Consider the following 140240-nt stretch of genomic DNA (forward strand, 5'->3'; position numbering starts at 1 on the left):
ATCTGGATTTATAATGCATCACTTGTCCCATGCTGGCTGGAGGGTAGATAGCATTGGTGCATGATTTTTCAAGTCATCACATGTCCTATGGTTGTAATTTCTTAGGCCCAAGGTGTATTCATAGCACACACAGAGGGCAGGAACTGCTTGCACTTCAGTGTATGTTCATTTCCCAGGCACCAGCCAGCAGTGAGGGATCAGAGCAGGAGCAGAGGCACCAGCCACACTTCAGAGCCTGGCCCTGGGCTGCTGGCTGAGGGGCAGTGGCACCAGACTGTACAGGTACGCACTTTCCTCTGAGGGACATCCTAAATAACAACGTCTCCTTGGGTATATTGATTTTTCCCCCCATAATGAAAATGTGGAAAAATCAGGAAAAAATAGTATTTTTTTCTTTAAAGTTTTAATAAGAAATTAAATAATTTAAGCCTGGCTTTATTCTTCCCATGTGAAAAGTATTTAATCTAAACCTGGGCTTCCTTTAGGGTCAGTGGAGAAAGATGTGGAACCTTGCAGGGTCCATCCTGCATCCACTGCTTTCCTTTGGTTATGGGCAGCCCAGTTCCCTACCTTAAGAGAGATGCCGGTATTATAGAATCGCAGCATCATAGAATGCTTTTCAGGGACCTTAAAGATCATCAAGTTCCAACTCCCTGCCATGGGCAGGGACACCTCTCACTAGACCAGGCTGCTCAAGGCCCCATCCAACCTGGCAATCATACTGAGATGAATCCCATCCATAAAAACCTGGCCAAAATCCTAAATTAAATCTAATGGTCCAAAAAGTAAACCCTACATTTGTCTCTCTCTGGTTTTGTTTCTGCTCTCATTTCAAGCATATCTTATGCTTAAGCTGTAATTTCTCCAACAGAAAGAATGTGTATTTTTTTGTTTTATACACATGGGGAGACAGTGGCACCTAATAACAAAACCACAATGAAGTATAGGTGTACAATAGAATAATATAAATATTTTGACAGATCTGATCAGGAGAGACCTCAGAACAGCAAAAAGAGTATGTTGCAGGGCTCAGGGGTAGATGGAGGCCACCCTGTTCCCCAGCCTCCTCACCTCCACATCCCACCAGCTGGCTGCTCCTCCTCCCTACCTTGCATCCTGGAGCTAGCAGCTATTTTTAAAATTGTATTTAAAAGAGCTTTTCCACCTTCCAAAAGGATGTAAAGTCTATTTATAATTTATGAGAAGCTGCTTCATTTTCTAACAGTCTGTACCCCACAATGCCCTTCACCTTTTGATTGCAAGAGAGGTGTTTGAGTCTTGGCGTTTTCCACTCCGAACATGAAATGTAGCTTCAAAGTTTCAACTTAAATATTACCTCCCTGGCAGCTACAGTGTTACTGATGCAGCAATCAACGCTAAAGACAAAAAAGACAAAGTGGATTTTTTAAGGTATCAGTGTGATTTACAAAATGCTATTCAAGACAGATAGATAGATAAATAAATAGATATTCAAGATAAAGCATTTCACGTTGTTATCTAAGGCCCTGGTACTTCCAAGCCAGCAGTGTGACTGGCAGGATGAGAAGTCCATCACATACCTTGTTGCAATTTCATGTTAGTTTACTCAGAATTGTGAGTTCGTGCAGTACAACTGGACAAGGCTTCTAGGTTTCCCACATCAATAAACAGAAGTGCTTGAAATTTCTCCATTTCCATTGCTTTACTGGCCTATTAATGAGGAATTATTATTCTCCCTAAATTCAGGAGAAAAAAAAATATTATTCTGCATGAAAATACTGCAGAGGGGACTAGAAAGAAAAAAAGGAAAGGAAAATGCTCTGGAAGACACAGCTAAATACACATATGAAGGAAAGGGAGCAAAAGAGCTTTTCCAACCTCTTCAAGGTGTTGCAGCCAGTTTTCCAGGGCTGTCTCTGGCCTTTCCCCCGTTCTTCCCTCCCAACTAGACCTCTGGCTGAACCCAAGATTGTTTCACCTTTTATTGATTTTGGGGGTATCAACAAACCCTGGTTCTTCAGGGCTTGAGACACAGCCCTGCTTTTTGAGTGGTATGTTGTCAGGATAGCTATGATGAACTTTTAGATATAATTTTACAGTGATGATCTACTTACTACACCTGAATAAACAACTGCAAAACCCCATGGAACTTGTATCCCCCAATGAAGGCTGCCTCCTCGGTGGGAAGACAAAAAGTCATCCGGCCCATAGAACCACAGATCACTCTGCTCTCTTGGCCTGTCCTGCTCTTCTCTTGCACATAGCAGTGTTTCTACAGCTGTTTGCAGAACCTCTGATGGATCTGCTACACATTTTGAGACATCAACAAAGACCCAGACTGAAGAAGTGCTTCATCCTGGAATATTTGCCTCTGTGCAGGTAGCTGTGGTTGCTGTCACCCACAGCTGCCTGGGAGGTTCTGCTGTGTCCCTGCTGACCTTCTGTAGGTAAAGGACATCAAGGAAAACAGATTTATCCTCCCAAGAACACTCTCTGGGTTCCTGGCTTTATATGGCCCCATGAAGTCCACATACAAGTTCCTTCCATGGTTATAAGAGGAGACAACTGCATTTTGAGGCTTTAACAGAAGTGCTGCAGGCTATATGTATAAACTTCACAACCGTAAAAAATGAACCATTAATGTTTTACCTTCTAAAACAAGGTCTCCACTAAAAAGGGAGAGTTGTATCAGACTTGCAGTATGCAGTAGCTGTATGTCCCTGCTTACTGCAGGGGGGTTGGACTAGATGACCTTTAAAGGTCCCTTCCAACCTAACACATTCTATGATGTTATGATTCTGTTGGCATTATTTTATCAAGGATAATCTGAAGTCTCTGCAAATAAGGCAACTGGGAGATTTTTAAAAGCCAATAATCACTTCACACATCTCACTATTTTAGCTACATGGAAAGGTATGCTTCTCAGAGAACTCTCATCTCGAACCATTCAAGCCATGGTGCTTCACATGTCACAAAAAATGGCTACTTTAAAGACAATTTTAACAAAGATTTATTTTTTTAAAAGACATTTGTTCAATTACTTTATGTGTGAAAACAAAAACTGCAAAGTACACACAACATGGGCCAGAGAGTATGGTCTTTCCAACTCTGCCAACAAGTTGACTTGAGCAGCATGAAGAGCAGCTGTTGAATTAGATTTACCTTCATGTTTTTACAGAGTCAATCATACTTTGTTTTAAAACATCAAGCTGTATTTTGGCAAACACAAGACCAAAGAACCCCCTCAGTAAACCAGGGATTAAAATTCTATTACAGCCTTAAAGTGTAAATTGTATGAGGACAATATATACAGACCTGGGATGACAGCAACAATTTTTCGCATGACAGTCACTACCCTGCAACATAAAGTAACAAAGCTTTAGTGGAAAGCTTTCTCCTCTACAGCACCTGTTAATCGGGCATAACAGTGCTCTTGTTCTGCTAATGGTCTCTGTGCTGTTGAAAGTGCTAAGAAAAGATTGTCCTATTTTTATTCACCCATATTTGTGGCAATGTTCTGTTTTAGATCCCTATTATTAGATTTTCCATACCTGTCAGCCTAAATTATCCTACGTAATTTTCTCTACATGAAAGTAAATTCTCCTGCAAAGGTTAAATTGATGTTATTTAGAAATTATCCCCAGCTAAAAAAATATCTCTGGCCCCTGAGGAACCCTTGCAGACTACTGGCTTAGAAACATTTTCTTACAAAGAAACCTTCCATACTGTAGTCTGTTTGGGAACTAAGGTCTGTGTTTGGGGGGTTTTTTGGAGGAAGGGGAGAGTGAACAAAAATCCCAACTCAAGACACCGCAATTTAAAGAACAAGCAAAAGGAAAACAGTCAATTCCACAAGCTCCCCTCCAAAAAACTGTGAAACTCAGACCGTTGGGAAGAGAATCTGACAGAAAGGAGGATGACAGCTTCAGTTTGAGAAAACAGTGGAGAGAAAAATGTCTCCACTGGAGGATGATGGCAGTGGCAGCAAGGGCATCCACTGCAGAGCCACCAAAGCCAGGTGGTCAGAGAGCTCCCATGGGAGCCACTGGCTCTGGTCCTCCCACCTAAAGCACAAAGTGAAACCAGCTCTCCCACTGTCCCAGGGAGTGTCCCAACTGCTAGTCCCTGAAATTAATTGTCTGCTCTCATAGTTTCTCCATATTTTTACAACAACTGAAAATTTAAATATTATGTTTTAGATTGGCATGGAATAAAATAATTTTGGTTAATTTTTGTTAGTAAAAGTGAGGTGGAGTGACAATCACTTTTCTTCCTCATTACTTTGTTGGCTAGAGAAAACAATTTCTCTTTCATATAACTGAAAAATACAAGTAGCACAAAAACACTAGGAATCTGAAGAAGTACAGTTAGACTGAAATGAATAAAGCTTCAGGAACTGTGAAATAACAGGGAAACCTGTTTTCCAGCTGTAGCCACCAAGACCTGTGACACACGTGGTGTCTGTGAGCACAACGGTACTCTCACACAGCCCCTCTCCTCTGGCTACCCATGAGGTCCCTGGCTGCAGAAGACAGCAAGTGTAGAGTTCACAGGTGTTAGGGCCACAAAGATGATGGAGTGGAATATCTTCCTTATGAGGACAGGCTGAGGGAGCTGGGTCCCTTTAGCTTGGAGGAGACTGAGGGGTGACCTCATTAATGTCTATAAATACGTAAAGATTGTCAGGAGGACGGAGCCAGGCTCTTCTCAGTGATGCCCAATGATAGGACAAGGGGCAGTGGGTGGAAGCTGCAGCATAGGAAGTTCCATGTGAACATAAGGAGGAACTTTTTCACTGAAAAACAGAACACTGTTGACAGAACACTGGAACAGACTGGCCAGGGGGGTTGTAGTCTCCTTCTCTGGAGACATTTAAACCCCACCTGGATGTGCTCCTGTGTGACCTATGCTAGGTGATCCTGCTCTGGCAGGGGGGTTGGACTAGATGATCTCCAGAGGTTCTTTCCAACCCCTAATATCCAGTGATTGTGTGTGATTAGACAAACCAGAACTCAGCCAAAAGCCTCAAGAGCTACACATAACTTCTTTTGCCTAACCTAGGGACACAAACAGCTAAACAGGCATTTTAGAGATTCTCCATTTTCAGCCCCAAAAGAAATTTAATATAAAGATTTCTGGGGGATATTTAAATCTATCAACATATACATGTTAAATACTTAAAAGTATGACAGAATGATGGCTGGCTGTCTATCAGCTGTTTAATTTTATGCATGTCTATCCTGTAACATCTGGGATCTGTACAAACACAGGAAGCATCACACATAAATCATGCATAAAATAAGTGGGGGGAATGAATTGATTTTGTCATGGACCATAATGATATAACCAATGGTACAGTAGCACAGCAGTCATATCGCATGCCAGCAAGTTGGAAACCAGTGCATAGATTTATAATTTGCCCAGGATCAAGAAAGAATATATTATCTCTGCTTTATCTTTCTTTCTGCTTAATTATAGCAGATGGGAGAAAGCAGAAAAATGTCTCCCTTCACTTTCCTGATCCCCTCTTGTCATATGGAAGGGAAGTGTTGTCACCACCAGGCAGGAGCAGCTGGCTATGATGGAAACCCAGCCAAGCACAGAAAATGCCAGAAGCAAACCTGGAGAAGGAAATACCTCTTGCTTTCCAACGCTATTACTGAGGCAGCATCTTCTCAGCAGAAGGCATCAGGAAGCAATCATTCCCTTGCTGACCATCTGTGCAGAGCACATTTCAACAGCAATGGGTTTACTCTGACTTTGCCTATCCTTTCTCACCAGATATTCTGGGACCATTACCCTGAGCTCCTGGCAATGGAGTCAAGGGAGTAGGTGTCCATGAACACCGAGCCAGCTGGCACTTCAGTCTGCTGTATCTTGAAGGGTACACAGGCTGCAACACAAAACGGCAGAAAAGGGAAGCTTTGGGGAAGCCAGGGTCAGTTTGAAGTTGGGGTTTGACAGGGTGGTGGGGGTGAAGAGAAGCAGCTGATTCAAGTACCCTGGCAGGGTCCACAGGTATTCAAAGGCAGATAGACTGGGCAAGGAAGGTGTGGAGACAGCTGGGCAGGTGATTAGAGATGTTGGAAGCTGTAGCTGGAAGCTGTGGCTTCACACATGGACATGAAAGAAGTGTTGTGTGCTAAGAGATCGGGAAAAAGTATTGCCCTGCAGGAATAGAGGCTGGAAAAAACAGGGCTATCCAGAGGTATGGCTACAGGGTCTTGATTCATTTGGTGGGCAGGGCTGTGAAGAAGTACCGTATCTGTTTAAAAGAGCTGGGATGCACTGGACCTACTGGGCATGTTGAGCTGCTCACATAAGAGTATCCCGACCCCTTCAGATTGCCTTGCAGAAGTGTCCTGAAAATGGATTGAAACCCTGGTGATTGCCACATTACACTTAGATTAGACAAAGCTTAAATAACAGTTGTTATTTTTCCTAGGCCCAGCTCTCACCAATCATATTCAAAATGCTACAGAAAGCAACAGCAATGGTAAAATTAAATAAATAATAAAATTTTATTTCAAACACAGAGTTAATATTATTAAAATCAAACCAATATTGTTAGAAAGCAACACCTTTCTAGCAATTTGCCAAAACTTCCTTACAACCTGTTTGGCCTGGAAGAACATCAAGGGAATAATTTTCAAGATTTCTTATAGAGCCCAAACAGCCAAACATGCACGCTTATCTACACAGATTTCACAGTAAGTTCAGGGAAACCTTGTTCTGCTGCTTTAGCATCAATTTACATGCATGCTGCCAGTGTATTTGTAACACCACAAGCACCACAACAATCTGATTTTTAAAAATAAAAATATTAGTAGTATTATGTTAAACTTTTCATTATTTATGAATATCCTAGTATCAACGTTATGATTGTGACTTCAAAGAAACTTTGAGAACTGGCCTTGTGCTGAGTGTTTAGACAGTTCGAGAAGCCATTATGACACAGGATTAGTGCTTTTATGTAACTTAATCAATTAACAAAATATTTCTGCTTTGTAATCATGATCTAATTACTAAAAATAGCCAAGTGGTGATAGATCAGGATTTATTACTAACCTGACACATGTAATCTAGGTAGGAATTCGGCTCAGTGACTGGTGCTCCCTTCCTCCCTCCACATACTATACAATCTATCAACAATATATAGCAAATCTCTACTGAATAAAAGTCACGACTCCGAATCAGGTATCTGTCTCCACCAAACAATTTAAATTCTTGGGGAAAGGAGAAAAAAAGCTACATGATCACACTGTCATGTTTTTAACCACAGCTCGCACAGTGCTTCATCTGACTACAGCACTTCTCCCAGATCCCCCGTGATGTATGAGGCTCAAGAAGGAGCCGTACAAATTGCATTTTAGATGTTAGCTAAATCACAGAAATACATATATATTAAAGAATTTGGATTATAATTGAAAGATTTCTAGTGGTAAATAATTTTGGGTTATGTATTAAACCAATCATGGTTCTGTAGCAGAGTGGCCCTATTTACATGATGAATTAATGGTAAATAGGATTGCTTCAGACAGCTTTCAGGTATTCTCCCCCTTCAGTCAACCGTTCTGATTTTTGAGACCCTATGAAAAGAAATTTAAACGGATCTCTGAAAAGAGTGTAAGTAGAAAAACACCACGGAAGGACAGAGACCGAGGCCCCCTTTTATCGCCTTCTTTTTCTTTAGCCCAGCTACAGATACAGCACGAAAATGGAAGGCCTTGGGTGAGATTAAATTCCACCACAGCCACGACAACCTCCCGCGTTACCGCAGTCCCAGCCCCTGCACACTGCGGCCGGGTCACCCCATCCACGGTTTAGGCAAGCGAACAGCGCCGCAGGCCGCGGGAACCGCCACCGGAGCGCCGGGGCAAGGCAAGCCCACGGCGGGGCTGCGGCTTCCAGCCTCTCGGCTGCCGCCCACCTGAAGACCTCGCCCGCCCCACGCCTCCGCCGGGCTCACTGGCACGGCACAGACGGGCAGCGACCCGGGACTACAAACCGGTTTCAAGCACCAGCTAAAGCGAGGGGGCGGGTAAAGCCGAAACTCTCCCGTGACCGAGCGGCTTCGCTGCTTCAGGGGCAGGCGCCAGGCACAGCCGCCCCTGCCGTAAAACGGTGGGAGCGGCAGCGCACAGGGCCGCACTGTCGGACAGCCCGCGGCTCACCCCGCGCCTCCCTGACCGGGGCGGCGTACACGGGACCGACACGGGCACCGGAGAAGACGGCTCCAGCTCCCCCCAGCGCCGGGCCAGGGTCACGCAGAGCCCGCGACAGCCTTGTCTCCCTGGTTCCTGGGAGCGTGGTCCCTCCTCATTGGCCGAGGGAACTTCCCGCCGCTCTGCAGTGCTCAGGGGCTGCCTGCTTGCTTGCTTGCTGTGCTTTGCTGTGCTGTGCCGTGCCGTGCCGTGCCGTGCCGTGCCGACCTACCCGGTCCCAGCCTTCACCGCTCGCCCCAAGCGCCGCTTTTCTTTTCCCCCTCACCTCCTTTCCAGCCCCTCCCACTCCCTCATTTCCATACTGGCTCTTCTGCACTTGTATTTCCTCCTCCTCCTCCTTCTCCTTCCTAAATGCCACCTCGATGCCTCCCGGATCCGGTAAAGCAGCTGCTCTCTCCCCCTAGCCCCTGTCTCGCCTCACCCCTTCCACTCCCCTCCTCTCCCCTGCCCTGCTCTCCCAGCCGAGGGGCGACCGGTCCCCAACCCTTCCTGATCCCCGGCCCGGTTCTCTCATTCTTCCAGAGCGCTTTTTCAGCTGTCGCCAACCACCTGTGCAGGTGACTGTAGCAGCAGCAGGCGATGGGGACTTGGGTTTAATGCCAGAATGCTTTAGCCAGGTTTTAAATTTTGCCTTGTGTATCTTGCATACAGTTTCCATCATGTCAATGCTGAAGTGCGATGAAATGCAGGGGGGAATCGGTGCATGTTTACGTTTGCCTCTCTTATTTGGTCTAACATCTTCTGTTACTGTCTTTGAGCGCAATGTGCTTCATAGCCTAATATTCCTGGGATTCTTTTTCTGTTCTGATTCATGTACAGTTTGCTGAACCATACGGATATGGGCTTCTTAAGTGGTTTCCCTTCTTGGCACACATCAAGGGACTTCATAAACCACTGGTGTTAAGAAGTGCTGGGTTGGTTTTTGTTTGGCAAGGTTGCATTCTATGTAGGTGACTGCGCTCAAGTCTCAGGGTGCTTTGTGATCTTGTTGGATATCATCATGAAGCAAATGTGTATAAAGCAGCAGCTGAGGGGCAGCCCCGTGTCTGGCCTGTGTGGCTGCAGCTGACAGCTGGATTTTTCCTCTTTCCCAGCTCCCTTCAGGCTCCCCGAGGTAATCTGGCAGGTGCTCATATGCTGCCGCCACTGAGGTGCAAGCAGGAGAACAGACAAACACGCGCAGGTGCATAAGTAGTGCAGTTTGAATTGGAATAGTCTGGTCACATTGCTTTAGCACAGTACGGTTGGGCTGGTGCAACACAAAGTGTTTATCACTATACAATTTTCGTCCATTTTTCTTAAACTCTGAAAAATGTTTTGCTGAGCTGTAAAATCCTACAGAGGCACCTGCAGTTAAAATACAAATACAACTGTACAAAGTTACAAGCAGTTTTGTCCCATGCCACCTCTCCATGAGAGGCATCTCAGCATGGTGTTGAGCACTAACACCAAAACTGGTTTTGTGTGTGAGCAGATTGGATTGTTTTAGCTCCTGGCCTGTGAGAACATCTGTTGAACATCTCTGATGCACAGCTAATAACCAGATCTATCAGTTGCTCTTTCCAGGTTTTAGCACTCAGAGCATTTCCAGAGAAAATAGAGCATAGGCAGCAAAATCCCTAGCTGCTAAAGCTGTCTGCTGTCGCACAGATAAATAAGCAGGCGGAAAATATGTTCCTCTCTTACATTATCGCTCCCACCCTGATTTTCCTTCTCTCTGATCCAGTTGTTACTATAATTGCCAAAATGATCAAAATGGACATTAGAGTTTGGTGGCAGTTATCAGCGTGTTGCTGTGTCTTCTTTCTCTGAAACCCATGGTCCTCCTCTCCCTAAAAAGCAAAAAATACTCATTGAATCTGCCCTTACTTTCTCATTTTCAGGTTCCTTTTGTTGTCTAGTGTTTTAGATACCCAGGCAGTTGTTTTCTTCCAATTGTTTACACTTTGCCATACTACTTGAGACTCTCGTCATTAATCTACTATTGATAGCATTAAAAAGACCAATTTTGTATTAATGCTGTGAAACTCCTCACTTGTTGTGTTTCTGCGATGTGGTTTTTGTGTGCCTTGCAATCAAAAATATTGGGAGTCTTCAGTCTCCCATCTAGGGATGTAAATGTTCAGTATAACGTTTATTTAAGATCTTACATGGAACATGAATAATTTCAATGTTACTTAAGATGTCATTATTTCCCAAAAGGCACTGGGGAGCTCCCCTTTTGGCTGTAAGAAGTCTAGGTTGGCTCAGCTACTTGTGAACTTGACGGTGGCAGGACTGTAATGTAACCCCATGAAAGCTGGCTTTGTAAGTCTGTTTTGGTAGCAGTGCAGTTGTAAAGGCTACATGGGACACCAGCGTTGAGGAGAATTAATTGCTGCAATTGGAGATAAACTAACAGTGATGCTACTGAGGGGGGCTGGTTTGTGGTGAGAGGCTGTGCCTTCTGCTTAGCTTCAGCACGGGGAACACAATAGAGGTTTGGGGCATAAAATGATGCTACTTTTTCCACTTCAGGTCTGAAGACTGGCTTGCGAGCTTAAAACCTGCCTTTTCCCCACTAGTACAGCTCACCGTCTTAAAGCCTTTTCCCCTCGTAGTTCTCCTAAGAGAAGATCCCGCCTCTCTGCAAGCGTTACTGCTTTTAATCCCGCAGCGCCTACACCAGCAGATCGGCGGCAAGCCAGGCGAAGAGCCTTGCCAGTCTGAGGAACCTCGGTACACATCGCTTCCAACGATCGCTCGGTAACTCGCAGCTCCACAAGTTCCTCCCGACACCTCTTTTCCCCCGTCGCAGCAGCGTGTTCCCTCTGTTTGAAGATTTCTGCGTTGGCGGCTTTGCACCCCAGCGCCGCGGGAAGCTGCCGTTCCCGAGAGCCCGGGACACCCGATGGGAGGATCTGCTGCGGGTCCGCGCACGGAGCTCAGCGGGGCGGAGCTGCACCCCGTACTTCGCACGGGCCGAGCAACTTGCTACGGTTTCGGAGGGCTCAGCCCCGCGCCTGTTCCCGGCTCTGCTTCTCCAGCCGGGGCTGGCGGAGCGGGGCCACAGCCGCCGTTCCCTCCAGGCCGTACTGGCGGGGAGCAACGTCCATTCGCTCCATACGTGCGTCTCCCCAGTCGCCGATCCGTTCGCGCCCTGAAGCGGCTCCCGCTTCCCGCCGCTGCCCCCGGCCGCGCGCGGCGGGCGGCGCATGCCCGTGGGGCGGCGAGCATGCGCGCAGCCGGGGCGGGCGGGGCGCTCCTGCTGCCGCCGCCGCCGTTGCTGCTCCCGCTCCCGTCGGCCTGTGCCTCCCGCCGCCGCCGGGTGTCGGTGGCGGAGCGAGCCCGCCCCGGGCCACGCGCGCTGCCATGGTCAGCGAGGCGGGCACCGAGCAGGGCGTTGTGGCCGCCCTCCTCTCCCCGTTCTCGCCCGCGGCGCTGGGTAACGGCGAGAGAAGCAAGAGGTAGGCATGGGGAGGGCGGCCGGCGCGGCCTGTTCTGCCCCGTCCCGTCCCGCGGCTGCCCGGTGCCTCCCTGCGGGCCTGCGGCGGCCGGGTGCGCCCGCAGCCTCCACAAGCTTGTGGGTTCTGAGCCGACGGCCGCTTGCCGGTGCTCCCCGCGGCGTGGGCAGCCGGGCGGGGGGTCAGACGGCAGCGCTGGGCGCGACGTCCCCGGGAGGGGGGACTCCGGCGTGGGGCCGCTCCGCGGGTGTGGGCGTTCGGACGTGCGCGGCGGTGACGGGCCCGTGGCCGGCTTGTCCGAGTGAGCAAAAGCCGCCCGAATCCCTCAGGTAGGTCTGGGTTGGGGGCTGCTACGAGTGGCTGCTCTGGTTTCCAGCGGTACTTGCGCTATAGTTTGGTTTGGGGTTTTTTTTAGCTCGTAATATGTTTTAAGTGCAGGTGACTCTGGGGTTCACAGAATGTTACTTTAGTAGCAGTGGATTCCAGATTCTATACTTGGTGTCTCCGAGGTAGGTGTGTTGGGCTGGCAGGGGATAGCATGGGATGCCTGTCTCGCTTCGTGACACTCGCTTTGTATATGTGGGACTAAATAAACTAATTCTGGAATTCTCTGAAATCAGGTATTTCTAGCTAGATTACAGAAATCTGCATACTTGCTGATGCAGCGTGACTCAAAGTTTCTCAGTACAGTGTGCCCAGATTCTCCAGGTTTATCTGGTACCTCTTTATGGCCCGTTCCTACACATGTGATAGCAGAGAAGACATGGGGAAAATGAAACGGCTGGAGTGCTGTCTGCGTAGGAGACCAGGCAGCCCCGGCCTGTGTTCCCTCTGTGCTGAGGAATGTTATGGCTCCAGACGTTGTGTCCAAGCGGCTGCTTTGCCATATCAGTGCTCCTAAAGTTTTCTAACTTTTCCATAAGCTACTCTGAGTGGAGTTGAGATAATTCTTTAAAATACAATTATGTCGTGTAATAAGAACAGGACCTTGCTTCTCCATGGGGTTGTGTTTTTTTAGTTGTTTTTGTTTGTTTGGGGTTTTTTTTAATGCTGTATAACCAAACTTCTGTTCCATAACCTGTCTTACCTGCCCAATTTAACTGTAGTTTCTTTGAATCCTCTGCAACACACACAGTATCATTTTGTTGGTCTCTGCAGGCTGACTTGACAGATGCTCCTGCCAAGTGCAGAGCCTGTATCTTCTCATCAAGGTCTGAAGCAGATTTATATAGTAAGGAAGTTGCAGGTGTAGGTAATGATTCTTCATGTGTGAACTTTAATTTCCAGTAAAGCCTATTCCTTTGTTGTTGCACAACGTGAAACCTGCTCAGGACCACACATGAGCAAAGCAGGGAATAGCCTTTGAGTAATTTTACTAGGATGTGCCAGAGACTTGATATGCTCTTGAAATAGGGGAGATGAGTTAACAGATTTTTTTCTACAATACGATGATGAGAAGCGTCTCACATGTTGGCACTGTAGGTTAGCTTGCCTGCCTCGGTGTCTTTAAATAGGGTACAATAATACGATGTATTCTCAGAATACAGTGAATGCACGATGGTTTCCACAGCTTGAGAAATTCTGGGCAAAGTGCAGCATTTCCTCAGAAGGAAAGCAGCCATGCCAGCTTGCTAAAACACACAGCAGATTGGCAGGACCGGGTGATGAGCATATATGCATGATTTGGAAAGAATTTAAGACAGTGTTTCCTGGGCAGGCAGCTTCTCTGAGAATCCTGCTGCTTAACATGTCAACTCCAAGTGGTGCAGAGATCATGTTATAGACAAAAAGGATTCTGGAGGATGGAGCTTGATACTGAATTTGCTTGGGGGTGTGCATGCATTTTTGTAGAGGAAAATACCACTGATTTTATTATGACCATAAAATTCTACATCTGTGAAAATATGACCCTTTTTTTCCTTCCCCTTTAGCACGTAGTATGTATGACATTAGCTGAATATAGAGACCTAGAACAGTTTGACGCCCTTCTGTGTTTATGCAGCCTATTATATATCCTCTGCTTAGCCAATGACTTCCATGCGTTGTCAGGTCTGTTCAGCAAACTGACTTCAGAAGTGAGTTTGTTTTGGTTTTTAGTTTAAAATTCACTATATACAGTACCAATAAGAATTTAACTGAGAAAAAAATTAATCATAGTAATTAAATGATGAATGTGCTGGATATGACTGGAGTGTAAGCAGTAGTATACAGGCCAATGTGAACTGTTTTCTTGAAGCAAGAGTGACCATGCAGTTGTCTAGCATGTCTTTCTTGAAGAGGTATTTTTTTAGGTGCTAATTGCCTTATTATTGCTTTGTAATATTGCCTGTGTCTTTTAATCACAACAACTTATTCTCAAAACAGAGGGGATATATGAAGGAGGAGGTGGACGATTGTGCTGAAGATGAGGCGACTGAATCGGAAGAAGACCTTGAATTTGATGAAAGAATTGGATGCCTTTCCAAAGGTTCCTGAAAGCTATGTGGAAACTTCAGCTAGTGGAGGCACAGGTAGGCCTTACTGAAATGCTGATGTGATTCGTGTTGGCTGTCAGCTCGGGGAATAGACACTTCAATAGGAGGAAGACATGCATCTGTGTTCATTTGAAACTAGACAAAATTGGTTTCCTGATTTCTTTTGTGGACTGACAGAGCTCTTCTCCTTCAAGTAAAGATGTAGTATCTTATCCAGATAGAATCATTCATCACTCATCTCAAGGGAGACATATAAAACTGGTGAGACTCAAAGCAATGTAAAGTTTCACTGTAAAAACTTATAACCAATTACAACTGGAAATGCACTGTGTCAAGGCTGTAGTAAAACTTTCTTGTTTGTGGTCTGACTAAGCCCTTTTCTCTGTCAGGTTTTTGGATGAGACTGTCAGTCAGCATGAGCTAAAATGCAGGTTGGATTCAGCCTTATGCTTTCATAAAGAGGAAAAACATACTCCAGTGGTGTCTAAGAGCTTGCTAAGTTAAACATCAGGATAAAGGGCAGCTTTTACAGCCTTTTGTCTTGAAGGTGTAGTTGATTTTAAGAGTAAGGAAAACTCTTTGAAAAACTAGACACTTTACACCAGGGCAGGTGCTTGTATTGTCCTTACTGGTCACTCGAACTCCTCTCAGAAAGCTCTTACTGTAAGAGGTACCCTGTGTATATATATCTGAACAGAAAATTGTGCCTGGAAGTTGGGTTGGGTTAGAGAGAACCTGGTCTGGAAATAGTGACTTCATCTACTGGGCTCTTGGAATTGTTTGCAATTAGATAGGAAACTACTGGCAGTTAGCTTGAAATGGAGGTCAGAAATCTCTCTCGTGTGATTATGTCTGAAACTTGGTTGAACAAAAAATAGGAGAAGCAATTGCAATCTGCAGATAAGCCTTCCAAGCCATTATGCCACTTGTGGTGTGGAAGTAAATATCACGAGGATCTGTATTACTTTGCTGTGTTTCCTGAATTGCAGTGTTAATCATTAAAGGATTATTGACTATAAAATAATCCCTAAGAGATGATTAAATACCTCTTTGTTAATGTTAGTCCCAGTTCCTGAGAAGGCAAATGAGTTGTTCTTATGTTGTAACTCTTAGAAAAACAATAAATGCTTAAAAATTCCTTTTTTGTAGTTTATCAAGATCCTTTGTGAGAGCTTCACTTCAGTAAAGGGTGTCTTAAATATTCATTGACACTGGAAGTTACTTTATTATTTTTTGATTTATCCCAGTTACCTTATAGATGACTATATAGGATTGCCTTGTTGTATTCCATTATAAACTTGTAGTATGCTATTCCTGTTTCATTCAGGATTAAAGTGCCAGGCTTACTTTGTGGTGTGATAGGGATGCAAAACATACATTGGACTTTCAGTGCCTTAAAACCCATTGCAAAAGAAGTACTGGTCCCTGGAATGGACCGAGACTGCAGCTCTGGGGTTGGGAAAGCCTTCAGAAAAGAGGATCTGTCTTTGAAAATTTTATAAAATACTATTTTCCTGTTCAGACCCACAAATACCTTTGCTCAGACTTACCCTGAAGTCAGCTATGGCTCTAATCATTTCCTCGTGGCTTTGGATAGACTGTATGGCTCCAGCTCCTCATAGCTGGGGTGAGTCTGGCCTGTTGGGCTCCAAAAGGAAATGGATAGCCAAAATAATTAACTGATTAGTACATCTGCTTTCACAGTATGCATTGACATGGAGGTTTTATATATATATATATATATATATTTAAAATGGTTACATACCTTCAACTGAAAGCTAGAACTTGAGATGTTGCTGATCAGCACAACAGTCAGTGCTGCAGCTGATGATTTCTTTTCTGATCCCATAGGGTGGTGGCTTCATTCCCTTGCTGCTGCCTCTGGGCTGTAGCCCACGGGAGTGAATAGAAGCCTATCAACAGCGGGCTTGTGTTTTGTCTCCTGTTGCCCTTCATAGACTCCATAGAAATACTCCACAGAATGCCGATGGAAAACGTGTAGTCAATAAGCTGTACAAATTGCTTCTGTGCTCTGTAACTGAACTTTTTCCAACTGAACAAAAGGCATGATTTAATAAAAGGGCCCTGGCAGGTGCTTCTGGGAATGTTACTGTTTCTGACTACATGCAGCAGGATGCTCTTTGCGTTGTATTTCCTTCCTCAAAATAATTTTAAATAATTTCTTCACTTTAGCTGTTGGTAGAATGGATAGCTACGTGTTGCTTATCACCAGAGGGTGAATTGTGTGAAATATTGGGGTGGGCTTCCTGACTGCAGCTATACACAAGTAATATGATGACAGCACCTTTTTTGAACTAGACAGTGCAGCTAATGCATATTATATCTCTTGTTGGCTAGCTTCTTGGCTCTAAAACTAGATCCAAAAACATTTTAATAAAAAAATATTCTAGACAAGTGGAGACTCGAAGGGACTTTAAGATGTGCCTTCTAATTTCATGCTTGAAATCAGGATTGAGTTTGCCTAGACCATCCCTAAGAGGTGATTTGTGGATCTTTTGTTTCATATGTGGAGGAGGATCTAGCCTGTTCTTAAATCTTCCATAGAGGGATTTCACAGCCTCCCCATCATTCTAGTATTTGACTGTACCTAATGTAAAAAGTTCATGATACAAAGGTAGGACTTGTTCTTTTCCCTTCCTGTGTAAAAATAAATACTGTAGATAAGAATTTTTTTTCTAGGTATTTACTGGTAATGCTCAGATTCTGGAATGTTCAAATTTTGTTCTGATTGTGTTTCTGAATCATATTTCTTGTAATCTGAACTTTTTTTGTTTTCCCTTTTGATCACTCAGTTTCTCTGATAGCATTTACGACGATAGCTTTCCTGACCATAATGGAGTTCACGGTGTATCGGGACACGTGGATGAAATATGAATATGAAGTAGACAAGGATTTTACTAGGTATTTTTCATTCATTACAATTCCTTTTAAAATTTGTTTGCATTTCAGGTAATAATAGATTTACAGTCATGTTCACATGACTTACAGGCAATTTATGATTGAAATTAAAATTTAAATACTGAAGGGACTTGATTTTTATTCTGTTGATTGATTTGGATTTTTTTCTTTTTTTGAATCTATAAAGAAGGGAAACTTTGAGATTTCTGCAGTGAAGAAGTCAAAATAGTGTAGGTTTGTTGGTGAAGTCCCCTGAGGAGTAATTTGCTAACAATTCAGAAGATACTGTACTGTGTAACTCCACATGGGCTAGGTATGCCCCCCCTGCTCCCCAGATTCACATGTTGCTTACTCTAATTCATACAGTTAGTATATTGCTATTAAGCACTCAGAACTTTGCATTATTTAGAGACTGCTCCTGATCTTGTCTCCAGTTATGGCCTTCAAGATCAGCTGCAGATACATTTGCTTTCATGTGCTTGTCTGGTCTGGGTTAACCTTTCTGCCTGAGGTCATCAGGCACCCGTGAGTCCATGTGAAGTTAATGGAGATTTTGTGCACTGAGCACCTTTAAATATCGTGCCTTAGGAACCGAAATAGCTTTAAAAGCTGTTTGACTAGTTGCTGTGGTAACAAGCTAAAGATACGTATATTAATTGGATGCCTTGTACATTGGAAATATCAAAGGTTTCTGTAAGGAAAAAACAAGTGAGAAATTGAGGGGAGATGCATCAAAAACTCGAATTAGAGTAAATCCATTCAGACAGATGGGAGGTTCACATTTAGGTCTTTGCTAACGGAGATTCTGTCCCCAGTGAGGCTGTTATATGGGAAGGATAGTCTAGTGGTTAAGAGACTGTTACAGGACTTGGGAGATGTCCTGCTGGAGAGTTTCCAGTTTGATTGTGGGCTAATCACTCAGCCTGCGGTTGTTGGCAATTTAAACCGATGGAGATTGGTATCACTTTAACTGCTTCTTCCCCTCTCTGATCCCAAGGAAAGCCAGTGTTGAATCCCTTGCTGATGTGATTTGTACCCAGAAGCTCTCTGGATGTGATAGGACTTGGGAATGCCACACAATCAAAACTTTTAGTGTGATGGAGTTTTTTGGGATGTTTGGTTTTGGTGTTTGTTTTTTTCCCCTCTCATGATGGGAAGAGCTATTGTTTCCCCTCATTATGTAAGCATTCAGGTGTAAAGATCTTAAAATACAAGCCATTTTTTCTGTTATGGGAGTGTTTTTCAGAAAAGAACTTTTTCTGGAAGCAGTGCTAGCAAAACCAGTGATCTTTATGATATGGCAGCATTTTCTGGGAACTGGTTTTAGCAGCTTCTGAGCCAGATCCTGAGTGTCACTGTCCTAGGAATTCTCATTAGGATTGGAAATACAATGGCCTGTCTTAAGGACAAAACAAGAGGAAAGTGCTCAAATATTTACTCAGTTTTAGATTTGTAACTCCTGTGTTGGCCTGATCCACTGCATTCTGTGGAATTTATTGCACTCTTGTTGTATGAAAAGAATAATGTGTAAAATACTGAAAACTATATTCTTAATAAGAGTCTGACAAACTCTTGGACTGATATTATTTCCAAAAAATCTGTTAGGAGTTTTACAGTAAAATGCAAAAGGGAAATCCGATGCTTTTATCTTTTTAAGCTATGAGTAGTCAACAGTGCTTTAATAATTAGAAGTCCATCTTGGTTCACTGAAATTTTAAACAGCTTGACAGGTTTTCCAGAGAGGTTGTGGAAGCCCCATCCCTGGGACTGTTTAAGACCAGGCTGAATGGGGCTTTAGGCAACCTGGGTGAGTGGAGGGTGTCCCTGCCCATGAAGGTAGGAACTAGATGATCTTTGAGTTCCCTTCCAACCCAAAGCATTCTATGATGCTATGATTCTTTATTTATTGGTGTAAATTTTGTTATTTGACTGTGTTTCTGCAAGTAATCTGAAAATTTTAGTAATATCTTGATACTTGTCCTCAATGTTACTTACGAGCTTTTTGCCTTTTTCTTTCTTTTCAGTAAGTTAAGAATCAATATTGATATTACAGTTGCCATGAGGTGTCAATGTAAGTATTCAATCAGTGGAAATTTTGAAACACTTTAAAGGCTTTTCAGAGTATGCATTTGCTTGCAATATAATTGGATATTGTTCAGAATATTCTATCAGTGACATTTCCTCTGATCTTGATGGCATGTAGTGATCTTGATGGCATAGGACTCACTGAAAGAATTGGTAGGAGACATAAAGAAAACTATCTATATTTATGTCATCTCATTCACCTCTTGCAGAACTTTGCTTTTCCTGTCAGCAAAAAGGGCTCTGTTGTTCCAATCTAGCTCTAGCTGGATTATTCTAAAAAGTCATTGTAAGATGGAATGCAGCAGCAGGAATTTATCACACCTTTTATTTATTTATGAACTCAGCAAATATTAACCTGGTCTATTGTTTAACAATTCTGCAACTCTCAGGCAATTTCATCCTCCTGATGAACATATGGATGCCTTCCCATTTAAACACAACGTTTGCTATGCTTCTGACATTATTTAGGTAATGAACCATTACTTGTATGGACTAGTTTTAATTATCCTGCATTGAGAAAAAGAGAATACTACTTCCACTAGGAATGCAAGCAAACCTTCAAGACTTGCTTTTTTGGTTAGGTTAAACCTTGCATTACTTGTATGGCACCTCAGAATAACACAAGTTGTGTTTGTCTTGCAAGTAGTAGTTCATAACTTTTAACATTTATTTTTTGTCTTTTTTTTCCAATTATTTTCCAGTTAGCATAAACAATTTTGAAAAAATCTGATTTTAATTTTTTTTTTAATTTGAAGAATAAGGCACATTTTATCTTCTCTTTTGACTGGTCTTGGTTTGGGCTTAGCGCTTATGATACAGGAAAAGATACCTCTGCAGAACAGATCCTTAGAAAGCTCATGTACGTGTCTCATACAACATGTCTGAAGGTGATACATCAGTCAGAAGATGCTGCAGATCTGAAAAGCTTGTTTCTGGTCACTGAGCATCAGTTGATGATACTCTGACATCACAGGCAGAAAAGAGGATTCTGTGGTTTCCTGTTGCCTCCCAGTTATCTGCTTCTTGCTAGATCTGTTTTTCTTTTACTTTGGACTTAGCTAACAAGGAACAGTAACTTATACTAAAAGTTTAATGCTGTACTGTGAAACTTGATTTCAACTTGAACTCTTTTTTGTTTGATTATGGTCATCTGTATGACTTTTGAATATTTTTCTCCCTGTTTAAAATAGATGTGGGGGCAGATGTTCTGGATTTAGCAGAAACAATGGTTGCCTCTGCAGATGGACTAATCTATGAACCAGTAAGTTGTTTCTTACCTTTTTATTTAAAAAAGGAATTTGTTCTTTTCTTGATGCAGAACACTGCTGGGCTGGCTTGCTTGCTTGTATTTCCCCCCCACCCCCATCCTTGGGCTGCCCAAGTACTGTCTGATCCTTGAGTTTGGTCTGCAGTGCTTACCCCAGGAATCTGCTAGGGAAAAAGGCTAGCATTGGGGTTTTTGTGTGCTCATCTTCTGCAGATACAGCAGACACCCTGTTCAGTGCTAGTTAACAAGCTTAACTGGCCAGCAGGTGCATATTTTTACATGTGTAAATTCTAGGGAGAAAAGGTAAAAGTATTTGAGGTGGAAGGAAAACTCTTAAGAGATCTCATAAAAAGAGAGTTCATGTGGCTGCTTTTTAACTAGAAGAATGATTCCAAAAAGGGCTAGAACATCTCTGTGATATCCTTGTAATAGGGAATGGCATTAAAGATCATAAATTGGTTTAATATCCTTTTAGTTTCTGTATTGTGAGCTGGGGGCTCTTGAACTGTGTAAGCCCATGCTCCTGAAGTGTTTTTTCTCACATAAATCAGTAAGCTTTGAAGTAGTTACGCTGTATGAAAATAATTTCTCACTTACAGGAAACCTATTAGAGAGTGTAACTTCCTGCTGTAATTGTTGCATTCTCTAATAACTTAAACATATTCCAAATTGTAACAGTTTTGTCCAAATTCCTACTTGTGTGTGTGAGCAGGAGGAGACAGCTGAATGGAAGGGTACGCTGGGGAAGGGGAAGGAGCTTGTTTGTGTGTGTCTTGTTTATTTTTTTTCTTCTTGGGACATTACCTCTTTTTGTCTGTACAGTTATCTCTGTACTGCTGGAGCTGCTGCATGCTAGCATTTGTCCCAGTGGTTACAGAATCCCAGGCTGGTCTGGGTTGGAAGCTACCTCAAAGCCCATCTAGTCCAGCCTCCTGCCATATGCCCATTAGCTCAGGCTGCTCAAAGCCCCATCCAGCCTGGTCTTGAACACTGCCAGGGAGGGGCCAGCCACAGCTTCTCTGGGAAACCTGTTCAGCACCACACCAGTTGTGCTTGCATTACAATCTTAGAAAAAGGAAACTTCCTGCACTTGACCTTTTTTGGCCACAGCTCTGGGTAGGTTTGAGCACTGATTGCAATTGAATATGCTGTGTGGAGGACATGAATGTTAACAATATACAGACTTGAACTATGCACACAGATGTGGCTGGTGATGTTCTTGTGCTGATTTGAAGTAGAGCAGGTCTGGTAACCTGTCTTAGTGTGCAGTGTGGAGTGACCCTAGAAATAAGCACTCTGCACCTGGACCCTTGTCTTTGAAAGATTGCTCCTGTGCTGTTCCATTGCTGTTTGCATCAAGCCCCTGTGCATGTCAGTTATATCACTTAGAATTAAATTGCCACTCACAGCTGCTTCTGGTTGTGTTTGTCAAAGGCTAGAAGAGCAGAGACTGCTGACTCAAATTACAGGAGCTTTAGGAAAAGATAACAAGTGGATAATTCTGTGGGAGGACAGACAGACACTTCCAGATTTGAACAGTAAACGTATTGTTTAGAGAGCACAGTCCTTTCATAAACTCCAGTACGTAGTACAATGTGTGAAGTTGATTGTAGCTTTCTACCCCTTCCCAAAGCACAATTCTCTTCTGGGTTTCATGGATGTGACTTCAGTGTTTCCTGTGTGTTTTATTAGATGTGTTCTTTTGTTTCAGGTAGTATTTGAACTCAGCCCACAACAGAAAGAATGGCAAAGGTAAAGCACTAAGATATATGTCTATGGTTTGCATTATTTCTACTGGAAGTGACTTTAAGGTAACACCAGAGTCGCATGACAGAACTATGTTTTGGGTCTAATGGCTCCTGCTTGTAATTTAAGAGTGCAGCCCCATGGAAGGATATGAATTTACTTGGCTTTTCTCATGATTTGACATCTCTGCTATGGAAAAAATTGGCTTTGGACTTATTTGTAGAATTGGGTCATGCACTTGCAAGCCTCAGTGTCTGGACTCACTCAACTTTGATTTCCAAATGAATGCTTGGCAGCACAAGATTTAATTACGAGTTCAGATGTGCTAGACAAGATAGCTTAATATCTAAATGTCAAAGCTGAACCATAGTAACAGATTGGAACATTTTTGTGAAAGTAAATGAGTTTGAGCATCTCACATAACTGAATTGACACACTGTTTATCATTTAAACTGGAATAGCCTGGTTATTTATGTGATTGCTATATCAATAGTCTTATAATAAACCTGAAGCTTATTTGGGAATCTAGCTAGTTTGGGATTTTGGTAACATGCTGCTGAGAGCACCAGTGCTTTAAGCTCTGTATAAAATACCATTCTCAAAGTTCGTTTTAACACTTTAATACTGACACGGACCTCATTAACTGCTCTGGTCTGCAACTGAAGCTGATAATTAATTGTAAAGTTAGGGTCTTTTGTTCACTAGTGCATTCTTTCACATTTACCCATGTAATCTTTAGGATGCTGCAGCTAATTCAGAGTAGGCTGCAGGAAGAACACTCTCTTCAAGATGTGATATTCAAAAGTGCTTTTAAAAGTGCTTCTACAGCACTGCCGCCACGGTAAGGAAAAATGGGATGTTGTGTCAGCCTATCCCTCTCCCCCACCCTATTTAGTTAGACTTCACATTTTATTGTGGTTGTGGTCATTGGGGTTTTTTTCTCCCAGAAGATAAGGTTGTAAGAGAAGAATATCTCTTTTTATTGCGTTTTTTAAAAGTATACTTGCTTGCTTTGGAGAGCTGTTGTTTAAGGAAAACCTCTGTGTTTCCAACCTGGAGAAGGCTTTCAGGTTGTGTCTGTGTATTTTTATGTATAAATAATATGGGGACACACATAGATAAAACACTAAAAAGGTGTATATATTTGATGCTTCCTATTTAATGTGAATTGGTATAGTGGTTGGGTTTTTTTAATGAAAGAATATATTTTAAAGAGGTCCTGCTATTAGCTGTGACTTCATACTTTATGGTTATAAAAGAATCAACCTTTGCATAAAAATGTGTTCCATTAACAAATGCTATGGTCTAAGATAGGACTGTTAAAATTGTGTGGGGAAACCTTGCTGTTTGTTATATTTGCTGTAGTATTGAATCTTTCCCAACAAACCGTTTTTGGCAGAAGTAATTTTGGAAAAAAAAAAATTCCCAGGGCAGCAAGATATACTTACATATTGTGTTTTCTGTTCATATGTTCAAGTATTCCAAGTTAGCTTTGTAGGTTGGATCTCTAGGTACAAATATGAATGAAAGCTAATTTGTATCAAAATAGATTTTGTATCAAAAATAGTGTGGCCAGTAGGTCTAGGGAGGTGATTGTGCCCCTGTACTCAGCATTGGTGAGGCCACATCTCGAGTACTGTGTCCAGTTCTGGGCTCCTCACCATAAGAAGGACACTGAGGTCCTCGAACGAGTGCAGAGAAGGGCAACTGGGCTGGTGAAGGGGCTGGAGGGCAAATCATATGAGGAATGGCTGAGGGAGCTGGGGCTGTTTAGCCTGGAGAAGAGGAGGCTGAGGGGAGACCTTATCACCAACTACAACTACCTGAAAGGATGTTGTAGAGAGGTGGGCGATGGCCTCTTCAGCCAAGTGACAGGAGATAGGACAAGGGGCAATGGCATGAAGCTGTGCCAGGGCAGGTTCAGATTACATGTTAGGAAAAAAAAATTCACAGAAAGAGTTGTCAGGGCCTGGAACAGGCTGCCCAGGGAGGGGGTTGAGTCACCTTCCCTGGATGTGTTTAAAAAAAGGGTAGATGAGGTAATTAGGTATATGGTTTAGCATAGGGCAGGAACAGTTGGACTTGATGATCTTAAAGGTCTTTTCCAACCTTGTGATTCTATTTCCTCAGACTGACCTTTATCAGATTCGTTCCCTTACACCATCCTTGATAGAGTTCCAAAAGAATACAATAAGGAGAGGTAGATGATAATGCTGTTCTTTATGCTAGGAAAAAGAAATTGAACTACAGCACTGCTACTTGTGTGAGTTGGTATTCTCAAGTAGTCTTTATGTTGTTCTTGTTTAAACAGGGAAGATAATTCATTACAGTCTCCAGATGCATGCAGAATTCATGGTCATCTCTACGTCAATAAAGTGGCAGGGAACTTTCACATAACTGTGGGCAAGTATGTTCTGTTCAATTCCTGAAAATAAAAAGAATTGACTTCTACATTATTTATAGTGAATGCTTGTGTGTGTGTGTGTTTACAGTTTAGCTAATGACTGGATTTTAGTAGCAGTCCCATACACGTGCTTGGTAGTGTTTTCCACGTGACATCTTTTCTTGCACAATTAAAAACTAATGTCTTCGAGTTCCTAAAGGAGTGCAGTGCATTGTTGCATGCAGGGTCATAGTCATGAATTCCAGTGTCTTATGGGGTGAAAACTCTTGAAAATACGTAGAGTGGACTGATTGTGCTTGCCTCTGTTCTTTGGGCCTGTCCAAACTTCTTTCTGTTAGCACACAGCTCACTAACGTGGGTGAAGTGGATGTGCCGTTTCATAGGTCATCCTGATATGAGGAGAGACTTTCTGATACACTTTGGCAATAGTATTAGCTTGTGCACACTGTGCACAAACTTGGGCTACCTTTTCCTGTGTGTTCTCCAGCTCTGCTGTCCACACTTGTGTTCCTGCCACCAGAGATGTTAGCGTGCAGTCTATAGTCTTTGCTTTATCCATATGTAATTCCAGCTGCTGTCTTGGTATGGAATGTCACTTCTGTCTGGTCTTCTCCCACCTCTCTGATTTGCGCCAACATGTCTGACTCCTTAAGCCCTTTTCAGAGCTGATCACTTCAGACTTTCATTTGTAGTGCCATCATTTCTCTCTTCCTGTCTCTAGTTCTGCAACCTTGAATAATATTTTGCTTCCCTTTGCTTCTTTTTGCTCATCACTCTTTTTGTTACTTCTGCAAAGTTGCTCTTTCTCTTCTTGTAGGGTTTTTTTTAGCTTTCCTCTCTGGCCACCTTCGTACCTTATTTCCTTGTTATTTATTGTAGCCCTGTCTTGATTGGTCTTGTTGCCTTTCTCCACCTTCTGTTTGTCCAAAACTTACATGCATTTGGTGACAATTTACTTTAAGCTAAGTAGGGAATGTTTCCTGCATTAGTGGCTGGACTGGTAGGGCTGAAGTATTGCTGAGGCTATTTCACTTACAGAGATACACTTTTTCCCCACTTCTTTGTGCTGTTACCAGCCTCTGCATTGTTCTTTTCCTTGCAGGTCTACAAACAAGTGTCCAGACCTGATGTTAGCTTGCTTAGTTATGAAGCAAATACAAAGCACAGCTAACCTCCTTAGTTATAGAACAAGTACAGTAAAGTTTTCATTAGTCAGTTGAGCAGTTCTGCCTTGGTGGCTCTTTGAGTAGCTTAGTGACTTGATGTGTTTTGGACAGTTCTAAAAATTCAAGACACTAATTTTGTGTAAGAGGGGGTTTATGAATTTTAATGTTCCTGTGCTTTATATTTTTTATATAAATGCACTCAATTTTTTATGTGTGTGTGTGTGTTTGTAAAACATATATGTGCATGTATTTATATATATGTGTATAAAATATTGAAATAGAGGGGAAGAGGTAATTTTTCAACATAGTCCTGTTTGGGAAAACATAGTCTTTTTTGTGGATTCATGAACAATTTTTCTTATAAAATATATCTTGGTTTCTTTAGGGCAATACCACACCCTCGAGGCCACGCACACTTGGCAGCCCTTGTAAGCCACGAGTGTAAGTTGTGGGTTTTTTTCTATCATCTCCATACAAACAAGTGTCATTTCCTTCAGACTGCTGTGTCATAATTTGTGTGTTAACATAGCTTGTTCTAAAGGGGCTTTAGCTGTGCTACTGCGTTGTAGGAGAAAGTGAAAAATATTCTTTGCAATGTTACAACACCGTATTGAATTCCTATCAAATGTTTAATATCAGTATTATCTTGAGGTTGCCTCTACAGTAGTGATAATTCAGGGATCTCAGGTGTATTTTATTGTAACACAGATACCTTGTGAAATTCTTGTATTTCAGTCCAAACTACATATTTCCCACAAAATCTGTTTTTATAAGATTAATAATTTCTGTCCTTAGAAACATCATTTTTAGGTTATGAGTCTAGATACTAAATGTGTGTGCTGCCATACTTAACATGAGGCAAGTGTGACTTACAGTCACTTGATGTTGGTTAAACCTCCAAATGTCTGCCTGTGAGTTTATGTCAACACAGTGTACAGTATTACAGAGCTTAAACACCTTTGCAGAATCAGGCAATGTAGGAACGTGGTGGTTGCCTTATGCTGCCACTGTACATTTCATTTATGAAATATTTGTCTTTTTAATACCGGTCCATAAAAGAACCTAAACTGTTAAAATAACTTCAGGTTTTGGCCAACAAGAATTTTCCTGTCATGAAATGTAAACTTCTTCATCTCCAGAGTTAATTCAGATAGGGTTATAATTTGGTTTTTTTTAAGTTCTCTTTAGAGAAATTGAATTTCTTTGTTAAATATTTTGTATTTGAGTTTTGTTTGAAACATGTACATAGGTGAATTGGTATAGTCACAGGCACAGATCTGGCAAAATGCACACTGGTGTTTGAAATTCTCAACTAGTGCGTTTTCCAGTGTGCAGAATGGGTGCATCTTTTTCACTGAGAAGAGTAGGGAGTTTCATAGTTGACAAATGTTGTTTCATTCCTCTGTATTGTCTTTCAGCCTATAACTTCTCCCATAGAATAGATCATTTATCATTTGGAGAGCTTATTCCAGGAATTATTAATCCTTTGGATGGAACAGAAAAAATAGCATCAGATCGTAAGTGTTGTGTGTTTACCAAAAAAAAACCCTTGTTTTCTATATTTTTCCAATAATTGCATTTAAAATATCATGTTTCATGAGTCTTGTGATTTATAAACAGCATGTCCTGCTAAATTTGGTAGCGAGCAAAGCACTGCTCAGTTATCTACATGGCATCTGAAATGGACAATTTCTTTTTAGTATCAGTATCTCTGGACTTCACTGTTTCACTGAAGCTGATTTGCAGATTCATCCAGATTTGTGTTACGTTGAAGTTACAGTATGTCTGAACATACTGCTAAGAATTCTGCAGCAGTATGCTAAAGTGGAGATCCAGATATCTGACTGTTGTTTTAACAGGGAAAAGTAAGTCCAATTGCATTATAAAAGCATCAGGAATCTTGGATTCTGTTCCTGTAGTTGGTTTATCACTTTCACAGTGTGTTTTGGGAAGCTACTCCAGGAATGGTTTGTGTTTCGCTTGGTTTCTTCATGTATAAATAAAGGAGTGTAGTAACCTATTATTGGATGCTATCTACAGCTTCTCTCAAAGACAGAGCAATCATGAATGCATACATATGCTGACTGCTCTAGAAGAATGACCTGGAATTCTTCTAATTTGTCTAATCAAGAGAAAAAAGCTATCGGGTTTAGAAGGTCTTATATAGACAATTCAATGGCCGCAATCTATTTGAACCACTGTCAAGATGTATATATCGAGCAAAATGTGACCACATGAAGCTTGTTCGGTTCTAGTCTCCTGGAAAACACTGTCTGTGCATTTCATTTGAAGCTTTGAGTGGCCTGAATTTAATGAATCTTTTCATTACATGGGTAAAATGTATATTTCTGAGTACAAATGTGACATAAGCCTTGCCCACAGAAGCTAACTTTGTTCATACAGATGGTGCTGCAGTAGTCGTGACAGTTCTGGGACTCCTTGAAAAATGTCCCAAGTGTAAATGGCTTAGCCAGTTAGCTATTTTAAATATTATTTGCTTAGTTTATTTGTGAGTGTCTCAGATGGTCTTCGACTCTACTTAATTCAACAGTAAGATGTGTTTCCTTCTAGACAACCAGATGTTCCAATATTTTATCACTGTTGTGCCAACCAAACTCCATACATACAAAATTTCGGCAGAAACTCATCAATTTTCAGTGACAGAAAGGGTAAGTAGGTTTTTCTCTGCATGGTTTTCTCTTACTTCTAACAGTGATTGTTCTTAAAAGCTCAAATTTGAAATCAGGGACTTAGTTATACAGTATTTTTGAAAACTCCTCTAGCATGAAGAGATTCTTTATAGGATGTTCCAATGCACTAGATTTATCTGTAAATAACCCCATATGGATGGTAACATACTTATGCTTGGTGACACATGATGTCTTCTTGCATTAGTGCTTTGCATCTGTAAATCTGGAGTCTGATATTAGAATTAGTGATAGATATCCAGTCCTTTCCACATCTTTGGATGCTAATAGTGGTGGTGGTCAGGAAATCATGTACGTTTTAGATCTGTAATCTTGTATGTGGCTTTACAAATGTTTAATCCATCTTTAGCCTTGTATTCGTGTGGGAGGGAAACCAAAAAGCAGGCTCACTGGAGTGTCACGCACTTGGCTGTGGAGTGTTAGAAATGGAAACAGAGATAGCTTGTATGGAAAACTAATCCCACAGAAAGCATCTCTGTGTCTCAGCTGTCTTGTTTAATCTTTGTTGAACCACCAGCTTTAATTATTCTCCAGACTACAGAGCTTCCACTTCTGGTCTTGGCAAGGCTTTTAATTCATAATCAATAAAGTGGTTATTGAAATATAACACAGCTAAGTCCTAAGGTAATGATTCAGCAGTATGCTATTTTGAAGACTGCTGCAAATAAGAAAAAGGCATCGTGTACCATTTATGTGTCTCATTTCCAGACACCAAGCTCTGTCTTGATATTTTATTCCACAACCAAAGAAAAAAAATATTTGTGAAAAAAATCATTTAAAATGGCAGATAAAGCAAGAGGTAAGAAGGAAGCCTTGTGTTGAAAGGAAACTCAGAAATTAGGTTGGCAGTTCACCGTAATGCAGTTTGTGATGTTTGTCAAGGGAGCAAAATTTTATTTCCTCAAAATTTCATGCTGTGCTTCTGAAAAATGCATAGGTGGGGAAGTGGGGTAGGGAAAGGGGATGTCTTGGGGTGTGTGGGTTTTGCTTTAACACTCATGAGAGCTGGAGCAAGGAGAGGAATGAAGAGGAATTTCATAATGCAATATATTCCTATCTCCTGCTGGTCTAGCAGTCTTCTACTTGTTCATCTCTGCAACAACTACAGCACCCCTTAATCTTCTGGACATCAATCAGCTGCCTATCTTACTCCTCATTGTGGTGTTTCCATCTTGTATTACATCTTTCTCTCCTCCTGCTGTAAAGATGGTTTCTGTCAATTCCCTGTGCAGTCTTGGTTAGCTCTTGAATTATTTTTTTTGTGGGCATGTATTTTTTATGAAAGTTGCATCTTACTCACAGATTAGTGGAGGTAAAGTGTTGTTATGGCTTCGTTTGCTCTGTCTCAGTAGGTAGCCCTGTTGCCTAAAGCTTGTTCGTGTTTATCTTTGGAAACCAAATACCCCTAGCAGATGAGCTGGGAAAGGCTATTTAAGAACAGTTAGAGCTGGACAACTTGGTGCATGTGTTTTATAAGAGCAGGCACATAATGCAGTCCTGGAGAAAGATGGTCAGCACGCCGTGGCGGAACGTTCAGTGGTGGCTGTGACTGGGAAGCAGAGCTTGAGAGGTGCGAGCAGCATCTTCTCCATTGTTGTTCATGTTAGCAAGGTTTAATCCTAGGAAGGCTTCACTGGTATCTCGTGTCTGATACAGGGTTGTTACTTTCCACAGCCTTCAGCAACCAACAGTTAAATCATCTGCAGCAGTAGAAGCCAGAAGCAGGACAAAATGGTCTGTGGAAAAAAGAATTACGTATTTGAGGGTGGAGTTTTGGGCGTTCTGTTTAACTTGTATTCTCTTTTCACCATTTGACCTCAAAAGACCAATAAGGCTTAGGGAAGCAATAGAGGAAAACCAAACAAAAGATCATATTTTGTCCCTAGGCAATGGCAAGGTTCTGTTTAACTACTTCCAGTCTTCTCTTCCTTCTTTGTATGCCTGATCATCCGTCTTCCAATGCTGAGTGTTGTCCTGCTCTTTAGGTATAGAAGACACTCTGTCCTTTTTATTTTTACTATTGCAAAGTATCTGAGCCCCAGCATCGTAACTGATGGGTTATTTTGGCATTCTTTTTACTTTGGTTTTGTATCAGAAGCAGCAGTATGTTTTATGCACTGTTAGCTGATTGGGGAAGTTACCTAGTTTCTGTATTTTCCAAAGTTGTAGTCGGATTTGGATTTCGTGCTGTGTTCTGCATGGTTTTGACCACAGACTGTGAAATCTACAGGTGAAATGGAGCTGTGGTACACTGTCCTGCTTTTCTGTCTTCTCTACTCTTACTAGCCTAGACGTGTCTGAGTTTGTCTTCAGTTAGGTTATTTTCTGCTGCTTTTGTATATTCCCAGCCAGGCTTACCTGGCACTGAATTTATCAGCACCTTTCACTACCAACAAAATGACAGCAAACTTTTGAAAGAAATTTAAGATCATGTCTGTTTTTTTTTTTTTTTTTCTCCTGAACCCTCCTTAAAAAAGTGAGAGAGACTTACAGCACCCATACTCTCCTCTTTGGGATCTTTTGGGTTAAGGATTTGGGCAAGTGAGAAGAAACTGTAGAGGTTCTTGCATTAGAACTAAGGAGTCTGATCTGTTTAGAGTAGTCATGGTGAGTTAGTTGGTTTTTTTCATCTAGGTGTATTTCTTTCTGTGTGATTGTTGTTTGGCATGACCTGACTGACAAAAATCTGCAAAAGAGGCTTGATACTGGCACGCAATTTTCAGACCTCAGAATCTTTGAAACTGAGGAATGAGATCTTTTCTCTTTCTTTTTCTCCCCCCCATCAACATAATACATTATGGCATATGTATAAGTATGCACTGAGCAGAAAAAAAAATAGCATTGATCTAATTTGACTTAAGCTTCTGAATTTCCATTACAGTATACTCCAGAGTCTTCCCTGATAATTTTAAGAACCAGCAATTAAATCCTTTGTGGCACATGAATCTAGAGATATGCTCTAAGGAAGGAGGAGTATGAAGCCTAATGAGTCCTAGATGCAGTATGTAGATTTATATACACCCTCTGGGAAAACTGCCACAGCTAAAGTTGTTCAGCAGCTTAAATGTCTTCTGAAGGTCTCATCTTGATGTAAGTGACTTAGTAGTGCAGGAGTAGTTGTGGCACTGTGTTACACCAGGGCACTCATGTCGTTCACAGCTTATTCATGGTGTTTGACTTTTAGAATGTGCTGGCCAGAGTTGTCTTGATGTTCCCTGGTCTTCTGTCAGTTGCTGATCTATCAAGTAGCTCTTTTTCATCACGTCTGTTAAGATTGTTTCCTTGTGACTAATAAGAAGTGACTAACTTGTGTTTCTGTCTTTCAGGAAAGAGTCATTAACCATGCAGCTGGCAGCCACGGGGTGTCGGGAATATTCATGAAATACGATATCAGTTCCCTTATGGTGACAGTGACAGAAGAGCACATGCCTTTCTGGCAGTTCTTAGTGCGGCTCTGTGGCATTATTGGGGGAATTTTTTCAACTACAGGTCATTATCAGTGCTTTTCCCTTTTAAGTCCTATTAGATACGGGTTTTTGTAACCATGATTGTTATGGATAAGTAACAGGGCAGTCCTGAACCTCTAGCAGGTTTAAGGCAAAGCACATGCTTGTGTGCAATGGAAGCTGGTAGTTTTTGGTGTCCCAGTATGGCATTTCGTCTGTTCTGAGTGCCTGTTGTTACCAAAAAGGAAACTATAGCATAGTTTATTTACTTCTGGAAGAGCAAGGAGGTAGATACATAGCACACGCTGACTTCTGATATTCTCTGTATTTCAGGTAGTTGGGATCCAGTGCTACATCAGTGCCAACAGTTGAGATAAAATTTCTATCAGAAGTAATTGGGAGGATTTTCCTTGTGTAACATCAGTGTACTGTAGGATTTGCTCCTTCAAAGCAATAAACTAAGTTGAAAGGGCACCATTCACTTGTTTGTCAGGCCATAATAGGGTATCCTGATTACAAGTTATTTCTCTTCTTGGCTTTCACCTGAAGAGAGCATGGTAAAGAGACCTTGAACTAAGAGCTCTCTTTCAAAGTATATTTCTCTGGCCCACAGAATGTTGTTTTCACCTGTGAAAGCTGAGCAGAGGGAATTATATTTGCTTGTATAGCTTTGGTTTTGCAGAATATTAGAATCCCCCCTGCCCTTGGTATTTCTTTCTTTATGTTCATTTCTCAGTGTTACACTTACTGGTTTACTGCACTGTATCCTGTTTAAGTGTTGTGTAGAGTTTTGTCGTGATACTTAAATAAATGATAGAGTTTTACTGCTTGTGACAATTCAAATCTTTTTTGAAATTACAGGAATTTTACATGGCTTAGGAAGATTTATAGCAGAAGTTATTTTTTGCCGTTTCAGACTGGGCTCTTACAGATCCACATCGGTAAGAGAAACTTTCTTTAATTATTAAATAGGTGGCACAGCTACCTGAGGATGGATGATGGCAACCACGCTGGGACTTGGTCCCAGCAGAATTTAAGATGCTCACAATAAACCCTCCCTTTGATGTGTGTATGTGTAAGGAAGCAAGGTGTTTTCTGAGGAGCTGAATTAATGAAACCAGATCTCTTAGAGATTTCTCTGCTATGTTTTATTTTCAGATGGCTACAAAAATTGCATGTTTTCCCAGGCCTCCTTATTGTTGTTCACATATCCTCCTTCTGCTTGGCCTGCTGGTGGAAGGAGAGGCACAGCTGCTGTGGCGGTTCTGTGTTGCTCCTGATAAGTCTGCAGGCTGCTGTCTTTACATTTCCCTTCATCAGCAGGATTGCTCCCCTACTTAATTTTATTTTACCATTATTTTTCCTGTTTAAGCCTGTAGGTAGCCTATAGAGATACTCTGCCTTTCAGGTTTGGTTAAGCTTGCCAGCTGGTAAGCTTATGTGAGTGAGGGGAGAGGAGGGAAGGCGAGAACATTTTAATAATTATTTTTTGAGAGACCAGGCAAGAGGTACACAAGAAATGCCCAAGAATAAAGAAAAGTGTTTTGAGGGAAGATTCTGTTTCTGGACAAGCCATTACTAACACTTTGGTTTTGTTTGACTAGGTCCCACTTCCTGATGGCCACACGAGCAACCACTTACCTCTAATTACAGACAATAGTACACATTAGCCTCCTGAGAGAACTTTCTTCCTGCCTGATACAGAAGACATTTTTTTATAATAAAGAGAACGTTGTGCAATATGCTGAGACAGTGCTGACGGGCAGCAAAAGATGAAGCCTTTACAAAAAAGAAAAAAGCCCAACAAAACAACTTGTGTAATTTTTTTTTTGTCCTTCTGTGTGCACATGGAGTCAGAGGAGGTTGTGAGACAGTGAGTGGACCATCTATCTTCTCAAGATTCAAGAAGCGTTGCTGCCAGTACAGTATTTGTGGTCGAGCTGAATGTCTTTGTGATGACTGCCATCGACCACTGAAGCATCTTTGTGACCTTGGTTCTGTGCCTGGGGCTAGCAGGCTCCCAAGGAGAAGAGAGTGCAAGTGGGGGGGGTGTGTGTGGAAGGGCTGGGCAGCAGGAAAAGAGTGGCGGCACTAGAGCCAGAGATTCTCTTAGGTGTGCAGAGTGTGGGTTGGGTTCTCTTGTGTAAGGGTGGAGCTGGGGGTAAAATGCTGTTCTTCTAGGGGCACTCCCCACCTCTAAAATCCTGAAGAAGAGGGAGACAGAGAACTCAGGGAGTAAGGTGGAGCCCAAGCCATAACGTTGGTTACAGCCGCTGTCTTTCTGCAGTCCCACCATTCCTTAGGAGAAGCAGGGCAGGGGAGTTGCTCTGTGTTTTCACACAGCCACTTTGCTGACAGTGAGAATCGCTTCTGGTGTCAGTGTGGAAGTGCCCAAGGACTCTGAGAATGGTCTCCAGCGTGCAGAGCGTTTTGAGTTGGAACAGGACCCATACCTTTTGAATAAGGCATTTGACTAATTTTGATAATAAGGCAAGGCTCCCAAGCAGAAGATCAGGAAAACTCTTTGTGCATCTCCTTGTTGGTAAAGAAATTGCTTTGATGCAACATTCGTTGCGCCCCTGCTGCTAGTATGTAAGCCACGGTATGCAAATCCATGGTATCCCCTTCCCACTGGAGATGGGGAAGAAAAAGAGCAAGAAGCTGCCTTGCTTTGGTTTAGCTAAATCCTGCAGAGATGTGGGATTTGGGGCACCTGGGAGGTTCACAAGCCAGGGCAAGGAGTGGTGGAGTTGGTAGTAGGTGACTTCAGGGAATCTGAATCATTTTGCTGCACACAGATGACAAGAAGGGATCTCCAGAATTAATTCTTTAATGTCCATGAAGGGTTTTGTAAAATCAGTGGATAGCGGTATCAGTTTTATATTGCAAATAATCTACTGATAATGAATGCTACTAATGCAGGTGGTGCTTTGAGAAACATTCTCTTACTGCTGAACTACTGGCTCACACCTGCAGTTAAACAGTTATTTCACCAGGGTAAAAAATTAATAATGTGATTCCTTCTCAGCAAAACTGATTTAATAATGTATTTGGAGGTGATGCTGAGCCTGGCCTGACCATGGAATGAATATTATAATTGAGACTAACCAGGGAAAAATAAAAATCTCTGTGGCATTGCCAGATTTCACTGACTTCTGTTAATGGACCTGATGGGACACTTGGATTTTGGTGGTGAGCACAGTGTAAATAACAGAGCTGATGTGCAAAGGGCTTCCGAAACCAAGAAATGAAATGAGATGGTAAATAGAGTTTGAGAAATGAGGGAAGACTTTTGTCCAGTTCAACTGTTGAGACAGACAGAAGTTCAAGCAAGCCAGGACCTTGCGGTTGACAGCCAGGTTTGGGGTGTTCTCTTTCGTGTTTTGGGTTTTTCTTACACACTGATTAAAACGCCAGTAAATTGAGAAATTCTCGTCCAACAAAATCAAAAGCTGTAAATTTTTGGTTCCCATTTCTCTGTCATTTCCTTCTGAGGTTTCTTCCCTACTTGTGCTTTGGGCTTTGTCCTGACACTCGTTTCTTATCTGCCTGGAACAGACTGTACTGGTGGGAGATACTGATCTCTGTTGACTTTCTGTACCAGAACTTAAATGTTATTTTCTATTCTCACATAAAAGAGCCAAGTGGCTTGGTGTGTCTTACATCCTTGTGTAGTGTATTTGTGGTGTTCTACCTAGTGCAAAGCTGGTGTGATGGTGGGCTGCTAAAGGGAGAAAATTTGGGATTGACTTCTAGATGTGAGATGCTGCATTGTGGAGTGGATGCAGGAACAGTTGAACGTGTGTTGGTGTGCCGTTTCCTCTCCATAGAGGGTTTGGTTGTTACAGCTAGTACCTCTTTGTTACAGCCCTATGTTATACTTGGCTTAACCAGCACGTGGTTCTGGAGTGTTCTGGAGAAAAGAGGTTATTGCATTTATTATTTTTTTTTCTCCATGTTTATGTTCTGGGCAAAAAATGAGTGTGAGCTTGTGTGGAGCCCTCAGCACAATAGGGCATGGACCTGTTGGAGCACATCCAGAGGAGGGCTACAAATATGGTCAGAGGGCTGGAGCACCTCTCCTGTGAAGACAGGCTGAGAGAGTTGAGCTTGTTCAGCCTGGACAAGAGGAGGCTCTGGGGGACCTCTGTGTTCAGGGCTCGAGGGGAAACTCTGGGCTGGGTTTTTAACAGGATGGAGCACCTCCAGCCCCATCACCCATGAGCCAGAACTGCACAAGAACTTGCTGTAAGATCTCCAAGTTAAGATGATGCACTTCACCACTGTGTTTCATGATGTATTTCACAAAATATTTCAGATTAGGGAAAGAAGAAGGTGAGGGTGTAGCTGGCCCTGGAACGTGCAGGAGTTCAGGAGGGGTGCTTGCTTCCTTCATGGTACAGCAGAAGATGGGACAAGAGGTTTGGGTGGGCAGGGGAGGTAGTGCAGGGCAGTGCCTGATCTGTGGAAGAGGCTGTGGAAGCAAGCTGGCAGCCAAAAAACTGGACATGTGCTCAGAACCCACAGTTGTGGGAGAGAATCCTTGGGAGAAGAGGGAATTGATCACAAGTTGGCAAGGAATAAATTGCTAAGGTCTAATAATCATATAGAATGCCTTGGGTTGGAAGGGACCTCAAAGATCATCCTACCCCCAAATCCCACCTCCCAGCTGAGCGCTGTGCTCTGGAGTCCTGTGAGATGTGGCGGGTGTAGGTGAAAAGGGTTGGGCTGGGAAGGATCCTGCTGTATGTTGATGCTACTGGCTTGGTGCCGCCTGTCACTCCATCTGTCTTAGCTCCTTCTCTGGTGTGTTCATTGGTGTGTGTTGCAGGACAGACCGTGAGAAGGGTGAAGTGGGTGTATGAACAGAAATGTCCCTGCTTCGGGCTCTTTTCTTTCTTTTCCCTGACTTTCCTAGCAGACGTTCTGGCAGGGAGGTGAGGAGCAAATGCATGTGTGTCTGTAGCAGGAGAGGTGTTGGGTTAACCAATGTAGCAGATCTTTAAAAAGCAAGACTGAGCTGCTCTTCCCTCCCCTGAAATTCTCATCAGGGAAAGATGTAATATGAGTTTGAAAGAAAATTTCTCTCTTTCCATCCCAAAACTACCCCAGAGGGGACCAGCACTGTGGGTGCAGTGCTCACCCTTCCCCTGCAGCTGCCAGCTCTGCCCTGGGTGCCTGTTGGTGTCTGTGGGATGATCCACAGTGGGACAAGGAGATGTGTGTGCAGGTGGTGTCAGTCCTGCCCGTAGCTGGGCAAGGCCTTTCCCTCTGCCTCACCACACTGCCCAAGATGCTCCTTTTCAGGGACCAGTTTGACAAATGGAGCCCTAAACAGTCAGCAAAGTTGCCCAGGAAGGGTCAGAGGGTGATGTGTATTTGTTATAAATGCTGCTGTGATTAACTGTACAGCAAAACCAAGGTGAGGGAGGCAGCTGTGGCCTTGTCATTTTGTCACCTAGTTCTGCTTGAGAAGCACCAGCACTAAACACATCTTGTATTACATGTTACTGGTGCTACTTGAAGCAGGAGGGATTGGTCACCTTGGTGACATCTCCGGCGGCATTGACCATATTTTTCCCTGCTCCCTCTTTCTTCAGAGGTAACCAAGCCCTGCAGCTCTTTTTGGGTAAGGTGGGAAATGAGAACAGCTTGTCTGGGAATACTTGCAAAGACCTCCATCTGTTTTTTTAAAAAGCACCCCAGAAGGTGGGGGTGTAGGAGGATACATCTACTCTACACATAGCGTACTCAGATCGGTGCGTAGTTGCAAAGTTACTTCTCATAAAGACACTTTTGTCTACCAACACTCAGCTCATGGCAACCACGAGTGGTATTTGGCCTTGGTGGTTGTTTAGATAAAAGATCCTTGCCTGCATATATGGTTAACGTGTGGATGTAAAAGCTTCAAGAAGCCTTCAGGGACTCTGCTTGCCATCTTCAGTGCCCTGGCAAAGGTTTGGTGGTGTAAGTCTGTCTACCTTCTGCCCTTGTACCACCTCACTAGAGCACTGACATCCATCTATTCCAGCTGGTCTAATTAAAATGATATGAAGTGCCTCACCTCTTCCTTCTGCCATAGCTCAGTGCCCTTTCCAAAGCATTTCTGGTTGCTCCTAGCCCAGGAGCAAGACATTGTCACCATTCCTGTTTTCCAGAGTTTTCTGAGAGCTGGTCTGTAACTACATTAAGGCAGAAACCTTTAAGGCTGAGTGGTGCAGTGTGCTTTCTAGGTGGGAGAGCTGAAGACATGGACACAAGCCTCTCCCTGGCTCCCTCATGGTGTGTGGGTCTGCAAGAGCTTCTTCTGAAGCCAAGAAGTTCCCTGCCATCATCCTGTGGCTTCTCCAGAGTGGAGAACAATCAGTCCATGGGTGAAACCATGGATGCTGCTGTTTCTGTCTTTCATCGGCGATGGGTCCAACTAAGTAGCAACAGTGATGTGCTTTGCTTTCCTGGGTGGAAGGGGAGTGGTCCTGGTCAAAGACCAAAGGGCTTTTAAACTAAAAAGCAAAGTTCATCCAGGATAAAGCCTCTGAGAGAAAAAGGGCTACCTGAGGCAGAACGGAACCAAAAATGGTTCTGTGCCTGTGGGCCTCATCTCCAGGCCTGGATTCCTGACCTCCCCAGGAAGGATCATCCCTGCTCCACTCTAGATCACAGGCCACTAGCATATTCTGAGCAGGAGCCTCTCCCTGCACCATCTACATGCTCCCTGTAGCACGTACTGCACTGCGGAGTGGCAGGATGTCTCACATTGCTGCCCAGCCTGGCAGACATGCTGGGAGTGTGTGGGAGCAGGGCTGTGTGGACCTGACTGCAACTGCAGGCACTGAATGCTGATTATTTTCAATATTTTTTTAGATTCCCTTTATTTCTTCCCCCCAGCTCCAGCAGTGGAGATTTCGGACTCTTCCAGTAGGACTGGTTGCTTGGCACCCCAGCAGAGCCCTGGTGTTTGTGTCCCTGCCTGGGTTTAGCTGCAGTAACTATAAAACCAGGGAATTGGCTGTTTGGCTGGTTTGTGACTTGGGTTTTTGGTTGGGTTGCTTTTATTTTTCTTCATAAGCTTTCCTGTAATTACACCTGACAGGGTGGGAGCGTCTCCTGCCAGGAGGTTTTCCAGTTCCAGAGTGCTCAGCGCACACCCCTATTAAAAAAGGGGGGGAAGGTGAGTATTGACACTGGGATAATATTTGAAAATGACTGTTTACCAAAGGTTAATTACTGGCTGGTAGTTATTAAAAGTGAGTATCAACAGCTGTGGCGTTCAAACCAGCAGCCCAGGGCCCCAGCTCACTGCCCGTTAGGGGCTGCTGTTGCTCTGCTTCTGCCCGGAGTGTGGGCCCTGGGCAGGGCACACTACAGAGGAAGAGGATCTGGGGGGGGTTGGTTGACACTCTCCTGAACATGAGCCATCAGTGTGCCCAGGTGGCCAGGAAGGCCAACAGCATCCTGGCTCACATCTGGAATAGCACAGCCAGCAGGACCAGGGAGGTGATCATGCCCCTGTACTCAGCTCTGGTGAGGCTGCACCTTGAATACTGTGTTCAGGTTTGGGCCCCTCACTACATCGAGGCCCTGGAGCGTGTCTAGAGAAGGGCAACCAGGCTGCTGAAGGGTCTGGAGCACAAGTCTTACAAGGAGTGGTTGAAAGAACTGGGACTGCTTAGTCTGGAGAAGTGGTGGGCTCAGGGGAGACCTTACTGCTCTCTACCACTACCTGGAAGGAGGTTGTGGTGAGCTGGAGGTCAGCCTCTTCTTGCAGATCACTAGTGACAGGACGAGAGGGAATGGCTGCAAGTTGCACCAGGGAAACTTCAGGTTAGAAATGAGAAATTTCCTCTCAGAAAGAGTGGTTGGGCATTGGAACAGGTTGCCCGGGGAGGTGTTGGAGTCACCATCCCTTGGGGTGTCCAAGGAGAGGTTGGATGAGGTACTTAGGGAAATGGTTTCGTTAGTAATATAGGTGGTAGGGGGACAGTTGGACTAGATGATCTTGGAGGTCTTTTCTGTGATTCTTTATAGTCTAGAAATTCCCTTTTCAAATGTTGAACTTTTTTGCAGTAATAGGACTCATTAAATTCTTACTTGTGCATGTGTCATTTGCCAGCATCCTTTTGAGCTTTGCCTAAACCCAACAGGGTTGGACTAATGCAAAGAGCTGTCTCCATAGCAGTCTGCAGAGGTGTGCAGGGAGGGGGAGTGTCTTCATCACCGCAGGGGGAGTGGAGGGACCTTTGGTCCTATGTCAGCAGCACCCAGAGAGCCTGGAGGTGTGGAGAAGGAGTCAACCCCACTGTGTGGATGGTTTTGCTGCAGAGAGGAGGGCTGGGAGTGGAGGGGGGGCTTGTCTGAGCCATGAGGGTTTGTCTCAGCATCTGAGTTGGCCTCCTTTGGTCCTGGAAGATGAACCATGTGTCCAAATGAAGCATCAGGAAATGCATATGATGATGTAAAATCCCTAGTGCAAAGAACTGGCTTTCCAGTTCATTGGTGTGAGGTCTCACCCAAACCCAGCCAGGCTCAGTGGCATCTCTCTGGCCATTGCCTCTGGCCCTGATGAGAAGTGTAGGGGCAGTGGCAGGCAGCTGTGGGCAGGAGAGGCTCGCTTCCCAGAATGGTGAATCTTCTTGGGTGGAAGGTGCTGGGGGAATGGGTGCTGCCAGCCCCCAGTAACACCAGTGCGCCAGGGCTTTACATCCCTCAGCCCTGCACAGCCTTTACTGATCCTCTCTGAGCTGCTGTGTGCTTGGGCAGTGAGCAGCAGCAACGGAGGGGAGCAGCAGTGGGGAGGGCAGGTGCTGCTGGAGATGGAGGAGGAAGAGCTGCCCTTGCCACAACAGGCCACCCTGGCCTCTACAACCATCACTGCTGTGCTTCTAAGGGCTCAAAGCTCTGCAGCTTGCTTTTTTGTGTGTGTTTTTAAACTTATTTGTTGGTGACCTTTGACGGTATCAGTGTGAAGGTTTCTGAGCTTCAACCTTCATTCAGCAGGTTTAAAGTCCAAATGTCAGAGTTCCTGAGCCTGGCAGGTGGTGATGGGGGTGGATGGTTCTTGCTGCCTCCAGAGAGTGGAGCCTCACAAGGTAACCACTGAGGTGTCAAGGCAAGAAAAAGCAGAAGGAGCTGAAGGTAATGTGTTTGCAGTGCAAAGAGCTGGGTGCTTCTGTTGCCACAGTATGATTTTCTTTCCACAACAGAAGGGCTTGTCCTGCATTGCTGTGTTCTCTTGGCTGATGGTCCTGCACGGGCTGAGCTCTGTGAGAGCTGAGGGAACGTGGGGCAGTGGTGGAGGAGGTGATGCTGGACATGTGTGATCCTTGGAACTGCGTCACTGCACCCCTCTTGCTGTGCTGGGCTGACCCAGTGGCCGCAGCTGAGCCCAAGGCCTCTCTCCTCCCTCTGTGACTAGTCCTGGGTTGTCCTTCCCTTGAGGAAGGATTTAAAACAGGAGCTTGTCAGGAAATACTTTTCCTCATGACTGACCAGGCCCACGCGGATCAGAGACAGTGCAAAGAGTGAGCCAGCCCTTGAGCTGCTCCATCCTGGCCTGTTCCCCCCCGCAGAGCTTCCCCCAGGCCCCTCCCTCCACCCCTGCCAGTCCCTGACCCTTCCTCCAGAGGTGGGTGGGTGGTTTTACTCTGGGACAGTTCAATAAACCGTCTCAATAAACACAGTGCTGGTGTACTGCTCAGGGGAGGGGGAGGAGGTAAAGTCTTCATCAATTTATGGTTTTAGGAGGGAGACACCCCTTAGCAGAGCGTCTGGTGCAGGGCAGGGACTGAGCTGTGGGACCCTAACGCTGTCCCCGGCATGTCAGCCCCCAACACCAGTGTTTCCGTGGCTGGGGTTTAAATGTTGGGTTTGGGAGAGACTGTGCAGGGTTCTTGAGGGAGAAAGGGGTTGTCTTCTAGCAGCATGCTGGGAGGAGTGGGGTGTAAATGGCAGCACCAGCATGGGGTACCTGTCCCCCACGAGGGGAGGGATGCTGGGCTGGGCTAGGCTAGCAGTGCCTTGGCATGTTGAGCACTGTCATGCTGCCAGCTTTTGTTTCCTTTCTTTTTCTTCCCTCTAGACTGCAGGATGGTTCTGTGCTGCTCCGCTGGAAGGGAGCAAGGCCAAAGCCCAGGGCAGGCAGCAGCTCTGAGATCTGCCCCTTGCCCAGGCCCAGCAGCCCCCTCCGGAGGCAGCGCCAAGAGGCAGCACGGGAAAATCATGGCAAAAGGCAGATAAATGCTGCAGAAAAGACAAAATACAAGAACTGCTACAGAAAAGGGGTTTATTTCCCCTTTTCTATCAAGTTTAGCTTTTCAGGTCACTGACACTAATGAGCTGTGGTGCCAGTGAAGTAAATAATTACCTACGCCAGAGACACAGCATTGATTTTTCAGTCTCTTCTCACTAATTAGCGACAGCCTTTGTAGGTGCTGATGGCAGGGCTTAACAAACCTGACAGGGTTCGCCTGTTGCCTTCTCAGGCAGCAAGAAAATCAAAGCAGTGCAGAAGAAAAGGGAAAAAAGAAAAGACCTTAACTGGCTTTTCCCTTCAGTTTGGTTTTAGCAGAATTGTATTAGGTGAGTTTTAAAAAGAAATAGTGGATTGGGTTGGGCTTTTGTTTTTGTCAACCTGTGGGTATATTGTCATTCGAAATAGGTTTTTAAAAGTAATTCTAGCTTCCTGTTCAGCCCAAATAAACCCTGTAAGTGGTAGATACCAGGCAGCAGAAGGTCACTGCAAGGGAAAAAGTTTTTCACAGTTTGATAATTTTTAGAATGTCACTTAATTGAACAGGATCTGCTGGGAAAAAACAAATTTAAAAAAATTTGGAAAAGTTAACAAAATGGTACACTGGCCAGCCAATACATGTAATTATTATGTATACTTGTTCCAAGGCCTTGAAGATTTTATATAAGGGAATGTGCAGGTCAGTACAGTCCTGGGATGAGTTCATAGTACAGATGAAGAGCTAATTCAGACAAAAAAAAACCAAAACAACTGCTAGTTCTGAACAAACATTTGGTTCTGTTTTAAAATTTTTAAATGAATGACTTAAAGGCCAGAAAGTGAGAATAGGAATTGTTTATATGGTTTTCTACCTGAAAGACTGGTAGAAAAATACAGATGTCATTGTTTTGTCCTCATTCATTGAGCCTTATTCTTTTCCTTTCCTACTTTCTCATCTCTTTGGTATCTGGATCATAGTATTCTGAGTTGGAAGGGATCCATAAGGATCATTGAGTCCAACTCCTGGCTCCACACAAGACCAAACAAATTGAAGCATGAGTGCACAGTCCAGACACTTCTTGAACTGAGTCAAGGTCGGTGCTGTGATCACTTCCCTGGAGAGCCTGTTCCAGTGCCCAACCAGCCCCTCAGTAAAGAACCTCTTCCTAACATCCAACTTAAACCTCCCCTGTCGCAGCTTCATACTGTTCTCTCAGATTCTATCGCTGGTCACCAAAGAGAGAAGATTGGTGCCTGCCCCTTCTTTCCCCCCTCATCAGCAAGCCAGAAACTGCTGTAAGGTCCCACCTCAGCCTCCTCTTCTCCAGAATGAACAAACCAAGGGACTTCAGCCTCTCCTCATAAGACTTTACCTCTGGACCCTTCACCACCCTTATTGACCTCCTCTGGACACCCTCCAATAGATTTAGGTCCCTCTTGTACTGTGGCACCCAAAACTGCACACAGCACCTGAGGTGAGGCCACACCAGCACAGTGTAGAGCAGACACTCCTCTCCCTGTGTGGCTGGCAGTGCTGTGCTTGATGCACCCCAGGATACAGTTGGCCCTCCTGGATGTCTGGGCACACTGCTGGCTCGTGTTTAACTTGCTGTTGACCAGGACCCCCAAATCCCTCTCAGCATGGCTGACCTCCAGTGTTTCAGCCCCCAGTCTGTATGTGTAGCCAGGGCTGCCCCTTTCCACATGCACAATCCAGCTCTTGCCCTTGTTAAACCTCGTGCTGTCGGTGCTTGGTTGGTGAGCTCATATAAAACAGATCATTTGCTTTGCTAGCTCCAGGCGGGTGGCTTTGGTTATTAAGTGGCAGTAATGACAAAGGCCCATGATTTGGGCTCTGGTCACACCCAGGAGGCCTCGTTCTCCCTCCTCCACTACACCTCCCAGTTTTGTCCCAAAGTAACAGCATAATAAAATAGTAACAGGATAATAAGGGACACAAGAGGAAGTTGGAAATTTTGGAGTAAGAGTCTAACACAGCTAGAACATGTAATCAGGCTTTATCACCTGCTTACAGTGGGATTAAACAGGAATGCCTTGTAAAATAAATTACATTAAAATTAATGTACAGATGAACCAGCTCTGTGTCAGAGCAAGCAGCCAAGAAAAAGAATGCTGTGCATTCAAGTCAGTAGTGCAGGGGGAGAAAGATACTTAAAAAAAATAATAAAATGGGTATCTAGTGAAGCACTTGGCTCACTCTGTAGGGTTTCTCTCCTTGTCTTTAGGTCTAAAGCCCGGTATCCTTTGGCTGCACATTTCTGAGGAATATGGGTTAATTACATGTCCCAGCTCAGGGGTTGAATCACAGCCAAAGCAACGCCTTGTTTCCCATGAGCTCTTTGCTGAACTAAGGCTCATCCTCCTGTTCTCAGGTGCTGGATGTCATCCCAACCACACAGGAGGCATTACAGATGGTAGAGCTTATATTCTTAGGTGATGACATCCTACTGGCTTCTGAAGAGCTCCACTAAAACCGGAGGGAACAGAGTCATGGACCTTTATTTCCACCACCCCACCCCCCTTCATTATAGTGTGTGAGTTGAGATGTTGCTGGGAAAAGGTCCCCTTACAGCGCAGGTTTCACTGGCTGTTGCACAGAAGTTCTGTTCTTCCCCTTAGTGCCATGTCCTGGCTGGGAAGGGGGTGCCAGTCCCTGAGCGCTTCTGAACTGGCCCTGCCCTTACTGTCAGCCAGCTCCAGGCCAAACAACTTTGTTTGCAGTCACCTCCTTGCACAGTGTTCCCACACTCGGAAATGAGATGGATGCTGAGGGCTGTCCACTTCATTTGACACTTCACTAGGCTTTCCAAGACACACCACGCTCACAGACAGGCAGCTGCACAGACCCAGTCTGCGGATCGTCCTTTTCTGGAGAATTGTGTAAGAGGTGACTAAGGGCTGCAAGGACAGTGCTGCTTACAGGTCACCTCCCACCTCTGGGAGAGGCTGTGAGGAACACCAAGTAGAAGACCACCTGGGGAAAGGAGAAAGGCTCAAGGCGCTGTGAGCCAGAGAACAAGTGGGACTGCATCTCTGTCAGCACAACCCATGGAACCGGGATCTTGCATCATCCTGATGTAAGAGATTAAGCTCCACAAAAACTGCATGCAGAAGCTCCTTGGAAATCCAGTGATGAGAAAGCAGACTATGTTATTAACAAAGCACAGTTTTAATAAAAAGGTTTAAGGCTTACATCTCAAAATGACTTATAAATAAACATAATCACAATACATATATACTTTTTAAAAAAAAAGATATTCATTAAAAGATAATATATATTTTCTGAGTTATAAAATCGCATATAAATAGCAAATTATTTTCAGTATGCAAGAATACATAAAACCTGGGGTGCATGCCTGAAAGGCATCCTGAGTACACACTCAACAAATGGCAGAAAATAGAAGGCTGATACAGCTGGACACAATAAATGCTGCTGTCTAGTGTAGAATCTCTCCAAAACTATAAAATGGAAATGAGAACTTTTTGGTTTCTAAACCTTGATCAGCTCCATTGAAATCAACATAAGAATGGCACTGGACACTCCACTCCTGGAGATTTCAGGACCCTACAGATTCTTTTGGTATCAAAAAAATGATATGACATTTGTCTTCAGATGGCCAGAAGTAAGGCACTTAGGTGGTGCAGGTCAGTGCAGGCTGTAAGAAGCAGCTTGGACTTGTAGCCAGAGAGCAGTTGAAGGAATCTCCTGAATGAAGATGGTAGCAACAAATTCTTGCAGTTACATGCAGGAGGTAGCCAATTTATATATTATTCCTCAAGGTTGCCCTGCTTATGCCCAAAATTTCAATATAAATCAAATCAAAACAAGTGGTAACTGCATGCTATCAACAGCAAGTGAAAGTTTCTTTTTCCTTTTTGTTTTTTAACGATTGAGATAAGCAAACCAGCAAGCTGGACTATGAACCAGCAGTCTGGCCACAGCAGCACGCTTCTTTCTTTGTGGTACAAGTTGTAGCAGCATTTAGATCAGAGCTTTCACTCTGTGTTTTCTCTTGGCTTTTCAAAATGAAGTGTATGCCAGATGGATGTGAATGGTAATGGTCATTATGATGTGACTGTGTTCTCATCAGGGCCAGAGGCAGACTGTGGTACTGGCAGAGGACACCAACTCGCACGAGCCTGTTGCTGTATCTGGAGTCTGAATTCGGAGCTGTTCTGTTATTGTAGCATGATGGGGTTTTTTCTGATCATAACAAAAAGTCAATTATTCATGGAAGAAATAAAGACTATGCTGCCTGTGGTTTTCAAGGAGTAATGTAGTCATTAGATACCCTGTTACACACTGCTGTGACATGAAATACAATGTTTTCTTTCATGTACTTAGGGTCATGAGCTCTGACAGCAGTAAAACACGAATCATCAGAGCAAACTCACACATGCAAACTGCAGTAAACACGTAGAGGCTTAAATTGTGCTTCTTACTGCAGCGTCAACTCAGTAGAGACAATGAAGGAAACAGGAAGCATTTATAGTCTCCTGGTTTATTCCCAATTTAACTGGGATCAAAAACCAGGTGAACAATGTTACACTGATGCTGAGCCACAGTTGCTGAAAGCAGGACTTCACAAGTAAACAGATGCATGATAACACTTTAGATTCAGAAAGTCTCAATAGTCTTTGTCCTTCCAAATATTACAAATAACTTATCCTTCTTTTTTCTTGGTATCCTGTGGATACTAACTGCTTCTCTCGTGGCAGTTTTCTTCCCAGTTTCTGGTTAAAACCCCAGCAACAAGAAGTTGTAAATATTGCACAATGTGTTTGGATGGAAGACTAGAAAAGGGAATGGCACTTGCAGGATAATTTTTTAGTCCAAAGAAAAGCTCTTCATCTTTTCTGCTAATTCCTGTCTCATCTCTATATGTTTTTTCAAGTTTTGCACTTCATGGGGCAGGTTAATGTCCCACACTGAGACACAGGATTGTAATTCTGAAAAACAAACAAACAAAAATAAATTGAAAACAGCAGGAGGGAAAAAGTATTGCATAATTAGAAGTGGTTTTGCTTATCTCTTAATTTTTTAATTACTCATACATTTCCCTAATGCACCATGATGCTTAGGACCTGGAAGACACTTTTTGTGTGAGGTAATGCAGTTATGGGTTACAAGACATTTGTACTTGTGAAATGGTTTGGATTCCAGTTCCTAAACTCAGAGTATACCTTTTAAAAAGCACTTGAAAAACCATTTCTGGACCTGTGGGCTGTAAGGTACTGACCTGAGCTACAACTAATGCTAGTTCCGAGGTGCCTGCATGAAGTTTCATCTCTATTTTCCTGAGCAGAGATATCCTAAATGCCTACAAGGCTCAAGACTTCACTGTAAACTAAAAATGAAAACAGATTTCATAAGGTACCGAGTATACTGGAAAAAAGAGATTTCCTCAGTTTCCCCTCATGGAAACACCTCTTTATTCATGGAGAATTCACATTGCTTTCAGTGGAATAAGGATAATTGAGAACATGACTAGGGGCTCCCAGACTAAGGCCCCATGGTTTCCGAGAGTCTCTGATTCCTCCCTGTTTAATTAATGGCACTCTTGAATACAAGAAGGCTGGAAAGACAACAGGTGCTCCTATGGCAATAATCATGGCATATCAGAATATAAAAGCCACTGCTCAAAGTTTGATTCTTATTGTAGTCCAAACAGTCAGCTCATCCACACTTGCCACCCTTAACTGTGCACTGCTACATTTTTAGGCGTCACTGAAACTGGGATGAGGTAAAGGTGAAGGGCGTCATCCATCACAGCACCCACTGTAAGCGGTCTTAGAAAAACCCAAAGGTGGAGATTTTCTATCTTCTTATTCCAGCACTTCAACACCCTAAGCTTTTCCTGGCAGTTGACCTAAATCTCCCTTGCTGTAATAGAGGCTGGTTAGTCCTTATCCTACCCACGGGGAATATGGAGAAGTGTTTATTTCCTTCCTCCTTGTTTACATATTTGAAGCTTATTATCATGTCCTTTCTAAGCTTTATTTATATTAACCAACTGAAATCCCTGCAGCATTTCCTCACAGGTTGCATTTGCTCCTCTGGACTATTCCTAACAGCCCAGATCATTCAGCAATGCCCCTCCAGTGGAGGCCGTATCAGCAGGCAGCAGGGTGTAAGAATTGGCTCCTCTCTTACAGACACCACTGTCGACTGGTGCCAGAACGGCGTTTGCCTCTTCTGCGGATGTGTGACATGGCTGACCCGTGTTCAGCCTGCAATCAATTACAGCCCTTTTTCTGCAGCACTGCTGTTGATGCTGATCATTTCCTCGTGTTGGTACAATGGATCACTCCTAATTAAGTAAGAGGTCTTGCTTTTGTCCTTGCTGAATTGTATCCTGTTTCCTTCCAGACCATTTGTTCTATTTGTCGAGGTCATTTTGAATTCTAATCCTGCCTCCAGTGCTTGTGGCTTTGTCCTAGATGAGAACTGTCTGCAAGTCTGAAAGCACATTCACTGTTCCTTCATCCATGTCACTCATGAGAACATTGAGGATTCCTGGCCTAGCACAGATGCCTCTGGAAATCTATTTGATACATTCTCCAATTAGACAATGCCACTTACTCTCCAAATACAGTTTTCCAGCAAATTATGTTGCATAGTTTAGGTAGTGCCCCTCTCCTATCCATTTCTGGAAGTTACTGTTCGTTTGCATGGAGCCCAGAAATGCAAAAGACAACAAAAACTAGTAACGGTGTTTCAATAAAATGGCATTAAATGATGATCATGAACTCTCCCCTCTCAGTGAGCTGTCAAGAACAACAGTGTCTACTCCACTAATAACACAAACTAATAAAACACAAGTCAGGTACCTTTGTGGTATTTGCTGTCTTCGGTGTCACATTTATAGGAATATCCCAAAACCAGGACTGCGTTCTTCAGGCTCCCTTTTTCAAAGAAATAAAAGGTCACATTTTAATCTTTTGCTGGGAACTTTGTAATGTAAGGACAGGAAAGTGTAGATGCCATCATGCCACAAAGAGGACAGAAAGCAGAATTCAGTCAGCTGGACCCTTTATTCAGAATCATTAACCATGAAAATCCCAGACAGGAAAACAATACAGTTCACGTCTCCATTTAGCGTGGGGGTTTATCAGGGTTCAAAGGCGTGAGCGCCGCGTCCGCCGGGCAGCCTGCTGAACAAGCCCGAGGACAAAGCACCCTGCTACATGCCACAAGCAGAGGAAGCAGAGTCACAGGAAAGAGATGTCACAGCAGAAAGTGCCAGGAAACAGTTTGGTTATGAACAAACCAACCCAACCAAATATGGTGCAAGCCAATTAAAAGTGTTTCAAACTAATGATGGTGGCACATAGGTAGAAGAACTAGCAGGAAGGGAGAAATAGGGGATGGATCATGGGAAGGTGTCTACTGAATTATGCAAAAAGCAGATGAGGAAGACAGGAGTGGTTGGATCACAGAGGGATGAGTTGAATGTGCCAGTGTTTCCAGTATCGTCTCGCTTATTCCCAAGAAGACATGTTTAGGGATGTCATGCAAGACAGATGGAAGCTCGTTATATGTTCTCCTGCCAAAGCAGCTCCCTGTCCTACTGCCAGCACAAGGAGGGCAGCGAGCCCTTGGCTGAAGGCTACTAGAGGAATACAGGACCCAGCCTATGTACCAGGAAAGGAATGGTCCTCTGTGTGCAGAACCTCCAGCTGCAGCACTGTGCCCCACACCTCCCCACACCTCTTCACACATGAAGTCTTACACAGTCCCTCAGGGGAAAGAGGAAGAGGTGGTCAGTTTCTGGGGTACCAATAAGACAGATTGGAGTCTGGTTTACTGTGAAAGCCAGAGTCTTGGAAGTTTTGTGTGACCATACTGCAGTGTCCTCCTCACAACACATTCCTTCTAAATCAGCAAACATTTCTAGGGGGTCCCCCAGGACCTCTGCAAGGCAGAGAGAGATTTTTCCTGCCCCAGGGAGACCTGCAGTATATTCTCAGTTGATAGTGATGTGAATCTGCTTACAGTAGGTGAAGGCTGGTGGGAACCATACACATCTACACATCTTCCATGCTCAGATTTTTCATCACTTTATTTTTTCCTGCAACCAGTCCTATCCATACACCTTAAAAGTGATTGAAGCTGAAGTGTAATGTTTCTTACTCAGACCAGGGTCCTTTTGTACTATACAGAGGTCTGAATTTTCACTTGCAAAATGAATTACAGATTTACACAGAAATCATTGTCCACAAGAAGCCTCACATCTATTAGATGTCAACATGTTAGATGAGAGAATTAGAAATGGATGGAGGGAGAGCAGTGGATGTCGTCTACCTTGACTTTAGCAAAGCTTTCGATACTGTCTCCCACAACATCCTGATAGAGAAGCTGAGGGAACAAGGGTTAGATGAGTGGACAGTGAGGTGGGTCGAGAACTGGCTGTCGGACCGGGCTCAGAGGGTCGTGATCAGTGGAGTAGAATCTGAATGGGGGCCTGTGACTAGCGGTGTTCCCCAGGGCTCGGTGTTGGGTCCAGTCCTGTTTAATATCTTCATTGACGATCTTGATGAGGGTATAGCATCCACCCTCAGCAAGTACGCCGATGATACAAAGCTGGGAGGATTGGCTGACACGCAGGAACACTGCGCTGCCATCCAGCGAGACCTTGACAGGCTGGAGAGCTGGGCTGGGAGAAACCAGATGAGGTTCAACAAGAGCAAGTGTAAAGTCTTGCACCTGGGGAGGAACAACCGACTGTATCAGTACAGGCTGGGGGATGACCTGCTGGAAAGGAGCTCTGTGGAGAAGGACCTGGGGGTCCTGGTTGATGACAGGTTGGCTATGAGCCAGCAGTGCGCACTGGTGGCGAAGAGAGCCAATGGGATCCTGGGATGCATCAGGAAGAGTATGTCCAGCAGGTCGAAGGAAGTGATCCTCCCCCTCTACTCTGCGTTGGTCAGGCCCCACCTGGAGTACTGTGTCCAGTTCTGGGCTCCATGGTATAAAAAAGACAGGGATCTCCTGGAGAGAGTCCAGAGAAGGGCCACGAAGATGATTAGGGGCCTGGAACATCTCCCTTATGAGGAAAGGCTGAGTAAGCTGGGTCTGTTCAGCCTTGAGAAAAGAAGGCTTAGGGGAGACCTAATTAGTGTTTATAAATATCTTAGACTTGGGACGCAGGGGGATTTGGCCAGCCCCTTTTCAGTGGTCTGTGGGGACAGGACTAGGGGCAATGGCTGTAAGCTGGAGCATAGGAAGTTCCGCACCAACATGCGGAAGAACTTTTTCACAGTGAGGGTGACGGAGCCCTGGGACAGGCTGCCCAGGGAGGTGGTTGAGTCTCCTTCTCTGGAGATATTCAAGTCTCGTCTGGATGCCTATCTGTGTAATATGAGATAGGGAGCCTGCTTTGGCAGGGGGGTTGGACCCGATGATCTCTTGAGGTCCCTTCCAACCCCTAAGATTCTGTGATTCTGTGATTCTGTGATTTCCATATTAATAGATTAACTTGATAAAATCGATGCCTGAAATTCTGAGAATCTCTTTTCCTTGGAATATTTACATCTGATTGACATATATTTCAATCTTAAATGAGAATTTAATACAAAAATATTTCCCTCTATCTTCTCCCATTTTCATGAGCAAAGTGTTACTACTGAAGAACTGCTCAGTAGCCTCAGTGCCATTTTAACTGATTCTGTGAAAATCCCCAGTAAAAAGAAAGTCTTTGAATTTAGGAAAAAAACACAACCCTTATAAATAATTGCTAGGAAGAGAAAGATCAGAAGCAAAAAGGTACACATCAAACTTCACATATCAATCTTACCTGCCATTCCTGAGATCTGTGCAAACACAGCTAAACTCTCTCTCCTAAAGTATTAACATTTGAATTTAAAATGTTGAGGTGACTAGAAACAAAGAATAGGAGACTCAAGGCTTTTTAAACCACCCTGAGTTATTCCATACAATATACAATAGATCAATGACAGCAATAAATGAGGCAGAAATTTTGTTTTCATAGTAAGTGTTCCTTATAAAATGCCAAAAATAAGTCCCTTTATAGTACTTATTCTGTTCCTATAAGGACTAGAAGGAAATGTTGGGGTAGTGAATCTGGACTCTACAGCTTGCACTCTTAGTGGCTGGGGACTGAACCGACTCCATAAACCTGCTGTGTCAGGCAAAGGCAAGTCAGAGGAAGTGGTGTTTTTTTGACTCATACAACACTGTCAGCACTATGAGGTAATTGTAGGCTGTAGATACTTCCAGTGCCAGAAAGGAAAAATCAGTCCCCAAAACATCACTTCATGATGGTAATGGGAAAACATCCACAGCTTGCTACTATGAGGTTTTCTAGCCAGGAGTACAGTCTGTTTCTGAGTCCACAACAGCTTCAGTCTTTTTTTGACAGCAAGCACACTTCACATCACATTGTCAAGGGAACTTGAGAATATTTTTTCAAAACACAGTGGAAAGCAATGGAAATCCACATGTTGTCCCACAGAGTACTTTTTGAAGTAATGTGCATTTATAAGTGTACCCACAACTGCAATACAATGAACTCCTGAGCTGGTATGGCCTTTATTCCTTTTGGGAGAGATGCAGGAATGTGTACAGGTGAGGAAGGTACAACAACCAAGAAATGCCCCACATTCAGCTATGCTCCTCTGGCTGTTTGTAATTACCAGTGAAGACCCACAACTACTCTCCACCTACAGCAGCTTGAAACAACTGGCCTTGGCAACAGGAACAGCAGATACATACAAGTCTGCACCCCAGGTCCAAGTGTGTGGCACTTCCCCAGCTTTGCTGCAGTCTGCCTGGGACCCAAACCTAAAAGAACCATTCCTGAATAAGGATGAGAGAAGAAAACCAGGCAATAAGCAACTAAAGAAAAATTATTAAAACCTAATGTGTTTCACAGAGAGAAAAGCTAGAAGCATAGAACAAGGTAAAGAACACAGGCAGACACTTATCAAGATGAAGACTATTGGACAGAAGACAGGGGCTGTGCTGACGCATGTGCTGATGAGTGAGAAGCCAGGGAAGAGTTGTTGTTTGATGTGAGCACAGGTATGTCAGCCTCCTGGTATTAAGCTAATGCCAGAGTGTCTGACATTGACTGAAGATGACAGCAGTGAAACAGAATGAATGAACAAAACATGAAAATGTTAATCTCTTCCTGGAACACCATGCCAAACAGGAGAAGGCAATCCTAAACTTGGCACTGATTACAAAGTAGTCATCACTTGATGGTTTTACTTACCCAGCTGAGCTGTTACCATGACTCTAACAGAATCACAAAAGTTGTCGATAACTCGTACAGGACGACGTGTTGATAAATCAAGCAGCAAGATATGTCCTCCTCCTGTCCCTATCCACAATGCAGTGTTTTTCTGCAGGCAAATTGTCTTCACTCTTCCAGAATAAGTCAGTTTGTGTTTTGAGTCCTTATTTGTTTTGTCCACTTTGTCCCTAAGAGTATGGAAAGAATTTATATTAAAATCTTGTGGCACGCTATTCCACAACTGCTAAACCAACTCTGTCAATACAGCCTTTTAAATAATCATTCATCAAGACAAGCTGCAAAAATCTCATGCTAATCAGTTGATTGACTTGAAACAAATTGCAATGAAAACTACTGGCCTAAGGCCCAGCTGGTCTGCTTCAAGAGACCTTTAAGTAGGAGGCAGGTATCCTTCCCTGTTCTCTCCTAGTCTGCAGGAGAATAATGTCACTGCAAAGTAAAAGGAGCACACCTAGAGCTGCTCCCAATCTCACCATAAAAATGTTGCATGTTAAGGGACAGCAATGATTTAAATGCAAATTAAAATCACTGCCACTGTTAATAAAACTCTGATCTACTAAATCTGTGCACTGGAGAGAGAAGACATACTTACGCAGGAAATAACTGGATGCAAAAGCATTAGTACCTGAAGGACAGCAAAAGACTTTCTTCTTTCTTGAGCAAAGTGAAATTAAACCTTTTTGACATCATAGTTAAATTGTGAAATCTAATAAGGGTCTTAAAACAATGAGATTTTGCATGGGATATTCTGAAGTTCTGGGCCAAAAGAGTGGAAAGGAGTTCCACATTCACCTAAAGAACTGGGCAAATCCCTTACCTCCAGCAGGTTCAGGTACTATGCTAGAGAAGGCAATCTGATATTCAGCTTTCTATGTGTCAGGCCATCCATCTGAAATAAAGCACTTACTTAAGAAAATGAGCACAGTCAATTAGTTCTGAAAGTTTTTCTGTCTTCTTGTCCCAGATTTCCACAAAATGGCTGTTTTTCTTTGCCAAGTAGATTGATTTGTCTATTGCTATTGAAATAATATTTGCATCACTATAAGCACTATGACAGAACCTAGAAGAGAGAAGAACTCCAGTTAGATACACAGAAAATATCTCATAGAAAACCATTAGTATTTTGAGTGTAGTCAGCTTCCCTCTAACTCTCACAGAACTGAGCAAACTGGGGCAAGGATACACCCGAAAGGGTTTGCTATAATCTTCCTGTAGCTTGACATAAATCCTCACAGTAATGGCATTATGCTGATGATATCCCTGGAGGTGCATTAACGCCCAAAACCTGTTAATAAGCCTTCCCGATCTATCTGCTCAAATCACACACGCTCACATCACAGCAGGGCAAACTACCTTTCTCCTGCCACTCCTTCAGTCTCTGGAGACACTCCATAGTTTTTACAGGGCCCACAAGACCATAAGGTGTCACTCAACACAAAGATGACTAAGCCTGAAAAGCAGCAGTGGGATTTAGTTCACCTTGCTCTGCTTGTTTCACTTCTGCTGACAACCTTTTCCTCTACATACAAATTTGTCTCTCGTGCCAGATCTGTGACAGCATGTATCAAAATATGATTGGCCCTGCAATTTAAAAGCATTAGCTTGTTTCACTGACTCTTCAATTCGTCTTGAACAGCTCAAAATCCCAGGCTCCTGATAGAACACACACAATCACACTGCTACATTCCCTAATGTTACTTGTTTTTGACAACTTTGTTTTCAAAACCATACACAGTTTTTCCTCCAGAAAGCTCAAATTATTCCTGTGACATATTTTGCATCTTGCATATCTGTGTCTTGAACTGCATTTTACCGACATTGTAGTTTCTTGTTGTATATTAACAAATATTTTCTAAAGTAAATTAATTTCCTAGAATAAAGATCTCTACTAAGGTGAAATTAAATACTGTTTTCTCTGCTCAGGAAAAAACTTCCCCTAACTTCAGAGCAGGATTTGCCCATGTGAGAATTGTATCAAACACTCCAAAACCTTCAGTGTCTCATTTCTAAACAATGAGCACATACTGTGCTGACAAACGTGCTGGGACAAATTCTATGCTAAGTGTGTGTGTGTAAGTCTAAGTAACCAGGACCTGGACAGATACAACTGGGGGAGGAAAACCCATCAGCTGCATTTATAAATTTTTGGAAGAGATAATGACTTCATAAATCTACATAGTAAAAATGCATCTCCCTTGCTTAAAAGCAGTAATGAATACTTAAAAGACTAACTCACTGGTCTTATTTAATGCATTTTGTATTGCATCTGCATTTGGGAAGGAAAAGAATGGAAACAAGAGAACTCAAAGAATGAGCTCTAGAACAAGACAAGACATCAAAGTACTGAAAACAACAAAAGAGCCAAGAACATCACTTATTAAAAAAAAAAAGACTTACAGTTGACTTGTCTTTGTTTCAATGAGCTTTTGAACAGAGAAATCACTAGTTAAGGCAATGATCTTTGTTCCACAGCCTCCCCAGATTATGTTTTTTTCAGATAAGTATGAAGATTCGTTTAAGCACATCAGCGGTGTGCTGACGTTTCCTACAGTTAGTATCTTCAGAGGTGTAGCACCCTTACACTGCAAGAACAAATATACTCTCCATTAGAAATGAGGAACATACAGATACTCAGAAACTGCTAAAGCACAGCCTGATGACTTGAATTCATACAGCCAGATTTTCTGAACAATTATGGTATCTTTCCAAAACTGTTAAGAGTTCAAAGCACCATAGTCTTGTTGTAGGCATCCCAGGGAAACAGCCTGTGTGAGAGGAAACAGGACAGAGCTGGGACTGATACTTTCTGCAACCCCTGGTGCAGATCAGGAGAGTCACACCTGCACCTTAGGGAAATCTGCCACTGAACCATATTCTAGTTCTGCAACGCATCACAACTCCGTAACTGCTCTAAGCTTCCTAGAGTCAAGTCAGGAGCTAACTCTCAGGAACCAGCACCCAGCATTTCTTTATCTTTACCTCTTCTGTGAGCAGAACTCTGACCTACAGAAAATCTAAACAATACTGTCTTCTTGAAGATATCTATTCTATGAAAATTTAGTGTGAACGAAAAGAAAAAGGAGCGATAATGGTATTAAATAAAGGAGACACAAACTGATAGAACAATCTTAACATCAAGCATTAATGTCACACTCTAGTCAGTTTACCAGGCCTTTCAAAATCCTGTAAGAAATACTTTTCTCCTCTTATTTCTGGTGATTAAAACAGATATTGTAAAACATGTGCAGTTCCTATAAGACTGCAGCAGAAAATTAGTTTTAGTTTTAAAGAAGCAATTAAAAAATAAGCTGCATGAAATAAAGCTAGTATTGGTAGTAGTTTTACATATTACTGATAGTATTCTGAAGAAACAAAGAACAAGTCTACCTTTACTGCTCTGTCTTCAAAAACCGCCAGTCTACCATCAGCAGTGCCGACCAAGAAGAAATTCTGTTTGCTGAAATAAAATAAAATAATGAATTCTAGGAATTTCTTAATCAGGTAAGAAAAATTTAAATGAGTAGCCTCTGGTATTTCAAGAGTTTCACCGAATGCTAACAGCACCTATGGTCAGGAATGTAGTGTCTAGTTACACTGAGTGCAAAATTAAAGTGAAAATACAGGCAAAATTAAAGTGAAATTACAGACAAAATAAGATGCCTGAACAAAAGTGCATGAGTGTACAGATGCATTTTCTGAACATCTCTAGTCATATTTTCAAAGTGTAACCCAAAATATTTAAAATTAATTTATACCTTTGCTTTGAAAGAGAATTACAGTATAAACAAGTGATGGAATCTGTCATTTTCTGCAGACGATGCCTTCTTGCTTCATCTTCTGTGTTAACTGCCCACAAGGAACCAGACTGGGTTCCTGCTACGATCCAGTTTTCTTTCTCAGTAGGAAGGGTCACTAAGGCCAAACTTAAAATTTTGCTGTCTGCAATATCCTGTGTCAGGAAAAAAAAAAAAAAAAGAAAGGCAACCTGGTTGTGATTTCAGTAAGGGTAAATGCTAGTGAATTGCTGCTAATAAAGTACAATCTTCTTGGACTCTGGACAGACCCAAAGCCTAACCCTGCTATTAAGAAATCTAATTCTCTATTTGCAGAATGCTTTTTCAACCGTGCCATCTATCTTTAAAGTGCTGGGAAGGCTCCCTCAAACAGGATACAGGAAAAGTTCTATACTGAATGATGAAAAAATACTCTGTCTCTATTTTAATGAAGGTCCCAAAGCCATTGGAGAAGTAAGCAAATGGACCTATAGTGCAACATATGTTCAGCCTAACAATCAAGTACTGGTCTGATACTTTATCTTATATTAGTTTTAGAAAAATAAGCCATATTATTTATACCAGAGCTACCAATTAAAATATACAGTGGCAGATGGAAATATAATTTAAACAACTTTGATGATGAGTCACATTCAGTTCCGACACATGTGTTCATCACAACATATCAAGCCTGGGTAAAACCATTTCCCTATTCTGATGGCACAGGTCTGAAATGTACCAAAAAAGCAAATGAGAAGAGCTGGAGGGTATCATCCAAGGTGGCAAAAGGAGGTGGCATCCATGGGAAGAGTGGAATCGTTAAGAGACTAGCTGGATTGTTAAGGGAGGTAGAGACACAAAGGGTTGTATAACTATTACTCCTTGTTCTAGCCTCTGTGCTAGAAAAGGCTTCCATCTGAGTAGAAGAAAAGAACCCAGCAGTACAAAGACAGTAGTATGGGAAATTTCAGGTTGGATAGCAGGGAGAGAGGAAAAAAACAACCGTGTTTTTCCTTCATTTCATGGATACAATGATGACTCGCTTATGAGCAATCTTTGTTCTCTCAAAGCTTTGCTGTCCAGAAGTAATATCCTGCTGTTAATATGCAATTAACTCTTCTAAATACATCTGTGTGCCAAAAAATTAGAATAAATGGCAACTTTCCCACGTACCTCACATGTATGTCCATCTGTATTTAGGTTAACAAATGAAAGCTGTGCTTTTTGTGTGTTCCCATTGCCTATCCAGACTCCTGCCTTCTTGCAGCTTTGATTGGCAGCTACCATGCAGTCTGCTGTGGACGTGCTGGGTATTGAAACATACCTCATCAAACAGATAAGCTCTGCAGAATTCAAGATCTCATAAACCTACAAAGAAAGCCACAGCATGCATGTGGTAAAAACAATGGCTTGTACAGGGAAAAATAAATAACAAGCAATGGATAACAATGATTTACGGAATAGACATGGTATCTCAGCAGGTCTGCTCATTTGTATTACCACAGGTTTTTGAGCAGTCAGCAACTTTACATTGACTCTATTTTTCTGTTCAGGTTTCTGGAAGTTAATGGGGTTAAGGTGTGTCTGAAATTTTCACCTATTTCAAAGAGGAACATGACTTGTGGTAACACACAGTAGGTTTCAGATCCACCTTGCTCTTACTCCTCTCGCACGCATGGAACAGGCTAACTGCGCGTTGAGACTATAATGAAGTCTTTTCTCATAGCTCTAGTAAAAACCATGAAGTAATCTGAATCCCGTTTTCTTACAATCACTACACAGCAATATAGGGAAAAAAAAAAGCAGTCTAGAATAAGTGTTTGGTAGATTTGAATGGAACAATTTATCCTGGGTGGAAAGAGCAGGCAATATTCCATGGCTGTTTCAGTTCCAGAAAAGAACACCCTCCCTCCCCCCACCTCGTGCCTCTTACTAACTTAAGTACCCCACTCCTCTTTAGAAAGCACAACAACTTCATGGCATCATCTATCTCAAAAATAAAATAAATGCACCAAGTAATACCTGGGAAGATGTTGGTCGTTCCTGAGGGTTTTCCTTCAAACACTTCTTAATTAAATTTTCAACTTCAGGCCAGGGGGCACACCCATATTCTTTGACAGGATCTAAAACATAAAATTAGGTAACTTCTTTAGTTCAGAAATAAGAGTTCTGAGTAACTTTTTTTTTACTTTAAGAATTCATGTAACTTCTTGCAGAGCTGTTCTTGGAAATATCATACTCAGGTAAAATGTCACTGTGAACAACTTGGGATTGCTCACCTGCCACTAAAGGCTATAGTGTGAAAAGCTAGAGCCAGAGTCCTTCTCATCAAAAGCAGAAATAGACTTTGCTGCAACTTTTTAAAAAATGTCCCTATACCTGGGACTGAAGCACAGATATATGTGAGTTGTGTTTTAATTAATGTTGACCATTTGAGGTTATGTCATTTCAGTCTGTAGGCTTTGCAATTCCTGTGAATGTTTTTCTCCACTTCTGTTTTTCTGTGTTTGGGCAGAGTATATGGAAAACCAATGAACTTCCAATAACATGCATAGCAGTTTATATAAACAACTTCATATAGTATTCATGAGATATGGAAGTTTAAACTCTGCCCTAGTGTTTTGAATATGTATTTTCTGACTGTAGGTGCTATTTGTTTTTGACAAATAGGTGACTATTTGTGCTCTAAGAACAAATCACTCAAGAATAATGCTGCCTGTACTGCTTTTCCTTTTAGTTTGTCCTACTCCACAGCAGAAATACCAGCTCTACATTAGACAGAGGTTAACATTAATGATAAATACCTGAATAAATGACCATACCCAGATCAGCAAATGATAGGCACTCTACTTGTGAGCTCAGCCAGCTTCTTTTTTGGTAGAAATATATAAATGATAAGCATGTGAACAGATGGAACCATGCTATCTCCAGAAACTAATACTTCTCACTATTATATAGGCCTTATAATACAGAAAACAGCCAAATGTACAGCTGCACTCAAGAGACACTTAATCATCAGTTCTTGGGATGGCATCTTTAGGGAGGGTTTTAAACTGTCTGAACTATGAATTGAACTATTCTCTTTAAGGAGTAGAAACTGTATGAACTTTCTGTCTCTCTTAATGGAGAAGCCATGCCAGAATAAGTGGCACAATTGCTGACCTTTCCTAGATGGAGTGACTTCTCAGGCTTAAAGAATGTCTCATGAGTATATCCACTGTCGCAGGGCGGTAAAAAAGAATGCCATGCATTAAGCTTGTAGTACTATAAACTTCAACAGCTCTTTACACAGAAGTTGCCAAATTCTGAGTTACACTGTCCAGATGACATCACATTCAGCATGAGAGCCTGTTTAATCTTCCTTCCAGCAGCCAACTACATATTTTAATGCTGATGGAATATGAAGAATGTTAGGCAGCTGGGCAAGGGCTTCACACTTGTGACATTTAAAAGGGAATTCCCATTTAAAACCCTTATGTGTGGTTGCGCTTTTAAGGGAGTGGCACTTCCTCACTATTTCCAGAACACGTGAAATTAGGGGAAGTTTCTAAAAATTGCTATTATTTAGTGTCTTCCTCTGGTCACTGTTATGTACAACTTAAAACATGAAAGGTATTATTTTTGGAAGAGGCAGGACAAGTCAAGTCAAAAGAAAAGGCATACCTGGTAACTTTCCTTGTATTGCTAATTCATCAAATTCATTTGGAAACTTCAAGCCTTCCATTATTCTACCTCCTCCAGTTAAAATGTCATAAAGCAGCAAGCCAAATGAATAAACATCAGCTTGCTGATTGTAAATAACATTTCCTCTGGCAACCTCCGGCGCTCGAAAGCCTGCAAATAAGTCATTCATTAATAGATATGATTCATATCAAGCTGAAGCCATCTTTATCCTTTTAAGAGCAAATACTAATTGATGAAAATATCACAGGAAGTAAACCAAAAATGGTATGCTATTCCTGGGCTGGCAGTAGCTTGCATGTGGCAGACATCCAAAAATATCAGCAGTCAGTATGAAGGAAGGGGACAGTATATCTGTTGCAGAGCTCCTGCATCTTTACACATAAAATAATTCACTCAGCAATGAATATTGAAAACGAAGAGGAAGTCTCAGTCTTTACTGAAGGTGTAATATATAACACTTGAAGTCACACCCTCATGTACAATTTCCAAGAGCTAAAGGTATTTTTCAAAGTCATTGAATTGTTCAGTGCTTTAAAATAGATGCTAATATGTTCTCTCTAATGTCAGGGAACAGTGTAGGTATTTACTGCCTTCAAAAAAATATTGACCTACCTAATGAATTACTGAAAATTAGAACAACAAATAATTTTAGTGGTATAATTTTAATACCACAATAACCATACTAAAACTAGACAGAAAAAAACCCATAATGTAATTTAATTTGCTCTCTTTTTAAAGAAGATGCCTTGATTCTGAAGAGTGTACTCAGATTCTTCTAAAAGGGGTTCAAACATGAATAGGAAGAAAGGACAAGAGGCATAAATCTGGCACCACAACTTGTAATACGATTAGGATGACATTTCATGATTTTGACTAGAGTATACATTTGGGTTACTTCTTACAGACTAAATAAAAACTATATTAGCTATTGTTTTACATAATGCACTATAAACCAAAGCATTTTTCCATACCTGGGGTGCCTTCAGAGGTTTTTATTCCCATTCGGCAACAATACTGGGCAATGCCATAGTCAGCTATTTTTGCAATAACAGCTGAATTGGGATAAAGGGTGAAGAGCAACACATTGTGAGGCTTTAAATCACGGTAGATGATCATTGCTGAATGCAGGTACCTGTTAATCAAAACAGTATTTAGTGAAAGCATTCAGGGATGCATCTGCACACTCACACACTGAACACAAGATTCCCAAAACAGCAAATTGTGCTTTCAATTATTGCAGGTGTTACAAACATCATGAACATGACATTGCCTTACTGGATATTGACTTTAGAATTGTTCTGAAATATCATTTACTGACACACAAACATTGCAGCATTTTAGTATCAAGTCTTATCAGAAGTGTGATTGGCGGTTTGAAAACTGCATCTTGGAAGTACAAGCTTCATTGGTCCCTGAGTGCCTTTGCTGGTTTGGTGGGTTTACAGTCACTCTTCAAGAGCTCCTAAGGACATTCATACACTTTCTGAACTTGAAAATTGCAGGACATTAATTTCTTTGACATTTTACTGAGAAACCAAAAGGCCACATAGAAATTCCATCCAATGGTCTCACCATTTCTCTGCTTAGAGGAGCAACACTTGTTAGCAGAAAAAAACAGGTAATCAAATTTGTGTTATATATCAGCTAATCAATCATAAAAATACAAGCATTTGTCTGACTCTGGGAATGCTCTGCTTGAGATAAAAGAAAAGATAAGCTTGCCATTTGCAGTATATCCCACTTGCTGCTGTATCCTGGTTTTACAACAACAACAACAAAGAGGTCACATTTACCTTAAGCCATCAGCTACATGTAGAGCTATCCTGTGCTGAAGTGTTCTAGTTAAACTTGCATTGTCTTGTTGAAGCAACCGATCGAGAGATCCTTTAAGGGCTAATTCCATCACCAGCATCCGGGGACGGATTGCAGCAGCCAACAGAGACACTAAACTGGGGTGATGGAGGTGACAAAGCACTGCAAGCTCCTGTAAATGGCAAAATCAGATTAAATACTGCAAATAGGATAACCTCTGTAGCTCTGAAGTAACCTCAGAAATGGTTTTGAGTGAAGCATTGCACTTAAGCTTTTTGAAAGTCTCCATTAGGGTTGGTATTCCAAGAGCAGGACTACAAAAAATAGTTTAAAAAGGCTGTATTTCTTACTTGTCTTAGGAGCCGGAGGGAAGTATGTTTATTGAAAATCTTTACAGCCACCTCTTCTCCACCATAGGATGCACGATACACAGATCCAAACCCACCATCACCTTTTCAAAGAAAATTGAAAAGAATATTAAAACAAAGGGATAGCAACCATTTCTCAGAAAAAAAAAAAGGAAAGCTGTAAGGGTCTAATTTTAAAATGTGTGGATCATCTACTGTGTTAAGCTTCATGATCTGAATATATAAAAGCAAGTGTCCTAGCGTAGAAGTCAATGGAAAATGAAAACTGAATAACCTGAAATTTAGAATACCTTTAAAAAATACATTTCCATCAAAAATAAATCTCAAAAATGTTTTCCACATATTGCAGAACTGACTTCAAGAGACTAGTCTACACCAGTTCTGTAAAAAACTCTACTAAATAATGCTTACCCAAGAGAAATTCAGGAGCTTCATCAAATTCCAGGTCGTCATTGTTCAACATAATATTTCTAGGCAAATCTGCCAGTATCAGATCAGGAGCAATCTGAGCTATTGGAATGGTATGTCTTGGTTCATCTGGGTTTACCAAAAGGTCACCTAAGAAAAAGAAATGAGAGAATTTAAACAAAAAGCATAGTCATCATTCAAAAGGCACTGAAAGATACATGGATCTCTTGAAGTATATATGATCAAGGTACTAAAATTCAATTCATATGCGTGTATATATACATATAGAAACACACACACACATAAACATACATACACACATGTTTATGGAACAGAATGTTAATTAAGTTTGCAATTCTGCCTACTGTATCTTACATGTTTAAGTATTTTCAATGTTCTGAATATGTACCAATCAAATGTGATAGCAACTGTTGCTACGTAACAACTCCAAAATAACCAAGAGATTATTTTTCTGTCTATAAAAAGAAAGAATTCTCTTGGTATTAGAATGTCGTAATGAATATTGCTTTTTAAATTACTGCTTTATATTGTCCAACCAAAAAATCTAGTATCAGCTTTACTATGTGCTGGATTCAATTCCATGAAAGAAGTTGCATTATTGGTGTCACAACATGTTTATTTTCATCATTGACATGTATTTACAGTAGCTGCAACCTGTCCCATATCCTATACTTACATTGAAGGCTCTTACATAAAAAACCCACGTTGCTTTTGATGCATACCATAATTATTTCTTACACAAACGAAACATTTTTAAACAACATGAAGTTACCAAATGCTATAAAAAGTATGTTGCATAATATTTATCTCCATACAGGTATACCTCAAATAGTATAACTATATACCTTCTTCAGCTTTTTTAAGTAAGTCATCAAGTAGTATTTTTTGGTGCTCTTCCCCATCCTGGAAGCTGTACAGAGCCCATTTCTTCAACAGTGTTTCTCCTTCACCACATACATCTATATCCAGCAAACCAGGAAACCATTCTTCCATAAGAGAATCTATGTGATCCACAACTTGCCCCAAAAGGATGCACCCTTGAAGAAACCAAAGGAAGGAAATTACAGCCTCAATCTACTACACTTAATTACAAAGCTAAATTTTAATTCCAAAGGCAAAAGCACAACAAACCAAAATGCCAAGCTGCAATCAAACTGGAGCAAAAATCAGGCTCAGGAATAATTAACCTTTTCTGCAAGAAGGCGCTGTAATTTTCAAAAAACTGTCTGGGTTGTTGTCAAATACTGCTGATTCCACTAGACAGTAAGCTTCAGGAGACCAATTCAAGTATATGCCTTGTCTCCAGTACATTCTATTAGGACGAAGAGCTCGCTCTAGAAAATACAAAAGTAGGTTAAAAGTCTGATTTCTAATAAGAATGCAGTAGTTTAAAATATGTGGAATAAGTCATAAATCTCAGAGGTCTTTTCCAACCTAGTGATTCTGTGTACTTTAAATGTTTTATTGCAGTTGTAGGTTTATGCCTACTAAATAACAAAATAGAGGCTATAACTTTGCAGACAGAATACCCTGCAAAAGCTGAATATATGTCAACTGGTGTTCAGTTCCATAAGGCATATTCCCAGACTAAATATTTAATCACATAGGAAGTCACGTAGTGGGTGATGTATGTAGGAATGCAGAGGTACATTCAGGTTCAAATACAGAATACCTTAGGAAACATTTGAAAAAAAGTCAGGGATTGAAATTTGCCCTCTATCACACACACATGTAATAGCAAGATGGGACTGGAATTCTAGGGTCAGGAGGAAATTGAATGGCAAGAGACCAGGCAATTATAAATCATATTTGCAGAGCATTAGCAATGCATATTTTTCATATTTACTTGTCACTGGTATTCATAAATCACACATAAAAAACCCCAAAGATGAATGAAATTGCAAAGTTCAGCATTGAGATCTCATGTCAAAGCACAGGTTTGGAAAAAAAATTTAAAGATTCCCCTCCTTCTGATACAAGCAAAGTTTTTAGACTTTCACAAAGGGAGAATCAATGAAAAGCAGTTTGGTTTTCTGTGTGGAAAGCATATCCTTTGCTATATTCCTTGCAGAGATGAATGGCAATACTGGACAAATAGAATGATGTACTTCATCTCTAGCATGCGGAGAGAAATAGGCTGCCTGCATCTTCACTTTCTTTTGCACACCACTGTAAAGATCGGGCAGGATGTTTCTAAGTTACAAAATGACCACTGGTTTTTTTTTTCACATTTGTGAAGTAGCCAGAAATGAGCTAAAGCAAAACAATATTGAAGATCAGAGATTTAACATGCAGGTGTTGGCCCTCAAAGCAAACACGCTCACTATTGCATGTGAAGATAAAGATTTGTACCTCTTCCTGACAGCATGTAAGGTGATATTTCAAGCAACCTGTTGATCAGCCTCGACCAAAATCCCATAGGAAAGTATGGCATCTCATAAAGCCTGATGATAATTTCTGAATTTTCACAGTGGGGAAGCTCTATAACAGGTCTGTGATCAGACAAGCTGAAAGAAGAAAAAAAAAGAGAGTATTTAGTGATGTACTTTATCCAAACTGACTGATAACATACATGATTTAGTATGTAAAATGTATTATTTATTAATGTATGAATGATTCAAATAACAGAGAGCGGTCAGATAGTGTATATGTTTATTCCTCTGGGGGCTCTGACAGGCAAACATTGACTCTGATATGTGGTTATATGTGTAATCCTTCAGACATAAACCACTGACAAAGTCTGGGACTAAGACTGGACCTAGCTGCACCTAGGCTTCTCTTCTGAGGACTTTAGAAAGCAAGGGGGTCCTTTCTGAACGTCATGACTCAATGGGAGGACCTCCCTCAGACTGTCACCCCTTATGTGACAAACCATGTAACACTCTCCATTAAGCAACATAAGCATTACTAAACACATTAGGAAAGCTGTAACTGAGGCAGAGAAACTGCATTACCTGCTTCAGATAAAACAAAAAGACTGCATTCAAATTTGTAACACGTTTAATAACTAGACTGTTTGGAGGAGGTACTGTCTGAGTGACTTGACTGTGGTTCTCACTACAAGCAAATAGGCTGTAATTCATTACTATCTTTTATATTGCAATAAGTATCGGTAATGCTGGCGTACAACAAAGTAAAACTAAATAATAACCCTCCCGCTGTAGTCTCAAAGCATGGGAGCATTTTCTGGGAACTGGTTTTAGCAGCTTCTGAGCCAGATCCTGAGTGTCACTGTCCTAGGAATTCTCATTAGGATTGAAAATACAATGGCCTGTCTTAAGGACAAAACAAGAGGAAAGTGCTCAAATATTTACTCAGTTTTAGATTTGTAACTCCTGTCTTGGCCTGATCCACTGCATTCTGTGGAATTTATTGCAGTCTTGTTGTGTGAAAAGAATAATGTGTAAAATACTGAAAACTCTATATTCTTAATAAGAGCCTGACAAACTCTTGGACTGGTATTATTTCCAGAAAATCTGTTAGGAGTTTTACAGTAAAACGCAACAGGGAAATCTGATGCTTTTATCTTTTTAAGCTGTGAGTAGTCAACAGTGCTTTTATAATTAGAAGTCCATCTTGGTTCACTGAAATTTTAAACAGCTTGACAGGTTTTCCAGAGAGGTTGTGGAAGTCCCATCCCTGGGAGTGTTTAAGGCAGGCTGGATGGGGCTTTAGGCAGCCTGGGTGAGTGGAGGGTGTCCCTGCCCATGGCAGGGGGTTGGAACTAGATGACCTTTGAGCTCCCTTCCAACGCAAAGCATTCTATGATTCTGTGGCCAACTGTAAAAGAAATACAATCCTCATAAAGAATTTTCTCATTTAGAGATTCCATTTACCCACAACACTAATACGATGTAAGCTTTATCTGCTACAAGATTAGCTTAACATGCCTGTGAAAGCATTTACTAAAATGTAGTGTACTAAGCACATATCATACTTTCATATACAAATTGTTTTCGTGGTCAGTTAAACTAATTAGCCAGATTAGGAGGTTCTTGTTCTGATCGATCTCTATGGCTCTCATTTGTTGGTTTACCTCTTTACTTACCTGCTTGGGATTAGTAGTTGATCCTCTCCTAACGGCAAAGCAATCTGAAACTTTTCCAGAAGCTTAAAGTATTGTGCCATGTAAATCTTCGGAAACTTGCTCTTTTTTAAAAGGAGTTTTTCCACATCTGAACGCTTTACAATCCCCTTAGGATATTTAGAAAAGCCTTCCACTTTCACTGTCAGAATCTTTCAAAGAAAGTAAAACAATTTAAAGTGTACAGTCATCATTAAATTGCATTTTCCTGTCAAACTTTGATCCCTGAAAAATTTGGTGGTCTATTATTTAGGGAGAAAAATGGACTCCATTTCACAGTGAAACCAAATAATGCTAGCCAGCAAGAAGCCAGCAGTGAAAAAAATGTAACCTGTCCAAGCCACTAGTGTGCTACTCAGTAGCTTTCTCAGTTCCATATTATACGAAAATTTATTCAACAAGTTAATTTGCAAAAGCATTTTCTGAAAGGAGCCTATGTTCAGTGATTTTTTGTATCAGCACTTCACACAAGCTTACTGGTACTGACAACATTATTTTCTAGGTCTTTGATCTTAATTCCAGGAGCTTTAAGGGCTCAATCATATATTTATGTCATCCCATTTCCTCCACTGAATGAAAGGTAAAGTTTGAGGTTAGGAAATCTGAATATATATAAGAATTAAAAATATATAAAAATGAATATGTATGAATATATATACATATTAAATGAACATATATTAAAAACATCATTTATTTATATGTTGAACTAGAAACACTCTAAAACTTTTCATGTATATGAAAAAAATTTAACAGTATTTCTAGTTCAACATATCAATGATGGTTTCACTTAAGCAGTCAGCCTGCTACTCTTCTGTCCCAACATGTGAATTCATATCACTCTGCTATCAGCACACCAAGTATACAATGAACCTTCAATCCTCATTCTTACTGCTTTAATCCGAAGTTCCGGCTTTCACTTCAACCTGCCACAACACATTGCAGGATTACTTTGCATCCCTGTGGTTTTTATATTCTACACATATTTTTCTCTCCAGTGTAGTTTAAATTATATTGGACATTAGAGCACAAGAACATAGAACCACTGGGACAGAAAGCTGTCCAGAAAGCCCAGAAAACAGAAAAAGCCAGGTAAACCAGTCTGGGCACTGAGAAAACTCTAGCTCATGAAACATTAAAGAAATGGTGAAGAAGAATCACTGATAAGTTACAGAGGTTTGATACAGGGGAAGAAGTTCCATGACTGTAGATACAAAAAGTAACCAGTCTCACCTGTGCCATGATTTTACATAGCCACTTAGGATCTACAAAATACAGATCTCTTAGCTGTAGTGCTGGGTCTTGAAAATGAAGGAGTACACCTGTGCAAAGAATGATGTAATTACTATGCATCTCTCAAGCTCCGTATTAAGCAAAATAAACCCCCCATCTGGGCTGTTTTTCTTATGTGACTAGACATAAACAATTTGAATAAGAAAATACAGCTATTGAGTTTATGCCATTATCTCAGGAGAGTAGAATGCAATCATAGTTCCTTTATTTTCTGATGTTTTGTTAGATTTGTAATCTGACTCTGGTTTTTGGCAAGCAGCTGTGCTCTATGTCGTTTATTATTTAATCCTATGAAGTCTGTACATCACTATGATAAACTATTATGTATATTCACCTAACCCTTAGTCTAATCAAGCTCTTACAGCAATTGCACGTTTCTTCAGAAGCTGTGGTGTCTAAGCAGTAGGTTTGATGTTTTCAAGAACTAGGATTATATACATTTTTACAGTAGTGATCCCTTATATCATGGAGTTCTTTTATGACAAAACAACCTGGAGTATTGAACTAATGTTACCCAAGTATAATCACTTCAGCTCAACACTTTGTCGCAACCTTGTATGAGATTCAAAAATGCATACAGGTCTGTCAGCTGCAGATTTGCAACAAGCACTAATGAACACACATTGAAGATAGTATTTTACCTGATTCATTCAGAAAGTGAATCGCATGAGGAAGTTCATTCTCATCCAGTTGTAACTGGCTTTCTTGTACCAGTTCCACTAAGCGTTTCTGACCAATCACAGGAAATTCAACAGGGACATTCTTACGTTCCAGCAAAATTCTCTTCTCCAGCTCCAGGTAGCTGTCAGGAATTAGTTGACCAACCACTGGTTGGTCTCTAATCTGTATAAATAAGAAGAACAATCTTACATGTATTAATTTACTCATGTGAAATGCAGAACATAGAAATAAGATGCTACTCAACAGTAGTGGCATGTCTTCTGCAAGGTTGATGTCTTTCTATAAATAAATGTTCAAAAAAGAAAATATTTCCACATTACATGTACATTAAAAAAAAGCTTTGATATGAAGTAAAAGGAAAATATTCACTGTATGGCCAGATGATATCATACATCTTAGGTTAACACAAAACAACAGGCAAATGAATTAAAAAAATGCCTCCTATAATCTGTAATATCTTTAGTTACGTCTAGATAAACTGGGGGGGAAAGGTCAGTAGCTCAATTCAAAGTCTCCACGAAGTCAATGGACAAGATAAGAGAAATAAATAAATTTGGCCAGGTTAGTGACACTTAAAGGAAACACAGTTGGGTGCTCTGTCCCTGTTTCCTGAGCCAGTTCCCTCCTGGAGATGACCTTTGATCTTTGGTATTAGCTAGGAACTAACCAAGGTTTTCATTCTCCATGGGTGATGACACAGCATTTTTTTTCTGAGGAAATGGGAAACAATTGTCCCAACATTTCCAAATTGGCTTCTTAATTTGTAATCTTCCTCTCAAAGAAGTGAAAAACTGATTCATTGAGCATTTTTATGTGTTAAAAATGCAATTAGTACCTTGTGTAAATTCAAAGACTCAGGACACTTGTGATGATGCTTGATATTTCACTCACTTTGTCTAACTTCCAAGCAGGTGCCTTGTAACACTTCTTTCACAAAGTACATTATTTATGGAAACTATGTCCTTTCCTTTAGGCTACTTTACATTTGTGTAGAAATTTAAAATCAGTTTCAGTGATAACTGCAAGGCATTTGGATATTATAGGAACAATTTTTAGGCACTGAAAAATTTATGTGTGCTTAATAATGTTTTAAAATGTATTTACTTAACAAAACCTAGGATACTTTCAACATTCCAAACAGTAAGCAGCTTACCTTGAAGTGAAGACTCTCTTTTATTATAATTTTCCGAAGTCTGATAATAGAATCAGACTCTTCTGTAGCATTCACAAAGTGATAATCCTGGATTGCTGGGAATCCTCGCTTATTCAACAGCTCTCTAGTAATTTTAGTCATGCAGGCCTTACGCTGCATTTCATCAGAAACATCTAAATGAGTGCCAACAAGAATGACGGGGGATGTTGAAGCTCGAGCCTGTTAGTAAGAGCCATATAGACAATTAACTCCATAGTGAATGTTGATGTTACTGGTTTATATCCACATAAAATGTGATGACTAGCCAAAACAACCTACAAAATGAAAAAAAACAACTGCATATTCCCTCTTTAAATGTACCTCTTTTAAATAAGTTTGAAATCTGAAGTACTATTTAATGTCTTACTCAGAGTAAGTTTAGACTGCAGTCCCATGTAACAGCCCAGACTGGATAAGGCAGTAAAAATTTATTGGCCTATAAACACAAAATATATTTTTTAATATACAGAGAGCAGTCTATTTCAAAACAGACATATTAAGAAGTCAGCTTCTTCTAAAAGGAAGCAGTATACATGGATTTCATATTTGTTAGATTAATAACACTGTCAATAAAAGAGGGACAACTGTAGTTTACATTAAAAATGCCCAACAAAATGGGAAAGCAAAGGGTACTGTGCTAACCATCATACAAAAGGAAAAGGCAAGTACTGCTCACCGTGGGGTGATTCCACCAAATGAAAATAAAACACTTGGAGCAAAAGAAAAATATATCTAGGCAGATTCTCAGACCAATTTACATACCATAATCCTGGAATAATTCATATTATCAATAGGATGATAAGCATAGACTTAACATCACAATTTCAAACCTGTGTCTAGTCAGTTTTAAATTAGTCAAATTCTGATTTCCCCTGAATTTAAAATGGCATAAAAGAAAAAGAAAGTTTAACTTGTCATCCTTTTACTACTATCCCTTTCCTATTTTTATGAGTTCATAATACTGCCAGAATATAAAAACTATTCTTCTGCACATATCTGTGCCATTTCAAGTACAAAATGGTGCTAAGCATGTCTTTGTATGTCTACAAATATTTTCATATCCAATATATCATATATTTCAGCTTGTTTCATCTAAGAGCTTCCTTCCTCTTCCTCTCTCTAAAAATATTTGTGGTTAATATGCTGTTCACCAACAGCTTCCCTGGAAAGTGAAATTCCATTCTGTGCATATCTATGGCTTACCTTGATGTTAAAAAGCCATGGCTTCATAGCATCCACCTCTGCTTGTCCTTTGCTGAGATCGTAAACAGCAAGATATAAAGCCCTTTGAGTCATAAAATGAGGATGGGTACTGTAGAACTCTTCTTGTCCTAATGATAAAAAATTTCCACTGTTCAGTACTTCCCTCAATGAGTATCTTCAAATCATAAAACGGTAGCAGAACACTTATTCTCAGATCACTAATCCACAAATGAACTTCATGTTTACATAAAATTATCTAAATTGACAGGAAACCTGTAATAACAATGAATTTTAGGTAGGTACTCGTGGTAGTTAATTGACTGAAGCATAGTGTTAAAATATGTAAGCTAGTTCTACATCAAAAGTGTAAAATTTACTCGATAAACATGGTTGCTGCAAAGGCAGCTTTGAAAGGTCATGATTCTTTTAAAACACCAATAATGAATTTTTCCCTCACTCCTTCCTCTCTTCTTCCCTCCCCACCCTCCCTCCTTCCCCATGTCCTTTCAGCAATTTTAAAATAAGACTTCTGAATTCACACGATAAAGCACTTGAAAGCACAAGCTGGATATTCAGCTTGAATGCTGCTCTTCTGTGCTTATTCATTGTGATACAGACTGTATTTAAATGATTACTGACCAATGTTTAAAAATAACTTTTCTATAGCCTAAAATAGCCATGAATTTTAGAAGTGCTTCCAAGCTTAGTCCCCAAAACTTAGAAAGCTTTCCAAAAGCCCAAATTTCAAAGACTCCTCCTAAACACTTTGTTTTCTGTGACCTTACAAAACAGCAATACTGTAGAGCCTAGAGAGACCCAGGCTATAAAAGGAAGAAACAGAGTTGAGTAAAAGATGATTCTTCTGATGATTACAAGAAGTTTCTTATTATTCTGAAATGACAGTTCTGGAGTGCTATGGTTCAAAAAAGGATTCAGACAGCATTTGGTGATTCCTGAGGGATCTGAGGGATTAGCTGCCAATTTAGAGAAGTCATGAATTTGTAAGTGGTCTCGAGAGTCTTTGTGTTAAGTTTGCATGATTCTACTGTCCACAATTCTAAATTTCACAGGCTGACTCTAAGAATAAATAGTGCATTAATGTGTTAGAAAAGACAATAGTAAAGGACAAAAAGCTCTTGAAATACCTCCAAAATCCCACACATTTAATATAAGCTCTTTCTTCATTTTGCTTTTCCCTTGAATGATCCAGTCTTTTACATCAATGCCTACTGTAGCTTTTGGAGACCCCAATTCCATTCGTTTGCATTTCATTAGTTGCTGTAGCAGGGTAGTTTTCCCACTGCCAGTGTTTCCAACAATCATGAGCTTCATTCTGTTATAAGGTACAGCCTTCTTCAGTCGTTGTTGAAGAAATCTGGCAAAAAAAAATTTGCAGAATTCACAGTAGTGTGTAATAAATATCAACAGAACTCAAGATGGAGGAAGAATTTAAAACCGATCCATTTTCTTCAAATTTTCAATATCTCATATTACTGGGATTTTAACAGTCTGTTCTAATTTCCGATTTGAAAGTTAAAGCTTAATTCAGAATGTGTCTTTTTTTGTTTCATATTACCCAAAAATGCACTGCAGAACACAAGAAACATTTTAGAGTACTTGGTAAGCACCACTTACTCCATGGCTTACAGAAGCCCCAAACTGAAGATGTAACACTATGTGTTGGTTTTGCCAGGGATAAAGTTAATTTTCTTCATAGTAGTTAGTACGAGGCAGTGTTTTGGATTTGTGCTGAAAACAGTGATGATAATACAGGGATGATTTAGCTATTGCTGAGCGGTTCTCCCACAGAGCCAAGGCCTTTTCTGCTTCTTTATACAGTGAGTAGGCTGGGGATGCACAAGGAATTTGGAGGGGACACAGCTGGGACAGCTGACCCATGTTATGTGATGTCATGCTCAGCATATAAAACGGAGTGAAGAAGAAGACAGACATGTCCAGAGTAATGGTGTTCTGCCTTTTCAAGCAATCACTGCACATGATGGATCCCTGCTTTCCTGGAGATGGCTGAACATCTGCCTGCCCACAGGGAGTGATGAAGGAATTCCCTGAATCGCTTTGCTTGCATGCACAGCTTTTGCTTTGCCTGTTAAACTATCTTTATCACAACCTAAGAGTTTTCTCACTTTCATTCTTCTGATTCTCTCCCCTATCCCACTGGAGGATAGTGAACAAGCAGCTGTGTGGAGCTCAGTTTCCAGCTGGGGTTAAACCATGGCATTCCATTATAGTGTAAATCACTGTAATCTACTTTATGTGTATGGTATGATATGATATATGATCCCTTCCATACAGTAGCATGCTGGATTTCATACAAGAAACCAGCGCATCTTTTCAAAAGCTTATGTCCTTTTCTTAAGGCTCACTGCATATCCCAAGATAGAAAAAGGAGAACATTCAAGAACAATAAGGCAACAAACCTGATAATGTCTCTGGCTTTGCATCCCACATGTTTGAAGTCTAAATTAAGATGGAGTCCTTCCAGAGGAAGATCCCAAATTTTGGACAGTCTTCCCATTTCATCCGGAAAGAATCTCAAATCTGGATTATGGCTTACATCCAGAGAAGTCAAGTTCTCTAGGAAGCCAATCTGAGGAGGAATCTGAATAAACAAACATTTAATGACCAAATAAATATTAATAAAGTGTAAGCATGAATACATTAAGTATTTAACAAAACTAAGTATTGACTGCTGTATTTTAACTCTTTTTAATAAACAGACATAACATCCCACACTAACAGACCTTATAATGAATTAATTACACAAACTGATTATGTGACACCTACCAGACAGAAAAAAAGCTTCACAGAATATGGGGATTTTCATTCACAGAAGTACTATTTGTGCTTATATTTTACTAATACAATGTACGATATGAGAGGTGACATAATACCCAAATAAACTTTGAAAAACTGCATTCAATTGAAAAGCAATTTAATTTTATTTAAGTAGAACCTTACACTTTACCTCCTTTAACTTGTTGTGGGACAGATGTAGCTTTTCTAGCCTAGACCATGCACATGCCTTTTCACTCAAGTCCAAGATTTCGATTTGATTATGATTAAATAACAGCTCCCTTAAGTTTAGTGATTTCCAGTGCGTTGGTCCAGGCAGGCTTAGGATCTTGTTTTGGCTTAAATCTACTGATCGCAAACTAAAAACATGAAAATGAAAAAGAGAAAAGTTATCAAATGAAAAAAATTAAACTGAGATTAACTGGAACTGTATTAATTTTTAATAAATAAATAAATGGATTAGAGATCAGAACAGACTGTTTTCTGACAGGAATGGAGATAGAAGTAGAGGATTATTACTATGGGCAAAAGTAATTAAGATATTGTAAGTAGGCCTTCAATACCTAGTACTAGAGAGATAAATACAGTTCACACTCCCGCAGTGCAAATATTCAGTAATGCAACTGCAAACAGTATAGTTGATATAAATTTATACCCAGGTAATGACCTCAGGATTCCAGTTACTAGTGAGTACAGGCCCACGGAGTACACTAATGTGCAATGTCTAATTTACTAGAATAAATGTATTTAATTGCAATCTAATGAATATGTGTTTTCATATGTTTTTATAAATTTAAAACTAATTGAAAACTTCCTGGTATTATCAACTTTCTAGAACCCCAGATTCCACTTGCAAACTATGGAGCTGACGTCACTAGGTGATCTGAACTGCTCTCTTTCTTGCTCCTAACTTAGGAGACTAACATCAGATGGTATTGATACCTCATATGAATATATATTTGCAAATCCATGTATGTGTATAAATTACATAGTACAACCACACATATATTCTAAGAACACATAAAAAAGAACATTTTTTAAAGTCATCTGTTGGACAAATATGCTGTTTATGTCACTGTGGAACATGAAACATGCAAAAAATCCATGCAATTTCTAATTGATTTGTATGCATCAGGAGATGTAGAACCTGAAAGCTGCAGCTTTTTCAACGCATCTGTTAAATTTGGTACTGTGAATATAAACATTAGCATACTGAAACAGTGTAGTTTCATGGCAATAATTACATGCTCTATGTAAATTTGATTAATGTAAATTTAGAAATCTGTGGATCTACCCTCCCCATGGTTTCATCAACACTTGCATCTACCCACGATCTGATATAGTTTATCATATAACTGGTCAGATCGTTCCTTCCAAGCACTCCTTCCACAATCTGATTCCAGTGACCTGTTAAGGTCAGTAACTTCTCCTAACAAAAAGCAGAAGTCTGATTTTCACATGGGTAATGATGTGAAGGTATAGCAAAATTAATGTCACATGCATCTTTATCACAATTCCATCTAAAGGAAGTTTCATTCTTTGAGAGTAAATATCTTGTGATAGGGGGAAGTGAACAACTACTCTCAGTAGCCTTGTGCAAAAGTCTGCAGAACTCTTGAAAAGTAAAAAAAATGCCAGCATCTTTTCACTGTTAGTTTCAAGAAAATAATACATTTATTCTGGTCTTCTCAGAAAGAATTTACAGCTTCAGCAGTCAAACAACAAATTTTCAATAACAATTAGTTGAATATGAGGAACAGAATTTCTCAAAATAATGAATTAAATATGACTGATTTGTCTTCAGTTAAAAGCTACTAAGTTTTGGATTTAACCCATTAGAGAAGATTTCCTGAAAATCTGTAAAACATGCAGAATTTTCTGCTAAACAAAGGTCTTGCCATCACATTTTTTTTCATCAAGAACTTGACATTAACTTCAATAAATAAAATAATAACTTACTGTGGTAGAAGAAGAATTGCTTCTGGAATATTAATAAAATGATTCTGGGACAATTTTAAGCTTGTAATGCTGGGTGACAAGTCAGGTAGTATTTCTAGAGCAGAAAAAGAGGTTAATCTTATTACTTCTCAGAACCATGTAAATTATTTTCAAGAATGGAATTTTCTAAAATCAAAGATGGACTAAAAGGTATCTTCTATCCACAGGTTCTTGCAGAGGCTGCCAAAGGCAAAATCTGAATTTTTTTTTTTTAAAGCTTACTTAAATCTAAACTCCCAAAATGAAAGCAGTTTTGAACCGGGTTAATATATTGGCTTTTTTTTTTTCCACATCGCATACTGTTTTACTTCATCTCACACTTGTATCAAACACTGAAAAAATCTTACTTACACATTACTGTATTGCCAATATACACAATATTCCTGTAATTCATCTAGTGAGTGGTGGGACTTATGCATATAACAATGACTCTAATGGTGCAGCTGCATTTCATAGGGGTGTAAGAGCTGCCTTCTGAAATACCATGGCAGTAATTTCAAAATGGAAGATTTCATATCTTGAAGACAGAAATAAATTCTGTCAGTAACTTATGAACTCCCACAGTATCATTAAAATCTCATTTATGTAATTTGCATTTTTCATAGGTAAATTAATTTTGACACCTTTGCATAAAAAATGCAAACAGATTACTCAACCACTTCCCTGGGCAGCCTGTTCCAATGACTGGCAACCCTTTCAGTGAAGAAATTTTTCCTAATATCAAATCTAAGCCTCCCCTGGTGCAACCTGAGGCCATTTCCTCTCATCCTCATCATTTCCTCTCCTATTCTGTTCTCCCAAGACTCCAAATGCTGGTGGTCTGACGAATCCTGGGACTTGGAATGGTTTCTAGAAGGTGGATCTTATTTTCACAGATACTTACCAAGAACATTCATCCTGGCATTGAACTGCTCCAGTTTTGTACAGCCCATGAAGACATTCTCAGCAAGGGATGAAATATTGTTCTTACTGATATTTAAAATTTTCAGTTCCTTCAAACACATGGGTGAACATAAGCATGAAATTTTGTTTCTATGACAACAAGAAGAAAAAGAAATCCATGTTGTATTCAGAAACTATCAGCTCAAAAAATTAAAGAGTATTGATCTGACAATGTTATTACACTGGTAAACAAAAAAAAGACTTATCTATACAAAGACTGATCTATAGAAAGACTAGTACATGTGGCAGCATGGAATAACATGACTGATATTAAGGTTGTTTTAATTAATTCGGAGAGCAAATGTCAGAATGCACTACAAAGTGTCATTTCCTGATTACACACTGCAGTTCAATCCCATACAAAGAGGACTGTTCAATTTGTGAGTAGCTCTGTTTAGTAAAGGTATCTGTTTGCAGGATTATAATCACAGAATGATTATCAATCTAAAAAAACAAAAAAGAAAGAATCAAAGTTCTTATAGGGGATACAATTCAGAATAAGTATATAATGTATTGTGGGAAGAAGAGCATCAGAAAGAGAAAGAGACAAAGGTCCTGAAAATTCAGAGATACAAGAACAATGTTTTGCAAGGGTAATAGTGCTAATAAAGTTAAAAATAAAGTTAATGAATAAATGGAACAGGATTTTGAATTTAAAACATTTCTTCTGTAAATTTGATTCACATACGTAATACTGCTTGCTTTAGTTGCATATGTTGCTATCTTTATTCTGCATGGACTTCTGTGCAAAAAGTATCACCTTATTTAAAATAAATTATGAGAGATGAATGAGATAGTATCTGCAGTTTATAGAGCTATCAATAACAGCATTCTTAATAATGCCATATAGGTAGGAATTATCTCACTAATATGTCAGAATGTGCTTTAAAAAATACACATTTTCTCTGCTTCTGTCATTTAAAACCCATCCATACAACGCAATTCCATGAATCACACTTTACTTCCAGAAATCTTTGGTGAATAGGAAATACAGTGGAAACTATATTCTGTATTCAGAAAATCTACTTGAGTATGTTTGACAACAAAGACAATCATGTGGATGAATAATTGCATGGCAGTAGAAAAAACCTGAACTAATGCTATTGGATTCTATCATGGCCCATGGATGTTGTCATGTACTTTGCAATACAACACAGAACCTATAGCAATTTACATATTTTGGAAGACAATGTCAGTGTTTCACTGCTGACTAAACAACTCTTTCCATTTTAAAATAGACATCACTCTGGTTGACAGATTTATTATTCTGATAATAATTCACTAATGCTACTCACCCTTCTAGCAACAGCTGTTCCAGATTTTCAGCAACATTTGAAAGAAATTCTGGAGTGCATACCAGCTGATTGTATGAAAGATTAAGTTGCTTTAGAGTTGGACATCTGAGGCAAGGATCCAAAGCAAAGGAAGGTCCAATGTCATTTCGAGAGATGTCAAGATTTGCCAGACAATTCATTTTCAGCAAAAACGTTGGAAAAGAAGTAAATCGGTTACTGTGCAAATCCAAGTAAGTCAAGCATTTCAAGTTCTGAAAGAGAAGGGTAATTTGATTTTAAAAAGTTACATGAAAATATGAATGTATAGGTTTTAAATCAAATTATATTTTATACAATTTATTATTTATACTTTTCTCACTATGAAAAATAGCAGAAAATAGAAATCATACTAATGTATCCTGCAGTACTACTGTTACAAAACAAAATATATTCTTCAAAATTAATTAGCTCAGTTTCACAAAATTTATCAAATATGAACTGCCTGATGCTCTCTGTCCCATTTACATTATTTTATTATTCAATATAACACATCCTAAACCACCTGTCTGTAGCAAATGAATTAAAACAGTTTTATGAAAATGCTTCTATTTCTAGCTGAACATAAATTCACTGAATGAAAATTGAGTCAATGTATGAAGCATGCAAAAATATTCACCCATATACAACACTAGTATCATTACGAGTACAATGTTAGAGACAATTTACTGTAACTAATCTCCACTTATATTACATAAAATTATGCAGAATTACTTCACACAGTTGTTCTGGAATGTTTGTAAGAACATTTTGTTGGAGCTCCAGTTTCTCAAGGTGTTCCAGATGACTAGTTAAGCAGCTGTTCTGGCTGATGGCATCAATGCTCTCCAGCTCATTTGATGAAAGATCAAGTGATTTAATATATTCTTTCTCTGAGATTAATGAAGAAAGACTATCTGATGGTCTCATATGTGGTGAAAATTTGGAGATGCTTTCTATCAAAACAAAAACATGGGGAAACCAGCATGATTGCATTTATAACATAATTAACAATCAGATAAATCAACTTGAGATCTACAGATGTAGATGACAATGAATATTTGGATATTTGTTAAGATCCAAGTCAATGAAGACATATATTAAGAGACAGTAGGGAATTTATAAGACAGTAGGGAAGAGATGGGTGCTTATGGACTGCAAAACAGAATTACCTTCTGAATGCTAACAAGGGCACTGATGAAATTTCATGGCCTGTTTAATTCTACATCAATTATTAGTGAAGCTCGGGGGGGGGTGGGTGAACACTCAGTATTTGTGTATTATTTGTATTGCACTGTAGTATTTCCAAAATGTGTCCTCCTCCTTGCAAACAGACAAATAATCTGTCTAAATTCTTTGCATGCCACACTTGTGAAAGCATTATGGATGAAAAAATCTGTTACATATGTTAAATAGTATAGTTTACTTACTGGGGGATTCATCTGAAGGGAAGAATTTTTTTCTTTGCTTTTTCTTTGGTTCATACTCTGAGCCAGGTCCCTGGAAAACCCCAGAAGAAACAAAAAACAGCTATCGACATACGTAGAATCTGAAATGATCTGAATTCAGAACATTTCTTTTTATTGTGGTTTCTCTTTATCAGAACTTCCAGAGGGAAGACAAAGAAACCATACATTGCAACAAAAAAATAACAATAGGTCATGTCTTTATAAAACTTACTGATCCATGCAATATGAAAGAACAGTAGATTTAAAGTGCAATGGAAGTAGTGCATTTCCTGGCAACCTAAAATGACTTTCACTAGGGTGGGGTGACAGGATGGAGTGAGAGATTACAAAAAATAACTTTTCTCTAGGGAAGCCAGTCTCTCCAGTTTCCATTTACTGTTAGTGGAAAGAGACAAGCTCCTTTCAGAGGAACCTGACTTTCACCAAGTTGTCCTCTTAGGTCTTAATGGCATCAGTCTCTCTCATCATTAAACCCGGTAGCACTCTGAAGATTAGCTTCACTAAAGGGTAGTTAGGACTTTGTGAACAGGCCCACAGTTTCTGTACCTGCACTTGAGCATCAGATTGGAAACTTGAGCAATTCACAAGAACACATACATTTTATTGATCATAAATTTCTGCTGAAATAAACTCTCACCTCTACAGTGATCTGGAGGAAGTAACTGCACAGCAATAGAAGGAAATATTAAATGGCAAGAGTGTGACAAGAGCTCATATTATTACATGACCTTTCCTAACACTCAATTTTGCTGTAGGCAACACAGATGGACTTGTAAGAAGCCTGGAACGAATAAGGAACTGACTTACCACAGAATAGGAATGTCGTGGCAAAGTAAGAGAACCTCCTTGAAATGCCATTTCCCTACAATATAAATCAGTGACTGCAATGGAATTTGACTTCTTTTTTGTGAAAAGTGAACCTTCACTTCCTAGTACAAAACAATAAACAGGAGGACAAATAAGTATGAAAATGTATTTAACAGTGAAGCTCAGAATTCAAGTGTAATATAGATGCTGACATACAAAGGAGAGAAACATTTCAAAAGCATCAATATTGGTAGAATTTCACTGGTTAATTGTGTGTGCAATAGGACACGAGTGTTGCCACCATGTTTTAAAGTACAGGGATGTCCTGTGTTTGGCTGGAACAGAATTAATTTTCTTTCTAGTAACTGGTATAGTGTGGTGCTTTGGATTTAGTATGAGAATAATGATGGTAATGAATTGATGCTTTTAATTGTTCCTAAGTAGTTGTTGTAGTGTCTACACTATGTCAAGGACTTTTCAGCTTCTCAGGCCCCACCAAGTGCACAAGAAGCTGGGAGAGCACAGCCAGGACAGCTGACCCTGACTGACCAGAGGGATATTCCACACCATATAACCTCATGCTCTGGGTATAACTGAGGAAATTAGCTGTGAGGTGGGATCACTTCTCTGAACATCAGGTTGGTTTTTTGTGTCTTTCTACATGTGGTGAGCATTTGCGCATCACTTTTTATTATTGTTGTTGATGTTATTACTGTTACTGTTATTATTCTCTTACTTTGTTACCCCAGTAGATTGTCTTTATCAAAACTCACAAGGGTTTTTTCCATTCTCCTCCCCATCCTCTTTGAGGAGGAGGGGTAAGCGAGCAGCTGTGTGGTGCTCAGTTACCATCTGGGGTTAAATCAGGACAACAGGCCGCACTAAGCCTGACATGCTCTAATTATGATTTGCAACTTGTTACATTGATGCTTGATCATTTAAAATTTCCAACAGGTTGAGATTACAATAGATGCTTCATAAGACATCTCTGGGATACTGCAGTGTAAATAACTTTTTAAAATGGAAGTTTGTCAATAGACAAATTTGCACTCCCACATTTGTTGAGAAGGAAACGTCAAATGCCACTCTGACTTTGGTGATTTAGGGTTATCTGGACCCATTTAATGTTCCTCTTGCCAAAGCTACTTTATAAAACTCCTAAAATCACTCCTGATAGCAAAGCCTGTACTTTTTTAACCATAATTTACATATGACTTAACAACATTTCTATGTGGGACAACTAATAATACCTATTATGTAGGTACTGTATCTGTGCTATAGTCCTACAGAAATGAAAAGTGGTGCTGAATGATCTAAAGGAAAAGAACAAAACAGAACAAAAAAACATTCCTTTGGATTCTCTGATTCCAAAATTCAAATTCTTAATCTGAGACAAGTTTCAGTATCAGTTCTAAAACAGTGACATCTGAAGAAACAAAAGTCATGTCATAAAGTCAAGTCACTCAATGTTATTAAGTTACTGATACTATAGACAGAAAGCTAAATTTTTGTAAGTTAAAAGGCATTCAAGATTTCCTGATTTAGTTACCAGAAATGATGCTGGACTGACATAACACTTGTCATTTACACTTTCTGATCTTTGGGATGAGGCTTATTTCACCTATTTTATTTGTTAACAGTATAATCCTCTGTGTCAGGCTTAGTTGCGCACTTTACAGACAACTCAGGGAACAGGGGTTTCTAGATCACTGACTTCATGATGAGACAAACTGTTCTCTTAAAGGACTTGCCTTCTGCTATTGACTATATATAAAGGCAACATTCGAGATCAGCTCAGAAACAGAGATTAAAATAGTCAGTAGCTAAATCTGGTTGGATGATTCCCACTCTTTCTCTCTACAAGAAACTGAATGTGTGAAGAACTAATTTTAAATTAATAACAGGAAGCACATACTTACTCATCATAAACTATTTTCCAATGTTACCACAAATACAATTTTAGATGCAAGCATTTTTTTCATAGGAAGTGTTTTAGGTCAAATACAAACATGAAACTGATACATGGATATGGTCTAGCCCTAGTACACTGGATTGGAATTATACAATTACCTTCACTATCAATATCATCACTCAAAGGAAAAACGCTGTCCACTAATGGGTCAGAAATGAAATTCCAATCGTCGTTTTTATCCACTCCATCTTCAGAGTTTACATCAGAGAAGGCTCTTGATCTATCCTCAGAAATATTCTTCATCTGGAATTTAAGCACCATTCTTGCCAGTGCAGAACCTGCATCTGTATGTATAAGAAACCAAGAAGACACCATGTTCTCCAGAAATACAAACAGCTTTTAAAAAAAATAACAGAAATAACTTGATTTATTTTCAAGGTTTGGCAGTCTTTCTACAACCAGCTGAATGCTATGAAAAGATCCTCAACTGAGGGTCTTCATCTAAAACACTTATATAGTGCCATCAATACTAACACATTACTGGAGTTGAGGTCCTACAGCATCTCAACACATTAGGAGTTGGACTTGATGATCCTTGTGGGTCCCTTCCAACTCAGTAAATTCTATGATTCTATGATTTCATACCGCAAATTCTACATGTACTCACTTTGTTTTTTTAATGGAGAAAGTTTATCTGGGAACAAAGGAATGAGCCAGGAAGGTTCTAGTCTCCCAATACCAAATCCTCCGAGACATATACTGCTGTTGGCGACATCAAGGCTAAGCCTCTTCAAGAGCAAGCTGATGATCTGACTATCTCCTTTCTTTATACTGATGGTTAAAGCACTCCGAACATCCTGCTCTCGAGCACCATTGGCTAATAGCAGTTCCACCAATTTAGGGTTATTTCCTTTCTCACAAACCTAACAGAGAAAAGCAATTAAAAAAATTTATGCAATGCACTCAAACCACAGCTCAGACTGCATTAAGAGACTTGTCTCAAATTCAGATTCACTGTATTTTTAGAATCATGTCTTTTTTTCAATTGTACAGTTCCTTACCCCTCAGAGGATACACCTGCCTAAGGCATCTGAGTACCAACTCCCATTTTGCCCAAAATAAAACAAATGCTTGAGTTCTGCAATTGTAATTTCTGCCATGAGAACACAGAATTTCCAAGCAAAAATGAACGCTAATCTATATACTTTGGTTATTTCATGCGGTCTGTGGCAACTCCATTTATCTGTTCAGTGGAAAACAGATGCTATGGAGTTGTTTTTCCATGTCTTCTGGATATCAGGCAACAACAGTGAGACTCATCAAGCCTTGCCTAGTGCTTGGGAGCTCTAGACCACTGTCTTCAGTCAATTTTGCTTCTCTGAATCTCTCAGTCTGCACTGCAACACAGAGCAGTGTTGATAGTGAATGTTTTAAATATTTTTTTAGAAATACTTCTAGTTACTTCAATATTTCCACTGTGGTTTGCTAACACTGATTTGCTTACTTCAGACTCTATGGATAATGGATGGTTGGTTTCAAACTCAGCTGTGCTTTGTCACCCAGCCAGCTCTGCCAGCAGAAGTGACCACTTCCTAATTCACTTTAGGCAGTACTAGTTGGGTTATATCAGACTGTTAAAAACTTTGATACTGAAGCACGCTGTTTCTCAGATAAAAATTTTAAAGGCAATCACATTCAGCAAGAAGCACTTACAAGCAGGTGGGAACAGTCTCTCCATTGGTATGGCTGAATCCAGATGTGATGACTGCCTATGGCCTTATCTAAGACACCAACATATTTCAAATAGTTGATGCTTTGGATGTGGCCACTGTTTAGATAAAGCTCTTTGCAGCTAGTGTGCCAGCAAGCATCCCAAGATGTTGCTTTAGCTGTGCTGAATAAAAGGTCATAACTCTAACCAGAACAGTTAAAGTCAGCACAAGAACCAATGACTATACTCATCTTTAGTACAACACAAAGTAAAAAAATCAAAACAAACCCACCATCTCAGGGCAGGCATTTTGGGCACAGTCATCTTTGCATGTCTAGAACAGAGTGGGACTAAGCATACTGAAATCTATCTATGCACAGTTCTGCCTGCTGATCCAACTCTACTTCGGCCTCGCAGAGCTTGGAAAGAGCTGAATTTGGAATATCAGCTCATGGGTTGGTCTCTAATGGGTTTGATGCTATCTATGCCTGGCTACTTGAGAAAAAACGACAGGGAGTTGGCAAAGCTTGAGCTTAAGTCTTCTTCCTCAAAAATATTCCAAAGCTAAAGCTAAGTCAGAACTTGTATGAGAACTGAACTGTCAGTGTGGGAACATTCAAGGGGACAGTGACTCTACCCTATGAGCTTCAATAAAGTGAAGGGTGTCTCAATGAGCACCAGTCTGGGCCTGAAGTCACTCTGAGCAGCAATGGTCAACATCACTCAGCTCACAGACTGCACTGGGTATTGCTGCTATGTTCTGCCAAATATATGTTCACATGAAAAGAGAAATGAACCTCAAAGCACAAATCTTAAAGCAATAAAACTATTTTCATGTATTACCTGATAAATCAAAGAGTTTGTCTTTGTCTTCTTGTTAATATCAGCTCCCAGTAGAAGTAAACATTCAGCCATAATACTGTTGTACTCAATACATGCTTTTTCCAGCATCATATTTTTTAAATCATCATTTTCAGCTAATTTAGCAAAACATTTACAACACAGGCTCTGAAACTGAATGGGAAGACAAACAAACAAAATTAGGAAAAAAAATCCCACCAAAATTTTTCAGCTATGGAGCTGTCAAAAGAGAGAAGATACCTGTTGATCTCGCTGGTCAGTGAAACACATAGACATCTGGTAGAAAATGACTGTGTCAAATGATTCATGTACCAGCAGCTTTGCAAAACAAGGTGACAAACCAAGAATTGACAAGATTGCATGCAAGCCCTAGGGAACACAATGAGAAGATTAAAATAAGAATGATGTTAAAAAGTGTCATTTTTAAAACAGGTCATGCAACAAAACTGGATTTCAATCAAAAGATATGCACCTTAATTTTTTCTTGTCTTGCTTTTAAGCATTCAATAATTCACAAATTGGAGAAGATCAGGAGAGAGGCAGAAACACACAGTGTTTCTGTGTTTATATATCTGTAATTTCATGCTTTTTTAGCTGACCCACTTAAACAGATATTAAGTGGTATTTTGAAAAGCCAATTTATGCACCACAATATCTGACAACATCCTGCCTGGCAGTGACAAAGACACCTGTGATTTCCTGATAATCTGCAGAGGAAACAATCTTCTAAGGAAGATGCATCCCTTGTCCCAGTGTGCTGCTCTGGAACCTTTGATTTTTTTAAAAAAATACATAGACTAAACAAAAAATCTAACAAGCATATCTAACAATTAAAAAGAGATTCAAAATTATCACGATTCTGCAAGTAAAGTTCACCTAGAAAGGTGAACTGGGTAAATTATGAATTCTTTGTCCAAACCTAATTGAGACTAATTCACTTTAACTAACTTCCTTGTGCCACCACATTATGTTGATCTCTCTCTATACCAGTTGCTACCTTAACTTGGAACAGTTGGGAGAAAACCAGTAGGAAGGCAGGGAGGGTGTACTTGTGGTATTTCTGTATTGATCTGAAGCAGAAGTACAGAAGTTCTCACAGGAAGCTGATCTCACAAGAAAGCTCTGTTCTGATATAAAAGTGAAACTGGCAACAAGCAGGGAAAGCTTCTGAAGCACAGGAAACAGAACTTTCACACAAGGAGGACAGAGTGTGTGTTTGCAGGCAGAATAAAAACTTTCATTCCATGTTTGGAAATATATCCAAAATCTGACATGGTATTCCAGTAATATCCTTCTTAAATGTAGCCATCCTACACAAAGCTTACTGCTGGTGACAGGGCTGGGAAGAAAGCTGTTTTATATTACTTTTCAAAAAAGGGCAATAAATATTATAACGACAGTTAGTTTGTTAAATATAAACTGACTCAATGATGGAGCCCAACTGAGAAATTTGTTCTAGTTTGCAGATCTTAGAAGTCTTAGATAAACACCTAAATATTGTTTATAAATGTCTGAAGTGTGGGAGACAAAAGGAAACGAACAATCTCTTTTCAGTTGTCTGTGGGGGCAGGACAAGGGGCAATGTCCTCAAGTTGGAGCACAGGACGTTCTGCACCAATATGCGAAAGAACTTCTTCATGGTGAGGGTGGCAGAGCATTGGAACAGGCTGCCCAGGGGGGATCGCCTACCTGTGTGACTTGTCCTAAGGAACCTGCTTTGGCAGGGGGTTGGACCCGATGATCTCTGCAGGTCCCTTCCAACCTGCAATTCTGTGATTCTGTAAACCCACACTTACAATGATTACATGTTCTGGACTGAATATAAGCCTCCAAGAAAACCACCACTATGGCAAACATATTGGTTTAATTGCAAAGGCTTATACAATCTCGTAATTGCAATAAAATAAAAATGAAATAATTAAAATAAGGAATTATTCTTCCAATACATTGAAATAACACGTACATGCATCTGGATTTCCGTGACCTCTTTAAATCGTCGCAGAGTAGAAACCAGAACTGTTGACAGGACATGCATAGTTGCAATACACAAACTCTTCCTTGTAATCAGAGACCGTAGAAGACTCAAACCCAAACACTGTATGTCTAGAAGACAAAAAAGAAAAAAAATGAAGTTGATTGTTCAGACATTCTGAGTGGAATAAACTCATGAACTGAGCAGTGTTACTTTACTAATGTTCCAGCAAGTTATTTGCCTAAGCTATTACAGGGCCAGGCATAACTACACAGTGCAGGAACCTGAGGACTACGCGGTACTGCAGCCTCTTCTTGCCATGTAACCTTCATCATATCCAGTACCAAACTGTGTAATAGATAAATTGCAGCTTCATGGTTAATCACCTCCTACTACACCATTCACCATCAACGAACAAAACACCATCCCTACCTTGTTCATCTGGATACATCTGTAGGGTGTGAAGCACAGTGTCAGTAGCTCCTTGCTGGGTTAAAATTTCAAGTGCACCAGTGCACTCAGCTACAGAAGCAAGTAGTTTTAATCCACACTTCTGAATGTTAGGATTTCCAATAAACTAATGGAGAAATGAATATAAAATCAGATCAAGTTTGTTTTGCTTGCAAAGGCAGCAGAAGACTTGCTTGTTCCTAAAGTTAAGAACAAGTGATTGTTGTTTGTGAAGCAGGTGAAATTACAGCTGATGTGACAATGAATAACAATAATCTCCATTTGAAAAGGTCTCCTTTTAAACCTTCAGCTTCAGCTGTTCATACTCTCCCCAGTTTTTCACCATTGATTCTGAAAATATTCCCTACTATTTTTCTAATGGAGAGTGGGATTTTTTCCCTCAAATTTTCAATACAACCATTTGCAAGTTCACACCATTTTGCTGTAGGACCAAGTGTGTGAGAAAACATAATCCCTTTCTGGTTAAAATGGAACAAAAATGGGGTTATTTGAGAACCAGCAGAAGTGATAAACACAGTGGCAACTGAAAAAATATGAAGAGAAAAAGATATGAGGCAATATACCTATTACTACACCCCATCAAGATTTTTAAAGTTCTGGGTTTGGTTGTATAGCAATTCAATAGGTTATTTGTGATTGTTTTTCCCAAATTCCCCCCACTTTTAGATGGAGGAAACCTAAATGAGGCCTAAATCTGGAAGTGGCACAGGTGTCATATTGACTTGCAAATCTGCAGAATTATTTCAGTGGAGTCATACCCATCTTCCTCTTTACTCTTTGTCTAGTTTTTCATTAAAATATTTTGATTTCTAGCCCTTACGGTTGACATTGCAGTATCTCTGACAGGCCGGGTCAGAGAAAGCAATCAGCATGGTCACAAAGCACTGGAGACTCTAATACATAAGGAAGTAAAAAATACTTTGTCTCCCTTGTTAACTCCTATATTCTGTATTTTCAGGTCAAGAAATGGTCTTTAGACACTCCAGCAGTCTTTTGCTGATACATTATTTGCTCTGATTTTTCTCATAAAAGTAAGAGACATAACTTTCCTTGACTGAAGGTGTTTGGCAAGCCTAAAATTGTTGAGAGACTTTTAAAGAATTGTGAATTGCTACATCCATTTTGACTATGGTCATGTGAACTTTGTAAATCTTGTAGAGGTGACACTTCTGGACACCATGAAGTTAAACTGTTCCTACCACTGGGATTTAAGCTTAATCTGCTGTGCAAAGTGCCCAGTTTAGACTGGGTCTGCTTCAGTCTTCCACTTTCCAGCTTCCCCTTCAAGGCACTGTGGTCATTCTGTTTTCCAGTGGCTAGAAAAAGTTACAGAATTGAACAGTGAAAAGAATGGAGACAACTGAGAAACTCCATGCTGTTGAAAGCAAAGGAGTATGTATCCATATTAAAGAACCACTCAGTTCTGTGTGTAGTTGAGGTGTAGGTATGAGGACATTTTTGATGTATAAATTAGTCCATTAAAAAATCACAAATAAACTCTATGCTTGAAAAATAATTAAAAAGCCTTTTTTTTTGTAAATATCCTTTAGAGTTACTGTTTAAAGGATCAAAACAGAAGCCCCAAAAGATAAATGAAATGCAAGAGTTAAAGTTACTGCTACCAAATCAATAGGAAAATCAATGTGGAACTAATATTTACGAATGGTTCACCATTGCAAGTGTAAAGTAGTTACAAAATTATTTAGAATAAAGCTTTAACTATACCCTGTTCAAAGCATTCAGCACCAATGAATGAGTTCCTTCCAACAAACACTGGCTTTTAATGACTTTCACTGTAAGTGCAAAAGCAGCATCTCCCACGTCTCTGGAAGAAACATTCTGCTCATTCTTTGTATCTGCAACAATGGAAAACAGCATTCCTCAGAACAGCAGATTGAATATTCCCCCCAGATTTAACCCAATGTAATTAACTCAATATAACAATCAAACTGAACACACAAGTTTTAACAACTGACTCAGAAGGTGTATCTTATGACATATTCAGAATGCTGTAGCTACAGAGTCTGGAGTCCCTCCAGATTTATATTGTAGCAGGAGCACATTGCATTTGAAGTGATTTCACCATATGTTTGCTCATTGCTTACTGTGAAAATGCAAAATCACGCCAAAGAATTTTGCCTAAGGTACACTGCAATTTATTACTTTCTTGAGCTACAGGGTTTCTTGGTGTTTCTGATACCTACTTCCAAATGCCTCTCTCTTCTGGACAGGAGACACTATGAAGAAGCTAAAACCTAGTGTCCTTTCCCACTTGGCAGCACACTGCAGGTCAAATTTTACCCACAAATGTCGTAGGTGGAAGGTCAGTACAAACAGAAGAACCGAGAAAGTCCTTTCAAATTTACCTTAGCTATTGGCACTTGCAGTCAAGTGGCACTACAGAAAGTATCCAGAAATCCCTCAATAGTCACTTCAAACATTCATATTTGCTATTTCCCCATTATTTACTTTTTATTCCCTAATTAACCTGCAAGTTTCAACATCCAGTTGACGCTCTCTCTGATTATGCCTTAGAAGGGCCTCACTTCCAGGGTACTGCCCAAAAAAAGAGTGCCTTGCCTGTGTATTAGAATACATTTATCAAGTCTTAATCCTGCTGTTTATTGAAAAAAAAGTAAAGTGTTAGGATTATAATTCAAAGAATAGAAGGAAACTGGAAACCTGCAATTAGTCTGTGTATTAGCCAAGTTACTAGTTCCAGAGTTACTGGTTTTGTAACTGTACAACTAAAACAGCTGAAAAATACTTGTAAAGAATTCTTTTAAAAAAAATGTTCAGTACCCCATGTCCATACTCTTATACTTAGTATCAGAAAAAAAAATAACCCAGGATATACAGCAGTACACTGATACCCAAAAAAGATACAGAACTATCAAAGCACGTTTTTCCCACATAGATTGCCTCTAAAGAGGTTTTTTATTGGAAAGGAATTTCTAAGCTGGTCAGTCTGGCTTTGCCTTTTCTGTCGAAAATAGTATATATGAATGTATTTCCTACCTTTAAATCACTATCTTTAATTTTTGGTGTCAGAGGTTCAATATTTATCCTCATTCTGAGATACTATTGCAGCAACTGCATTTCCTGGTACAGTCACGTTGATGTCATTATCACTGTTTGCTCTCATTTAAAGGGCATCTATGATGAAAATACGCGATCACAGCAATAGCTCCACACTCATTCCCTGAATTCCTTAGAAGTAACGGAGCTAACTTGTGACTGATAAAATCAAGAGAAAGCCAGCAGTGATAATTTTGGTCTGTTACTTTCAATACCTCAAAAAATTTCCTCCATCTTGTAGGTTCTTACAGAGCTAGAGCTGCTCTCTGCTATGTATGAAACAGCCATAATTTCTTGAAAGTCCCATTAAAGGCTGCCTCACTAGGTAAGAAAGACTAAAACCCACCTATGTAATTCTATTCCCTAATTTGGTGTCTGATGCCAAACCAATTACATTTTTGGATGACTTACCAGGCAACAAAAAGTCTAAAAGGACTCGAAGTGCTTCCAGTTGTACTGGGAGTGATTTTTCATGTCTCCTCATGGCTTTTACAACTTCTGATGTTGCCACTGTCATTGTATCCAGATGAGGAAAACTGGAAATATTGTTTAGAAGTTAAAAAAATGCATTTCTAAATTTTACATGTATTTGCTTCCTTAATTAACATTGTGTGATAACCCTTTAGAATACAGTGAATCTGGTTTGAACTACAAAATATAAATTAAACAATATCATCATAGCAAATCTATTCTTGTCATAGCATTCCAGGAATTCAGTCTATGTGACTAATTCCATTCTAGACTACCAAGAGGTAATTTTCAATTCAGTCCAGAACAGTGATACACAGGAAGTAATAGTATTTCACTCAGGTTGGATGGTGGATTCATATATTTCACTTTGATTCAAGTCCAAATATGCAAAAAGACACTTCCTTAATTTAGTGCCCCACAACTATCATAAAGTACTGATGAATTCTCAGATACTTGTAGAATAAACAGAAAAATATCAATAATGTTAGGTTTTAATTTGAACAAAAAAAATGTAAAACCTGAATGTCATTTGCATTCTGATATACAGCAGTAGCCAAAGACCAATAATTCACTTTCAAAGTTATTTTCCTCTTTAATTTTATAATACTTTTTATTCCTGTGAACATGTTAATGGAAGTTCTGAGATTTTCTTCTTTATAAAATGAAATTACTCATAAGAAATTATGTGACTCTATCTTGAGTCTGTCGTTTTTTTCACAGGCAGCTTAGCATATATAAAGGTTTCAGGGAAGGCTGGGAAAATCTGGCAAGAGACTTGGAATGATGTTCCCATCCTATATACCAATATTTGAGTCACAAGTCTGTTTTCCAGTCATGTTCTAGAGCATCTGCAAAAGCCAACACAAAAGTAATATAAACATAATCTTATTTTAATAATCAGAGTTAATACTGTGGGCAATGTCTTAGCTCTCAGTAGAATGTGGTGTGGCTAACAGGAGGGGATACCACTGTTCACACCTCTCTGCTCAAGAACCACAAAGGAAGGTGCATCTCTCTACATATATCACCCTGGACATTTGACTACAAAGCTTACAAAATTCAATGTCTTGAACAGCCTGTGATCAATTTTTAGTATCAGTAAAACAGTCAATAATTTAAATGTAATAAATTACAGCACTGAATCTCACAAACCTCCACTTTAGAAGTGGCCATGTATTTCTAAGGGCATTACCTTCCTTCGAAAACACGATTCAGAATTCTGCAGGCACTCTCAGCCACTTCAGGGGAATGTGGATGTCTCCTCATTATATCCAAAGCATTCATATGTATTCCTTTAGCCAAAAGTGTCTTCCTGATATTTACTACAACACAAAATAGTAAACAACCTCTAAGTACCTGACTCTATGTACAGTTTTCAAAAGCAACAGAACTGCTAATGTTTTTTCCCCTTTTTTTGGACTTTTTTTTCCTCACCAAACATGCATGTTATGGAAGTATAAATTAGAATGGGAAAAAATTTGAGCTGAAGCTGACCTCTGTTTGCATAGCTTAATCAAAAGTATTGTAATTCCTGAATCCCTAATAAGTTGAAATACACCTGCTGTTTTTACTTGCATAAAGTTAACTTAAGGGAAGGAGAAAGCACAGCTTTACTTTTACCTTCAAAAATGCTTATTCTTAAACTGATTTTCCTCAAGTGCACTCTTTGATCACAGAATCAGAAAATGGTTTGGGTTGGAAGGGACTTCAATATCATCTAGTTCCACCCTCCCTTCCATGGGCAGGGACACCCTCCACTAGACCAGGTTGCCCAAAGCCCCATCCAACTTGGCCTTGAACATTGCCAGGGAGGGGGCAGCCACAGCTTCTCTGGGAAACCTGTGCCAGGGCATCACCACTGTTACATAGAATATTTTTTTCCCCATTGTCTAGTCTAAATCTCCCCTCCTTCAGCTTAAGGCTATCACCCCATGTCCTATCACTCCATGCTCTTGTAATCAGTCCCTCTCTAGGTTTACTGTAGGCCCCTTTAGGTACTGGAAGGCTGCTATAAGGTCTCAGAATTGTAGGGGTTGAAAGGGACCTCAAGAGATCATTGGGTGTCTCCCCAGAGCCTTCTCTTCTCCAGGCTAAAGAAGACCAACTCTCTCAGCCTGATTTCATAGGTGAGGTGCTCCAGTCCTCTCATCATCTTCACAGCTCTCCTCTGGAGCTTCTCCAACCGCTCAGTATTTTTCTTGTAGTGGGCCCCCCAGAGCTGGATGCAGTACTCCAGCTGGGGTCTCACCAGAGTGGAGTAGGTGAGCAGAATCACCTCTCTTGACCTGCTGGTCACGCTTCTTTTGGCTTTCTAGGATGCAAGTGCACATTGCCAGCTCATCTTGAGCTTCACCATCACCCCCAAGTCCTTCTTCACAGTGCTGCTCTCAGTCCATTCCCTGCTCAGCCTGTAGCTGTGCTTGGGATTGCCTCAATGCATGTGCAGGACCTTGCACTTGGTCTTGCTGAACTTCAGGAGATTTGCATGGGCCCACCTCTCCAGCCTGTTAAGGTCCCTCTGGATGGCATCCCTTCCCTCCAGCGTGTCAACTGCACCACACTCTATCCCACTATCCGTATCACAGACAAAGGTGTTGAACAGTGCTGGTCCCAGGGGTACCAACCCCTGAGAAACACCACTCGTCACTGGTTCAACTTGCACATTGAGCAATTTTTGAGTGCAACCACCCAGACAATTTCTTATTCACCAAATGGTCCTTCTTTCAAATCCATGTTTCTCCAAATTAGAGAAGGAAAGCTAGAATCTAAAACTTTCAAAAAACCTTCTAACTTCCAAAATAAGGCCTATAAACTGAACATATATTTATTCACTCTATTTCCTTTGTTAATTCAGTTTTTAGAAGCTCAAATACCCAAGCACAAGCATAAGTGTAACCAGTACAGCTCAGAACACTATAAAAATGCTCTATCATGTTAACTACCACCAATTCTTGTCTTTCCCAGTTCAGGACCTAGATTTCAAATTGTTCATTCAAGCAATGCCAGAGGGTCTTACTAAGCTTCTTTATTATTGCCAATGTAAGAACATTCATTTAGGGGGGAAAAAAAGGAAAAAAAGAAAAGAAAAATTTGCTTTAGCTTTCAAAAGGGAATCAGAGGCCCACTTGGCAGTGATGTTATGGAAGTACCTGGCGTAATATAGCAGCATGTGTACATTTGTGAGAACTCTTTCTTGATATACCTATATATCTTATAAATATAAAAGTTTTCCATTGTTAGGTTTTATGTACTTGGATGGCTTAGTAACCAAGTGATAATGCTTTCTCACCTAGAGAATGGTAATTAACTGCTAGGTTTTATCTTCCTATCTAGCCAGTGGTTTTCAATGAGCTGTCTACAAACCACTTGAGGTCCATAACCATTTCAAAGGGTTCTGGGAAAGGTATCTAATAAAAGCAGGCCAACTGTCAGTAGGCTTAAATGCTCTACCCAGGGGTCCATCTCCTCTGAAAAATTTTGAGGGGGTCTGCAAATCGAAAAAAGTTAGGAAACCAGGTTAGGAATACAATCAGGACTAAAGCCATGTTGAAAGCACATGCTTAACTTTCTACACATGAACTGATTCCCTGAAGTCAATAGGACTGCTCAACTCCCCTCTATTAAGCAAGAAAATGGCATTTGTTGGGCTGTAATCCTTACTCATGTGATTTTCAACATATGCTGCTCTTGAAAAATTCACATGATAAATATTTAAACAAACATACAATGAGAACACATTCTCTTCACATCTCCTGCACCAAAAAATAGCAATTGCAACAGATAAACTGCCAAAGAGCTTTTTACTTCCACATACTGTTTTTGACACTAGCCAAGAATAGCATTTTCAAAGCAAGGAGTAAACTTTCTTCTGAACACAACTGCATAATATTCTAATCATATACACAGCACACCAAATATTCTTTAATATTAAAGCAATAATTTTCTGCTGAATTAGAAAGCAAAGATAATTAAATTCCCTTACCATTTTGTTGTGACAAAACTGCCAAGGTACTAGCAGCTGCCTGAAATACTTCTTTTGAGGAGGAGTGCATCAGCATGGAGAGCATTACTGCTCTGTCTATTGGGAACCTTTCACAGAGAGAAACAAATCACTGCACATTCACTATATTACAGCAGTTACTTCACAACTGCAGTTCAGTTTCCTAAAAATGTATTATGTGACATAATTAAATTTTCAGATGATTGTACTTGGCTTCTAGCATTTTTCCAGAGCTGACAGGAAGTCCTTTGCAAACTATACATATTTGCCTATTCTGAATCTCACTGAATTCATTTGGAACTATGCTTTCCAAGTGACTTGAGGTCCAGAAAGGGGGACAAAGCAGGCTTAGTAAAATATGAATGATTAAAATTTTCAGAAGCTTTAAGAAATAATTTAAGGAAAATGTAAGTCTGTGTCTTACCCATGCCTAAATTCTTTCTGATGAGACAGGACCCCCTCTACTATGCTCTTTTATTTGTGGGAAAATGAACACTGCTTTTCCATGCTACTTAGGTACTACATATCTTAATCTTCTCTATTTTCACTACATTTTCATTCCTTAATCCTCCTTATCTTTGTTGCAACTGAAGAAATTCCTTGTGAACTGTAAAAATTAGCTCTACTAGGCTGTGTTTTAACTCTTTAATAAAAAAATAGCTACTTTGCCTGAGTTACGGTTAGCATACGTTTCAGGAAAGAAACTTTCCCAAGTGTTGTTGTTCACCATGCATTTCAAGATACATTAGAAAACAAGACAGAAAACCAAAAATAATTGAAACATGAGACCCCAAATGGCCTAATAGTAGGCTTTCTCTTTTTTTCATTTCAAAAAATACAGTTCAAGATATTAACACTGACTGGTTATCTCCATCTCCAATCTTCTCGTGCAGGTTGTTTTGATACAGAAACAGATTTTTCAAAGCCCAGCATGCAGACTCCTAAATATAAACCGAGAGGAGATAATATGATTAAGAAAATATGCCTTTAAAATATTAAAATATATGAAAAAAAATAGTTTGACTATTTTTCAGTTCAGTTCAAAGTTACAAGGTGCTTTATTTAGAAGTATAACAAGGTGTGGACTGTCACCTCCATAGCTGGGACACGTCTGAGTTACAAACATGTGCCACATTCTCATTATTTGATTTGCATTTTGACACATATTTTAGGCCAAGATTAATTCTTCTGTTGATGGGCCTGTGTTTTGCCACTGTAAACAGCAACCTTTGGATGGCAAAAGTTTCAGGTAACATGTCTCATCTGAACTACCTACATTTGATCCAAAGGAGTAACTTAAACCAGTTGAGGTGAACAAAGAAGAGAAAGGTAAGATTCATTCTAAATCTAATCCAGTCCTTAAGGTCTCATTTGCCCAAGGATACATGGAAGAAAATGATGCTGTTGAACTCTTTCTTTAACACACAATGTGATCTTCCCATATCCCCATCATCCAAAAACTCTCACCAGCACATCTGTGTTCTTGCGGTGTAGTTCTAATGCTCGGTAAGATGCTTCCAGCCAGCACAGTTTCTCTTCCTCCTCCTCTTCTTTTTTTTCCTCTAAGTCTCGGTTTAAGAATATTGTTTCAGCTTGAAATATAAAATATTTACAGTAAGTTCTTACTGTGAAAAGACTCTTAAATCACATTTCTATTGACTTTTTCGTGGAACAATTCCTCAAATACTAAGAACATCAGATCCAGCTTTTTGCCACTAGCCAAATGACTTCTGTTTCAAAATAATACCACAAGGTCCTTAAGGAAAAGTTTAAACCTTTTAGTTGATCTCAGATCTGAAGCACAAGCACTGGTTTGGTATTGCTATCAACTGCCACAATCTGGGTATTGTCATACATGACAGACACAGCATCAAAATTGTGCTGTTACTTCTAGAGATTTTATGTTAAGAGAGGATTACCCAATATTTGCCTATGAACAGACAGGTTGGATGGGTTGCTTTATTAAGATCTGTCAACATAACTTACCAGCTCTGAACACTGTGAAGATTTTCAGCATATTGTATGAACACAGACATGTCATAGTAAACAAATTGTAAACACATAGGAAATTTATCTCTGCCAAAGCTATACTGCCTCAGGCTTTCATGGTAAAGGAATGGAGTTTGAAATTATTACAGGAAATCATCAGCATAAAACCCCAAGTGGACAGATAAACTAGTTTATTTATGTATGTACTCAGGAGGGAATTTACTTACTCAGAAGAGCTAAACAACTGAGAGCTGCAGCTTGTAACTTTGCATTTTCAGGGTATGTTTTAACAGCCTTCACAACAACTTCTGGAACCTTATGTAATACAAGGATATTGAAAAAATTTCCTGAAAATAAGTAAGATATTAAATGAATATAAACACATATCTACAACTTTACATTTATGTAACAAATTTCTAAGCACACAATGCACAAACTTTGTCTGTAGCAAAGGTTGGATTTCTAATTATAGGACATGACACAGCAATTTTATTTGTGAAAAGAGAAGGTCAAGGTTAAAAACCAGTTGGGATCTAGGTTCTTTGTGTTTTTCACTAAAAGCTGAGGTTTAACTGAAAACGAAGTGCACATTGTAATCAAAATAAGAAAAATACGGTCAGTGTATCAGCTGCAGACTTCCTGTCAGGAAGCAAATGCAGTCCAGGCCTCGAATTTCTGCAATGATTTGATTTATCCTATCAAGTAAGTGGTTTAACCCTCTTTTGGCCTCTGGTTTTGCCTTCCTTATTAAATATATCAAGCATTATGCCAGCATTATAAATACAGAATGCATACATTCTGAAATTGTAGAGAGAATTATTTTTATGATAATTATATTTAAAGTATTACTTTTATCATAGGCTGTACAGTATTTTGTACTGTAGGTCGGATATAAGGAGTTCTGCAAAAAGCAAGCAAGTGAAAATAACTCTGTTGTAAAAACAAGCATTATGTATAAAAGACGTCAGCAACACTCATTTTGTAAAACACAGTTTTATAACTACGGATTTTATTTTGATACTCTGTGTTGTTTAACTCTGGATTAGAACCACACTAGAAGTGTGAAAGGTCTGATTAAAGTCTGCATGTTTCTCAAACCTTTCAGATAAGGTACAAAAGATAAGGTATGAAGTTAAGAAGTCTCGCATATTTGAGCATCAAAACCCTTAGTTCTGGTCCTGAGTCTTATAAATGCTGACTACCTCCAGTATCTAGATTTTTCACAGGGATAAGTTTTTAAACTCTGCCAGTGTTTTATGATTTAGTTCATTTAGACCAAGTTAACAGAATGTTTAAGAACAAACTTTAAGGCAAGTCCTTTCCAGATTCTTCATTCCGAAACCCTGGCCGTAACACCTATTACAAGTGCAACTGGAGACAGTATTTTTCTTCTTACCCCATAGTAGTTTTTTGTCAGCATTCCTGTTTGTTCTTGTATTTTAATGGAAATAGTATGTTTGTGTAAATACAAACTTACTTCACAGAAATTAATAATCTTAGGCTATGTGATGAGTAACTATATTGGACTTGTGGCTGGCCAAACAGGTATTAGCCAGTTAAAAGTCTGACAACAGTCAAATCTAGGATGGTCATTACCAGATTAGTAAAAATACATGATGATGACTTCGGAAGCCAGTAGATTCCAAAGTGGAATCTCCTTGGAAGCCAGTAGATTCCAATCACTCTGTGATTTCACTGCCAGTTAACATGGGGTTAGGAAGTCAGTGTCCATCAGAATAATTTGGCAAGCCACACTGGCTATATGGAAATCTTCCAGAATTTTTCCAGGAGCATGTAGTAATTCCACATCTGTTTTGCTAACTGTGTGGTGCTGTGGACACCTCTTCCCACAACTTTCCTGAAATGGCTCCTTATTAAGGTAAAGGGTATCTGTTATGCTGAAAGAAGAAATGGATCTTGTGGCTGCTTTACTGCCACTATTATAGACTATGGCAAATGTGACTGAAACCAGGCCAAGATCAAGGCTTATCAACAGAGTTGCTGCATCCCCACAAGCGCCTGATTTCCCTGCCTATCTTCACTTAGCTTTGCACAGGAAACCATTCAAGGGTAACATCACCTCTTGCCAAAAAACTGCAAATACCACCCCAGTGGCCACATTTCCTTGACATTTTTTTTGGCTTTCTGAAGGGGAACTGGATGTTGCTCTGAGTTGCATGCAAATTTGGTCTGTGTTTTCTACAGTATCTGCATGAAGAAGTGGAAACACATGATGAAAGGATCGGACCGACTTGGTTAAGGGGAGTCATGCACTAGTACCAAAATCTGTAGTAGCTTCAGGCTACCACCTGCAAGAACTGGGAAGTGTAACTCAAGCAAAAGATCTTGGCTGAGTCCCTGATCAAGAATCTGTCACAGAGTGCAGGCTGCTTGGGCAGCTGCTCACAGTCTTTCTGCAGGCAGCAGCAGGGGAAACACACTTATTTTCATTTGCACTTCCTATTACGTGGTCCTTGGCAACTGCTCAGATCAATCTATTATAGTAGCAAGAGAGCACAGAGCAGCTAAGAGGCACAACAAATTACTTTTTGACACTGCCATCATTTCTCCTGATGTTACCCTAACCTATGTAAGCACAGAAAAACAAAGTACTTTTGCCCAAGCCAGGGGAAGTCCAGGAACCAGTGGTTCCTTCACTGCTACAGCATACAGGGCCCCAAGACAGGCACCACAGCTGGGCAGGAATGCAGCAAATGTCTCAAAGTAAATGCACTGCAAGGAGGAAAAACAGTCTTGGGGGATATCTCCCTGGTAATTCAGTAGCACCAAATGTTTCTCACACATTTAAAAAAGAAATCTAAGGAATTTTCTTCTTTTCTATAGTAACTTTATATAGAATGGGATCTATTGATCTCCCATTCTTATCTTGTGCGTCTCCCACTCTTTTATCTCAATTTTTTCCCCACTCTAGTATTTTATGGCAATTTCTGTCATTGTTAGTAATGTGTAGCACAGAAAGATACCATATTGACTGTGGCCAATGTTACCTCAGTATGTCTACATCATTAGAGACATGGACCCATACACCACCCCGAGCATTAACTGGAATAGGGTTCCTCTTGTTGCCTGTAACACTTGGCAGTCAGAGTAAGCTAACTGTAAACAACTTTGTGAACTTACCCAATGAAAGCTTATGCAACAAACAGCAACTCACTTCCTGAATTGTTTCACTACTGGGGAAACTTTTCATCATTTCCACTATAACATTGTAGCAGCGAACATTTCCAGACATGAGCACTTCAACATTGCTGCCTAAGGAATGAAACAGAAACAAAAATTGCTTCTAAAAAAACTCCAAACAAAACCAAAAACCAGTTGATTGGATTCTAAATCACACTTTGTTTAAAAAGATTTATTTAGAAAACTGGGCCTATGTTTCAGTTTTTGCCTTTCAGCTTGAGAGAAAGGTGGTATATTTTTTTTCTTGGTATTGCTGCAGAAGACATTAATGACCATCAACACTTAGAAGTAATTAATTAAGTTCAAAGTCCATATTAAGATTTACAGATTTGTTCCTTTCTATATCAGGCCATGTAAGAGAAACCTCCTCACAACCTATTCTTATGTAACATTTTGCTTGAAGCTGAAAAAATGTTTAATAAATATTAATTCAATCTTATAAATGGTGTTTATAATGAGACTGATCAGATAAACATTTTACAGTATTTCAGTAATACTCTCTGGGGCATACAATTAGAAAAACTTAGATTTTTTTTCCTAATACATGTAATTTATTTGTTTTTTATCACATTTTTCTAAGCTTTCCTTCCTTTTTTAGGGGGCAAGTTAACAAGTTATTGTTTTCATTCAAATTAGTTCTACCCTACACCTATTGTGTACTGAGGGTACAGATATGTTCATCTAATGCTCCTGAAATATTTTGAAATTCATTGCAAATTCTGCATTTCACAGTCACAGAATGGTGGGGGTTGGAAGGCACCTCTGGAGGTCATTTTGTCCAATCCACCTGCTGAAGCAGAGCAACCTACAGCAGGTTGCCCAGGACCATGTTGAGGTGACTTCTGAGTATCACCAAGGTTGGAGATTCCACAGTCCCTCCGGGCAACCGGTGCCAGCATTTGGTCACCATCCCCCTTATTTGCTTATTATTCAGGCAAAGAATGGAAACCAACAGGATATTCACATGAGTGAATAAAAAGATCAAACTCATCCTCTACTACAGAGGACAAAGCAATCCCGCATGAAGTAATTGAGGGCAAAACACCATCACCATAGTTAAAAAAAACATTGTATGAAAACATCTTTGTAGTATGTCTGTCCAAGGTATGAGGCAGAATATGAACACAAAAATTTTTTTGCAAAATCCTGACCCCTATGAATGAAAGGGAGCCTTTCTTACTCGTTCTTTCAAAATATTCTCAACTATAGTATTAAAGATAATGAGTCTTTTGAAAGCAGCAGGAGAGCTTCAAAATAATCTATCTCTGAGTATTAAATAACGATACTTCGTAAGTCATGAGTGGGCAGTGTTTCTGAAGTATTCTACTTGATAGTGAAGGAAAGACCTTTCACAAGGCTTTAAAATGACAGTAATTTATTCATGTAATTCTCAACTGAAAACATGTTTTAAAAGGTATGTTCCACAAAATAGTATTGAATGACTTCACAGTAAATTAGCAATCCACAGGTGACAATTATAAATACTAAAATATTCACAAGATTCTAAAATAGCTTACTAGAGAGAGAATCTTTCAAGACCCAAGCAATGGTACATTTCCAGGGAGCCACCATTCCCCACAACAAACTAGAGAAAAGGAAATGGAATGGATCTCATTTAATCCTAACCACCAAAACTTGGTCATCTAGGTTGTCACAATTGGTGAAGAGATCTGAGCACTCCACATGCTAGTGTTCATCCCACCTGTAACAGATACTTCTCTAGGGGTTAGGTAAATTTTCTTTTGATGTGTCTGTTTCTCCCCACTGAACAGAGGAGAAGCCTGGATGGCCACCAATGACTACCCTTTAGACAATTAACATTCTGCTACCAATCACCCCCGTATGGACTTTGGAGGACAGTCAGCAGCAAAGCATTTTCTCATTCCATCAAAACCACTGATAATTTAGAGTTCTTGTATTGCACTGGCATAAATTCTTACCCTTCAGTTTCTCATGACATAGGAGCTGGAACAAAGTCTCCATATATATTAGTGAAAGAAGTCATAGTGAGGTGGCAAATCCTTGATGTAACTCATTTGGAGTAGAGACTTGAACTTCAGGGTATGGGGAGACAAACATTTTACTACTGTGTAGGCTAGAGTGTGTACTTACAGTGAATTATTTTCTCTGTAATGGCCTTAAAGGAACACATTTACTTGCAGGTACTGTAAGACATCACAGCACAAGAGTATGAATGCTGGCAAAAGCAGCCTGGCTTCACAGATTCAGGTGCAAGCTACCTCTGTTTCTCTATTTTCAATCCTTCATATCAGAAACGAGGGTACTAACCCCAAAATAAATAACAACTTTAGAGTGGGTCTTTGTCACACCCTTCTCTTGTTATGTTTTGTTCTAGTATTTACCATCTTAAAAAGCACTTAAAAACTGGCATACTCTTCCTTAGAAATCTTCCTTAGAAAATGGCAATAACTTCTGGGATAGGGAAAAAATTATTTCTGGCTCAAGGAATACTTCTTTTGAAACACAAACTGGAACAGCAAGATTTTTGAGAAACAGAAACTAAATAGCTTGAAGTCTGATGAAATCTGTGTAACTCCAGTCCAGTTCATGTTTTGTAGCACACATGGGACCAGCACAGCTCCTATAGAGCCAGACAGGATGTATGAGCAAGCCTTTGAGAGGAGTCACATCTGCAAGAGTACAAAATCCTTTATTGCCTGGAAGAAATTGAGAGCACAACCCTGTTCTGTGCTTGCTAGAATTGTCATTGACAGCAGGAAGCTGACAAAAGCTGCCTCTGTGTCCACAAGATCAAATTGGTGTCAACAAATAGACACAAATCATCAAGCACTTATCTCTGGGCTTGATTTTGCCCGCAACAGGGACTGCTGTTATCAGAAGACAAGACCCAATGAAGACCTTTTCTTCCAGCCTTATTGCACAACACCCAAGGACAGCAAAAGACTCTACAACGTGCACATTGCTACCACTGCTTCTCATTGCAGATGCTGCTGAGTGACCAGAGGAGGGTATATGAGCCCAGACACCCCCTTCTCAGCTCCAGGGACTGGATTTGCATGGGTGGTTTTCCCTTTGTGAAACAGCCCCTGCCAGAAGTATTCTTTACCAGTTACCTAAACTCATTGAAGATTTATTTAACTAATAAATAGATCTTATTTATCAAGCATTTTAAAAAGACAGGGCAGGGTCTTGATCTTTGACTTCTGCAACCACAATGATTATCTTTGTTACCACTTGCTCCAAGCAGAAGAAAGTCTCTTTCTGCTCTTTATGAGACATTTCAGTTTTATCAGAATGGCTGAATATGAAAATTTCCCATGAAAAATTACAAACCAGTACTTCTCAAAGAAAACAGAAAGGTCTAGCAACTCCCAACCAGTTCTTACTCATTTTTACAATTACTGAAAGATTACTGCAAATTACCTCTACTGAGGTGAGCTGATGCACACTGAGAGAGATGAAAAATGGAAAATAACTTCCAATAATGCACTTACATGGACCAGCTAAGGAATGTAATGAATTAAGTGCAGGAACAATCACCTCTTCTTTCTCTGGAAACTCTTTAAATACTTTCAGTATGACCATATGATCTTTGCTTTCAACAAATTCAGTCAGCTGCTCTTCTGGAACTAAATTCAAAAGCAAGAGAGATACAGAACATTTTGAGGAAATAATTCATACCCTGATATAACATGAGAAAATTTAATTATCGAGTTTCCTTACATTTAGTTTCTACATTTCCCAGAAGGTACTCTCCATACACACCATCTTCCACAGTTATGATGCTTTTTACTAAAAACTGAGCTAGTTTATAAAGATCTTTCTCTAGCCTACACTTCATGTAACTGAGTTCACACTTTGAAATGCTTCCCTGTGAACCAGTATTTCAAAAAAAGTCTCTCAGGCTTTTTCACAGAATGAATTTCAGATATTCTTCACCAAGACAGTATACAAGTGAAGGAAAGGCTAAACATTTTGATGGAATGCCATTTTGCATACTCCATGATTTTACTTCACTTCTCAATGTTTGTTGATAATGGAGTTCTTTCCATAAAGACTACTGCCATGCTTTAATAATATCTTACCTTTGCTGTAATAATGGCTTAAGGTTTTTCCATCCCTGACCCCTGTCATTTGTGCTGCCATAACTGCATGGCTGTGCAGTGACCCAGAAAAGGAAACTCATGCAGGTTAAGAAAGAGCACATTTTGAAGTTTGTAAGCAGAATAATTTCCTGAATTTGTTTCAAGCTAAAGCTAGGCAAACATTCACATAACAATAACTGACAAGGTGGCTCAGAGACAGGAAAAAGTAGCCAGGAGCAACCTAGGAACTTGTTACATTAGCAATGCCACGAAGAAGGAGGCGTGCAGATCTGTACCCAGCACAGTCTGCAGCTCTGTAAAAGTCAAGCACTTACAAAAAGCACACATAGGGAAATCTAAGAAGCTCATACCTTTGTGGAGACAAAACTATTCAGCGACAGTGGAAGAGGGAAGGAATGCAGAAGATAATTCCAAGCGCACGTGTGGGAGGAAGACTTAGAAAAAGCAAGACAAAATGGTACCAGAAAGAAAAAAGTCTAAATAATTGGAGACTATCTTTGAGGCAAAGGAGTACAGTGAATTTGATAGGAGTGCTAGTATTCCTCAATATTTATTTTGAAGCAAAAAACTCAATGCCAAGCAAGGCTGCTACAATAATGGGATTTCTGGCCATTACACATGCAGTTCCTGAAAATTCTGCAGACATTCAGCATGTGGTGACCTCACTTCTCAAAAGTAACACAGGAATACCATGCAGATACATACTCATCTTTCAGCATTGTCAGGATCAAAAACAGAATGAACATCTTTTTTTTTAAAGTGCAAAGATGTTGCTTTATTTTAGAATTGTTCACACGTAACTAAAATTTGTTGGTCTTTAAATAAATGTAGTATTTTGAGAATTAAAATAAAATGTGACTCATCTCTGTTCATGTTACTAATGCTGAATCCCATCTTTTCAGCTAACTCTAGAGTCAGAAACAAAGAGACATTTTGATTTGTTAAAAATTTCATAATCATTGCTCTAAGTTAGAAAATCTGTGATATTGCTTGGAAAATCTGTTTTGTGCAAACTCATTCAAAGAATGGATATAATACATAAACCAGAATTTAGAATGTAAGAATTCATTTATTGCAGTTAAATAAACATCTGCAGTCCTCTCCCAACCTATAATAAAATAATTACCTAATAAAATACAAGATACAAATACCTTTCTCGAAAAGTTTGTGTAATGCTTTACATCCATGTTTCTGGATCTCTTCATTTTTAGGGAAGGTGTGCATGGCATGAAATACCAAGGAAAACACATCTACCTCTTCCTCCAAAAGCAGGAAAGTGATTACATCTGAATAGCAGAAGACATTACATGTCACACTGGTTAGTTCTCAACATTCTTATCAAATCACTGCATTCAACCATTAAAATCCAAAATTATTTAATACTTTTCTTAACATTTATTTTGATGGCTCAAATCTGAGTTTTTTGTTTAAAAAAGGCTCTTCACAGCCTTGCATTTGAAGAAACCTCTCTAATGGGTAAAAAGGTGCAAAATGCTACTCTCACTATTCTGTATCCAAGTACAAATGGAAAGTGACTTTGTGGAGTTAATCAGAGAGAAAAATCAGGACTGACATGTACGGTCACACATTTTCTACCACAGCTCTATGCTTTAAAAGCTTAGACAAAGTAGGAAAGTAAAACACACAATACCTGACATCAGGAGTAGATTTAATGCTTTCAGTCCTACTACCGAGAGATTTAGATTTCCTTTGTGGACTGTAAACATTTTCAGAATCTGTCTAAAAATTATTTAAAAAAAAAGAGGAAAAAATAGTTATGGCTAAAGAAATATTAACATACACAACATTTTTTCAAATGTTTACTCTAAAACCAAAACTACAGAAATCAGCAAAAGTTTCAAAACCTCCTGATTCATTAAAAAATATATATTTGAGTTTTGTTTTTCTCAAGTTAGTAATGCAATAATGTTGGCATTTAAACTGTTTTCATACTTCATTGTAAACACGAAGTATAAGTTATCAATTGCATTAAAACAATGGTGTATAATTTATCAATTTTGCTTTAATTTTTAATTAATTATATAAGTATTAATTCTACAGGGGCTTAAGTCTCATTCAGGATGGGGTTACTTTATGGAAATTATAACCATATCAGTCCAATAAAAATTATATGATCTGTTCATACAAACCATGTTTTGCTTACTTTCTTAGACTCTCACAAAACCTCTGCTGAACTCTAGGGTTAGTCAGAATACTGTGCAGGATGATCTTAAAAATAATATCCAGTTAAATGCAAGGGGTTTTGGCTTGGCAGGTTTTTTTAGTGAGGTTTTTTGTTTGTTTATTTTTCTTAAACTGAGAATAGATACCTCACTGAAACTTTTGCATGCAGAAGTCTACAGACAAGGACAGATGGTGGCATTTGTATTTTCAGTCTTGAGGCAAATTCTTTTTACAGCATACAGGCCACAAGCACAGACTAAGTAGGAGGGTGATGAAGCCACAGCTTCTCTGGGAAACCTGTGCCAGGGCCTCACCTCTGTCACAGAGAAATTTTTTTTTTCCATTGTCTAGTCTAAATCTTCCCTCCCTCAGTTTAAGGCTATCACCCCATGTCCTATCACTCCATGCTTTTGTGAACAGTCCCTCTCCAGCTTTACTGCAGGCCCCTTTAGGTACTGGAAGGCTGCTATAAGGTTTCCCACAGAGCCTTCTCTTCTCCAGGCTGAACAAGCCCAACTCTCTCAGCCTGATTTCATAGGACAAGTGCTCCTGTCCCCTCATCATCTTCACAGCTCTCCTCTCTACTCATTCCAACAGGTCCATGTCCTCAGGGGCCCCAGAGTTGGGCACATACTCCAGCCGGGGTCTCACAAGAACAGAGTGGGAGAATCACCTGTCTTGACCTGCTGGTCACGCTTCTTTTGATGCAGCCCCAGGATACAGTTGGCTTTCTAGGATGCAAGTGCACATAGCCAGCTCATCTTGAGCTTCAGCATCACCGCCAAGTCCTTCTTCACAGGGCTGCTCTCAGTCCATTCCCTGCCCAGCCTGTAGCTGTGCTTGGGATTGCCTCAATGCATGTGCAGGACCTTGCACTTGGTCTTGCTGAACTTCAGGAGATTTGCATGGGCCCACCTCTCCAGCCTGTTAAGGTCTCTCTGGATGGCATCCCTTCCCTCCAGCATGTCAGCTGCATCACACATCTTGGTGCTCAATCCTACTATCCGTATCACAGACAAAGATGTTGAACAGTGCTGGTCCCAGGGGTACCAACCCCTGAGAAACACCACTCATCAGTGGTTTCCACTTGGACATTGAGCTGTTGACCACAATATGAACAGCAGGATTGAGCACACCTTCAGCAAGTTTGCCCACAACACCAAGAGAATTCACAGTCTCTCCGTTAACTTGCTCCAATGTTTGATCAACCTCACAACACCACAACAACAAAGGTCTAGTTGGGTTCTTTTAAATGTTTAAGTGGAATTTCCTATATTTCAATTTGTGCCCACTGCTTCTCATCCTGTCAGTGGGTGCCACTGAGAAGACCCTGAAGAAGCTCACAAAAATTTTCAACCAATTAGAAGCTGATATATATACTGCATTGCATATATATGCTGCCATGATAACCACACATTCCAAAAGCCTCTTTGCACATAAAATACTTACTGGTGAACACCCAGTACTTCCCAGTCCTTCCCAACATCCTTAGGAGCTATATTCTGTAGAGTACTTGGACAAATTTCTATTAATTTACAGAGAAGGGACCAAGCCATCTGTAAAACAGAAAAGCAGCTCTTTTAGATTGGAACTTCAACATTTTCTTCTAATATTCTTGGCTTTTGGAAGACAGAAGTTCTGAAAAGTTATCTGGCTAAAGCAATAAGGGAAAATTAATTAACACAAGACAAATACCAAAAAAAGGTTAAAAGATGGAAGTAAAACACATGCTAGTCATTCTGAATGTAATGCTTGTAGGAACATCACTTTCAATGTGCTTCAACACGGCTTGGGGTTAAAGGACATGCAGTTAAAAGAAATGCTGACAGATAGAAAAATAGGAAGTGATGTGTAGTGTGTCATCCTGGGCCAGGAAAGACCACTGCACTACTACAGGTAGTCCAGCTTTATTGAAGAACAGGTGTTTCCATAAGAATCTGCCGTTTAATTGCAAATTATAAGGAAAAAGGATAGGTTTTTAAAGATGTCCAATGTTTTAAATGGGGATGAGATACCTAAATAATACAATTTATTTCATATTCTCACTATCAATCCTTGATATTGAGTGCTTTCAAAATGTATAAAGGCAGTGAAAGTTTTGAGATCATAAGGAATGAAAGATGAGATAACAGGAAGATTATTATCTGTTTAATAATTATGTAAGAAATGGTCTTTTAAATAATAGAAATCCTAAAGGTTACAAGGCAAGAAAAGAAAACCCAATGAAAAAAGGTGTTCTTAAAAACACTTAAACAGGTCCCTACCCACAGCAACAGTTGGTAGCAGCACTGAAACTTATTTTTAAATCAGACCCTTTACATTTCTAGCATGCAATAAATTTATATTACATTAGGTCACACCTTCTACATTAGACAAGGCTCTGCCGACTGCTCTCTACTCGAGTGTAATCATAGTTTGCTCTAGAGTTTCTAAGCTGCTCTAATCATTGGCAGAGTAACTGCAGAAACAACAGTATTTACTTAAAGATGCCTATTTTACTTTAAGGCACTAATGACTTTCCAGCCCAGTACCTTCCTACTAGTAAAGAAGCTTACAAGGTTTTTATGTGTAGGACAACATGCACTGATAGTTGCAATATTAATCAATTAAAGCAAATTTATTCTGTACAAACTAATGTGACAGCAGCACATGACGCTTTGTAACTAGTTAGAGGGGAGGGTCAGAAAATCTTCACTTGAGATATGTCTCTTACTGTGCTTATTCTCTTATGCGAGTAAATTTATTACAATGCCAAAAGCAAAAGAGGTTGTTTAATCCATGTATCAAATGAAAACTTGTTAGTCATGTAAGGAGACTGCACTAAAGTCCAGACTACATTACTTCCCCACTGTCAGAAAGTAAGAATTGTGTGTTCACAAAGATTGTAAATGGAACACAAGGGATGAAGCTCCAAAACTTCTAAACTGAACCACTATATGACTGTAAATGTAGGCAGGCAGATTAAAAATAATTTTAGAATTCTATATTAAATCAGAGTTGGGCATTTTAACACAGTTAAAATGGAACAACCACTATCTTCCTTATGCACTCTGAGAGTCTTGTACTGTCATCTCAGACCTACTTCTGGTTGTGGTTGGATTTCATATTTTTTACTTCCTAGTATAACCTTTTGGGCTGTGGTTTTGTAATTGTTAGATATATAATATGCTTTACCCTCAAAATATCTGCTGATTTACCTCTCTGTATTTCTTAATGACTTGACAATTGAATAGTAAAGTAAGTTAAAGGGACCTCTGGAGAGCATCTAGTCCAAGACCCCCCCGCCAGAGCAGGATCACCTAGAGCAGGTTGCACAGGACAGCGTCCAGATGGGTTTTGAGTATTTAGTCTTCAAAGAAAACTTGAGATCACTGTTATTCTGAATTAATCACAAGTACAACTTAATATTTTATTCTCAACTGACCTCTAACTAAGGTCTATTGGAAAAAAACCCACATCTTTAAAATATGCTGTTATTGAAGAGGCATTTGTGTAATGTTTTATGTTTTGCCTTCTGGTTGAATTGAAAAAAGTAAAAGATATGGAAAATATTGTAATCATAACAAATGGGCTTAATATTTAAAAAAAATCGAGTTGCACAGAATCTTATAAACATCCCTTACGCATAACATAGTCAGAAATTTAATATATGCCTGGCTGGAAGGAGCCGTTCGTATGACAAGTCTGGCAGCTGTACCACGAATACAACATCAAATTGTACAAGTGCCACACCTAATCTAAATCAGCCAATGTAAAGCTACAGCAGCAGCCAAGCAGAACCTTACACTGCAGAACCTTACACCGCAGAACCTCCTCTTGGCTAAAAGATTTATATTGTTTTTTTTTTCCTCTTTAAAAATCGGGCTAGTACAGCTCTCTAGGACAGGGCTACACAGACATGAATTCACACTGTAACTTTCTGCTTTTCAGAGGTTTGTCTAACCACGGCAAAACTCAGTACTGACACGTCTAAAATACATTACATAACATCAGCGGTAACTTGGAAGCCTTTGTCGTACAGTATTCACACTGCTTAATTTGTGTTTTCTGCTTCATCGCTTGCCGCTTAAGACAGAGATGCCACGAGTGGAACCTGCAAAGAGCTGGCACACCTGCCCCTTTAAAAGCCAGCGGACCCAGCGCCCTTACGCAGATCAACACACATACTTACGCGGTACTCACGCAGTACTTCGCCGACTGGCCCAGCAGGGAGAAAGTTCAAAAGAAAGCAACAAGCCGGGCGGTAATTTTCATCCCGGCAAAGCGCTGCGGTGCTCGGCTCACGCTGAGGAGTGAAGCCGGAGCGGCGGGAACGCGGTCCCGGCCCCTGCCCGCAGCCGGCCCCTCAGCGCCGCGCCGCCCTTACCTGCTGCACGCACGCCGCTCGCGGGTACAGGTCCACCACCAGCAGCAAGGGCACGTGGACGTTTTTGCCGCTGAAGAGCCGGGGAGCTGCGGGGAGACATGAGACAGACAGGCCGCGTTAGCGACCGGCGGCGGGCGGGGCAGGGCAGGGCTGGGCAGGGGGACCGGGCCGCCCGCGCCTTACCGCTCTGCCGGGCGGCCAGCTCCAGCAGGTCGCTCAGGATCTGCACCAGGGTCTCCAGCCGCTTCCTCTCCTGGACGTTTTGGAGCCGGACGACCAGCTTCCTCAGGGCTTGTTCCTCCCTTGCTGCCGCCTCCCCCTCCTCAGGGCCGGCGCTGGCCATGGCCGACCCGCTGCCCTCCGCGGCGGGCGCCTCACCCCATCCGCCGGCCACCGCGGTTCGCGGGGACGAGGGCTGGGCGGCGCGGGCCCGTCCCGCCGCGCTGCGCTACCACGGCCGCCCACCTCGCTCTCTCTCGGTGCCGTCCGGTCGGAGTCACCCGACCGCTTCAGGCCGCCCCCGCCGCTGCCTCCTGCCCCTCCCGCTACGCCGCTCGGGGGACGCGGCCGCGGCGACGGATCAGCCCAGGCGGGCGGGCGGGCGGGCGCACAGCCCCCCTGCCACCTCTAGGAGGCGCCCACGTCACTCGCGCAAGGGCCCGACACACTGGCCGCTCTCCCGTTTCCGGTGATTGACAACAGAGTTGCCCAATAGAGCCGCAGAGCGGGAGGGCAGGTTCCGCCCCGTCACCTTCTGGGTTATGAGGGGGTTTGAGGGGCCGGCAGCCGGTGCTGTTACCTGAGGTGAGGTCTAGTGGGCTGAGGGGAATAGAGGGGTCACTGGCTTAGGAAAGGTAATTTCCTGCGTTGTTGAGGAAGAAAACGCACGCATAGTGCCCTCCTCGGTAGGGGGGAGCAGCTGCGGTCGCTGCGCATACCCCATGTGTAGCTCCCTAAGCGGCTGAGGCGCCGCTTTGCCTGATGCGGTGCTGGGCACTGCCAGCCCCTCCTCGTGCGGGGCTCTGGGGGAGGCGGAGGGGGAGCTGTGTCCGGGAGGGTGCCGTGCGGCAGCTGGATGGAAGCCGTGGCTCGCCGCACCTGAGGGAGGCATGTGCTCTGTGCTCCTGAGTGTTTTGGCCCCGCGGGTCTGTTTAAAGCAAACCCTTCGTCGTGCTTGAAAGTCAAATCTCCTCCCACGCCTTGCAGTGGGGGATTGCGTTTGGAGATGAGAAGCTTTGCTTGGTCTGTGGCTGAGGCGATCTTCCTGAGGTCTGGCAATGCTTCTGGTACCTCTGCTGCCCTTCCAATATAATGAGGACAGGTGACTGGTAATTGCTTTCTAATAATTCTTGATGGGAAGCCCAGTGTTGGTGCAGTATGTTACATAAAGAACTTGTATATGCTGCTTAAATATGCAAGTGTTAATTAAAGGAGTAAATTCTTCAGTTGAACTGGACTTTTGTTAGAGGCTTTTGGAGGATTGTGGTAGGAGTATAGATTTACTTGAAGCTTTTGCAAAGTTTGGTTGGTAGAAATGCCAGATGTTAATTGAATAGTTGACTATAGGTCACTAACTAGTTTCTCAAAATAAACTTTAAGAAACAGTGTTTAGAATCACAGGATTGTAGGGGTTGGAAGGGACCTCAAGAGATTGAATCCAACGCCCCTGCCAAAGCAGGTTCCTTAGGACAGGTCACACAGGTTGGCATCCAGATGGGTCTTGAATATCTCCAGAGATGGAGACTCCACAACCCCCCTGGGCGGCCTATTCCAGTGTTCTGTCACCCTCACTGTTAGAAAGTTGTTCTGCATATTGGCGTGGAGCTTCCTGTGCTCCAACTTGAATTGCCCCTTGTTCTGTCTCCATAGACCATTGAAAAGAGGCTGCCTATTTCCCCCTGTCCCCCACACTTAAGATATCTATAAACATTAATAAGATCCCCTCTTAGTCTTCTTTTCTCAAGGCTGAACAGTCCCTGCTCACTCAGCCCTTCCTCATAGGGGAGATGCTCTAGGCCTTTAATTATCTCCGTAGCCCTCCTCTGGACTCTCTCCAGGAGATCCCTGTCTTTTTTATAAAAATGCCTCTGAATCTTAGTAATTATCTTAGTAATGCCTTTGAAGCCACATGGTCCTGAGAAACTGTCTCTGGACCTGGTATATAGGTCTTAATATTGTATGTTGCTCTTGTTATCATTTAGTGCCGCGTAGGTTTTTGTGCACAAAGAAACTATTGTCTTGGCATCCCAATTACAGCCTGTTAACCAATGCTGTGCTTGTTAAATGGTGAGCTAGTTTCTCCCTCTCTGAAGCGCTGGCAAACAAGTATGAATGCAACATTGCTTTATGAAATAGCAACTCTCAGTTTGAGATGTGTGCAATGCATTGGATCTGGACTAAAACAAAAACTAGTTGAATTAAATGGATTAGTTTCACTTGAAAGTTTCCCTTTCTGCAGAAGCAATAATTCAAGCACAAAGAAAAATATTTTTTTTAGATTTAAAGTCTTGTTGCTGCCTTTTTGAAGCTTTGCCAAGATTCTTTTATCTTGCACATTGATAGAGTCTTTCCAGTTATATCGGTGATCTGGTTTCCCCAGTATCTGCAAAGCTGCAGCTGGTACCAAACTTAAGCAGAAGAATTTTAAAGGTCAGTCTTTGTAGTTTGTATAGGTTGGAAGTGCCAGTTGTAAGTGACAACTAGTGATGCTGATAAAGTTATATTAATACAACTTTTAAATCCTGCTTTTCAGACTGTATTTGTGTCCGTTTTCTGCATTCAGTAGAGCAGCCATGCTGCTGCTCTAGGCTTCCTTACACTGTTGTTTATGTAAGAATGCACGAGTACAAATTTTGGTGAATATAAATGGTGAAAAAACTTGTGGATTTCTTTAAGGAAAATTAAGGACTATGCCTTTCTCCTGAAACATGTTGAGTTCTCTAACTGTGCTGGATGAAGTTCACCTGAAACTATGTATATATGATAGTTTTGCTGCTTTTAGAAACTCTTCTGTTCTAGTACTTTTCTGGTCAACTCTGTCCCAAAGAGCTGTCAGCTGCTTAGCAAACTTGGGGTATTAGATAGGTAAATGAAAAGAGAAAGCAAAGATTAGACCTAAATTGTAACCTTGATTATAATTAGTTTTCCTTTCAGTCTCAAGGGATCTCAACTGCAATTTCTTCTGCATGTCCTAGTTAATGATCAAGGGATTTTGTTACTCCACCTCCCTTGCTTCTCCTTAAATTCCAAATTACTTTCACTTCTAAGCACTTGTGTTCACTTGAGGTTTTCTTCTCGTGTTTTTATGAAATCTGGCAGATTTATGTAGCAGCTGATTCATTCTTGAGGCTGGGTGCTTTGGGTGTAAGACTCATTTCCCCTTTTTGTTTTTAATGAGTTCAGTAGCAGCTAACCACTTTGGACTGTTCTATATTTATCCTTTTATATTCAGATGGGACTGCTAATTCTCATCAAGTAATATATAATCTCTGGTGTGTGACCATCTAGACAGATATAAAGATATAACTTGTCGAGCTAACATAGTAGAGACTGGTAAATTGTTCTATCTGGCAGTGTATAAGAACAGATGTCTATTTCCAGCTTTTGCATTCCTGTATCACAACTGGAAAATTGCATGATGTGAAAGATCCCTGGAGTTTTACCATACTTGCCAAAATTAACTGGGTTCTTAGTGCTTGGTGGTGATGTTATCAGCAATATTCCTACTAGTTTGGACCATCCTGCTTTTTCTTTCCTGCTCTGGCTTATGAACACCTTGCAGTAATATGGGCCTATGTGGAATGTTAAACATAACTTGAAGATTTGGCTTGTAGAGAATATAGAACAATGTGGATGTTTGGGTTTCACCTTGAACATTGTCATTTTAATACATATATGTTAGGAAGTCTCTGTGCTACTGAAAAAGTAGCAGCCTGATCATGCTGATGAACATTTTTCACATTTAATGCACTTTGTTAAAGCTAAATTTTAATGTTCAGAACATTTAGGATTGAGTAGCTTATTGTAGTGACTGTATGAATGTTGATGTCTGACCACAGGTACCTGGTGCAGTCGCTTCTGCACTATGCCTGGTTTCACCACACGTGTATGTAATAGACTTTTGGCAGCATTGTGCAGTATAAAAATTGAGCAGTTGGATCTATATTTACTACTTCAAGATTCCCTAGTTGTTGAATTATTTTTGGCTGGTAGTCAGTACCAAGATGGCATCTTTTGTTTTTCACATGGATGACAGGTGTCCATGCACCTGCTTTGACATGACAGGTGTCCATGCATCTGCTTTGACAGTACTGTAAATAAAAAAAAAAAGATCAGTTATACTGGGTTTGCATGGCAAGGCTTTGGAAGTGTGGGGCTACAGGGGTGGCTTCTGTGGGAAGCTGCTAGAAGCTTATCCCTGTGTTAAAGGGGAAAAATACTGCTGGGGAACAGTAGCCAGAGATATGAGTGACACAAGATAAATACTTCTGCAGTCACCAAGGTCAGTGAATGAGGGGGAGGAGGTGCCTCAGGTGCTGAAGCAGAGCTTCTCCTACAGCCTGTGAAGAAGACCATGGTGAGGCAGGCTGTCCCCGTGCAGCTCATGGAGGGTGATGGGGGAGCAGATATCCACCTGTAGCCCGTGGAGGTTCCCACACTGAAGCAGCTGGATGCACCCAAAGGAGGCTGTGAGAAGCCCATGCTGGAGCAGGCTCCTGGCAGGACCTGTGAGGGACCCATTTGACAGTAGTAGTATGTGTTGTATAACAGTGTGCTTTTCCTGCCCTTAAGCCAGAACCACCAGTGGGGGTGGTGCTGGCTGCATCCATCTCATACTGGACTTTGGGGTATGGATGGCAGGCAACATGGTAGCCAAGGGTTACCTGGAACACTGCCCCGTCTTGCTGGTGTGCAAATATGACCTGGTCTCTGGCCAGGGTCAACCTACCACAGTCCTCCTTGGTGTCCACAACTTCAGTCTTGCCTGAAACCACATATGCCAGTATGTACCTTCTATCCACATTCATAGTGAGTGTTGGGTAGTTGCAATCTCCCTGTGTGTTCCATTGTGTTGTATACAGCTGGCACCTTGCCCCAGATTGTTTGTAGCTACTTGAGTAAATACTTTGCAGCAACTGTAGGTTCCTGAGATAACCCGGGCCCGAAGTTGTCTAATGTTTTCTCCTCTTATCACTCATGTTGGTAAAGAAGAAACTCTGCTAGTTGTTTGAGGTGGCTGAATAAAGGAACCAACTTCTTGAGATACAGGAATCTCAAACCCAAAACTTGCAACATGACTCCCAAGCATCATTTCCTCTGCAGATGATAGTTCCCTGGAGGATGAGTTGGAGGGGTGCCAACTTCTCCATGACTTGCTAAAAGTCTTCTCAGAGTGCTAATTAGACCAGAGAAGAATGGAAAGAACACAGTGGCCCCAGTAAGCACCTATATTGTGCAGTTTTCATAGTTTTTCTAGGAAAATCTGGTGAAGATGCCTGTATCTGTAGAAGTGATTAGGGGTTGTAGACTGAACAGTGTTGTCTTGATGTCTGACAGAAAGGGTGAACTCTGACACTAAAGAGTATTTGTCTGGATGGCTTTCTTACCAGAGCGTAGGAAAAGCAGCAAAGGACTTTACCTCTGGAGCACCTCTTTTTCTGTTCTGGAAGTTTCTTGTATTTCTGTGTCCTTTCCAGTGCTGCATCAGTGAGCATGGATGGCCTGTCCTACCTAGCCATGAAGATCACAACAAATGGCTGTGTGCTGGTTTTGACTAGAATAGAAATAATTTTATTCACTGTAGCTAGTGTGGGGCTGTGGTTTTAATTTGTGATGAAAAACTATGATTAACTCCCTGTTAATCCTCTGAGTAACCATTTGCCCTCAGCTGAATAGCTAATAACAGGCATTTCTGTCAGACATTGATGAATGGTTCTTTAGCCAGTTGTTGCTGGTAGTCTTCTCAAAGTACTTTACAGCCCTTGCTTTCAAACCGGTCCAACTCCTTGAAATATGGAAATATAACTTGGCTAGAGGCCTTCTGCTGCATGGTTCACTTGATCCCATCAGTGCCTGTGGGTACACTCAGGGTGGTAGTTTTGGTCATGTTTCTCTTCACTAACTCCAATAGACTGTCAAACTATTTCTCTGCATCTCTTCACAGCTATTTCTCAGGATGGTGGTGTCTGGTGTGTATGAAATTGTGTAGTCTGTGTACTTGTAGATTCACAGTGAGCTTACAAGCTGGGTAACTCCTAAATTGCAGTCCTTTGTGCTGCTGTAAAGTAAGCGGTTCTCTGCAAAGGTCAGGAAGTATAACGTCCTTTAACAACACTTTTGATAATATGCAGAATTGGAAGATATGGACCTTCCCTCTGCTAATCATACAAGCATTAGGATTGCAAAGATGTAGCTTTTGGAGAGGTTTTAACAGAGCTTTTCTGATACTAGAAAGCTGAGATTCCAGTTTTGTCAGTGGGTCTGGCTTAGCAGTTTCTACTTGTATCAATTTTTAGTTAGATATAGTTTTAAAGTTGCCTGGATGCTCATACTGAGGATGTTGGACACCATCTGAGGACTGCAGTTATTGACTGTGTAGTCATTATGGATGAGTTTGATGGAAGATTTCATGACACTTCTCCCTCTGGGTTTGTGAACCAGTGTTTTCACAGGAGACTTCTGAGAGGTGTTCCTTATATCTGTTCCAATGAGTCACTTCTCAAGACCAGACTGCCAGCGAAAGCTGGGGTCATGCATCTGTTTTGTCTGGGGTGGAATCCACTGCTGATGGCCTCTAACTGGCAGAGTAATGAGTCTATGGTGATTCTGGATCTTCTTTATCCAGTCTTACTAGTAATTGACTTAATCAGTTCCTTCAGTTCTAGGTGAGGAATGAGTTTTCCTTGCATGCAGGCTTAGTTCAGTTAGTTGGCAACCAGCCTCATTTTCTAAAAATCCAGGGGATATGAAATAGTTAATGACTTCACTGAATTGATGATTATGAATGGATGTGCAGTGGTTAGCTGCAGTTATGTAGCCTCTTTGACTTTTAATAGCATTCTTACCTAAAGTAGTAACTAGTCAGGCACAATTTATGTTCAGTTGAGCTATATTGATCAGTCGAGCTGATTAATGAGGAAAAGATATAGCACTGAGGCAGAAGATAATCATGCATATACATATGTGGTCACTCTCATACCAGCTGGAGGAGCTTGTTTGGCTGGGCCAAAGGATCCTTGTTAAGGTGGGGCTTCCTGAACCTGATGGGTGTCCTGCAATTTTGATTCTATGTGCGACAAGACAAATTCTGCTGCACTCTGCCCTTCCATAGCTTCTGGGGTTGCCTTCTGGAAGCTAACAGGGTTTTCAGGCACAGTTCTCAGGGATAACTGGGCTCATACCACAGCCATGCTCAGCAAATCTGTCTCAGGCTGTGGGACTGCATTTCCCAACTAGTCTGTTTGGACCCTGCTCTTTCTTTTGTTGTAGACGGTGACATCCTCCTACCTTTTTGGATGGATTACCTCTAGGATTCTGAGACTTTTGGGATTGGAGTAATCATATTGGTAGTATGTCTGGTGAGAGCTTGTTCAGCTGGCATCCAGGTGTCTATCAGGCAGATTCCCCTTCTTGGCAATGCATGGATCTGTCCAAAAGGCTAGTCCAGAATTTAAAGTGGAGGTGTGTAACAGGATGCCTGGGGTACAGCTGGCCAGTTGCTGAAAAGAGCTTAACCACTGCAGATGTATATTCTTCTAAATTTAACAGAAGAAAAAACCCTCAGGAAGTATATGTTGTTTCTTCTTTGGATAGGTAGTTTCCGGTAAGAAGCAAGCAGTCATTTCCCTATTCTTTTTGTAGATGGAGCTAGAACTAAAACAGTCAGGGAAGCCTAGATTGGTGGAGATACTTCTTGTGTATGAGCTTGAATTTAATTTTTCTTGTAAAATTGGCTGTCATGGACCAAATTGTAACATTTTAGATTTTAGTAATCTGGAGTGTGACTGCAAGATGAAGAGTTACACGTTTCACATGAGGAAGTACTACTCTGGTTTCTGGTTCTTCCTCATTCTTTGTCTGACAGGAAAGGTTTGGCCCTGAGTGCTAAGCCACTAAGCCAGGCTCAAGAGGTGAGGTAAGATTTACTTCTCGTAAGTCTTGCTCCTCTGTTGGGCCTGTCCTGTGTTTCTCTGGTCCTCTGTTCTTTGGCCATGACTTCAACCTTCATGCTGTGCCTGGTCTTATCTACCTTCTGAGAGCCTGCTGCACCACTTGCTCAGCCAGTGCGTCTTGTACAGTAGCAGTGAAGCATTTGTCCTCTCTGACTGGAGGGACCATATATACGTGTAAAGTAGCTGATTTTAGCAATCATTTTTAAATTGACTTGGTGTTTCCTCTCCTTCCTATGAGCCCTCCTCACTCTCTAGAGGGGACTGTGGGGACTGGGAGAATCCAGAGGTATTTTGTACTTGATGTAATTTTTCTGCCACTGTGTGTGTGTGGTGGTGGTTGCAACTTCTTGACTTGGCTGTGTAGCTTGTGTGGGCAAAGCATCATGTAACAAGTACGCTGTGTTGTTTTCATGTAGCCTGGCTAGTCATTACATTGCATTGCAACCGCTCAAAGGCCTTATGGATTTCTTGGATATTCTATTTTGTAGGTGTCAGCAGAAGAACTGATAGCAGCCATGTAACCTAAATCTTGAAAGATAGACATAATTAAATGAATTTGAGAGGCATCTTGCAGAAACTATAAATGGGAGGGGTCAGTAGAGGCTGTAACAGAAAATTACGTCCAAAGCAACCTAAAAGAAAATTGCACCACATTAACCATTTCTCTAAAATGAAAATTGCCTGTATGGTGTGGAATATGAGAGTACTTGCCACTCATCAGGCTGATCCATAAAACTTGAGGAAGTGGTACCACAAATACAGTAGGTGAACTCTGAATGAAGGCTAGCAAAGCTGATATTCATTTAAGTGTAAAACCATGCTTAAGTACCAAGTGAAAAATCTTTTACTTGGATACTTGTGTTCAGTGCACATTAATACTTTATACCTAGGGACTCCTGTAGTAAAAGTGCTCTGCCACTTGATGCTTCAGTATTGCTATGGTTTTTGTGATACAGTTGATGTAAGTTTTATTAGCTTCAAGCAACTATCATGGTGATTTTTGTTACTTTTAGCACTACACTTTGGTGTGATCTGAATTTTGTGCAGAGTTTAAAAAAAAGGGGGGGGGGGAGAAGTAAATTTTCCCAGTAAAACAACTAACTTGCTTCGGATTGCCACACTGAAATGACCTTAAAGAATATTATAATTTGTACATCAGTTATGAATCTGCAGATGTCTACATGGGCCACTTACTACAGAGGGATGTGAAGTTATGGTTCCTGCGGGGGATTTCTGGTTGCTATTTTCTCTGGATTATGTCACTAATGTTTTGCTGTTGTGTGGGCAAATGTGCAATGCCTGGTCACAGTGATGTGGCAGGAAAGTGTGGTGAGACTTGAGGCAGTCTGAGATCCCTTTGGAGGACTGGACCAAGCTGTAGTGTGGTTGAATGCAAAGTACCTGTCAGAGCTGTGACCTGCGTGCACAATCTCATCCTCAGAGCTGCTTTCAGAGGGAGATGATAAATGTGCCCCAAGTAGGGACTCTGGGGAAACTTGTGTGCACCTTGCACCTGGTAGAGGTAACCAAGAAATCAGAAGTGAGCATCCCTGAAGAGAACAATGTATTTCCTAAGGGCAGTCTGAATCCTGAATAATAATGGATATATCTAAATTGAATTACTTGTCTATTTTGTTTGCTGAGTTAGTGCAGCCTGGGGTGTGGCTTAGGCACTGATGGTGGCAGTGTCATAACGAGTACTTTGCCTTAGCAAAGTAGCAAGGAATCTTTGCACCATGATGGTATGTTTATGGTGTGGAGATCGGCGATGGGCAACATGCAAATCGATAGGAATTTTAGGTGAAGCTGTTTATTGGGTGAAATCACACAGATTGTATACACTTGTTACTGCAAACATGGCAAGCTAAAAAATGCTAATTGGTTACACACACTGTTCACACCACACTGATTGGTAAGTGATTATAACAAGTTCTGATAAACATATCTTATAGCTAAACCTTGTTAATTTACCTTTGATGTCTAAAACCATCCACACACCTGCTGTTTTGACCATCTATTATGGCTGGTTCTTAACATGTTCAGTTAATCCCGAGTACGTTCCCATAACTCCTTGGTTTAGGGCAGTTTGTACCCCTGTCTTCAAGGCAGCTGTGTTTTGAGAATGTGATTATCAAAATCCACTCAGCATGAGTAATTTTCCTGTTTCATGGGAACACCAGGATATTGTCAGGGCCTGTGTCTTCTGTGAGGAGAGTCAGGCTGCTGGCAGGCCTGCTGCCTTCCCCAACACTATGGGACTCGTACTTTTGGGCAGGGTTTTTGTGACAGTGGTCAAAGTGTAGAACAAAAAACCTCCATGAGTGCTAGCAAAGAAGAAGAAAGACATACATTTGCAATCAATCTTGAATCTATTAAGCAAAAATGTATCTATTCTTCCAGATTGTAATAGCATTCATTGTTACCTGATTCTGAACACTGAATGACTTACACAACTTTCTGTAACTCAGTATCTACCCACACAGTGACTCAGAAGAGCTCTGATTCTTTTTCTGATCTCTTGTCACTCTTTCAAACAGTATTCCTTGTGCTGTTGCAACTCCTGCAGGACGCTCTCTCATTTCTCTGCATGTGACCTATTTTCATTTGTTTAAGCATAGCCATTACTCTAGCCTTACACTGAAAGACAAGGATTGTGGCATGAATGAAAAGGAAATAATGGCTTCACAGTACCCTGGTGTGGCTGTAGGACTTACTGCCATACAGTGCAAATGTGTAGCAGCTAAAGAAGCACAGAATATTCCTCAAAATTCCCGGAGCCAAAGTAGTTAAACTGCTGTTGGAATCTAAAGATTTGTGGAATAAAATTTAGGAGCTAAAAGTCTTGAGACACAGCCTGTAGCCAACAAGAAAAGCTTCAGAGAAAAAGTAACTCCAGACCAGCCAGTCTTCTGATCCAATATAACAGTTTCCACAGCCTCATAATCCAATGTGTAATGAATATTGCTATGCCACTGGAATTAGTGTTGCATTATGCATGAATGAAGGATTCACTGAACTGTATAGAAACTTCCTAAGTGAAAGCAATGACTTGAGTCTACTGCAATTCTGGTTTGTTTTTTTTTTTTATTCCCATCCCAATCAACTACTACATTGAGTTAAAATAACATGTAAAAAAGCTTGTCAATGCTGCCTGCACATGAGAGCATGGGGTGAAGTGAGGCAGCATATGGAGGTACAGATCACAGCTCTGTCTGATTTCTGTTATGAACTGTGCCTCCTTCCTGTCCTCAGATGTAGGAGCTGACAGAAGCGATGGTCTCTGGTCAGAGTAGTCACAAACATTAGCCTAATAATGTTGCAAATAAAGTCATAGAATTGACCTTGACCACTATTTTACCCCGACTTTGCATTTTCAGGAATGTAGTATATGATTTTGGTCTTCTGCTGTCAGACCTAGAGGCAACTGGTGGTGGTAAAAGTTTCCATGTTTTCCTATCATATTCCTCTCTGGGAGAGGTAGTATTGACTAAACTGTCTGCATGAACTAATGTACATTTATGGTAGCTGGCTACCTGGAAATCTTCAGTAACCTGCCCATCTTGTGACTTGACCCCTTCTGTGAAGAGGCAAAAACTTTGTCTTGCAACGTTTTTCTTTGAGAATATCAGGTTTTACCTACTGAGAACGCATTTTTTTTAAATCTTACTGGAGTTTACCACTAGGTGTCCACCGAGCATTATCTATACTTTATATTCATGAGGAAACCTTCCTAGGCTAATCTTGTTTTTCCTCTTTAAAATGATCCATATACCAGGCTGGCAAATCCAAGCAAAGTAGTCAGTGGTTTCAATCTCATTCTCAGCTGGGTGGCTTGCTTATACTGAAGAAAAATTCTATTATGTACTTTCTGTGAGCAACACAAGTGGTTGAATTAAGGCAAAATGCCATCTTCAGAAAGATATTCTGGGATCACAGAATCACAGAATCTTAGGGGTTGGAAGGGACCTCAAGAGATCATCGGGTCCAATCTATAGGTTAGGAATAAAGAGCCTCAAATGGCAAACTGCAGACCTCCAAAATCTCAAAACCTGTTTTGTGATGTCTGGAAGTGAAGATTTATAAGGACATTGAGGCCAAAAAGCTGTTGTCTGCATAGTGCCATGCATAGTGCAATGTGACTAAAGGCTATTCTTTATTTTCTGCTGATTGCATATACTTCTACCATAATATATTTCTTTTCTGCCTTTTACATTTGGAATAGCATCTGTGATGTTTGTTTGGATCCTCTTATTTGGTTATTGTACCTTTACCATATGGAGTAATTCTCTCAGTTTGTGTTACAAGCGGGTCTGTGAACAAATACCAGAACCTTACTGACCCTGTCCATGTAAGCAGACTCTCTTTTCAGCATTGGGCCACTAGCATGATCAACCAACAGGAGGATCTGCCCAGTGAGGAGAGGCTGAAGGAAGGTCTCCAGTGCAAAGGAGACAGCTGTGCCAGACTGTCTTCTCTGACAATGAAGCCAGGTTCTTTGGTGCATGGTGGGAGGATGAGGGACAGGAATAAACTGAAATGAGAGGCTCAGAGTGGACATGAGGAAAAACTATTTTATGAGGAGACAAGTCAGGCAGCACAGCAGGTTGCCTGGAGAAGCAGTTAGATTTATGTTTTTAGATGCTTTAAAAATTTGATTGGATAAAGCCCTGAGCTACCTGGCCTAACCTCAGAGCTGACAGCTTGGAGCAGGAGCTTGGACTGTAGACTTAAAGTATCCCTTCTGGTCTGAATTATCTTAGGATGCTGTGTTTCCCCTTCTGCTCAGTTGCAGACCACAGAAGACATACTGTTACTTTGTTGAAATTGGAAGTCTTAATGAAACGTGCTAAGATTCCTGTCAATATGGTTGTGGTAGATGGCTCAGCTTCTGAACAGCTAATAGAATATTTAATCCTAGACAGTTTTGTTTTTTTTTCATGAATGAGTAAAACCTACAGCACACATGACTGTGACTAGTAACTGGGCAAAATTCCCAGTTAGATTGTCTTTCTGAAACCAGCTTGTTATGACAAGATTTCCATCTCTTGTTTCATGACATCTTGGAATACACAGAGCAGAACTTTTCCTGTAAGCAGTTGTCAGTACAGGTTGCTTTTGTCTTTGTTCAGACAGGACTAATAGGCAGGGTAGTGGTGGAGAGGAATTAGCCTGTCCTCCTGTTGCTAATATTCATTCTGAATTTGATTGCTTTCTGAAATCTAGGGGCCAGATAAAAAAGTAAAGACAATTGTGCTTGTATTGGCATGTTCTGTTTATCAGAACTGAGACTATTGTAACCTGACTTATTGTGGTGGTTCAACTGCTACTTTCACTTCTATTTAAGTTTACATAACATGATCCTGACCTTTATTACCCATGGAAAAATAAGGAAATTGTGAAGGTTGTATGTTTTCACTAACCTTTCTCTGATACTGTATTGAAGTTTGTACAGTTGTGACAACTAATTCCCACACATCTAATCAGACAATGTGGCACCGTGACTTCAGATGGGTTTTTCCTGCAGGCTTAAGTTCTATCTATGTGTAAAATGGACCTGGAAGCTGCTGCTTTTTAACCTTTGGGAGTTCAACCTGTTCAGGAAAAGTACATGCAGCACTGGAAGTTCTGGGGGAAAAAAAAATGTACTTTGGGTAAAAATTAGGTCTTCCTTCTATTGCAATGGTATAAGAGGGTGTAGGGCACCACAGCTTTGAGCAGGCAATAGATGCTGTTAATTTCTATTGTTCACCTCTAACAGTCAATAGATGATGATTATTGTTCTTTCAGACCAGATCTTATTTTCCCAGGTGATCTCTTTTTCAGCTGATACATTGCTGCTACAGCTTCTTGGTTCTGTACTTATTGATGACATCTTAGGATGTTTCTAGGTACCCAGCTGTCTAGTTCAGCAGCCAGCTCTACTTTTCTAGGATGTTTCTTATTCCCAAGCTGGCTGACCTTTCTCTATCACTACTTTTCAACAGATTTTCTGTTGAAATCAGTGTCCTTTGGGGTTTTCAGACAGCCTGCTTAGTTATCTGAAGGGAATTGTGAATCCCTCAACACATCTGCCAGTGCATATCTCTCCAGGTCTTTAGAGGAATATCAGCTTAAAATCTGTGCTGTCTTTTAAAACTGTGTCCAGCTTTGGAGGCCTGAACAGAAGAAGAACCTGGACCTGATGGAGCGTGTCCAGAGGAGGGCCACAAAAATGATCAAAGGGCTGGAGCACCTCTCCTATGAAGACAGGCTGAGAGAGTTGGGCTTGTTCAGCCTGGAGAAGAGAAGGCTCTGGAGGGACCTTATAGCAGCCTTCCAGTACCTGAAAGGTGCCTAGGAGAAAGCTGGGGAAGAACTGTTCATGAAGGCATGTAGCAATAGGACAAGGGGTAGTGGTTTCAAACTAGAAAAGGGGGGATTTAGGTTGGATATTAGGAAAAAATTCTTTAGCATGCGGGTGGTGGATCACTGGAACAGGTTGCCCAGAGAGGTAATGGAGGCCCCATCCCTGGAGATGTTCAAGGTCAGGCTTGATGAAGCTCTGAGCAACCTGATCTAGTGAAGATGTCTCTACTTACCCCAATGACCCTTAAAGGTCCCTTCCAATGTAACACATTATTCTGTTAGCTGATTTAGAATCAAAGTATTAGGATAGAAATATTGCAATTTGGAGGTAAAGATTTGCTTTGCCTCCTAGAACAGGAGCTTGTGATAATTTTATTTGTGTTATTTTACTTCAGTGAGACATTTGTGAAAGAAAGCAATGAAACTGCATCATCTTCCTAGGGAAATAGAGGTGTTATTGGAGCATAATCACACAAAATGCAGAAATCCAAGAAACACTGGAGATGGATTTTTGCTTGAAGTGGCCATAAGGACATAAACATTACAGAAGTCTATTTCCATACACAAATTTTGCATGCTGCATCACAAATTTGTTAGTTAAAGCACATGCAAAGTTAATGCTCTGTACATTCTACACAGGTGGGGATTCCAAGCTGTCAATCTCTGCCCAGGCCATCAACCTACACTGTTAGAGGAGTAGCTGCTGCCTGAGCATGCTCACACCATTCATGGTATTGCACACAAATGTACACTTCCACCTTCTTCAGGCTTAGCCCTAAGTTGCCAGCAGCAGAGTCTCAGGGGTCAGATTTTATAGAATAATTAGTTTAATTGGAAGGTACAGCAGCAGGAACAGCCCAGGTTAGGTGCCTTCAAAGAGAGGGACCCTGAACAAAGAAATCCCAGGAAAACTATACCCTTGGAATCTATACATCTGCCCTTCATGCACTGTCCTTGTGTGCTAGTCCAATGGTGATTGGTATGAGGTTTTCTAACATCCAATTGGATTTTTTTCTGCATCTAGACAGGCTGTCCTGTTGATTTGCAGTTTAAGCTTGAAGGTTGGATCCTCCTTATCTTCTGGTTTACAGTCCTTGTGCACTTGCTGGCAGAACATTAACTGAAGAGTCCCAGACTTGGGAAAACACTGATACGGTGTGATACCAAACGCCACTTTGCCATACTGAAAGACTACACAGCACTGTAGTAGCTGTTAGGATAATTATTGAGAAAAAGAACTATTGGGGACTAATGGCTTCACCAAATCCAGCTATTTCTGCCAAGTAAATCTAAGCAAACAGCACACCTCACACCATTCTAATGAAAACCTACATTAAGCTACTACCATTCCTCAACATACATATCTGCCCAGAAAGTGCAGACAGGCCCATTGATGGGGATAGTGGGTATTTCCCTTGATATAAAGGAGAATTCCACTTTTTGTACCTGAATGCTCACCACTGTAAATTACATGCACTTCCTGAAGACTGGTTTTGCCCTAAGGTAAAAAAAATACCCCCAAATGCGCAAGTGACACCTCCCTCCTCCCCCCAACCCTTTCCCCTTAAAAAGAAGCTTCTATTAATTTAGTTTCTTTCCCCACTTCCAAGGTACTTGCATCCTAGTTGTGCAAGTACATCTATAGTTCTCTCTCAACTACTTTGGTAGGCAATAGAGGAAGTTTCATGACAGGAAAAAGCTGCAGTGCCTGTAGGAAGAGGGACAGACTTGGGGTTTATTTGAAATCCCTCCTCCCATAACAAGGGCAATAGCATTGGCATGCAGAGAGATCTGAAGTAGTCAAAGTCTTAGAGAGGCAATATACAGTATAGAGATGCTGTCTGGAGAGAAAAGGAGATTAGAATCAGCCTAGTTAGCACAGACAGGTTGTTTCTGTACCATGCACTCATATGTCAAGTTTTCTAGGACAGAACCAAGGAGGTGGGAAATGCTCCAGTGATCATGGGCTCCTTACAGTACTTCATCAAGCAGGATGGTCTGCCATGCTCAGCCACGGAGCCTGCAGAATCAGACATTTTCTAACAGGGCAAGCTGGAACCCGAATTATTCCTTCTTGGGTTTATTTGGTTTGGGTTTCTTTGGGTGTTGTGTTTTCCCTTGGACAGCAGCTACAGTATAAATACAGCCCAGTTAATATAAAACCAACACTCGATGCAAGAAGCACTGGAGGCATTCAAGCCCCAGGCTGGATTTTACAGCAGCTGGGGGAAGGTGCTCCTCATGACATTGTTCTGCAAATTCAGCTTCCTTGCCTGCAGATTAACAAAATTGAAATGATTTGTGAAGGGGTGAGGTAGGGGTGGCAAAGAAAGTAACCAAGGGACATGGAAGGGAAGGGAAGGGAGGATGAGGAGCTGTGACTATAAGCCCAGACCTGGACTAGTTTACAATGTTGGGGAAATCCCCCAAACCATTGATTCCCCCACTACTCTGAGCCACAGTAATATTAGGGGGACTCAGAAGATGCAGAGGACACCCAAAGGCTTAGGTACAGTTTGTGGCAGGCTGCTTTTCTAATATTATTAGGTATATTCCAAGCATTTACTGTTACCTGAATGAAGACTATTGCTCTCTTTCTACAGCTATGGTGCAATCGGCTTGCAGACTCTCATTGAAATTTCGTGAATGTGAGCATCAGTGCTTCTGAAATTGTGTGAATGGAGACATGTGAGTTTTTCATGTTTACCAATGTCTAAATTGATTCTGTCCTGTGTTCCTGAAAAATATACTATATCAGTAACTTTTGGTTTTAATCTAATTTGTTGTCTAAGCAGGCCTGTTTTTCAAGGCAATGTGAAGGGTAAATTACTGACAATACTATCTAAAATGCTTCTATATATTACACCAGATTTGTAAGGTCACATTTTGATCATATTTTGGCTTGTCATGCATGGTTGCAGAAAGGTACTGAAAGAGCTAAATATTTGAATGAATATGTTTGAGAGTAATTTATGACTAGGCCTGCCCACAAGCGTTTAACCTTTGTGCAGAGTGAGTCACAAATGTTCAAACAAGTTTTATAAAGTACAGCCAGCCCACAGTTTTATGAATATGCTCTCAGTTGCAGGTAAGTAATTCCATTCACTTTTGTGGGCAAATGCTCTAACTTGCCTACGTTTTCATAAATCCAGTAGCCTAAAGCAGCTTCTGAAAGGCTGGGGGAATTTAAAAATAAAAGTCACACCTTCCTCAGTGGAAGTCTGCTTAGTATCAAGGGAGTTTAGATAAAGTCTTTATGCTGTCCAAAACTGGGTTGTTATAGAGCAAACAAGGATCATCTTGTTCATGGAAAAAGATGAGTAAATCCTTCTGAAGAAAAAGAACATTTTAGAACTTTCTCCATATACTATTGTCACTGTGGAGGTGAGATTGTACTACCTGTGCCATAGCCAGCACTTCAAAGCATCAGTGTGGGCTTAAAGGGCCAAAGTAGTTCATGTCATCTATGACACTAAATGTTTTTTCAGGACCGCCAGCATCTGCTGTGTACTGTTCTTAAATCTAAACCTTCCTCCTTTATGTAGAAATCCGCTTGGGAATTTAGGCTGTCTGAATAGTTAGTAAGAGGAACTATATGCATTAAATGTAGGAAAACATTCCAGTCATGGAATGAAGAAAAAAGCGGGTTTGTTATACAGAATTCATCAGCTTGTCTGTACTAATAAAAACATGCTAAAGACATCATGGAAATACTGCTGGTGGCATAGAAAACAGAACATTAGTCATAAACTGCTATGAAAGGAAACAGAGCCCTTTACATGCACCATCTTAAAGGGGAAACAGCTAGAAAAGCAGAAAACAAAATGGTAAACTTAATGAATCACCATTCCTGAGTCTAGCTGGTTTCTAGTGAAGAATATAATAGAAGAAATACTTTAATTAGATTTTTATGTACCCATAACGCATCTAAAAAGAAATTGCTAGAATACTCATGTTTGAGTGATTTTTCACACATCAGTAGGGAAAAAACTTTCCTAATTTCAGAGAGAAGCAGAACAGAGATGCTTCTTTTGCAGGCACTTCAGTGTGAGCATTGCTCTGAGAGAAATGCTCCTTCACAGGCATTTCCAAGGGTAAAAGTGAAGCCCGTGAGGGCTCTGCTACAAAACACTGGACACTTTCAAATGGACCTTCTGCAAATCAGTCCTGTGCCTTAGATCCCCGCCGTCTCTCCACAACCCCCAGTAAATATCCAGCAACAGAAGGTTATCTTTCTTGATATGCTACATAAAAGGAACATATTAAACTAAACGGTCCTCAAGTGTTTTAAACCTAGTTCTAATCTCAAATTCCAGCACAGCTACTAATAATGTCCTGCAGTTAACATGGCTTCAAAGTCAGCTCTGAATGGCAGATGATTAATAATTCATTTCAAGAAGACAGGTCTGATAAAAAGGAGAAGAAAAAAAAAGAAATAAAGTCCTCTGCCTATTTCAGAAAAAAAAAAACCCAAACCCAAAGAACAACAAAACAAGCCAAAAATGCAACATCTTGAAAGCTGTGTGAGGAGCAAGTACCGTTTAAAACAAGTCCCGCGATTCTCGTCTTGTTTCCAAGCAACACTTAGCCGGGCGCTCCAGCGTTACCACCCTCTGCTTGGAAAACATTTTCCATTAACACATTGCCACAGTGACTCACCCTCGGCCTCTTGAGGGAGGAGGTCACGGCAAAAAAGCAGCACAGTTCTCGCCTTGTCTCTCGAGGAGCACAGAACAGCAACCCCCCCACACACACTCGGCACCGCCCCCCGCCCCGCCGTAGCCCCCAGCCACAGGCTCCCAGGTCCCGGCGGTGCGTTCCCACCTCCCCTTCAGGCAGCTTTGCTTTCTTCCGCCGCTTAAGACTACTGAATGGAAGAGAAATAAAATCCTGTGACTAACAAAGGAAGGAACGCGGTGTCGCCTGCAGTAGAAGGAAAAAAAACCCCACAACTCTTCTAAGACAACAGATGAGCCTCCGCTGCCCGGAGGCACTGACGGCAAAGTGGTTCCTCCCTATAGATACCAGACCCTCGCTGATTATCTCCCCCGACACCACTCCCCTCCCTAGTGCGAGCTGTCTCTGACCACCTCTGAGCCTGTGCCCGGCATTCCAGCCCCCACCTCCAAAAGGGGGAAGGGGCCGCCGGCTCCAAAGCCCGCGGGGCCCAGCATTAACCGAGTTGATCACTAAGGACATTATCTGCCTCGGTACTCCCGAGCTCAAGCAGGCCAAAGCAGCTGCAAACAACCCCAAGAAATCGGCAGCCACTGCGGCCAAGAGTCTTAAACAGTTGGGTGTAGCTGTCAAACAGCATTGCCAAGACAAAGGAGACAGCACCCAGGACGAAATACTGCCAGAAGGAAAGGAAGTTCGAGTCCAGGCTGGTAAGCAGTGATCCCACCACGTGTATGCGGCTTTCCACAGTGTTTCCGTAAGAACTCACACGCTATGGAAAAGCAACTAACCTATTTCATTTTAACTCAAGAGGAACTATCTGGTACCAGTCCTGGGTTAGTTACAGCACAGCATCCGAGGTAAGCATATATGTCCTTTAACTGTTGCCTAAAAACCGTAGGTTGCAAGCAAGCAAAAAAAAGACGACCCCAGGGGAGGGTATCACAAGGCACTCGGACCCCCTTTCCGCCCGCAAAACAGACACGGCAGCTCCGGCAGCAAAGCGCGCCAGGCCCCGCACCGGGTTTGAAAACGGCGCGCTCGCCGCGGATTGGCCAGCAGTGGCCCCGCCCCCGCCGCCGGTGGGCGGGGAACCCGCGCCCTGCCCTCCAAAGCCCACCTCCGCAGAATTAGAGGGGCACCCCCCCCCCCCCACTGGAATCCGAGAGCAGGAGGTGGCGAGCCCCCCCTTGTCCTGTTCTCCTCCTCACGTCGTGCTGCAGTGACTGATCTCATCAGTTGCAAACTGCTGCGGTCTGTTTTTAAATAGAGTGAAACCGAGTGATTACATGAGCACAGGCTTTAGACGAGAGAAAAACAGGGGCTTTCTGCTAAGAGACAGGCATATAAAGATATATACAGAATAAAACATTGCTCCAGGCACCACCCTTTGACATACAAAAACTTTCCAGGCACCCCAAGGGAGGCTTAAGTGTTCCTGCTCTTTTAGGGAAGACGTGGGTGGCTCTGAAAAGAGCCTTTGGGTTATTTGTTGGAGGAGTTTTTACTTGGCTTTAGCCTTGTGGCTGTCGGTCTTCTTGGGCAGCAGCACGGCCTGGATGTTGGGCAGCACCCCGCCCTGCGCGATCGTCACCTTGCCCAGCAGCTTGTTGAGCTCCTCGTCGTTGCGGATGGCCAGCTGCAGGTGGCGGGGGATAATGCGCGTCTTCTTGTTGTCGCGGGCCGCGTTGCCCGCCAGCTCCAGGATCTCGGCCGTCAGGTACTCCAGCACGGCCGCCAGGTACACCGGGGCGCCGGCGCCCACCCGCTCCGCGTAGTTGCCCTTGCGCAGCAGCCGGTGCACGCGGCCCACGGGGAACTGCAGCCCGGCTCGCGACGAGCGGGACTTGGCCTTGGCGCGCGCCTTCCCGCCCTGCTTCCCGCGGCCGGACATAGCGAGAGTAACTTGGAGCTAAAGGCGGCGAAGGAAAAGAGAAAAAGAAGCTAAAAAAGCCAAACCAGGAAAAAACGTACCTACGTAAAGCGCCACAGCAACAGAAATATGCGGCGAGACCTGCCCCCTGCCTTTTTATCCCTTCCTTCTGGGGTTCGGTAGGACTTCTGATTGGCCGAGGCCGCGCTTGTGAAGTTAACCAATGGGAAGACAGATGAAATAGCGACCAATCGAAAGGGAGGGATGGTTTGACATCATTATCCTGTATTATCCAATAGGCAAGGAGAACCTTGAGTCATCTCATTTGCATACCGTCCCTATAAATACGGGTGTCGCCGCTATTGTATTTACGTCGTTCCTGCGCTAGTCAGGTAGTGACACTCTTGTGAAATGCCGGAACCAGCCAAGTCCGCTCCTGCGCCCAAGAAGGGCTCCAAGAAAGCCGTCACCAAGACGCAGAAGAAGGGTGACAAGAAGCGTAGAAAGACTAGGAAGGAGAGCTACTCGATCTACGTGTACAAGGTGCTGAAGCAGGTGCACCCCGACACGGGCATCTCGTCCAAGGCCATGGGCATCATGAACTCCTTCGTCAACGACATCTTCGAGCGCATCGCCGGCGAGGCCTCGCGCCTGGCGCACTACAACAAGCGCTCCACCATCACCTCGCGGGAGATCCAGACGGCCGTGCGGCTGCTGCTGCCCGGCGAGCTGGCCAAGCACGCTGTCTCCGAGGGCACCAAGGCTGTCACCAAGTACACCAGCTCCAAGTAGAGCGTCTCGGATCGTCAGTATTTTTAACCCAACGGCTCTTTTAAGAGCCACCCACGCATTCAGTAAAAGAGTTGTGCACGCCGGTTTGTTTCGGTGAGTGGTACTTGCGTTTAGCACTGTTTTAGTTCCCCGACTAGGACGTTCTGCTTAAATATGAAAACGTTTGTCATACTAAAATGATAGGGAAAATCGCGGTCGTCTATTATGTGCCCTACCCCGACTTCATTGGGCAGGGCTATAAAAAGAACGTTAATCACCTAATCCAATTCTAAAACTATTATTCCCCCCTGCCCCCCGCCTCGTTTTAAAGTAATTTTCTCTAGTTTTAAGTACGGAGAAACATGCACGGTAGCGCTCGGGATCTGCCGCTGCTTGTCCTGCCGGTCCGATATGAAATAAAGAAGCTTTATTTGTTTTGTTTTGTTTTTCCCTTTACAATACATCCTGACCCCGACGCGCTATGTACCTTTTCTAATAAAACGTCTTCGCCCCCTTTAAACACCAGCTGTCATTCGCAACCGACTTGGCCGCAAGCCCGAGCGGCTTGTTTACGCGGGGAGCTCCGTAGGGATTAGTTGGGGAGGCGACGTTTCCCTTACATGTATCACGCCAGGCACAGCGGAAGTGAAGCGGCGTAGGAGCGCAATCCCATTATTCCAAAAAAATTCGTATGGACGTGGGGGAGAGGGAATTTTTTTTTTTTTTTTGCTTTTTCGGGAATTGGTTTTGGGTTTGGTTTTCTGTGGGAGAATAAACAGGCGCATAAAGAGGTTCGTCACAAATCCTCAGTGACAATGTAAAACACAAGGAAAAATAAAAGATACTTAATAAATAAAGGGAATCGAGGTAGCGCGGGACGTGCAGGGAATCCTGTTTTTTTTTTTCCCCTGAAAAGCCTTTTTCGAGGGTGCGGAGGTCCTGGCTGCTGGGATAGAGGCGGCGACAGAAACGGCTGATGCGGAGACAGCGGAAAAAATGCGTCCGCTGTGAGATTCCGGCTACGGCGGATCGCGCTGTGCTGCTGCCGGCCCCGCTCGGCAGCGCGGTGGTGGGGGTGAGTGACAAGGACTGGGGGCGGGGGGGCGGAGGATTGGGGTGGGTGAGGAGAATGGGGGGAGGAAAGGGGTGTGAGAAGGATTGGGGGGGGGGGGGGGGGGGGGGTGGAGGAGGGGGGGCGGCTGCATAGCGCGATGCGGCCGTTACCCGCGCCGCGCGGCGGGCTTTTCAAACCCTTCCCGCTGTCCAATGGCATTTGCGCCTTCCCCCTGGCCAATCACAGGGCGGCGGGGGCTATAACTAGCGGGCCCCGCGGCTCTCTGCTGTACTATCTTGCGTGGCTTGCTGCTTGCTCCCCTACTGCACCGGCTTCGATGGCGCGTACGAAGCAGACGGCGCGTAAGTCGACGGGCGGGAAGGCGCCCCGCAAGCAGCTGGCCACCAAGGCGGCCCGCAAGAGCGCGCCGGCCACGGGCGGCGTGAAGAAGCCGCACCGGTACCGGCCCGGCACGGTGGCGCTGCGCGAGATCCGGCGCTACCAGAAGTCGACGGAGCTGCTGATCCGCAAGCTGCCCTTCCAGCGCCTGGTGCGCGAGATCGCGCAGGACTTCAAGACCGACCTGCGCTTCCAGAGCTCGGCCGTGATGGCGCTGCAGGAGGCCAGCGAGGCCTACCTGGTGGGGCTCTTCGAGGACACCAACCTCTGCGCCATCCACGCCAAGCGCGTCACCATCATGCCCAAGGACATCCAGCTGGCCCGCCGCATCCGTGGTGAGCGCGCCTGAGCTTCCACCGAGCGGATCTTTGACCACCGAAAACACAAAGGCTCTTTTAAGAGCCACCACATCACCATTAAAGAGCTGGAACACTCTTAGCTGTGTGCAAGACGCGATGTGTTAAGCTTGCCCTGTTCCGTGACCAGGACAGTGTCCCGAGGGCCTGTGTCTCAAGTAAGTACCGGACAAAACGTGTCCCTCCCGTTTCAGAGTGGTTAGAAGTTCCCTTGACCTTAGACATCCCGGTATCGTAAGGTAAGTTCCTGCTGAGGTGATTGTGCTGAGACTAGTCCGTTAATGTCAAACCTGCTGCCTTTAAACACCTTTTAGGGGACTTCCAGCTCTTAATCAAAAAGAAATCGTGGCTTTCCCTAAAGAAGGGACATGCCCAGGTCAAAAAAAAAAAACCCAGAAACCCTTGCATATTTTCGGTTCGGCTGTGTCTATAAACTGCGCTCTCGATTAGAGGTGTATTCAGATGTAAGCGTATTGTAAATGCCTCGCACTATGCTGTTTATGTTATTGTAGTAACTTACGGTTTATTGCCCCTACAGAAATACAATTTTAGCTTTGCAAACCTCCCGTTTCTTGAGGGTGGGGGGGAACCTTATTTCCGAAGCACAGAAATCCTTTCCCGCGCTCCCAGAAAGATGCTCGGTCGGTAGTTCAGTCGTTATTCTCGGGGGAGGGGGAGGGGGGGGGGGGGGGGGGCGGTGGTTGTCCCTACCGTCACCCACGCCCTCGGCCATCCTCGGCCTGTCTCGATCGCTTCTTGCTTTTTCCTGAGAGAAAAACTGCGTTTACAGGCAGTGTTTGGTGGTAGGTTGAGGGCAACGGCTCCTGTGTTTTAAGAGGTGTCTTCTCCGGGATGTGTTCGCGGCATCATCCTTGCTTCTGTGTAAATGACTGGAGACCCGTAGGACGGCTTGGCTTGGAAAGGACCGTTTTCCCTATCTGTCTGTATTTAGCATCTCGAAAAATATTTGCTGAACTGAGCACAGAAGAAGTGGGGGTTTCCTAAGGAGTATTAATAATTAAAAACTTGACGTTAAGTCCGGAATTACTTTTAAACCGAGGTTGTTCTTTATCCATCATATTCTGATTTTTGTGAACTTACTTGGAAAACTGGCCCTAAACTCAGCTGCACAGCCCCTTGCCCTCCTGATCAACAGATCTGTAGTTGGTGCTTGAAAAATGTAAATTCCCAAATCATCCGGCTGGCTTTTTAACGCTGTCTTATGGAAACCGGGGATCTTGCCGCTTCACTGAAGTATTGGAAGCCCCGTCGCTTTGGTTTTTCTCAAAGCTACAAATGGGTATCTGTTCCTTTAAGAAGCGGTTGGATTGAGCGCAATAACAGCTTTCACTTCGGATTTTAAAATCAAGAAGCTGGGGACTATTGTTTAGAGGGGCTATTTCTTTTGGAAAGCCTGAAATTAAAGACTCCTGGATTTCTCTTAATTGCCGGATCGTTTCGCTTTAGCAAATCTCTTTTTCTCTGTGTCAGGAACTTGGGCTCTGCAGCAAAATCTGACCAATCAAGTGCAGCGACACACCATTTTCTTTCCCTTGTTTTTCTCACTTTCAGCCATTTTCTGTTGCTTAACCGCGGAGGGGTAAAAGGGGGAGGGTGGGGGGGGCGGGAAGGGTGTGTGTGTCGTGAATAGTACTTCAGGAATTAAGATTTGTGATTTATTCCCCACATTTGTTCATTGATTTGTGGGGTTTTAGAACAGATTTCTCTCTATTTTTTTTGTAGCGGGTGATTGGCCGGTGTGATTGCTGAAACGACGTGGTGAGAGCAAACTCCTTTCCTGTTACTGTCTGATAGCAGGAGAAATAGCTACTAATTCATCCATAAATGTTTACGTGTGTTTCCGATAAAAATATTAACAACTATAATATGTTTTTAAAAATTTGCTTCGTGACATTTATGCTATAAGCCAGCGGTCAGAATAATTGAAATTTTTGCAGAAGTTTGGGTCAAAAATGATGGGGTTTTTCCACGTTCAAAAAATATATTTGAGTGAGGCAAGGAAACAGTTTTTGTCTTAATCTTTATCACTTCTAGTCTTTTGAAGACCTGGCCCTACTTTAATAAATACTGTATTCGGGCTCACTCAGAGCTGTGTGCCTGAAAACGCCCTAAAACTCCATCAGCCGAACAGCAAACGTGAGGTTTTGGGTTTTTTTTTTTGCATGAATCTGAAGTAAATTTGGGGTGTAATACATGAAAAGACACTAATAAGCTTGTCCTAGTGAACCAGGCTAGTGATTGGGAGGTTACCATGTGGCTTTTGAAGTGTGTAGCTGCTGCAGATGGTTGTAGTAGTGATATGAGGAACAGTGGCAGACTGGTTGTAGCTTATATGTGGACTTTGCTCTTCCCTCCTTGCAGGAGTGAGAAATCCTATCTGGAATGCTAGCACTTTGCATATGGTGTTGAATCACTTCACTATAAAAAACCAACAACGAACCCCCCAAATCAGAGCGGGGGGAGTGGGAGAATATTTTCATAAGGTATGAATAAGAGCTGACATGAAGAGTATGTCGTTTAGTTGTGGGCTTAAGCTTTCTGAATGAAGATAAAAGGAATTTAGGGACATCTTGTACTTGCTATAGCGTCCAGAATGGGGTAAAAAAATCATTAAAGTCTGACACAGAATAGAATCTGGGTAGTATTTGCTAAAGCAAAACCTGAAGTTACCCCAATTTAGAAATAATCTGTCTATATCAGATTCAGTTTTATCTGACAAAACATTTCTTTAGCCAGATGCACAGGTGACTTAGTGCAAGATTTTCCTTACATGAGGTGAGAATAAACATGGAGATTCCTCTGGTGTCAGCAAGGTCCAGCAGAATTTCTGTGGGTTTTGGTGGGTTTTTTTTTTTTCAGAACATAGGCCAGGTAGCAGCTGGCTGTGAGCAAGATGAGGGTGCTGGTTTGCAAGCTGCTGGTGCTTTGACCCCGTGGCTGGTTGGTAATCATGTAAAGCACCTTTGAAGGTGCTTAGCTATTTAGCTAAGCCTGTTTCTGGCTGTTTAGTCATCCTCCCTGAGTGATCCAGCATTGTGTGGGTATGATCTGGCTCAAATAACTGCTTGGAAGAGTGTACTTCCTATCAGGCCAGTGGTTAAGATGGATCATAACCAGTGAGGTCCTGGTGAAATAATTCTTTGAGAAAAATATATAAGGCTTGATGAGAGTCTTTCTGGAACAAAAATATTTTAATCAGTCCTACTTGGCACTTAGTAGTTTCAGAAAAAAATCTGAACAGATATATCTGTGTTAATAAGGGTGATGAAGTTTTCATTTGAATGAACTATTGTAATGTAAAAGCTTTCATAAAGGTGTTATGGTGGTTTCAGTGCAAGCTACTACATAAAGGGAAATCATAAATATCCTATCACGCTCTTAATTTACAAATCTCTTCACAATTAATGTAAGGTCTGAGTGAAGGTTTCCAATTCCTCAATTCTCTCGTTAAGACTCAAGATGGGTTCCTCAGGAGAGGAAGTCCTACATCACATTGCCCCTAAACTGTAGCTGTACCACCAAGACCGGATTTTCAAGTCCCATCACTCAAGTCAGTGGTTTCCTGATTTCTTATTAGCTTTCATTGTTTCTGAGCTGACCACCTTCTGAAGTTACCAAATTCCCTTGGTATTGTTTCCTTGGGTCCTTATCTTCATTCTGCTCATGTCTGCTGGATTCAGCTAGTTCTGTAAAAGAAAAAATATTGCTCTTGGCCAGTTTTGGGGGCCTAAGGCTTTAACTGCTTTAGCTACTAATGCTGACAACACTGAGTGAGACTGTTCAGGAAGAATACAGATGTGAAATTTACAACTTTCCAAAGTGATAGTCATATGGGAAGCTCTATTCTCAGCAAAGCTGTTTGACATAAAAATGACTAGTAATAAACAGGTAACCTCATCAAGAAAGATAATATATAAACCAAAGAACCAGATTTTCATAAAAACATCTACCAGATGAAAAGTTCAATTTGATTCTTTATCTTTGAGACAAACTCTAAAATGGTGGTGGTAGTATTCTGTATGCTGTAAAAGTCACATTGCCCTTGTTCTAAAATTGGGTCCAACAAGCATTTACATGTCTCATTAGAAAAATAAAACACAGTATAGACCATGAAGAATGTAGCAGGTACTGCTTGCCAGCAAATAAAAGTTCTTTGCAATGTGGTAGTCCAGGAGAAGAGGCATTTCTAACCTCTTTAATGTCAGTTATTGCTTTGTTGTGACTTTATTGCAGCTAAGCTCCACACAGCTGGCTGCTCACTCCCTCTTGCCCCTGATGGGATGGGGGACAGAATCAGAAGAGGGAAAGTAAGAAAACTCATGGGTTAAGGTAAAGACAATTTAGCAGGTTAAGCAAAACTCATGTGCACAAGCAAAGTCATGAATGCCTTCTGTGGAAAATGCTGGGTAATGTTGCTTTTGCAAACTGATATGGGTTGTGGTATTATTCTATGCTGACCTGGGAAGCAAGGACTCAGGCTGCCTCATCCAGAATCGTTTGCCAGGGACTTAGGAAGATAAAGGACAATTGTCAATCAAGATATGGAACAGATAAGGCATACGTTGAGGGGGAACACTGCTCAGCTGCCTAGCAGTAAGATAAAGGCAAGCCAGAGGGTCCCCATTTGGCTTCAGTAGGCCCAGACAATGCAAAGATATGCAACAGTTAAGGGCTATGTAAGATGAACAACAGTAATTTAGAAAGATACTGCATTTTTCTCAGTAAGCTCATGAATATTTCCTTTGCTAAGGGGAAGCAGCAACCTGCCACATGAAGAAGGCGCCTGGGTTGAGTCTGTAAACCTCAGAAGTACCTAATCCATAGGTAAACAAGGGAGGGATTTTGGATGGGGATAGGGTATAAAATGCTGAGAACTCTGACCACAGGTGTGCCTACTTCACTAGGACACCTGCTCTTGCAAGAACGTATAATAAATTGCTGCTTCACTGGTATATCTTTCTTAGGGCTTTTGGCATTTCTAACACTTCCTACCTCCCCATGGTCAACAAGGTGTCCAGCCATC

The 140240-nt window shown here is 41.3% G+C and overlaps 5 protein-coding genes across 5 annotated transcripts; 3 read left to right on the forward strand and 2 right to left on the reverse strand.

Moving 5' to 3' along the window:
• Positions 1 to 11577: 11577 nt before the first annotated feature.
• Positions 11578 to 35524, forward strand: ERGIC2 (ERGIC and golgi 2). The gene is made up of 14 exons (XM_084263326.1): positions 11578 to 11650; positions 14012 to 14157; positions 16935 to 17043; positions 19065 to 19111; positions 20316 to 20386; positions 22104 to 22144; positions 22878 to 22979; positions 24450 to 24545; positions 26094 to 26149; positions 27127 to 27225; positions 28280 to 28377; positions 31743 to 31905; positions 32724 to 32803; positions 33467 to 35524. The coding sequence occupies exons 2-14, from the start codon at positions 14052 to 14054 to the stop codon at positions 33530 to 33532; spliced, it is 1134 nt and encodes a 377-aa protein (XP_084119452.1). The 5' UTR covers positions 11578 to 11650; positions 14012 to 14051; the 3' UTR covers positions 33533 to 35524.
• An 11067-nt stretch (positions 35525 to 46591) lies between these two features.
• On the reverse strand, positions 46592 to 111893 carry LRRK2 (leucine rich repeat kinase 2; the record flags this gene model as incomplete). The annotated part of the gene is made up of 51 exons (XM_084274833.1): positions 46592 to 47061; positions 48943 to 49013; positions 53345 to 53557; positions 54298 to 54450; positions 55788 to 55972; positions 56778 to 56847; positions 57146 to 57339; positions 58337 to 58531; positions 59186 to 59286; positions 60827 to 60997; positions 61819 to 61979; positions 62641 to 62831; positions 63010 to 63110; positions 63439 to 63585; positions 64302 to 64493; positions 64644 to 64790; positions 65809 to 65963; positions 67505 to 67692; positions 68771 to 68859; positions 69472 to 69673; positions 70665 to 70883; positions 71907 to 72034; positions 73052 to 73281; positions 74345 to 74526; positions 74893 to 75079; positions 76680 to 76773; positions 77602 to 77750; positions 78956 to 79206; positions 79706 to 79926; positions 80401 to 80470; positions 81247 to 81368; positions 83317 to 83502; positions 83826 to 84081; positions 85713 to 85883; positions 85971 to 86099; positions 87694 to 87833; positions 88135 to 88279; positions 89899 to 90029; positions 91663 to 91787; positions 92915 to 93044; positions 95705 to 95811; positions 96584 to 96663; positions 97190 to 97314; positions 97939 to 98058; positions 100853 to 100984; positions 104389 to 104523; positions 106152 to 106286; positions 106652 to 106740; positions 108634 to 108740; positions 111551 to 111636; positions 111734 to 111893. 51 exons carry the CDS (start codon positions 111891 to 111893, stop codon positions 46940 to 46942), a joined length of 7590 nt encoding a protein of 2529 aa, XP_084130959.1. The 3' UTR covers positions 46592 to 46939.
• Positions 111894 to 132183: 20290 nt separating this feature from the next.
• On the reverse strand, positions 132184 to 132690 carry LOC311205131 (histone H2A-IV). Its single transcript, XM_084279424.1, has one exon. It carries the CDS (start codon positions 132635 to 132637, stop codon positions 132248 to 132250), a length of 390 nt encoding a protein of 129 aa, XP_084135550.1. The 5' UTR covers positions 132638 to 132690; the 3' UTR covers positions 132184 to 132247.
• A 161-nt stretch (positions 132691 to 132851) lies between these two features.
• On the forward strand, positions 132852 to 134330 carry LOC311198190 (histone H2B 8). The gene is made up of 2 exons (XM_084272088.1): positions 132852 to 133501; positions 134304 to 134330. The coding sequence occupies exon 1, from the start codon at positions 133028 to 133030 to the stop codon at positions 133406 to 133408; it is 381 nt and encodes a 126-aa protein (XP_084128214.1). The 5' UTR covers positions 132852 to 133027; the 3' UTR covers positions 133409 to 133501; positions 134304 to 134330.
• A 435-nt stretch (positions 134331 to 134765) lies between these two features.
• On the forward strand, positions 134766 to 135495 carry LOC311199788 (histone H3.2). Its single transcript, XM_084273920.1, has one exon. It carries the CDS (start codon positions 134779 to 134781, stop codon positions 135187 to 135189), a length of 411 nt encoding a protein of 136 aa, XP_084130046.1. The 5' UTR covers positions 134766 to 134778; the 3' UTR covers positions 135190 to 135495.
• Positions 135496 to 140240: the final 4745 nt, after the last annotated feature.

This window comes from Gallinula chloropus (genome assembly GCF_964237585.1).
Source record: "Gallinula chloropus genome assembly, chromosome: 1".
Taxonomy (NCBI): domain Eukaryota; kingdom Metazoa; phylum Chordata; class Aves; order Gruiformes; family Rallidae; genus Gallinula; species Gallinula chloropus.

Coding starts and splice junctions, on each gene's coding strand:
- ERGIC2 (XM_084263326.1), top strand. CDS start 14,052: ATGAGGCGACTGAATCGGAAGAAGACCTTGAATTTGATGAAAGAATTG. Junction 22,145..22,877: donor CAACAGAAAGAATGGCAAAG/GTAAAGCACTAA, acceptor TGTAATCTTTAG/GATGCTGCAGCTAATTCAGA. Junction 27,226..28,279: donor AGAAAAAATAGCATCAGATC/GTAAGTGTTGTG, acceptor GTTTCCTTCTAG/ACAACCAGATGTTCCAATAT.
- LOC311205131 (XM_084279424.1), bottom strand. CDS start 132,637: ATGTCCGGCCGCGGGAAGCAGGGCGGGAAGGCGCGCGCCAAGGCCAAG.
- LOC311198190 (XM_084272088.1), top strand. CDS start 133,028: ATGCCGGAACCAGCCAAGTCCGCTCCTGCGCCCAAGAAGGGCTCCAAG.
- LOC311199788 (XM_084273920.1), top strand. CDS start 134,779: ATGGCGCGTACGAAGCAGACGGCGCGTAAGTCGACGGGCGGGAAGGCG.